General features: G+C 38.0%; 4 protein-coding genes and 1 long non-coding RNA gene across 12 annotated transcripts; 4 read left to right on the top strand and 1 right to left on the bottom strand.

Moving 5' to 3' along the window:
- Positions 1–6: 6 nt before the first annotated feature.
- On the top strand, positions 7–2,575 carry RPL37 (ribosomal protein L37). Its single transcript, XM_015615497.1, has 4 exons — positions 7–64; positions 686–821; positions 1,108–1,192; positions 2,466–2,575. Exons 1-4 carry the CDS (start codon positions 62–64, stop codon positions 2,533–2,535), a joined length of 294 nt encoding a protein of 97 aa, XP_015470983.1. The 5' UTR covers positions 7–61; the 3' UTR covers positions 2,536–2,575.
- Positions 2,576–10,461: 7,886 nt separating this feature from the next.
- Positions 10,462–32,656, top strand: PRKAA1 (protein kinase AMP-activated catalytic subunit alpha 1). Of its 3 annotated transcripts, XM_015652899.2 has the most exons (9): positions 10,462–10,609; positions 16,588–16,729; positions 18,546–18,639; positions 20,378–20,522; positions 22,111–22,198; positions 23,072–23,296; positions 26,383–26,869; positions 27,247–27,373; positions 29,500–32,656. In XM_015652899.2, exons 1-9 carry the CDS (start codon positions 10,477–10,479, stop codon positions 29,742–29,744), a joined length of 1,686 nt encoding a protein of 561 aa, XP_015508385.1. In that variant the 5' UTR covers positions 10,462–10,476; the 3' UTR covers positions 29,745–32,656. The 3 variants fall into 3 exon arrangements, with proteins under 3 accessions (XP_015508385.1, XP_033376496.1, XP_015508386.1); XM_015652900.3 differs by lacking the exons at positions 10,462–10,609; positions 16,588–16,729 and adding an exon at positions 16,786–17,938; XM_033520605.1 differs by lacking the exons at positions 10,462–10,609; positions 18,546–18,639 and having other exon boundaries at positions 16,608–16,729.
- A 106-nt stretch (positions 32,657–32,762) lies between these two features.
- Positions 32,763–74,864, top strand: TTC33 (tetratricopeptide repeat domain 33). Of its 4 annotated transcripts, none has more exons than XM_015652904.3 (5): positions 32,763–32,988; positions 33,766–33,994; positions 57,589–57,670; positions 64,306–64,437; positions 71,531–71,914. In XM_015652904.3, the coding sequence occupies exons 2-5, from the start codon at positions 33,774–33,776 to the stop codon at positions 71,879–71,881; spliced, it is 786 nt and encodes a 261-aa protein (XP_015508390.1). In that variant the 5' UTR covers positions 32,763–32,988; positions 33,766–33,773; the 3' UTR covers positions 71,882–71,914. The 4 variants fall into 4 exon arrangements, with proteins under 4 accessions (XP_015508390.1, XP_015508389.1, XP_015508391.1 ...); XM_015652903.2 differs by lacking the exon at positions 32,763–32,988 and adding an exon at positions 33,478–33,579; XM_015652905.2 differs by lacking the exon at positions 32,763–32,988 and adding an exon at positions 33,501–33,626 and having other exon boundaries at positions 71,531–74,864.
- Positions 74,865–78,266: 3,402 nt separating this feature from the next.
- On the bottom strand, positions 78,267–88,509 carry PTGER4 (prostaglandin E receptor 4). Its single transcript, XM_015615517.3, has 2 exons — positions 87,559–88,509; positions 78,267–80,427 (listed from the first exon to the last, which is right to left on the bottom strand). The coding sequence occupies exons 1-2, from the start codon at positions 88,387–88,389 to the stop codon at positions 79,834–79,836; spliced, it is 1,425 nt and encodes a 474-aa protein (XP_015471003.1). The 5' UTR covers positions 88,390–88,509; the 3' UTR covers positions 78,267–79,833.
- A 141-nt stretch (positions 88,510–88,650) lies between these two features.
- On the top strand, positions 88,651–94,012 carry LOC107198463. 3 transcript variants are annotated; one of them, XR_001518995.2, is made up of 3 exons: positions 88,651–88,822; positions 91,208–91,455; positions 93,149–94,012. It is a non-coding gene; the product is annotated as an uncharacterized LOC107198463 (long non-coding RNA). The 3 variants fall into 3 exon arrangements; XR_001518996.2 differs by lacking the exon at positions 88,651–88,822 and adding an exon at positions 89,134–89,349; XR_004500528.1 differs by lacking the exon at positions 88,651–88,822 and having other exon boundaries at positions 89,134–91,455.
- Positions 94,013–128,877: the final 34,865 nt, after the last annotated feature.

Here is a 128,877-nt window from a genome sequence, read left to right as displayed (position 1 = left end):
CGCGGGGCCTTGGCGGAAGTGGGGCGGGGCGCGGCCTCTTTGGTGCTGGCGGCCGGCGAAGATGGTGAGTGCTGGGCCCGCTCGCGCGACATCCGCCGCCATCCGCCGCCATCCGCCGCTGCGCCAGGCCGAGGGCGCCGCGGGGGGAGGCCCCGCACTGTGATGGGGCCGGGGGGTGGTGGTGGTGTCGCGGCCGGGCTGGGCGCCGGGGTCGGGGGCTGGCGGCGGGCGCGGCTGCCGCGCCGGACCGGGCGAGGAGGCCGTGATGTGATCTGGGGTCGCGGGCGCTCTGGGGACTTCGCCTCGTACCTGCTGCTACTGTGGCCGAGCAGCCGGGCAATAACGTAGCAAGAGCGGGTTCGGTCGCCAAGGGTTAGTGCGGCTGCTGTGTGTGAAGTTAGTCACCTTTCGTCAGGAGAGGGAAATTTGTTATCTTAGCGTGGTAGGTGTGGGGAGAGGGGAGCCGATATAAATGTGCCGTGGTTTCTTTTACTTCAGCACGGAGGCGGGGTCACGTAAGGAATGGCGGCAATGAGACCTAAAAATGGAGGCTACTTGTAGCTGGAACTGAGTTGTCTGACGTGTTTACACGACTCGGTTTGCGCTCGGTTTTTTAAGATTTGTTATTTTAGTTTCTTGACTTGGAAATGTTAGTGATATTTCTGTGTCTTGAAATGCTTTTCAGACGAAGGGTACATCTTCGTTTGGTAAACGTCGAAATAAAACACACACCCTGTGTCGTCGATGTGGGTCCAAGGCGTACCATCTGCAAAAATCGACCTGTGGGAAATGTGGTTACCCTGCTAAGCGTAAGAGAAAGTGTAAGTCACAAACTTTTAACTGGCTCTAGTTTAAAAAAAACATGTTTCTTTTCCTTCAGTAGTTTGACTGAAGGAGAAAAATTGTTATTTTGCATTTTGAAGTTTTGTTCAAATTAATGATGATTTAACTGTATGGTAGATAATATGCAGTATTACTGCATAGAAACTGACTTAAATGATCGTCAATTTTTTTTCTTCTGTCAGCTTGAATAATTGTATAATAAAAATATAACATGTAACTAAAATTATTTGGTGCAGGTAAATAACAATAACTTACGTATTTTAGATAACTGGAGTGCAAAGGCTAAAAGACGCAACACCACTGGTACCGGTCGCATGAGGCACCTGAAAAAGGTCTACCGTCGATTCAGGTATAGCATTTCATTACACGCTTGCATGGCGTGAAACCCTGCATAGACACAACTTTCACCTGTCAAAGTTAACATTTTTATTTTTTACTAGTACCACTTAATGGGGGATGATTTATTACTTCGTGACTTAAATATGATTTATGATTTCATTACTTAAATATGAAATAATGTGCTTTATATAGTTATCTGCATTTTAGCCTCCTTTGAGGGTGAAAAAAAACTTGTAAGACAAAGGGTGAGTAAAAAGTTGCAGTGTTTCTACTAAAAGAAGGTAGTACCAGAGCACAGGTTGTTGTAATAAGAAGCCCACATCTAAAAATGCTTTGTGTGGGATTGCATCTATTTGTGATTCAGTTAAGCAGATGATTGCACTGAGGTGGAGAGTTTTATAGAGATAAGTCTCAAAATGCTCTCCATTCCCCATTTGCTCACTCAGAAAAAAGTTCAGGACATGAATAACTTCTGATCCATCTCTTTGTTTAGAGTTTAGTCAGCATTAAATGGGTATTACATCAGATCCTGAGTTGCAAGTTTCTAAGACTTGTTACAAAGCTTTTGAGTTGTACTTGGGAGGTAACGGGGGTATTGTATGATTCCCATGGAACTCTGTAGTTTCTGTTCTACACAGAAAAGCTATATGACAAATACCATATAATTCAGGAGTGCTGTCATAAAAATGTAGATTGGCTTTATTAGCAAAAGATAGGAGATTTTTAAGTCTCAGTCTTGGATGTGGTTGAGGGATCACTTCATTTGTTTTGGTTAGCACATTCTTTTCCAGTGGCAGCCATAAAACACCTTCCAGTGTGCAGCTGTAGTTTACTTTCCACTCTGTTGCTCAAGTAAAATGTCATGCAAAAGCAAGCTTAGGGCTGAAGAGTGTTCTTGGAGGCATAGAGGATTTTTGTAAGAAATAGGCTTCACTAACAGGACCTGTTTAGTTGGATTACTTTGCTTAGAGGGAATCTGAACTAAAATGTGATTTCAGCAGCTGAGCTGTATTTGCAGTGTTCACTCAAATAATGAAATCTTTCTGTTTCCAGAACTTTAATTTACTTCAACGTAAGAGTGAAAACCATACTGCTATTCAAGACAATTTTTAATAATGTGTTTCTTTTTAGAAAGGTCTGAATGGATGAACTCTGTAGCGATTTCAGTGCATTACTTAGATAAATTGAAAAAAGATAGTAAGCTTCATCTAAAACATGCCTGTCAGAAAATAACCTGGAGCAGGAATCAACTCAGAAAGTGGTAACCATATTTCTACTTGCAGGAATGGATTCCGTGAGGGAACCACACCGAAGCCCAAGAGAGCAGCTGTTGCAGCCTCCAGTTCATCTTAAAGACTCATCTGTTTGTTAAAATAAATGGTCTTATCCAGAAGATTTGTCACCTTTTTTTTACATGTTTTACTTCACTGAAATGTAGTATTCATGAAAATACATAAATACTTAAAAACACAAATTCTGAGCTGATCAATTTAAAACAATCCTTTAATTGGCTATTTGGTAGTACATCTGTCTTGAAAAGGATCCTAATCACTGCACTGATCTGAAAAAGAGGCTTGTATGTATTACTCAGGAGGTCACCTGCTAGAGCAGTGGAATATTGGTACTATGGATTTGCCCTGTGTGCCTCTGATCTCAGTATGCTGTAGCATGGAGAGCCAGAATTTTGCTTAAAAGCTAGTAGCTACAATAATGGCTCTATGTGCTGTCTTGGGAGGCATTGGTGAAAGAGGGATTTCTAGTACTTTTTTCACTGCTCTGTGGTATTGAAAAATCTACAAAGATATTACTTAACTGTGTGGATCATTGCTTCATGGGAAAAAAGCAGCTCCCAAGCCTGGAGCACATGTGCTGCGGATACAGGTGGGTTGGAGACCAGCTCTGGGTGCAACAAAATTGCTTGAATGGTCTGATGAGGCTGGTGTGGAAAGCTGACACACAGATTTAAGTGTTGGGTGTAAATAATTAAGTCAGTTGGCGTTACATAAAAATTACAGATAAATGCCTTACGAATTTGTACCCTACATTGTGTATTACTGGCATTTGGACTTACACTAAGAAAGAGATCATAAGGTGCTGCTATGAAAGTTTAGGGAATTGCAGTAATTACTGCATGAGTTTACAGGACTTTCAGATTGCCTTGCAGAGACAATACTAGAAACTGAAAAAATTTGTGATGCTTTCAGCTTTGGAGGCTGTTTACACTGCTCTCAGTTTTGTCATGGAACTTCCAGAAGCAAATATTGCTTTCTCGCTACTGAATGATCAGTGGTTTATGTATTACCTTCTGCAAAATCACATAAACTTTCAGCCAGGTGTGAAATTGCAGTGCACTTTCCTATGTTTTTAAATTGAGTTAGAGCTCTTGGATACTCAGTGTATCAACTTGGGTTGTTTCTAAACCAAAAGAAGTAATTTGCTGCTGTTCTGTAGCAGTTAACAAATAGACTCTACTTGCTCTAGATTCAACTGATCTGTTGTAGGAAGTTGCCATGTAAGTGGTAGTGATGCTCTTAAAATCCACTATGCACAGTACTGGCCGTGTATTCCCAGGCCTAAGGAGTGCCCCTGAAATGTGGTTTTTGGTGATGTTTGGGAAACGTGTAGGGAGGAAGTAATCATAAATATGTTATTCTCTGAGAATAAACGCAAGACTGTTACAAAAACAGGTCAGCGGAATTCTAAGGAAGGGCTTTTTGAGCAAAGGTACAGTTGGACAGTAGTATGGCAGGTATTCTGACTGAGTGGGAGTGAAAGCCTTTGCTTGCCAAGTCTTAGGTAATCTTTCTGTAGCATGGGATTCTGCTCTGAACAGCCTCTTTGACCTGCAGACATGATAAAACACTAAGGACAAGTGCTTAGCTATTTGCTGTTACCTCTTAGCTTCTCATGAATTCTGCTCCATGGTAATAGTGATTGAATCTTGCAGTGACTTGAAACAACTGAAACCCTGTATTTCAGGGAGAATTTTACTTATAGCAAGAATGAATTTTATGGACCAGAATTTTGACAGCCATTTTCAATTGTTTTAAAATTCTTGGTGAGGAGCAGGAAATCAGTTTTTTGTGAGTTTTTTTGTCCTGTTCAGAAACGGTTGTGTACTTCATGTGTCAGTTATGTTTGCACTATACAGGAAATAGATTTTGATGCACTTCTGTTCTTTGTGGGGCATTGTTAAAAATTGAAAGGCTGCTTTGCTGGTTGCTAAGTGTATAATCATTTTGTTGAGATCTTGTTAAGCATTTTAATTCATAATGCTCACTGTATGCTTCATGTATACAGAATTATTGTCATACCCAGTCTGTCATGTGGTTTTTGCATCCTTAAGACTGATAGATGGTGTAGTTCAAATTACATAAGAAATTACATTTCCTATTGTTCAGTGTACAAGTCTCACTTCTTAGAAGTGTGTTGGATGAAAGTTGCTTAAAGGCAGAGAGGTGTTCAGGTGACTACAGTGGTGAAAGATTGATTGCCTTTGGTAAAAGATCCTTGTGTGGTGAGGTATTATATCCCCAAATACCTCCCCCTACCCCCTCACCCCCACTAAAACTGCCCTTGAACTTATCAGAAACACTGTCCTAAGCAAGGATGGTGACAAGAGATAGGAAGTTGTCCCCTGATAGCCTAGGAATGTTACTTGCCTGAAACATAGCCTGAGTGGAACAACATTATGGTTACGGACTTTTGAAAATTTCCAGTAATTACTGTCTTGGATTGTGGCCAAGATGGAAACTGGCTGAGGACTGAAGTCAGTCATCTTGCAACCCTATGAACAGTGGTCCTTTGTGAGGCCATTTGAGCTCCCTGGCACAACAGCAGGCTACAGGAGTGTCTCCCTGCAGCAGAGTTCAACCATTGTTAGGTTGAAGGAGCTAGTGGATGGGACCCATTGCTCTCAGAGTGGGAGTGGAACAGAGCTGGCATATCTTGAAGTGTGCATTCCACAAGGAGCAAGAGCTCTAAATCCCCATCTGTAAAAAAACAGGAAAGGTAAGCCAACAGCATGGCTGAGTCAAGACCTGCTTGCCAAACCAAAGGGAATAAAAGGAAAGGAAAGGAAGGAAATAAAAAGGCAGAGAAGCAGGAAGAGGTATGCTGGAAAGAGCATGGGGATGTTGCTCAGTTGTGACGGGATAGGACTGGGAAGGTCAAGGTGTGGCTGAACCTGGCAAGGGATGCAAAGAAGAAGAAGAAGAATGGCTTCTGTAGGCATGAGCCATAATGGAAGGTCAAAATGTAACTTCCCCCACAGTGAACATGGCATCACTGACATAGTAGGATTGAGTGCACCCTCAGAGAATTTGCAGGCAACACCTATCTGAGTGGTGCAGTTGACGTGTCCAAGGGACAGGTTGCCATTCAGAAGGACATGGAAAAGATCAAACTGGCTCATGTGAATTTAAAGATGCTCAGGAAGGTCAAGTGTAAGATGCTGCACCCAGGTCAAGGCAAATCCCAGCTAACAGATGAAGGGATTGAAAGATGCTCTATGAAGGATTGAGGATAGCGTGCTTGAAAAAGTGCTTGAAAAACTGGACATGAGCTGGCAATGTACACTTGCAGCCCAGAAACCAGAAAGCCAACCACATCCAGGGCTATATCTGGAGCACTGTGGCCAGCAGGTCAAGTGATGTGATTCTGCCCCTCTGTCCTTCCATCTACAGAAAGACCTCAGACCACTGCAATCAGCTCTGGGGTCCCCTGAACATGAAATACATGGTCTTTGGTCCATGCTCTGAAAAGGGTCACAAAGAAGATTCAGGGGGCTGCAGCACATCTCCTGTGAACCCAGAGAGTTGGGATTGTCCAGCCTGGAGAACAGGAGGCTCCAGGAAGCTATACAATACTAACGAAACTTGGAAGAAAGATGGGGACAGACCTATTAGTAGGGCCTGCAATTATAGGACAAGTTGCAATGGTTTTAAACTAAAGGAGAGTATATTCAGGCAATGTAAGAGGAAGAAGTCTTTCTCTGTGAGCCTGCTGAGACATTGGAACAAGATGCCCAGAGAAGCTATAATACTCCCAGCCCCCTGGCAGTGTTTCATGAGAGATTGGACTGGGCTCTGAGCAACCTGATCTACTTGAAGATATCCTGGCTGATTTCAGGGCAGGTTGGATTAGAGGATCTTTACAGGTGCCTTCCAACCTAAACCATTCTGTGATTCAGTGATTTCTGCAGTGTCTTCAACTTAGAAGATAGAAACAGCAGAAGAGATACAAGCTCTGTAAACAGCTCTGGAGCTGGACAAAACATACTGTTTTAACGGGGAGGGGAGGAAAATGGAAATAGTACTGGGTGCTTGCAGAAGACATGTGCTGTACATTCAGTGGTAATGTAGAGTCAGAAGTCTAAGAGGAAAGGGCAAGAAGTATGTGCCTGTTTGCAAAGCATGCCAATGATGCCAAGGAAGTCTTAACGCCAGCTAGTAGAAACAACCCGCATTAACATTCCCCCTTTCATATTGTTAGAAAAACTAAGAATGTTATCCCTTTTGTTTTCTTGTACTATCTAATTATTACGTCATCTACCACTCCTGATCTGCTTGCGGGCCCTGAACCGTACAGGGGCCTGATGGCATTGCAGTATCTGGGCAGACATGCATTAGGAAAGCCTTGCTGTGTCCCTGAACCACAACACTGGCTCCCTGTGTGTCACAAAGGGCACACATGCCAGGGCTCCACACTGGTGGCACTTGTAACACACTGGGGGTGTTCCCACAAAACAGCAGCTCTATTTATGCTAGAATGCCCTGAGTCTTCCCACACGTGGGAATAAATTACTGAAAACATAGAAACAATTTAAAACAAATAATTTTGCAAGGGGAATTTGGCAGCAATTTTCTCAAAATAAGATTATGGAGATAATTGACAGAAATCATTAAGTCAGCTTTGAGTTCATTTTTTGTTTTAAAATTATGTCTTAAAAGTAGAATCATGCTCTGTGTGAATAATCAATCAGAAAAAGTGGTTTTAAAGTAGTGCATGGGCTTTTCAAGATAGAGTGTAATTGGGAGGTTGTCAGTCAGCTTAAAAGACTCATGGAGTAATTCCTTTGGTATATTTTGTTCCTACAGCTATTCTAAGAGGACAGCCTGCACCCCACACCCTAACAATACATTACTCAAAGATGCACTATCAGCCAAAAAAGCTCAATCTTCTAATATGACTCGTACATGCAAAAGACAAGGGAGGAAGCAGTGCTGCTGATAAGTATTGTAAAGTGTTTATCAATGCCTTTCACACTGAGGAAAGATCAAGTAGCTGTATAGGTTCATGTATGTACATGCTTATGCATAATATATGTATTATGCATAAGCATGTACATGTACACATGTGTACATATATACAAATATTAAAATATTAATCCACTGTGATCTTACTGTAAGGTTTGGCCTAGATTATGCTTGATTTGACTCAGCCTGGGAGATTTCACCTATTGTATATTTTATGCTTTTTTTTTTTTTTTTTTTTTTTTAAGCAACTTAATGTGCAAGGTGTGACAGAACTTTGAGAAAAACTGAATGTAGTGATATAAAAGTCACTATGCAAATGAACAAAATATTTTGGTAATACTCACTTTTGGCTGCAAATATAAAAGTAACGAATGGTTTCTATAGTCTAGTTCCCATTTGACTTTAACAGCTCATTTATTTTCATTTTCTAAAATGTTCTGATATCTAAGAGATTAAAAGATTACTTAGTGATTAGTGAAATTATATAATTTTCTAGTATAGGCCTGTAGAGCTTTTTGAGTTCTCATTGTGTTGTGATGATCAGGATAACAGCTTGAGTTAAAGCCAAAAATAGCATTGTAATCATTTGCTATCAAGACACTAATGAGCTCTGCACATGCCAAATAATTTTTACCTCTTCAGCTAGCTATGGTGTAATAAATTCTTTTTTTTCCCAGTGTGATGTTCAACACATAATTTTCTCCTCATACTACAAAAAATGTTCCCAAAAGGTTAAAGCAATGCTTTTTGCATCACAAAAGAACTGAGAACTTTCCAATTTTTATTTTCCTCATGTTAGATTGCTATCCAATCCCACCTTGAAATTTGATAGCCCAGCAATAAATATTTTCCCCAAGATCCCAGATCATGAACAATGTTAGTTTGTATATTCTGATTTATGTGTGTGTTTCCTACTTGTGATATACTAGATTTTTAGAGCCAAAGATATAACATCAGGCCAAATAATTTTTATAATTATGCTTCAAAGTATGAGAAATTAAGCCCACTCCCCAAAACTTTCAGAGTTTTATAAGGGATAATAAGGGACAGAACAATAAAGCAAAAGTAACAGCATTGGGTGTGTGGCAACAGACAGAGGCATACCAAATTCTTTAGCAAGCAGTCTTTTATACTTTTGCTGCTGCATTACTTCCCCAAATGACTTTGCAGATTTCTCTGAGCAGGTTTGCCACAGCTTCACCCCAGGTCGCCACAGCATTGCATAGGTTCACAGCTACAGTATCCAAGGGCCTGCCAGTACGGAAGGGTCTTCTGATGCCAGTTTAGGTTTGGTATTCTTTTATGGTATCTTGTTCTCTACCTGTGCTATCTTGGTTATACATTTTGCAAGAGAAGTTGCGTCTTGTATACACCTTTTGCAAGCACACTTATATCTTGTGATAGCCTTGCTTCATGCTCAATTTTAGTTATACTGTTCACAAAAGCAATTACAATTTGCACTATATCTACAAAAGCAGTTACAATTTATGATAATTTGCAAAAGCAGATACATAATAGCAAAAGCCAACTGTTGCATAGTGGATTGTAACAAAAGCTTGTACAATTCTATTGTAGTGTAGTGTAATGTTACTAATGTACTGTAGCAGGATGCTCTTAAGTAGGGTAAAACCGCTGTATCTTGTTAGCAAACGTTTTCAGAGGTGGATGAAGGAGTGGTGTCATGCTGCTTTTGGTGTTGAAGAATGCTGAGACCAGCCCGACTCAGTTATTCTAAGTTAAACATCCTGAGGATGTGAAAAACTGTTTCCTGCCAGGAATTGGCACTGTTGAGGATGTGGTGAAGTTCCTGAGAAAGGAACCCACAAATGACAATGCTCATAATAAGTAAAGCTGCTTACCTAAAGGCTGCTGAGCTGACACAGGTGACCTAGAAACCCGTGGCTGACAATCACTTTATATTGTATATGTGGTTTATATACTATAGGAGCTCAGTCCCACTTTTTAATGGGCTCACTTCTGACACATCCTTTCCATTTCCAAAGTAAGTGTATGAAGATTTCTCCCTTGAGTGGGAAACCCCTCAAGGTTACTTCCCTATGAGATTTTTTATGCCACTACCATTGAGGAATTTCTTGAAAGACACAATTTTTGCATAGATCAGAATTTCTGTTTTCCAGCTGTTAAATTAATGACTATAACATAAGCAATGTTGAAGGCTCTCTGGATTGAAGACTACTACTAGAATAAAACTGTCCATTTCTTGCTGTCTGATGTGTTTATCTATTTGCAGACACATTCAGGGGCTCTGAATGTAGGGCAGGCAAGAGAAACCATTTTAGATTGAATCATTCACTTAATCTGGAGCACTAGGGAAAGGAAATGAAGGCATGGGAGTTGCCCATAACCTCTCTCTTCAGTTGATGATCTCTCTGTTTGAAAATACCCATGCAATAGTCACACTCGAGGTTTATGTGTTTCTTTCAATGTGAAGTTGGAATGTGATTAAAAAAAATTAATCCTGTTATAGTCAACAATAAAAGAAGTATGGTCTTTGGTGTATAGAAGATACCAAATGCAGGGAATGGAAGGCTTAAATGGAATAGTGGCTTAAATTCAATGTGAATGAGTGGCATGAGTGGCTGGCAAGACAAGCCAGAGGACAGGATACGTGGTCAAGGTAGCTGGAGTTAAGAGACTCCTACTTTCCTTCGTATTCCCATAGTAGGGTCTGGATGTGGGAAGAGGGAGTGGGGAGAACAAACGGATTTAATTTACAAGATAATTGGAAATACAAACTTCGGAGGTCTGTTTTATGCGGGCGGCCTCGGCGCAAGGCAGCTACTCCCGACAAAGAGCCCCGTCCGCGCCGCCATCGCCCAGCCCTGCAGCCCAGCAGGCCCCGTTCTCCCCCGGGCGCCCGTGGGCCGGCCCGGCCGCCCCCGAGAGCCGCAATGGTCCGTCCCGAGGCAGGCCGGGAGGGCGGTCTGTGCGCCGTTCGCTTCCGGGTTCGGGTGCGGGCGGGCGCGCTGTGGTTGCTCCTCCCCGCCGGCGCTCTGGCCCGGCGCGGGCGGGCGCTATGCGCAGGCTCGGCCCTTGCCTCAAGATGGCGGCGGTGGCGGATAAACAGAAGCACGAGCACGGGAGGGTGAAGATCGGGCACTACATCCTGGGGGACACGCTGGGCGTCGGCACCTTCGGGAAAGTCAAGGGTGAGCGGCGGGAGCGGGGCCACGAGGCGCTCGGCAGCCCGTCAGCGGGGCCCCGGCGCCGGGAGCGCCGCTCGGAGCGCGGGTTGCCCGGGCTCAGTCGCCGGGGTGGGACTTGCGGTCCCGCGGCGGGAAGCAGCGGCTGAGGCAGGAACAGCTTCCTCGTCTGTGCTTGCGGAAATAACCGCTGGGAGCTAAATGCTGCGTTTGTTTAGAACAACACCGGGCATGTAACGAAAGTAGGGAGTCTAAGTCCCCGAGCTTCCTTTAATTGCATTTTGATGTTCAAATACGAACTCTTGATGCCCTTGTAAGGACGGCAAGATTTCTCTCTCTACAGAGAAATAAGGGTAAAAAGATGGGTCTGGGATTGTTGGATTAGTTGGTAACACAGCTGATGTGCAGATACTGAAAAACTTCATGTTTAATCTGCTTGACCAGTGGTTAACAAAGTTCTTTTTTCAGCTCAGATTTTAAAAGTGTTCCAGTGTAAGGCTATGGATGTCATACTGCTTATTTTGATGGCCAGTAGAACTAAGGTATAAGTTAAATCTTCCCCCTGGTACCATTCACCGCAGATGGCAGGACCGTGCATTAATCAACACTATTCCTGTTGTGTTCGTGAGAACTTCAAATAGTGAGGCAAGCAAATAAAAAATATCCTTTCTCAAATGTAGGAGTAGAGCTAGGCTTAGGCTGTATTCTTCATAAGGTGTGTTTTTGTTTGTTTGTTTTTTTTTTTGTTAAGATAAGAGGTGCATAACAAAACAGCTTTTTTTTTTTTTTTTTTTTTCCCCAGTGGAGATAATCCATTGTATTTTGCTTTAGGAAAGCAGTGAAAAATACTTTGAGAGCAGAACCTTTTGAGTCACTTTTCAAGGGAAGCTTATAAAGGGACAGCCCCAGCCATTTGGGAGCAGTGACCCCCTCCCTGCACCCCTGTCTGACAGCTGGGGTACCACACTTTTCTGTGGGAACTTAGTGATTCCTTGAGTAGAGGGGGAAAAAATAATGCAGCAGACAAGCATTAGGTTCTCTTTCCTCATGGAGGGACTGCATGGTTGACGGGAGGGGTCAAAGATGTGTTTGTTTTGCGTGTTTTTACCCAGCACACCACAGATGACTAAGATTGGTGTGAGAGTGCTTAGGACTTCTGATCAATGAATCAATATGATTTCACAGGAACTATATATTGTTTACATTACACACTTACTTATGCATTCTAGAACTACTGTTCACACGAACATGCATCTTTTCATTGGAACCCCTGTCCTGTCCAGGAGCTCTGCACACACCCCTCAGGGCACAGGTTTGGTTACAGTCCGGTGTTCAACCACCCTTTGTTGTCTGGCTCTTGTAGTTCTGTTTTCTTGTTTTTTAGCCTCTTCTTTCTTGTTTTTAGAATAGCTTGTGTCTCAGCAACCTTGAAAAATTGCCGAGAGTTTGATAAGAAATTCCACAGACAGTTTGGCTGCTGCATATTATGGTCTAAGATGTTCAGATGCATTGTTACAGATTGGTAACAGTTGGTACAGATTGAATGGATTGGTTCTAGTATGATCCTAAATTTAGGAGAGCACTGTGCACTACTGTTTTCTTTTCTCCATATGATGCACTGTGTTACTTTTGTCTTGCTTCAACTGTGCTTAATAAAGAATATTTTATTTATGATGCACTGGTTTTTTTCTTGAGCACACATTTTCTTCATTTAATTCCAGATCTGCAGTTGTTCTCCTGTTTTCATAATTTCCTTCTCTGGTGATAAGGTTTCATCAATTGACATAAAATGAAAAATGTATCACTTCTTAAAATTCAGTTAGGATTTACATTGAGCTCATGTAATGTAGAGGGTCAGGTGTATGGCTTTTTGAAAGTGAGTGTTTTATTCTAATAGTGGTGATAGCCTGAAAAAATTGAACTTGAAAATCAGTGCTTTATTTGGTAATTTTGAAAGGTCTCCTGCTGTCGCAGTCAGATGATGTCACACTGCTGGTAGCTGTCACTGGTGTGATTCTGTCCAGTTTATTATTTTCACCTGGCTGTGCTGCTCTGAATTAATTATGAGTGACTTGGTTTACCTGACTGTGCCTCAGATGGGCAGTTGCAGAGATGGCTGTCCTTAGCCAGCTTCAAGGCAAAGCTAAAATGTCACTGAAGTGAAAAGCTGAGGTGGAAGAATACTGAATCTAAACCAATTGTATGAGACACTTTCATGTTCAGACTTCACTAGGATTCAGTGTAAAACATCTGTCCCTATTTCCATCAATTGTTTTTTAAGTACTGCTGATGTTTTCTGCTGAAACTGATGCAAACTTTTATTTCCAGATGTGTTTTTTTTTTTTTTAAAGTTATCTTTCATAAAAGGAAAATTACTTGGGCTTCCAGTGGACCATACTGAGAATATGAGGGATGTTACATAAGCCTCTAAATATAAAATAATTGTTCCAGCTCTCTAGATCTAGGGTATCAACACTGTTCAGTGTAGACTGCAAGCTAAGTGGTCTGGATCAAGGCAGTAAGAGACCTGGAAATGAACAATGCAGATCAACATGGTATCTAATGTCATGCAGGAAGATGGCTTTGCACAGCATGAACTATTTATTGTTCTTTGGGTTTTTTCCTGTGTTGGTGAAAGCATTTGTTTAGCTCATCCTCTTAAAGACTGCTTTCCTCTGAGCTTTGGATTGGCTTTTTGGGCTGCTGCACATTGTTTCATTAAATACAATACAGCCTTCAGATTTTATTTTTTTTTGTCTAAAACTTAACGACTGATCATTAAGTGTGTCATGAGTCTGTTGTATTTGGTCTGCATGGCCTCATAATCAGTTTTTTTCCAAATGAAGCGCTGTTGAACAAGAGACTCTTGCTCCTGCACTTCTACAGTTAAAAATACATTCCTTCTGCTTTGAGACTGTCACTGTCATGAAAATCTTGATGCTATGCAAAGCCACAGTGAAGCCTGAAGGCAATTAATATTACCAGAAAAAAACCCCAGGAATATACTAGGTCTGTTAAATGATTTTTTTAATTTTTTTTTTTTTTGAGGTTATTTTGAAGGACTGATAGCTAGTTGAGGATTAGGGTGTGTTTCCTTTTATAGGTAAAACTTCCATCAAGTGGTAATGCAAAGTAGCTTTCAGGAAGATAACACTGGCTGCTTATGTTCCTACATGATGTTATCATCTGGGTTAATGCTTTCACTTCTGTCCTAAATTTGAATTAAAAAGTGTCAGCAGTCTGTTACCACCTGGTATCTACTGTTTTACTGGTAACAGATACCTTGAACTTAATCCAGGAAACTTGTATCTTAAAAGGCTAGAATTTTTATAATTTCAAATTGAATTAAATGAAAGCAAACATTTCTGAAGAAATTAGAGATTGAATTTGAAAATGTCTTAAGCAACATAATAGCTTTTTCAGGATCTTTCAGCACCAGCACCAAACCACAGTATGTTTTCAATACAATAATTTATTCAGAGCTAGTGGAGCTGAAGAAACAGAAAATCTTGTTTTCTCCCAGTTAGTGAATAAAATTACAGCTTGAGGCTCACTGCCTTGAAGGCTGTGACAGCTAGAATTGGTTTCAGTCAACTGCAAATGTTACTGTTTAATTACTTTGAAAAAAAACTTGCTTTTAAAAGCTCTTTTCTTATGTGTCTTGCATATTCAACATTGATTGTAGCTAATGAATTACTTTCTGATGTTTTTCTGACTGCTAATGGAATTGCAGTCTGCCAGACTGACAAACCAGAAATGAAACAAAGCAGCTTAAAAATGAGATTTTATAACCCACTGCATATTGAGAGTGTGTATTCATATTCTAAGCTGTAGACTTGGTCAAATATGTATGTTACTTACTGTATTAAACACCTTCTTAAATGTACTTTGTACAGCAAAAGAAGATACAGTCATGTGTTTGACCAAAAGACTTCTGCTTGGTTTCTAAGAAGTTGGTTCTTACTAACAAAAACAAATGTTACATTTTAACTTACTGATTAAAGTTTTTTTGGTTTTTTTTTTTCACATTCTCTCCTGGTGTACATCAGTTCACATTTTGGATGGGTAAAAACTTTACAATTAGAAGCTTTTCTAATTCTTACAATTCTTTTGATGATTCTTTTGATGATTCTTTTGATTCTTTACTCCTGAGGGTTTGAACATAGGTGATATAATCTGTTTAGTTCCTTTAAAATTTCAATCACGTTTGAAGAAAATAAAGGAAATGTGATTGCTTTAATTGTAGGTCTAGTTCAAAGCAAATAATTCTCATCCATTTCTAAGCACTCACCTGTCACTGCTTTGTGGTCTCTCTAGAACTTGCTATGTATTCCAGCTTTGTCTTGCATTCCTCAGTAGTGCAAATATGTCTGCCCAGCACTTTGTTTTTTGTGGCCATTGTTAGGTAATGGCCCTTCTGAACTGGGGGGATTTCTTTTCATCCTAGTCAGAATTCTCCTGTTTTTTCAGGTACTAGACATATCTGAGTGCAGTGTTGTGATGGTTCTGGGTCTAGGCTAATCCACTGTTTAGTTCCCTACACGAATTCAGACTGCTTCATTTTTTAGGTGTCTGTCTTCTTGTGAGAATAAGCATGCAGTTGCTTATCATTACTGTCTGTCTCTCTGTGAAGAACTTCTCACTTGAATTGCTTTTTAGCTTGATATAAAGGCAGAAGGCAGCAGGAAGGTCTTTTTTGCTGGAATGAGATTTACGGATTGATGGGTGTTTGTTTATTCTATCCAGATTATCTGTTGAACACAGAAGGATTTTTGTGGATCGCTGTTGTTTAATCACAGTTTCCCATGGATGTATTTAAACAAAACTTAAATCCCAGGGCTTATTTAAATTCTCTAAACCCTGAAGTGAGGGTAGGCACCCAAATGAGTGAGTTGTGTTCAGCACAGTCATGTTACAAATGTCTATTTATGTGGACAGAGATGAGCCATGTGGGTGTCTGGTGGATCTGGCTTATCTTTGGGAAGTAGGAATCAGGATGGCAAATGAATGGTATTATTATAATAACTGCATGTGGCAGCCATGCAGATAGAGGAGCCTTCTAGTAAAAGAGATATTTAGCTTCTCAGTGTTCTGTGATCGTGTTTGGGTTTAAGAAAATTATTCTGATGGACTTTGCTGTGACTACTCCCAGTAGCACTTGCAAAGTTAAGGACTTTGAGAGGTAGCTGACTGTGAAATAGTTTACAGTTTTTAGTTCCTCTGTTTAGGAACAGTGAAACTGTCCTTAATTTCTTTTCCACTTCTAGGAATGCACTAGGTTGCACGCTTGCATTGTTTTTCATTGTTTCTGTTCTATTTTTTGTGCATTTCTCATTGCATTTGCCACTTATTTAAATAGAATAAAGCTCTGGTGTTAACTGCACAGACTGTGGAGCTGCCAGCATTTTTGTAAGTAAACTTAGAAAGTTTTATAAACTTTCATACATTTTTATAAGTAAACTGATCAGGTACTTACACTGGTAATTCAGAGCAATTGCTGAAGCAGGCATCATGAGGGAGCGGTAGGAGTGATCCTTGCAGATGAAGCAGAAGAAATACAGGAAAACATGTTTGACTGGGCTGCCAAGTAAGCCAAAAGCTTGGAGTGACTTGCACAGGAAGAGAAAATGTTCTCTCTAATTAGCAAGGATGTCAGGGTTTGGGGATATGCTTTGCTTTTTTTATTTCTTTCTTGTTTTTTTTTTATTTTTTTTAACCAATATTGCAGGAAAGGTTATGCTGCAACACTTCTGCTGGTTAGGTTTAAGGAATTTCTGTCATACATGCATCTTCTAATGATAGAATTGTATGAGAAAGTGGAGTCAGGCTGAAGAAATTCTATACCATCTTGTTTTCAAACTCCCCAAAGATAATGGGGATATGTGGAATGTTAGTGTCTTAATTTGGCTACATTCAAAAAGGAGAAATAATGTCTTAACTGAGCAATTAAAAACCTTGACTAAATACTTCCTTTTTTCTTGCAGTTGGAAAACATGAGTTAACTGGGCATAAAGTTGCTGTGAAGATCCTGAATCGACAGAAGATTCGCAGCCTTGATGTTGTAGGCAAAATCCGAAGGGAGATTCAGAACCTCAAACTCTTCAGGCATCCTCATATAATTAAGCTGTAAGTTTTGCTACTGTAATCAAACTTATTTAGGCAGTAATCTCTTTTTGCTCTCACTGATCTGAAATACACTTAAAGGGCAATGCTACAAACAGTACCTTGTCAGAAAGGTAACCAGCTTCAAAGCATTCAGCTGTGCCCTCTGTAATGTGTTTTCACAAAGCTGATCTTTACTGCAGGCTGGAGAGTTTCCATTAGATCTCTCTTTAGACATTCTTTGGACAGGTGTAAGAAAAAGGTAATGTCATGACATCACCTTGGTAATGGAAATGGTAGCAGTCATCTGAGTTTAGTGGCTACTTCATTTTTCTTTTTCTGTTCATATTTGATTTGTTTTTTTCTTGCTTGGAAAATGAGTTACTAAGAACAAGAGTGTAAAGGTCATTTCTATAGCAAGTTTATTGTATCTTCTCCTAATGTTTTTAGTGACGTGCTGGTCAGTGATACATGTTTTTTCAGTGTAGGTGGTGCTCTGCAAGATTTTTCTGAATTAAAGATGTACAGTTTGATAAATGTGATTGCTCTTTCAGAAATCTTCAGTGTAGATTTCTACCCTTTGTCTAAATGTGGTATTAAAAATGTGCCTGATTACATCTCTTACTTGATCAATAGTTCATCAGTAGATTTCAGAGTACAGCTGTGTCCTGGAGTAGACCCCCTCATGTCTTGTCTGTGGTAATAAATGGTAACTAATGTTGATTTTCTTTTGACTCTGATTTCCTGTTAAGATAATCTGTACTTCTAGGGTGTGGGTGACTTCCACTGTCTTAGTCATGATGTGGGTGTTTTTTTTAATTGGTAGACTCTTGTCTGAAGACACCATTGCCACTGGCAGATGCACTCCCTTTAATTCAGCAACAGCTGTTAGACTGAACCTAAATTACAATTAAGTGTAAGGTCAACCTTCCCACTTCTTCAGTGGGCTAGTTTTCAGAAAACTGTTGAGCTGATTTGTCAGCAAAATTGCTATTGCTCTCAGTTAATCTATGAATGAGTCCAAAGGGCACACCTACAGCCAGAACAGAGTAGGAAGTGTCAGTGCACCAAGTGACATACCAGGATGAAAGAGGAATGTGTGCTTGTGCTGTTGGTAAACTGAAGACAGTTTAGCAGATTTCAGATGACAGGTTCTTTCTCAGGGAATCACAGGGAGAATTCTTTCTTTTGCATGTGGAGTGATGTAAAGCGAACAAATGAAACAATTTTTAGGTAAGGATATGTAGAAAAAAAATATTATCTTAAAATTCTCTTAAATTGTGATTTTGTCCTTAAACTTGTTGTTTCAAAGCTTCAAAGGTAGGTTTTTAAAATTTAATTGAAGTGGAATGATAAACATTTAATAACCAGAGATCAGTACTCTTAAATACTAACATTCATCATTATTAAGAAGAACTTTTTCCTAGTCCAGAAGTACACTTTTTCATTTATGGCAAGTGAATTTTTTTGCACATTAACGTTGAAAGGTATGTATTTTTGTAACACTAGCAAAGTGCTTTTGGAGTCCTTTGTCACTGCATCAAGCTGTTCATGAGGCAGCACTGTAAACAGTCTTGCAGAAATCACTCGTACCTCTGAAAGAACAAGGACTGATACTCCTGATAGGGATTACAAATTTCCTGCTAGTCTTTGCAATGGTGGCATGACATGGTGAAAGAAGCAATCTTCTGAAAAATATTCTCATTTCAGTAGATGTAGATTGAATGATAACTATTTTAAAGTATATTTTTAATCTGATTATTTGTATTACGTTGGTTTTAACTAAATGTAATTCGTGTTTAACTGAGTGTGTAGACTAATAGATACCTTCTCTTATCAGGTACCAGGTCATCAGTACACCCACTGACATTTTCATGGTGATGGAATATGTTTCAGGAGGAGAACTGTTTGATTATATCTGTAAAAATGGAAGGGTAAGAAGTAGTCCAGCTCTGCAAATCAGTGACTTGCATTCTGTTACTGCATTTGCAACGTTCCTGTGTCACTCTACCATGATGGGACAGACTTGGGGGTATCTTTCTAGGTATCTTTGTCAGAATGATACAGTTAAAAGTTTTGTTTTCTCAAAAGAATATTATGATTAGTGTAGCACAGGATTTATGATTAGCATGTCTCAGGATTTCTGTGACATGTGAGCAGGATGAATATAGTTTATAGGTAGTGTAGTACACAATTTTTAGTGCACAGCCTAATTTGGGATATCTATTCACCTGGATCTACAGACCCTCTGTAGATCTGGTCAAATCTAAATACGTATTTTGCAATATCCATATAGCAACCACAGTCTAGCTTTGAAAGTCAAATGGGTGAACACAAGTCACTCAGTCCTCAGTGGAAGCAGAGGATGGTGGACACGTGCGTGGCCACTGAGAAGTCATGGGATTCATTCCCATTTAGGAGTTGTAACTGTTTGATGTTAAAAATCAGCCAAAGCAGCACTGCTCTGGCTGCTGGTGCAGTTCCATATGTCATGACAGAGTCATCCATGGCTCCGTGCCTGGGAATTAAAGGCTGGTAAGGAAGCAGATAATTGGCCTGGTACCCAGGAATCTTGCGGCTGCTGGGGACGGCAAGAAGAAAACTGGTTTGTCTGTTTGCTTCACAGGACCTCCAGGGCCTGATAATGAGGCAGAGGGCATGTCTTGTGTGCTCACAGAATGTCTGCTTGCCTCACAAAGTGGCATTAATTAAGCTAACCACATTATCAAGGGCTGAAAGCAAGGGGTGCTGGTTACATCTTGTTAAATTTGGGTGTGTTTTCTTGTTTTTGGTTTTAATTTTTTCTTGTTTTTGGTTTTAACTGTTATCAGTTAAAATATATTTTATGACTATGTTTTTCTTCTGAAAGTACAAATGTTTATATGTTAGCACATTTCAAATCTTTGTGAACTTCGTCATAGCATTCTTCATTTCTACTAATCTGTTAATTTACACTGGCTGGGAATAAACTAGATGAGTATGTTCCCAGTTAGAGTAGCTGAAAACTGTTTCTTTGGTATATCCCATTATTTGAAAGCTACCATTGTGACCCTATTACTGTCTTCTACTATTAGGATAGCTTGTATCAAAGATCTGAAGTCACTCTTTACAGACTCTTTACAGACTATTTGGATATATAGGATATATATTCACTTGCTCTGACAAACTAATGTGGATTACAGGCCTTTGTAGGAAATGCCCACCTAAGTCTACTGTTTGGGACTAGCTGCTGATAGCATAAATAGCATCTGAAACTTATAATTTCTGTGCTGCATTTCAGCAGCTTTTGCCAGCTTAAATCTTGCGCTGGGCTTAAACATCGAAGTTTGTAGATAATTCCAGTTAGACAAAGTTAAATGTTTGTGCTAATGTTTCTAGTTAGTGAGTATGTAACATCTGCCAAACCCAGTTTCAAAAGTCTGATTAAGAACTTACAGTGACTTTTTGAGTAAGTGGGTATGTTTTGTTTTAGTCACTTAAGAGCTGTGGTATAATCAAAATGATGTAAGATCTAAAGCTGCTTGCTACATGTTCTGATAATCTGCTGTAAAAAATATCAAATGATAAGTATAATTGATAAGTTTAGGTCATGGGAAAGTTTCCTCTGACTAGTAAAAATGAAATACAAGTTAACTTCCAGTGTCTCTTAATTATTTAAAATCTTTGTTTTAGCTTGATGAGAAGGAAAGCAGACGTCTGTTTCAGCAAATCCTTTCTGGGGTGGATTACTGTCACAGGCACATGGTAGTACACAGAGATCTGAAGCCTGAAAACGTGCTTCTTGATGCACACATGAATGCCAAGATAGCTGACTTTGGTAAGAATGGCTTTATTTTTCTATCTGATAACATTTCTGGTGTTATATCCTGTTAGTAACAATAGTAAATATTAAATAAAGTGTGTATACTTTAGTATCCTGGTGGTGGGATACAACAGAAGAGCATGAAGAAAATAGATGTAAAGCAAAATAATGTTCTCGCACATTTATTAAACTTGTTTTCCTCTCAAGCTTTCTTGCTGTTTTTTGAGGTATTTTCTGTGACTGGCTGAAATTGTGAACTGATTAATTTTGTTTCTCTTAATATTTTCCCTAAAATGCTAAGTAGACTTAGTTTCTGACCTTTCTTCTTCAAAACTCACTCCTTATCTGTTTCATCGTCCATAAAATGTAGATGCTTAGCTCTGTTGGAAGAACAGTACAGGGGCGATTCATCTTTAAGAAGCTGCAGTGCTATAGAAAAATGCATTAGTCCTCCAGATTTATTTATGCCAGCAGTTCATGACACAGCTGCAGAGAAGCCTTGAAGCTAGTTCTTGGAACCATCTGAGTCAGGAAACCTCACCACATAAGCATAGTAAGGTATCCATACTGCTGTGTCATGACACATCTCTTGTAGACATAGTGGATAACCTGCTTACGTAAGTCTCCAGTGAAAGGTGTTAGGTAATGCTGAGTATTCTAAGTATGTTTTAAAAGTATGGTGTTCAACTGTGTGGGCCCTGGGAATCACGTTGTTTTTTCATGTGGAGAAAATTATTTGGGTTATATGGCTCACATGGTGAAGAAATGAAGTTCAGTAACTTAGCATCAGCAAAACTGTAGCACTCAGTTAATCATGAGTGGTGTATTAAACAAGAGTTTAATAAAAGCTTTTGTATTTTAGAATATGAAAGCTAGCCAAGCTGTACTCTTTCCTCTCTGACACATAAAAGGGCATAATTCCTTCTTGGAGACTGAGTTCTTTGTCTTATGGTAGCCTTGATCATTCAGCCTTACAGAGGAAACTAGAAGAAATTTTCTACAGCTGGTGCTAGTTCTAAAGCACACCTCTGTTGCTTACAGAGCATCTGAAAGTTTAGTAGTTACTAAACTGCAGTGGTGCAGGAACCAGGTGCATAGTGTGGGGATGTAATTTGTGGTAAAGTCATGTGTACTCTTCAGTTCCCTTCTTCTGTGTAACCTCTAACAGAATTTTAGGGAATTCTGTGGTAGCTTTTCCCACTTTGGCATTTTAAAAGCAAATGAGGTTTTTAGTACTTTCTTGTTAATGACCAAAATCCTATCTTGCTATACTGCTTCATTTCTCTTAGAGCAACTTTGTTCTCTGTCATGCCTGTGTCATTCAAATTTAACTGTTCTAGTCTAAGAATGAATATGTTCTCAAATATCTCTAGGCTGTGGGCTGTAATGGATTGATGTTACTCAGATTTCTGGTAAAATATATGGACGATTATGTGGCATGCTCATATAAAAATTCCATAATTCAAAACAACATTATTTCTTAAGCGGAGTAAATTTGCTAATTTTCTAATTTGGATCACTACTGGTTTGTTCTAGGTGGTATATGCAGTGTGATATAATTTTGCTCCCTCAATTTTTAGTAGTTACTCTTATACACTTTCAGGTCTATCAAATATGATGTCAGATGGAGAATTTTTAAGAACGAGCTGTGGTTCCCCTAACTATGCTGCACCAGAAGTAATTTCTGGAAGGTAGTTTCTTTTATATTGGATACATGTATGCATGTACTTCAGTCATGTTGCTGCTTGATTCTAAAGGGTACAAAACTAGTTCAGTTGACAAGATTGATGCTGAGGAACTGAGGACTGTTGGTTGTATTGATAATTTTTTAAATGTTCAAAACTTGCTGTGAACTAGCTTTGAATGGTTCCTGTAACATAGAGGTGATGTCTAATGCCCCAAATCCATTGTGTACACTCTACCTGAACTGCTTTAAAAATCTCATGTACAGCTCAGATCTTGGAAGCTGAGGTGCAGAGTTAGAGGCAGTCTGCTGTGAAGTTGAGCAGCAGTGAAATATTTGCTGCAGTGTAGATACTCAATCTGGAAGTAACTTGCCTTTTTGTAAACTATGATTGTCAAATCTGCTTTCAGCTACCTACCCTAATACTGCCTCTTGTTGATTGGAGGCCATATATGTCTGTTTTACTCTGGCAGTGGCCCAGAATATGTGACATGTTCAGCTATATGTACTTGTCTGAAACTTTTCAGCCACAATTTAGAGAATAGCTGACCTTGCATAGATTTCTGTAAAACATTGTTAACAATATATAAAACAGGCTTTCTTAGTAGTAGATGCACATTTCTTTTAGTTTGCCGTTGTGTAAAATTGCACTGTGGATTATTGTTACACATTAGAAAGGAAAAACTGTACTTATGCCTGTAATATATTAGAAAGGGAAGAAGTTCAAGGAAGGCACGGCATAGAACTGAAATGGTATTGTGCTTGCAAAATCAGTTGTCCCAAGTTCATGTGCTTTTAATTACTGTGATACATGGAAAAATGAGAGAAAACATGTTCAATTGCATTAAACACAAATCATTAATAGTTACTTTTTTCACAGGTTATATGCAGGTCCAGAAGTAGATATTTGGAGCAGTGGGGTTATTCTCTATGCTTTGTTATGCGGAACGCTTCCATTTGATGATGATCATGTGCCAACCCTTTTTAAGAAGATATGTGACGGTATCTTTTATACCCCTCAGTACCTGAATCCATCTGTAATTAGTCTTTTGAAGCACATGCTGCAAGTGGATCCAATGAAGAGAGCAACAATCAGAGACATTAGGTAAAACACTTGCTGATGTCTGATCACAGGATTCTGAAATTATAATAGTGCAAATATGCAGAACAAAGAAGTTATTCGTACAGCTTTTCCATGTTTCCTAGACTGAGATGAAAAATTCAACTTCTGATGGCTTGGTTTTAGCTCTGATAGTGCTGATCTCCAGTGAACAATGAAGTATCTATTGGAGATCATAGGAAAACATATTATTTATATTATATATGGAAATTCTGAGTCACTTTAGGTTTAAGACTGTCATAGCAAAGCTGTTTACTTGCATAATGGTTTGCAAAACTGAACTTCTGGGGAAAGAAAAATGTCTTTGCTGTTAGGAGCCAGTTCTCTCTACTGTAAATGTCTGAGTAAGCTCTTTAATCTGATAACTAGTGCTTTTATTTGCATTTCTTCAGGCTCTGAAAAGTCGTTTGTTAAGTCAGTGAAATTTCCGCATGTAAGGCAACAATTCCTAGCTTCAAAGTACTGGCATGAATTTATGTATGAATGGTAATTTCTTCACCAAGTACTGATAAGTTAAAGTTTGTAGGTAGAGAGAGGCATCATGGACTCCATATTCCAAGAGATGATTCTGGAGAAGTTGATTGTGCTGACAAAAACTAGGTTGCTGAGAGAAACATACTTTATGCAGCAGCTTAATTTTCTTCGCAGAAACTAACGAAAGAATGTTGTTATACTAGCATATTGAAAATGCTGCTTCTTTTAGGGCTGGAGGCTAGGAAATCAGCAATGTTAATTTTCTCAGTGGAACAAAAAATATGGCATACTTATCCCTTACTACTTTATTATGATGGGAATTACTTTCTTGCAGAGATGAGAACTAAGGTTTGTAAAACTTTAGCAGTTGGGAACTTAAGTTACCTCGGTTATGTTAGATAGTGTGTGGAAAAGAAGTGGTGTGGAACAGATGCTGAAAAATTTTGGTCACAGAACATGGATGGAATTTGAACCTGAAACAGCTCTGTCCTATTATCCATATGACATGTGACTTAACAGTTCAAAGGACAAACTGAGTTTATTGAATACCTTGATTCTTCCAGGGGTTGTATGTATGTGCATGCAAGGGGAAAGGCCTGGCGCCATGAACAGTAAAGATATTCCTCTGGGTTCAGTCATCCCAGCTATGGCTGAGCCTTTGTTGTTGTATAAGAAAACATTTTTCTGCTTCCAAATTAACTGTTTTTCTGATTAAACTATATTTTTGCCCAGCACATTTGTGCTGAAGTACAGCATTCTCAGGATCACACTGAGTAGAGCTTAGTGCACTGTGCTGGTTTGGACTGGAATAGAGTTGAATTTTTTCACAGTAAATGTGTTTTGAATTTGTACTGAAAAATTGTCTTGGTAAAAGGTGTATATTGTAGTTACTGCTGAGCAGGGCTTTCACAGAGCCAGTGTTTTCTGCTTCTTACACTGTCCCAACGGAGCAGGCTGGGGGTGTGAGGGGACACTGCTGGAGCAGCTGACCCCAACTGACCACAGGCATATTTCATACCATATGGGGTCATACTCTGCAGTAAAAATAAGAGGAAGGCTGATGGGGCTGGTCTGCTTGTCATCAGACATTTCTTGATTAACAGTTGTTTTTATCTGCATTACTTGTCTTTCTTGGGTTTCCTTGGCACCTCTCTTGTGTTTTTTGATTTTTTTTCCCTTAGAATTTTTAAAAAGAAATTTCTAATTATTAAACTGTTTTTATCTCAACCTGCAAGTTTTTTGCACTTCTACTCTTCTGATTCTGCCCCCCATCCTACTGGAGAGGACCAAGCAAGTGGCTGTGTGGTGCTCGGTTGCTGCCTGGAGTTAAACCATAGCAGTCCTGTTAGACACCCAGTGTGGGGCTTGAAGGTGTTAAGATAATAACAGGTTTGAACACAGCATATTAGACAAAATAATTATAAATTCTATCTGTATAATGCTTGTTGGTCAGAATATTGATTTTTCTGTTCTCAATATTGATTTATCCAATCTCTTCCGTGTTCCGTTTTTTGTTTTACGTGTTGAAGATTTGGGTTGTTTTTTTGAAATTTGCTGTGCTTTGTAGTGCTTAGTGACTTTTTTTTCCTTTTGTATTAGAACATTGGCCTTGAGCTTAATCTGCTATTTGGGCTCTGTACGGAAGCTGTTACTGTCTTTTGGGTACCATCTCAGGGAGACAATAATTATACATCTTTGTCCAAGATTTTTTTTTTATGTGGAGGAAATACACAATGGCACCTTCACTACATTCTTCTGTGATGTTTTCTCCCTTGTTGTCATAACTTCAGTATTTTGAACATCCTTAGGCAGTCAAAATATTTCTACTGGTATTTCTTTGGAGCATAGTTTAGCCTTTCTGGAAGATTAACAAGCTATTTTGGAGCATCTCCCAGGCCTCGCATCTGTGTGATTATGGGTGGTAAGGTGTGTGGGAGAAAATGTGCAGGTAGGACATCATAGAAATGGCATTTCATCGTGAAGTAATAGAATGTCTGAAAGAAAGATGCTGTTGCAAGGAGTTCTGGCTTATAACACTGTGCTGGGACCTGGCCTGCTCCTATTGAACATTGCTCAGTACTAATCAGCACCCTCAAGAAGAACAGGGTATTTCTGTGTCTGAAAACATACCAACAGACACTTTGGCTAAGCCAGAAACCTAGCTTTCAACTATATCACTTTCTCCTATAACTAAATAACCAGAGCAAAAATAACCTTGCTTGGTCATGAATGAAGAAGCTTCTAGGAGGGAACAGGAGAGGGAATCAGAAAGATCATCCCTCTCTGCAGCAGAACAGTCACAGAAGCAGCTGGAGGAGGAGACTGAATAAATGAGATGATTCCTATCCCTAAGCAATTTGTGAGATAACAAAAATTTTTTTTTCAACTTCCTGCAAAATGTGTAGTAAAATCTTGGGCAGGCGGTGATTATTTTATGTACTGTTTTATTGTCTGTGCTACAAGGGGTCTTGGACTGGTAACCATTATTCTCTCTTCCAGCACAGACTGAAATTAATTTTATATTTTAAAGGAATTTCCCATTAAAAATGTTTTCTTTATTTATGTATACTCAGAATTTTTTTATTTTTTAAATCTAGGGAACATGAATGGTTTAAGCAGGATCTTCCAAAATACTTGTTTCCTGAAGATCCATCATATAGCTCTACGATGATTGATGATGAAGCCCTAAAAGAAGTGTGTGAGAAATTTGAATGCACTGAAGAGGAAGTGCTAAGTTGCCTGTACAGCCGAAATCATCAGGACCCTCTAGCTGTTGCTTATCACCTTATTATAGATAACAGAAGAATAATGAATGAGGCCAAAGACTTCTACTTGGCGACAAGTCCTCCAGATTCTTTTCTGGATGATCACCACCTGTCTCGCCCTCACCCTGAACGAGTGCCATTTTTAGTAGCAGAGGCACCACGTCCTCGCCATACCCTTGATGAGCTGAATCCACAGAAGTCAAAACACCAGGGTGTAAGACGGGCTAAATGGCACTTGGGAATACGGAGTCAGAGTCGACCAAATGATATCATGGCTGAAGTTTGTCGAGCAATTAAACAACTGGATTATGAATGGAAGGTAACAAAATAGGGGACCTTTACAGCAAAAACAACGCATTTTGGCTCGAGCAGTGTAGTTACGCAGCCCATATGTCTGAAACTGTTTTCATGTTCTGGTATTAGTCTCATGTGCCTGTGCTGTCTGTGTTTGCTGTGCCAGAAGGGTTTTGGGGGTAGACTGTACATGCTGACAGGAAAAAAGTTGTGCTAAAGTTTTCTCTTGGGGCTGTACAAATATGTTTCTCTTGGCTAAAAAGACCCCCAACAATCGTCAAATCCAGCAGGTAATGAAATCTGAAATCTCTTGATAAATAGTAGTGAGTTGAAAGGACAAAAACAATATGCACTGATTTTCAACCAGTTCTGGTTAACTGACTCAAATCTCTTTCATAATAGGTTGTAAATCCATATTATCTGCGTGTTCGGAGGAAGAATCCAGTAACAAGTGCATATTCCAAAATGAGTCTCCAATTGTATCAGGTGGACAGCAGAACATACTTACTGGACTTCCGTAGTATTGATGGTATGTGAAAAGTACTTAAGTTATTTGAGTTTTACAGGAAATGATTCTACTTGCAAACATGTCTTTATTTATGTATTTAGAGGTGAAGTAACTGTTGCCCTTTTATATTTTAAGCCAATCTAACCTGTATTAGTGTTTCCTTATTCCTTCCTGGATTAGTGTTCCTGTGATACATGCTTAGCTGCTACATCCCTTAAATAATTGCATTTTGCTGTATTAGCTCCTGAGGAGCTCCGTTTTGTGTCTGCATCAAAACTAGTACCAGTCATGCAGAAGGGGACAGGACTGTAGGAGGTGAGATTTGGACCAACTTAAGCTGCCTTTGGAGCTTCAGCCCAAATTTAAATATTAATTTAGATCTGAAGTAAGCATGTGAACAGTGTTTTCTAGTGAAGATAAAGCATGACATCTAGGCACTTAAGTTTGACTCGGACTGTACCTTGCTGTACTGGGTCTGACTGAGATGGAGTTAATTTTCTTCCTAGCAGGCTACATGGTGCTGTTTTGGATCTGTAACTAAAGCAGTATTGATAACACATGAGTGTTGCTGAGCAGCACTGACATAGTATCCGGCCTTTCTTTTTCCACACTGCTGTGTTGGGAGTAGAGCAACAGCAGAGCTGGGCCAGATTGAACAAAGGGATGTTCAGTGCTGTATTATAGTATGCCTAGCAAAGAAGGGGGTTTTGAGGAAGGTAACATTGAGACCAGTTGGGCATCAGTCTGCTCTGGGGATAGTGGTTGCCTTTGCATCACTCCCTCATCACTCCCACCTTACTTAACACTGTTAATTTCTACCCATGAGTTTTCTCACTTTTGCCCTTCCAATTTTCTTCCCCTTTACACTGAGGTATCAGCTGTAATGTGAAGTTAACCCATTTGTTCTACTAGTAGCTAAAATTTGAGGTAGGAATTTTATGCTGAAAGGAGCTAAAATCTTGAGAGGATTTAGTTTAACCTGTAGAAAAATATATTTTTTGGAGTGACAGTAATACAGCATACAAAGCCTGGTTAGATTAAGTGAACAGAGGAGCTAATAGAGACTGAACACAATGCTTGCTTATGGGCATAGCAGACTAAAGGAGCATTACCTACAGCAAGTGGTGTAGATGACATGTGTAGGAAGACATTGCATGGAGAAAAGCAATTTTTTTTTGCTTAAAGCCATGCAGCTGGGGGAGGGCAGCCTGCTACAATCCTGGTTTCTACTTTTGATGAAATACAACCCAAGGGCACAGATTTGTTACATATCTTCCAGTAGTTAAACTAATTTGACATTCCTTCTCTCCACCATGGTTAATTGTTCTCTGTTCCTCTTAACAATCTGTAAATTAAAGTAGCTTTGTATAAACAGGAGAGATTCCCTTTTTGCTCATTTGTCCTGAAATAATTTTTCAGGAACCAACTTAGAGCCAAGTTAATGTTCAGTATTTAAAATAAGAATAGAGATGCTTCAGCAGAACAATACTATTAAGATGAAACTATTTTCTCCTCATACTGAAGGTAAACATAAGTTGTTGCAGCCCAAACACAACATTCTATGGTGGCAAACTTTCAAAAGAGAAGAATAAATGAATGCAAATGCTAACAAGTATATTGTATAATGTGCTAATGATTTGTCATAAAATACAAATAATAACAATATATAAATACCCAAAAGAGAACAAAAATAGAATAAAAACAAAGTAGATGATAGAAAAAAAATCTACAAGCTACTGTTGAACTTAACCTTATAATGCTGACCTGTTTTGAGTAACGTTTTTTGTTTTGAGTAACGTAAATTGAACTTTATTTGAGTAACCTAAATTGAACTGAATTGAAATTAGCTGCTGAAATCAGTTAATGAAAAATACAATTAGTATTGGTCTGAATTAGATGTAAATAGTTCTGGAGCACAGATTAGAAAGAACACAGAAAGAATTAGCATAAGAACATTTGCTGTTGTGCTACCAAGTGTACAAGTTTTTATTTTGTATGAAATACAGTTTGCAAAAGCTGTTTATTTATTAATCAAGATTTAAAAGACAAGATTCAGAAGTGTGATAATGGGAAGATTTTTGCTCTTCCTAGAATTGATTTGATACTGATACCAAATTTTTCTCTTCTCTTCCCTTTCATCTTCCCAGATGAAATTACTGAAGCAAAGTCTGGGACTGCAACTCCACAGAGATCAGGTTCTGTGAGCAACTATAGGTCTTGTCAAAAAGATTCAGATGCTGATGCTCAAGGAAAATCTGCAGATACATCCCTTACCTCATCAGTGAACTCTTCGCTTGACTCTTCCACAGCTGATGTAACTACAAGACCAGGGAGTCACACAATAGAGTTTTTTGAGATGTGTGCAAATCTTATTAAAATACTTGCACAGTAATTTTGAAGATGGGCTTATTTCTTTTACAGCAATAAGCATGCCTAAATCTTAGTCAGATGCTTCCAATTATAATCAAGTGAAATTAACTAAGGCGCTGAAAAAGCTAGCCACAGAATGCAAATTGCACGGGGATTAAAATTATTATGGACAGTTAACATACATTATTTTGAAGCTGGAGTGAACTCTGATTGCCTGCTCTCCAATAGCATAACACAGGTACAAGAAATAACATGCCCTTTGGGTAGTGTTTGTAACATTTTACCATGAATGCAAAGTAGGCTGCCTATAACATTTAAGCTAGATGGACCTCCTTGTTTTTTTCTCTGGTTATACAAATATCCCATGCACTGTAAGTTAACATACACATACTAGTTCAGTGATCTCAGTTTGAATTTTGTTGGTCACCCGCTACAGTTGTGACTCAGAACTATCAGCGTCTCCTAACAGTAATGTATTAAAACTGCTATGTTTCTTCCCCTTATTTGACAGAAAATAATAAAGAATGCTTTGATGCGTTACAATGTACTACTTTTATCAAAAAGTGTTATTAAATGCATGCAAATCCAGCCAGTTGGAAATGCGTGTAGGTGCTCTGTAATGAACTGAGAGTGAAAATTCTGTGGACAATGAATAGAATGATTGAGTCCATCACAATGGCAGGAGACAATGCTGAGACAAGGCATGGCATTCCATGGGCTAAACCAAAATGTTGCTTTGTGTAGAAACTGTGAGGAAGCTCCTCATCTGTGCATGTTATCGTAGTGTGGTAGCAGCACAGCAGCTCCCCACTGCTACTGCAGGCCAAGAATCCTTTTCCTTAGGAACATGTCCCTATAGATACGAGCAGTGCCTGAGGGCTGTTTCATGCTATTCCAGAATCTGAAATTTACAAGTTTTTAACATATATGTTAATACTTTGATACAGCTGGTTATCACCTTAACTTAGGATATAGAATATAGTATTCAGTATGAAGTGAAAATTACATACACAGGTTTCTAGTTTTTCCCACGTGACCATTATAGAAAATTTTGCTATTTAATCTAATTGAATTAAGACCTCTGACTTTTCAGTTGAGCATTGAAAACTGATCATGACAACTTGAGTTCTAGAGGTTTTAACTGTAGGTTGCAGTTACCCACAATAAATGTCCTGCATTTATGTAGCATTTCAGGAAAAAAAACCTGAACTTCATATGTTAAAATCATAGGTAGTATTTGCATGAAAACCTTTAAGTCTCTTTAAATTGGATATAATTAGCCATGGTTCCATTTTCATCTGGCACATAGTAGACATAAACAGTCATAAAATCCTTAGTTTTGCATTCAAGACTTAATGCTTGCTTCAAACTAAAACTCATGACCTCCATTGTTTCAAAGGTTGCTCTCACAGGCAGAGGCTGGAACTCCAGGCATTACTGTGAACAGTAAAACCTGGACTTTTCACATGGATGGAAATTCTTGCCAATGGCTGAGATTTTATCCATGGGAAACTGCTAGCTATAGATACACAATCAGTTTAAATCCTGGCCAGCTGGCTGTAGCCCAGAAATTCACATGCACAGAATCTGAAGAAATATAAGGCTGCTTTTAAGCCCCTGAACTGCTGTAACTGTGTTCTGAACTGGGTGATTGCAAGGTCTGTCTAATAGGTGGGTGGGTACAAGTTACAACTTCATTTCTTTATCCTTATGTGTCACAGATGGTCCCTGCTGGGACATTGGCTCTATCACTGTACCTTAAAGTGGAAGATTTTCCAAAGTGGAAGTTAGTATTGGAAGTTTAAACCCAAAACTAACATGAGGGCCCAGCTGCAAATCCTACAATAAAGTCCTTAGTCTTGTATGAATTGGTTCCGATGTACTGAATAAATCAATGGGTTCATTTTTGTTACCCTTTATTTTGGGTATTTTGGGGATTATTAAGTATTGCACTTGTATAAACACTACAAACGCACAGGTTTTTAAATTGTAGTAATTCCTCATGTAGAATTGGTTTGGGATCACTTGCATATATTAAACTATTTATAAATGCTATCTGCTCCTTGTAATACTGACAACACATGCAAGGTGTAAAGATGCAAAACAGTTCTTAATTTTATATACCTTTCTGGCCCTCTAGTGCTTTAAGACAACCCTGGTTTGTCCTTAGTTTTGGTATCAGGAGATTAAAGCAAGTTTCTGGCAGAAGTGTACATTATGTAGTTGTAAATAAAAGTACATTTTTATGGCAGATCGATTTTGATGGCCAAAGGTTTTCTGGTTGAATTAAGATTTTTATAGGGAAGGGGAGGGGTAGAAAGGGGCACTAAGAACCAAGTTGAACCCAGTTGCCTGTTGTGTGACTTTCCTATGCTTTGTAGATCTTGCTGTTGAAATTGCTTTCTTCACGTGTTCCTACTGATCTTGCTGACCTTTAGCCTTGCACCTAGAAGCTGCCAATAGGCTGAGAAATGCAACGTACACTTAGAGAGCTGCCAGACTTTTAAGGCAGCTTATGCAGATACACAAACTGGTAAAGTGTGTTACTCTGTATTCCCAAGCTTACTCCTGTTGGAGTATGAGTACTTACTACTTACCTTGTCTTTGTAATTTTTTCAGTAACATGGATGAACCTGGGCTGTCCATGTGCAAAATTCACTAGGTAATGGATAAAAATTCATCTTGGTAGTGCAATATGAGGAAAAAAAACTTTTCATGTTTGTCTTGATATGAGTGTTTAATACAAAGTTCGAGCTAAATTTTATTTTACCAGTTGATTACCATTGTTAGAAAAGATGTCCTGTACTTTAACAAAGATGTGCCTACTTCCTGTTAATTTCTTTTGACAAAGCTGAATGGCAAAAATGCTTGTTTCTAACTGTATAATTTTTTAAACTTTCAAAACTAAAAACTAAGTAAACACGAAATACTGAACTATCTTGTTTGTGACTGTGTGCTGTTTTCTAGTGTTATATAAGTGGGTAAGAACTGTTACACTCGTTCTAAAAACAGCAGCTATTACAGTTACAGAAAAAGCAGCAAGATGCAAAAATTACAGCACATTTCCCAGCTGGACAGGCTGGTGCTCCAGCTCGCCGGATCTGACTGACCCTTTCCCCCTCGATCCTGTAGAATCTTTTGCTGCAGAAAAGGAATATGAAATGGAACAAACTCTGACCACGTCTTTTGCGCCCCTGTGGTGACGCGTCTCGTCTTGCATCTTCACTCAGCCTTTCCCTTGCACCACGGATGGGGCTTTTCTCTCGGTATGGGTATGGCAAGTAGGGAGCAGTTTTAAACCCTGTCTTCTCTTTTTGTCCAGGTTTTCGGTTTGGGTTGGGTTTATTTTTTGTATTTTTTGGGGGATGTTTGTTTTTTGGGTTGTTTGTTTTGTGTGTGTTATGTGTGTTTTAATTTTGGCAGTATTTTCCTCCCGTTTGAGAAAAAAGCCGTCCTTGTAAGCCTGGGTCCCTTCTCCTTATGGGGCTTCCCGTCGGGTGTCGCCTCTCCTAGTGGCTGTCTGCTGTCCCAGGGCGCAGTCCGCACGGGCGAGGGCCACTGGGTCTCTGTGAGACACTCCCAGGGCCCGTGTTTTGTGCCCTCCCTCCTCCACGGCTCCCTCAGGCCGCACAGGAGCAGGGGCCTGCCGGGCGCCTCACGGCATCCAAGCGGCCCTGCAGCCCCGCGCCCGGCCGAACTACGGCTCCCGGCTGTCCCTGCCGCCGGGCCCACGGCCGCTGCCCTTTCTCCTTCCTGCTGCTGTCCGGTTCCTGCGGTGCCGCCCCGCCTTTCCGCTTCCTGCCGCGGGCCGAGGCGCGGCGCTTCCAGCCGTGAGGGGCAGCCGGCTCCAGCGCCAGGTACCGGCGCGGGCAGCAGGGTTGTGCGTACCTCAGCGACCGCTCAGGTGCAGCCGATCGGCTAAATTTTGTGTGGGAGTGCCGCTCTGTATTACTGTTTTAGCCTCGAGATGAGCGAGGCGTGATTTTTCCTGCTGTGTACTTAAAAGCTAAATTACCTAACTGCCGAAAATGCCTTCTTCCTAGTTCTCCAGATGGCTTCTTTTGGGTGGAAGAGAAAGATTGGTGAGAAGGTCTCAAAAGCTACTTCGCAGCAGTTCGAAGCAGAAGCTGCGGATGACAAGGATGTGGGTGACGATGATGATGGTAACTGGGTGCTTGCAGCTAAGAGAAGAAAGGAAGTTCTCTTAGAAGATTGTGTAAGGAAAAGTAAGGAGCTCAAGGATGAAGGTGCAAATTTGGCTGAAAGTAGGAGGTACTAATGTTACCTTACTCCTTTTTCACTGACTGAAAAGCTGCTGTGTAATAATTTAATCCCTGCTCTAAACACTAGTAGTTTGCCAGTATCTGCATTGATAATTTTCGTAATTTAAGAAGTGATAATTTATTTCATTCTTCCTTTACTGTCTAGTACTAAATAAGTTTTTGCCTTTGGTGTTGTTGTCATATGTGAAACGAAATATATGTTCCACCTTACCTTTGCATGTTCTTATGGCAACAACAACAACAAAGACTATAGAAATCGAGAGATGAAAAACTGACTGGATCTGAAAGTTGAGAGGGTAAATAGGATGCAGGGTGATAAGCCGTACCGTAAGTAATGCTTTAGCCACTCTTGAAAATGTATCTTTTTTCCTTTACTCAGAGTAAGCCTATTTCCCTGCAGGTAAATACTGCCAAGCAGCTAATGCACTGTTAATCTGCCTTTGTTAAGTCAGGTACAGGTTCGAGAGCCTCCTGAATATTGGAAGTTTGGCAGTTCTGGATGGATATTGCAAAAGTGGTTCCATTGTCTTGTTATACTTCAAACAGGAAGTCCTTTCAGTGTAGAAGAGTGTTAGAAGAGGGAGAAGTGGACTATAAATTGTATATTGACAACATAATTTGGCCAGGTCTTCACTGGAGAGGGAAGAAACAGTTCTGAGAGTAGTCCCCTTAAAATCTTGGACATAAGAACTTTTATCCTTTCTTTACTTTTAGAAGCATCTTTGCTTTATTGTCCCAGATCAGAGATACAGTTTTCCTGGTGGAAGTATTAGCAAGATAGGTAGGTGCTCTTGTGCTGTTGAACTTTTTCTTAAGAAATGTCACGCTAAAAAAGGGTTCCCTGGGCAATGTGAAAGAGAGAGCAACTTGGAAGTTTAAAGCAAGCAAATTTATATATCATAATAAATATACTGTATGTAGATTATATATATATATTATACTGTATGGTTGGGTCTGATTTTAAAAAAAAGTAATGAATAAATATGAAATCTCTTTGAGAAAAGACCTATTTTCAAATATTTAAATACAGTTTCTGCTTTTAACTGGTCACTCAAGTAGTGACACTGTTCTGTGAGTGACTTAAGCTGATTCTTTTGTGTTCCTGAGGTGTGTAATTTCTGAATAAAATTTTGAAGCCTTTTAAAGTTGAGTTTAAATTAAAACCAAGTTAAACTTAATAGGTTTTAAGCATCCTGCCATTGTATTAATCAATAGATTTAATGTAGTAGTTGCATAAGGGAGTTGCATTAACATTACTAGTTGAAAACACAGAATGTGCAAATTCTTAATAGTCAGTTAATATATCTCTTTTTAAGAACAGAAATAAGTCACAGATTGGTCTACAGAAAGTTAAATCCATTCTGTCCTTTTAGGAATATAAAGATTACTAAATAGTTTATCTAATCTTGTATCGCTAATACATCCTCTACTTACATATATTAAACAGATTGATTTTTTTTAATTTCTGTTAAACATATGCCTTCCTTGTATTTTGTTGTGTGTCTTTTCTCTGTGGTTTGATTTTGTTTTACTTTTCTTGGTGTATTTTTTAATGTGCAGTAAGTCTCTTGAACAGTGGCAAATATTTTTTTGTAGATGTGGTTTAGGGCAGGGACATACTGAACAGCAGGTAATTTTTGATGTTTTTGGTATCTTCACTTGGTCTTAGGAACTGAGTTCTCCATTACCTGTTGGTTAGAAAACAATACGAAAACTTCACCCATCCATGAGTAGCAATGTAAGCATTTTTTGTGAGTTTAGGGTGAATTATCTCTCATCAGAAGTGCTTATAAGAACTACTGAGAAACTCTGAATGGCTTACAACAGGTGTGCTAAAGAAGTTAACATTCATATCTGAGGCTCAGCAGAGGTTCTCACTTGAACTTAAAATTTCCATCAGTTACTCCACACTCTACAGTTCAGGCAGTGATGGTGATATGATGCTGTTGGGGTACATAACTTTCAGACAGATTTTCTCTTAAAAAAAAAAAAATCACATAGGTTTTACTCTCTCTGGCAGAAAGTGGTTGCTATGATTTTACTCAGGCCTGTGTTGTCTATTTCTTAAATATACATTTGACCAGCATAAACAGACTCATGTAAATAATTAAATACTTAAGGTGGATTGTTTTCTGAAATATCAAAGTGTGGTAACAGTTAAAAAAAGATCTGAGTTGGATTGTGTAGCATTCTAGAAGAAAAGCAAAGACCTAGCACTAGAAAGTAACAAAGATTGGTTCTTGATTGGTGTTACATGTGGAATGAAGATGATCCTAAAAGAAAAGCTCGTGAAGAAGCAGGGGGCTAAATAGAAGAAAAAATGGAAAATAATAAATTTGACTTCATTTCTAAGGATAGAGAGACTCTGAGGTAATGTGCCAGGCAGAAATTAATATGATGAATTTTATAAGCCCACAGTTATTTAGCTAAAATAGTCATTACCACATTTATGCTTTATTAGTCTACTCGGGTTATTTTTCTCGTAACAGAAGGCAGTGATGGTGTTATAATCCCCACTGTGGTTTTGTTAGTCTGTGTGTACACTGTAAGTCTGTTTTTGTGGATGAGTGAAATCCCAGTGTTTGGTGTTTGTAAGGTGGGGGGTCTCATGCTTCTCTGGGGGAGGAAATAATGAATGAGCTTCTCAGGCACCAGGATTTATACAACCTGCGTTACTTGCTTGTCAGAGTTGGGATTGTTTGGGAGGTGGTGGCCCTCTGTGGGTTTTCAGCTTTCTTGGAACTGTTTGAGGAGAGTTTGTACCTGCTGTCATGTGTAATGAACCTGATAAGCCGAGACACACAGAAGAAAAACATTGATGAAGATGACAGTTTCTGATCCATATTTTGCGTTTTTTTGTGGGATGGGAAGAAAGATCAGGAGTTTACCAGAAAAAGGCGTTAAACTAAGTTGATTGTCATATTGGGTGTGTTCCTGTGAAAAACACTGTTGAGGAGACTCTGACTTAGAAATGTGATAACTAGGCAGTGTTGAAGATGGTTTGTAAGTGGGTGATCTTGTCAGAGCTGCAGGAAAAGGCAGATGTGTGGAAGAAGTATCACATTTGTATGCTCTTTTGATGTGTGAGGAGGAGCAGTGAAACAAATATGTAGAAACATACAGTCTTCTGGGAATCAGCATGTGATGCTATTCTTTAGGCTGTCATGTGGAGGGCAAGAAGGTGGCCTTTGATGATCCTTATGGATCCCCATCAACTCAGGGTATTGTGTAATTTCTGTGAACTGAATATTGTCTGTTGGTGGAAAGTATGGAGAATATTTTAGAGGAGAATTTTTATGGTTTTTTTGCTTATGGGAAGCTTAAAATACTTGTGGATTATCCATCTTATGGATATGATTATACTTGATTATACAACCAAGTATGGATGTGCCCACATACACTGCAGTTAAAATAAAAGACAGCTGGAAGCAAAACCAAAACCCAGCAACCCCAATTCAGTTTTTTTGCGTTGATAGTCCTACACTGTTTTAAATCCAGCATAAGTTCACACGTTCTGCCTTCGTATTTTGAACACAGAAATTTGCCATTACAGTGTTATTTGACTGGGAGGCTCTGGCTCTGGCAACATGGTTAAGAAATGGTGAAGGTGCAGATAAACAGTAAGTATGATGTCCTTAAATACATGGCAAGTGAGAGGTAAAAGCAGGAAGAAAAACTTCTGTCAGACTTATGTCCTCAGTGTAACTGTGCTGCCTGTCCATGCAGTAGTTCTGCAGTCATCCCCGTGCTGTTTTCAGACTTCTGTAGCTGCCCAGTAAGTGGCGACAGAGCTCTTCTCAACGTGCCCTGAAGAGGTGCAGGATTTCTGTTGGAAGTAGATGTTGGGTTTAAATTCTCAGTGGTTTGCATTTATTTTTTTTTTCAGTTTTGCCAAATACAAGTTAATACTGCTTTTGCTTCTGATGATGTTTATTGCACTGAAAAAGAGTTAAAATTTCTATCCTGATGAGGAAGGTCATATTTTCAGCTGGAACACTCCTACATTAGAGGTTCTCCTATATTAAACAAAAAATAATTCTTTCACTTTGTCACTTGGTGTCTAGATTAGACTGATTAATAATATTTAACATTTTATTTGTCTTAGCTTTTGCAATAGAAGATTAAACAAGGACATATAAAAGTGCAGTGACTAGACCAGGTAACAGGCCAATTTTCATGAAACTGTTTACTTTTGTTGCAGGATTAATTTTTTAGAATTGCTTAATTTTCTAATCTGTTGAACTGAACTTTCTGACGGGTCATTTTTTCCACATTTTAGCAGTTGAGACTTTTTTTTCTGATGTGAATGCCAGCATGACTCCCAGATGTGTAGTTTGTGATTCTTTAGCTATATACGCTGTAATTGAGTTTGTTTTTCTCACTGGACACTGTAGGTTGTCAGATGACGAGGCACACACCTTTAAAAAGTATTTTTAGTGTAGTGGCAATTCAAGTGTTTACTGAAAAAATATGTCTACCAGGTAGAGCAGATTTTCAAAGTTGCATTTATTCCATTTACCCATGTGTTTTAGGTTTAGATTATGGTAAGTACTTGATTAAAAATGAGTTTGGAAAGTAATAAAATTGTTTTCAGATTGTATTACAAATTCATTTTGATGCAGCTAAGGTGGCAAAGGATAGAGATCATTGTGTTGAAATTGCTTTTCAATTTTCAGTCAATTAAACTAATCTTTTTTACATAATACAGTGTTAGTAAAGAGATTTCCCAGAAGTAACAAGCAGCTGTCGTTGGCAAAAACATTTCATCAATTTAATCATCTGAGTTACATTGTAGAGAAGCTTAGGAAAAATAGGGTGTGTGAGAGAGAAGAGGAATCCAGAGAGAGCAGGTGGCACTTGAAAGTTAAAAGTAGCTCTTCCCGATGAAGAGGACGTCATAGAAAGGTGAATAAGAGTCCTGTGTGGAGGATATATAGGATAAGTATATATAAGTATATACATATATACACACACACATAAATACATATATACACACACACATACACATACATACATATATATATATACATATATATACAAACATACATGTGTGTGTATATATATATAAGTACACAGGGGCAGGGATGAAATTAGGAAAGACAAAGCCCTTGTGGAGTTGAATTTGGGGGGATGTGAAGGGCAGGAAGAAAAAGGGCTCGTACAGGTGTATCAGCAGCAAAAGGAAAACCAGGAAAACATGGGTCTTTTACTGAATGGGATGGAGAATCTAGTGACAAAGGATGCAGAACTATTTTTCCTTGGTCTATACTGGTAAGTGTTGTCTTCAGGAATGCCAGGTCCAACCCACCAGAGGGGAAGTCTGTCTCAAGGAAGACTTACCCTTTATGAGTCAGACTGAAATGTTTAGATAAACCTGATCTATAGAAGTTCATGGTACCTGATGTCCATCCCAGAGTGCTGCAGGAGCTGGCTGATATCAGCATAGAGAATTTTCAACTGCACTTGAAAGGTTTTGACAGCAGGGCATGGCTCCTAGGAGCTGACAGGCTGGTGGAGAATGGTGTGAATTTCCCATCTGTTGATACTCTGGACAGGAGCCTGAGCAACGTCCTTTAGCTGACCCTGCTTTGAGCAGCTGATTGGACTAAATGATCTCTAGAGTTTCATTCCAATATTGGCCTTTTTTTAAGTATATCCCATTAAAACTTCAGACACGTGTAGCATACAGAAGGTAGTTCCTAGGGCTTAAAATTTTGATTCACTAGTACAAATGAAATACTTTGGGTGCAAAATCAAATTTAAGAAACTGCTCTGCCTTCTTACTATCACTGGTAACTGATCTCATTTAAAGCAAAGATATGTTTTAAAAGTTAAAAATTTAAAAGGATTGATTCATTAGATAATCTGTGAGTCAATGAACTTTAATGTCTGACCTCAAGAATAAAGTCTGAAGTTCTTTTAGGCTGCTGGTATTGCTGGCAATGTTGACTTTCATAAGTGTAATCTGAAGGCACTACATGGTTAGGATTTTTATGATTAACTGTAGGAGAAATTTCTGGAAAATGCTTATAATGAAACCTGGAGTATGTAGTAAGTACTCATGTCTACTGTTCCTTGTAGGCTGAAAATAATTGTTTAGTATCAGTATGGATGTAATTTGCATAATTATATGGTATAAGGTATAGTTAGCTATTATATATAATGCTTACATCCTTCAGCATGAATTACCAATACCAGTGTACTGCAAACAAAATGAAAAGTTTTAGTATCAGTAATTATTTGATTAGGTTGAGAGTTTTTTTGGGTCAGTCATGCAAAAATGCAGAGAACATAAGTAGATTTCATACTGTAAGTAAAATTATACAGTGCAAATAGGGGCTTGGTTAAAACTGTTGTGAATTCTGGTCAAAGTACTTTTCAAAGTGTCTTTTAAAGTGATCACCTTTTAAAGTTTTTCAGTGTTTATCATTACCGTCTATTTTGTGTCTATATAAAACTTCCTGTTAGGCTTCCTTGGGATTGCTGTACACATCGTATGCTCACTAAAGAGATAAAGGGTGTGTAAGCTGGAAGTCCCCATGACATGAGCTGAAACAGAAAAGACTGAACAAGTACAGACTTTGTACCTTTGTTTTTTGAAGATAGCATGTTACAGCTTCTCTCTTACTAGTCAGAACGTATGGAACTTTTCTACAGAATTAAAAGAAGTGCAGAGAGTATTTTGCAGTGTTAAAAACCCTCCTGTAAGCTGTTGTGTGGAGTAACACAGTGATTTTTTTTTGCCTAAGCTGATTTTTATTGCTAGCTTTATTTTTTTTCATCACTTACTGATAGAGTTGCTACTTCCTGGTGATGCATCTAGCTGGCCCCTTTTATTGAGAAGTATGTTGTTTGCAGACTGCTTAAGTAGTTGTTCTCATTTAAGTTGTAATTTATCTTTAGCTGTTTTCTTTTCGTTCTGGGAAACATTATTTTCCAACAGCTGGTTATTATTTGGCAAAGCAGGAGTTCAGTTATGAAATTGTTACTAATTTAGTGCAGATTTTTCTGAGAGTGAGTGCAAGAATTGTAGATTATTTAGGATGTACCCAGAGTTTGAACAGTTTGGAGAGTATCTTTTTGTTACAATTGTTGTTCCTTGAGGATATTGAAATGTTACACCATACAAGCCATCTGTATTTGAATGTGTGCATATTTCTATGTGCATGTATTTGTAAATAGAAGCAGAAGGAATATTCACATGCAAGCTGTGGCCTGTGGAATTATTTATATAGGTCTTTATAGATATATTTTCCTTCAGAGAAAGCATAATTTAATTGGTGCCTATGTATCATCCTTTATAATTTAGGCAGTTATTGTTGTCAGCCTCGATAAGAATCAGTATTCATTCAAAGTCTCATGACAGTGTGAAGAGAAAGAGATACAGCCTGTGAGGTGACTGCAAATACCTCTGATTAGGTGTCTAAACTTAGGTGAGGGAGTGAGAGGAGTTAGGCCTATTAGTGCTTTTTTGGAGGTGAAGGAAGGGTAATTTGTGTTATCTGCCTTTGTATTTATGTCTAGAGGGTCTGTTCCTTCTGTGCATGAAATATAATTAATAAGAATTATATATTATGCAGAATTTTATAAGTGAAAAGCTATTTTTTTCACTAGCTATGTCCTATGCAGTGTTGTTTTTTTTTTTTAAATAAACTCTTTGAAAATATGTTTGCTTACTTAATATCTCCCCTTATATTTAGATATGTAGAGAATGATACTGGAACCAAAGAAGCATAAAAAGAAACCCCAGTTCTTAAGTGTTTCATAAGAATGTATTAATATATAATGTGTATGTTAATATACCTGCCTTCATGCCTTACAGTTCCCTTTTTTTCTGTCCTTTCTCCATATATAAAGTCACTGGAAACTAATGAATACTTGTCTCAAATTTTTATAGTCAGTAATCAATAGTTTCTCAGTTTTTATGTTACTTGCTGCTCCTCTTGTTTTGTCCCATTCCTAGCATGCTTTCCAGACAACTTTTATTTATGACCCAGTAGGATAGTTGCATCTAATTCCAGAATAGCTCTGCAGTATTTCTTAACTACATAACACAATGAACTGTAAATAAATAGCATAAAAATATTAATATTGATACCTCATTACTTTTATTTTCATTACTCATTATGATAATATTTTGGATATAATTTTTACCACCCACTATCAAAGCTGTGCTTGAAAAATTAAAATATATGAAAGCATGTGGGCTGGCATATTTCTAGTCTTGTGTAGTATAGTATATACTATACATACTATATAATATATATGTATATGTATATATATATATGTATCTAGTATAGTAAAGTATACAAAGGTGGAGTAATTAACTCTACCATTTTTTACCTAATTTTTCTGGGAGTCTGATTTTCCTTGAATCTGATGTGTATATGCCACCAGACTTTGAGGTATTTTCCCACATGAACATTGACAACCTTCTGCTGCATATCAGAGACAATGAGTGTATGTAGCAGAGTGCTACTGGTGCATTTTTTTTCTCCTCCCAAGTGCTGTGGCGAAGTGCTTCTGTGTGTGTTTCAGTTGTCTAGATTTCTGAAGCTGTCTTTATTCCTTTTCTCTCTCTGCATGTTACTGTGATAAACTGTCTGAGACAGGGCTCATCCTTTGAGATGGGTGACATGGTGGCAGTGTAGCCATCCTGCAAAACTAATTTCTGCTAGCAGGTGTGTATTGGTAGGTGACAGCTAGAGGATGCAAAAGTCTACCTATCAGGTTGAAGAACATGCTTGAGCTTAGAGATTTTGCCTAGAACTTCAGTTAGGAATTCTAATGTTGCAGGTTTTAAATGTAGGGAATTCTATTATTTATATGCTTAGAATAATACAATTTAGCAAAACCTAGTAACTTACATTAATAATCTAAGCAGTTTTTATAGATAAATACACACTAGGGTCTTTTCCACATCCTTCATAGGATTCCCTGTATTAATAGTATATATTACAACATGGATACTGTAATATGTGAACATATCTTTTTTTTTTTTAAGTGACAGTTCTGTTGTTTTGCTTTTTGTCATGATCTAGTGTTAAGTACATCTAGTTCCTTTTACTTGAATAATGAAATCTTTGTATTTAAAAATAAATTTTTCATAATATTATTTCTCTTCATAGGGGAACCACCAGGGAAAAAATTAAGTGGTTTCCTTATTTAATAACTTCTAAAAACTATTTTAAGTTTGTCTTTAAGTCTAGTTATTGTTGCTGATAAAGATAATATCCCTTTCCATTGCCATTGTTTTAACTGTCTCTGCACTCATGGAGTATAATTTTGAAATAGTAATTTAGTATCTCTTGCCCAATCCTTACTGAACATGATGTGTACCTGCTGTGCCTATTTTACAAAATTAAAATGTACTCATTTTAAGGGACTGTAATTGCCCATTTGGTGCCGTGCTTTTCTACAGAAGTAGGATATGGCAGTGTACTTTGTTATAAGGTCTTGATTCCTATGTATATGTCAGCTTGTCTTCTAGCTCCAAAATGGTGTCCTCCATATCCTGTGCCGTATTGGGAAAGTATTCTTAAACTGAAAAGGATGCTTGGCAGTAAAGACTTAGAATAAAAGCTCTCTATCAACATCTTGTTCAGCCAAGTCTTTTGAAGAGTTAACTCAACAGCAAATGGGGAAAATTGAGAGTGGTGCATTCTCAGTTTACATTGTAGATATGTTTGATAATGATTAGATAGTTGTTAATGAGTAGGCTTCATAGCATTAACTACTACCACAAGAATAACTGCTTGGAAGGGTCCTGTATTTGATGTGGTCATCAAATTTATAGGAACCTAATTTATTGTGTATCTTGAATTTGTCTATTTTTTTTTTTGTCCCATTGATTTATTTATGTGGCAATTAACAATGGAGTAATTTTGTAGACAGTTATTAAATTATGTCAGTTAACCAAAAGCAAGGGCTGGTGTGTGCATTGTCCCTAGCTTTGGTTGTTTGGAAGTACCTGGTCAAAAACTGCAGTTCTATCACTGGGTAAACTTATTTGACTTGGGGGTCAGTTAACCCACTTCCGCTGCCCTTTTATTTCCACTACTTTACCATGGTCCTATTTTTTTGTTTTTACCCTTCAGTAAGCCTACTCAAAGTACCAGTTAGTCATGGCACTGCAGAAGAAGCCTGGCTGGAAAATAGTCTTTTTCTGGTTGCTGCTTTGGATCTGGTTCACAAATACTTTTAACAAAATAGCCAGAAAAATGGGAGTGAGTGGCCAAACAACAGGGGAAGAGGAGGGAAGTTATTTCATTTATGCTGTATTGTTTTCTAGCTGTTGTCTATGTTATGTTACTGTATTCCACATAAAATTTGAAATGGTTATCTGTGAATTTGTTGCACTTGTAGTTGTACTTTTAAAATGCTTGTCTGTTTTCAAATGAATCTTGTTGTCTCACTTTTATCACTAGACTGTGAACAATATACTTCTAATTACTTCATAGGGATTTTACTAGCAGTTATTTTCTCCAATTTTAGCAGTACAAACTAAAGTGCACTTTTTTGATGTGGAATGGGTACAGAGAGAGTCTTAACAAAAGTGTTAAAATACATTGCCAAGTACTTTTGGTAAATCATATAAATCATTGGTAAATCATATAAAATGCGTGATAGACGCTGTACACTTTTCTTAGTAGAGTCATTTGGGTAATTCGTTCTGGTCTCAAAGGGAAGACTCAGTATTTACATATATGTCTGTATATATAATACATAGCATATTCACATATGGTACATACTCATAGTGAAAGAGGTAATGCAAGCCTCCTCTCTTTCCGTTTGTGTCTTCTGAAACACAGTCACAGAAATTTTGTTTTTATTAAGAACTGAAGTTTTCTGTTTTGCAGTCAGTTCAAACTAATTATTAATTTTTACAGGCTGCCATTCTGAGCATGAATTTGATATATTTTCCTGCCAGTTTCTGGCTCTAGCAACTAAATGATAAATATTAAACCAACGTTCGGTCTTTGACTTGTCAACTGGTAATAGAAATCTAATGTAGTAGACCATGCATGGCTTAAGCTTTTTGTCTTCTGCAAAAATTAGGAAATGACATTTAAACAAAATTCATTTCATGGTTGTGGGGTTTTTTCCAGCGACAGTCTTTGGGTAAGAGATCTTGGCAGTAAATAATGGATTGTATTCAGCAGGTTCCACAGTCCTATTTTTACTGTAAAAAATAGGAGACACCTTTTAAATATGTTAAATAGCATAAACTGGAAGAAATCTGCAGCCTAGACTTTTCTGTAGTAAGCTGTATTTGTCTGGAGGATTTAATACAAACTTTTCCTGGGAATTTGCTCTTGAGATGATGATAAATTCACCTTCAGTGAATTTGAATGTTGACATGGATGTTTTTATATTGCTTTTATTCTGAGCTGTGAGTTAAAGTAATTTGTTTGTCAGAAGGTTAACCTTTACTGGTGCTGCTCACATAATTTATTTTTCTGGACATATTTGAAATATTATGTATTTTAAAACAGATGTAATTCAGTTAAGTATTTCAACTTCCAGGCCTCAAAGAGCATTTCTGATTTGAACTTAATTAATATTTACTGAGACCTCAAAAGGGACTGAAATAGGGGCTTGATAAAATGTGTACATAAAGCATTCTAGGGAGTAGGATCACATGCTGAAATTGTAATGAAAACTTTCCAGTCCAGAAAATAAACTTTATTTTAGACAGCCCCTGCTAGACCATCTTTCTGTCACTGTCAGATTAGAAAGTCTTTTTGCAGAGCTCTGAGTGTGAAGGTGATAGGATGCTGTTTGCTATCAACAAACAGCAATGAAAAAAAAAAACCAAACAGCATTTTTTTATAATGCATTGAGTTTCATTACTATCACAACAGCTGTTTTGTTTGGCAAAGTACTTGTCCAGTGTAATTAGGTGAATTCTCCAAATGGAGAATTACACCAGGGAGCTGCCTGGTATTTTAAAACAAACTGTTGGACAGGTCATAATCTTGATAAGGCTGTTGACTTGCTTTAAGGAGCAAAAGCTTTTATACTGGTGCGAAGCAGGGACAAGAAAGTAAACTGAGGTAGGTGAGGAGAATGCAGAACAACTTTTAAGGACCTTCCAGGAAGTTGTGGAGTCATTGGAACACATTTGTCTTTCAGAAATATGGCAGAATTCTTAAAATTTCTGAAATTTTCAAAACTTGTCTATTGTGGGTGGAATTGAATGAACGAGGTTTCAGGAATCACTTATTTTAGTAGCTGATTTTTTTTTGTGGTCTTCAAAAGCGAGAAAGGAATTGCAGTCCATACTGGAAAAAAATTAGAAGTGCTGTTGGTATGAAGAATGAAACAAATAGAAACTGAATTTGAGCAATAATAACTAAAATATCCTAATTAATTTACAGAATTGCTGTAATAAAACCTAAGGAAGTTTTATGCAAATTACTGATATTATTATGTTGAGCATTGCATAAGTATGAAAAATCTTTAACCTGGACTTTATTTTCTGCGTAATTTATTGCTTTTTTGGTTAGTTTAACTGATTGTGAGGGTGCCCAGGTTACTTCTGGTCTTTGTATTCTGTTAATAAATTGAGTTGGAGAGAGAAAAATCATAAATATTGAGCAGAACTGGGAAAAAAAACCACCAAGGTGAGATAGTATGTGTCTAAATCTAAAGAACATTCATTGGTGTAGATGGTAGCTTTCCATAAATTCAGGAAAAGGAATTGTAAAGATAGACTTTTGTAAGTCAGACTTAATTATGTTCATCTTATCAATGTAATCAACCTAATGTGTAAAGAAAAAAGGTAGTAAAGAGTGTAAGTAAAAGGACATATTTTTATAATTGAGACACAGATCTATTCTCTAGAATATAGGAAGCTATCAAGCTTTGCTTCCTTTTTTTTTCCCCCAGAATGGATCTTCCAGTTTATAGATGCTTTACAGCCCTATGCATTCTTACAACAAACTCATGTCTGTTGCTCTGTTTTCTTTTTTGAAAGTGTGTTGTGAATCTATTGATGCTACTGTCTTTCAAAACTTAGAATATTCTTTGTAGATGTTTCCTGCTAGGTATAGCATAGGATTTGAGTCATAAATTAAGATGAAGAGAGAGAATTAATTTTACAAGTTAGAATCCAGAAGCATGGGATAATCAGAACAAATCACTGAAGTATTCCTATCCAGTAGCTAGTGCAGATAAAAACATCTGATATGTTAATCTTCTGTTGAATCTTCAATGTTTTATTTTGAATTGCATGCTGTGCTATGGGAGAAAACATTGAAATACATAGTTTAACAGTTCTTGCTGTTCCTCTCTTTTGACAGGCATTGCTTTGTTGTGCAGAATGACAGTGCCAGCCAAACCATCAGTCTGAATGGTTCCTGTAAGGTTGTGTTTCAGTAGAAACAGCCATTTTAAGTGGTTAACCAGCTCTGTCATGGGTCTTGAAGCACAAACGTAACTCATCTGACCCTTTACAGAATGTTTTTGTGTAGTGACACTGGAGGCTGCTGCTCCTTGCTGCTGTAGTGCTGGTAGTGAAAAGTTGCTGCTTTTCTTGCCACTTTCATGTGGATGAGTTCTTAGTTATCCTGAGATTAAGAGCTGTTATAGTTTTCTTAATTCTAGGTAGTGACACCCAGTCTTCATATAGTCTATTTATAGGTATGTTATGTCCTTGCAGATAGATAGTTCCGCTTATTACATATCTATATTTAACTTACAACAGGAGACTTAATGGCTTTTGCTGACTAGTGTTTGCATTAGTACTCTATAGTCATTTGAAATCAATGCTTTCTAATAGTTTGAGCTGTATGGGAGGTTTATAGAGTACCTGCCTACTTAACTTACTGGAACATTAATGAAAAAATAAAATTGCCTTTCAAGTATGAAAATACAATAGAGAAGTATACATTTCCCTTATATTTGTCTTTCTCTCTGTTTTTGTCTAACTTTTGTCATTATTATTCATCAGCAAATGTGTTATCACAGATAACAAAAGCATGTCATGAGATGGAACTGATCAAAATACAATGTGAGCAGACTGTTTTTCTTATATCATCTCTCCCAAAATGTTTTGTCATGTTAATACCCTACTGTTGAGCATCATAATTTGGCAGTAAATAATTTTGAGAAAAAAATAAAGGAATCCTGGTGTTTAAAGCCCAGCATTTAATATTTTTTTTGTTGTATTGATTTAAAGCCTTAATTTCTGTGTCAGATTTCTGAGGACTGTTAGGATCATAATGTTAAGTAAGAGAGAGCTGCCTGCTGTCTGTAGACAAATAATGAAAAGGCTAAAAACAGCTAAGAGCAAAAGAGATGACATCTGTAATTTTTGCCTCTACTGCTCTGTGTCTAAAATAATTCTCAAGACCAGAGTATTGGTTCAGATGCAGCATAACAGTTTTTTCCTGCTGCTTTCAGAGGAACTGCTGTGGAAAAAATTTTGAGGAACTAACGCTTTCTATTTAAAATTTCATTTCAGCAATAAAAATGTGTTGCTTCTCTGTGAATACTTAAAATACTACAGCTATTGCAATGTCTGATATTTCATTTATATTAATTTGCAGCTTCTGTTTAGAATACTAAAATGGTGAACTGATATTACTGAAACAATAAAATTCTCATTTGAAGCTTGCAGGGTTAGGATAGTGAGTTCTTACTGCTTAAATAATTAAAATAGCAGGTTGAGATGTAATAAAACTTGATTTCCTTCTTTTATTTCCATGCTGCCACTATTTACTACAGTTTATTTGGGTTTCCTGCAGGGATCTCACCTGTAAAATATCAATCAGTACCCGATTTTAATTACTTTAAATTAAAAGTCTGGTATTTAACGAAGGGACCCACATATTTATAGATGGTTGGAAAGCAACTTTTAGGCCCTGCCGAGCAATTATTAGGTGTTGTCTTTTTTACCAGCTGTGGTGTAATCTGATACTAATGTTAATTGTAAAAGCATTTGAAGCTGCATTTTAACTATATGAAATAATTTATATTTATTCTTTTTAATGTTCATACATGAACACTAGTTATACACCATACTAAATGTTGTTCTGTGTGAGAATATTTCTCAGTGGTGTGAAATGTCTTGACAATTGTTGTTCTTCAGCAGTGTAATATGACTTTCAGTATGTGAATATAGCTGTTTTTTCCTCTTGTCATGGTTTTAAAGCAGTAACTAAAAAAACTAGAAAACTTACTTATTTCTTGCTGTGAGATGTGGATTAGCACAAGAGCAAAACAGGCTTAAAACTTAAAAGGAATAAAGAAAGTTTATTAACAAAACTACAAGAATAAGAAAACTAAAATAAAACTTCCAGAAAACCCTTTTTTTCCCCACTACCCAACCATTCTTTTGTTCACATGACAACACAGAGACAACAAACTTTGGAACTTTGGTGTTTAAACAGTCCCCAATTCCTGCAAGGATCTTTTAATCAGTCTCTGTAGAGAAACAGAAGTTTTCTTCTGCTAATCTATGGAGTTTCTCACAAGAAAACTATTTCTGTTACAGCTTTCTGTTTTTCTGATGCCAACTGCCCAGAAATCTGTCATCAGTTCACTCCTCCCATTTCACATCACTCTGAGGTGTGCTATGGGTCAATGAGTCTAGGGATGCCATTTTTAAGGATGAGTTATTCAAAGGCAAAAGTTCTCTTCATCTGTCTCTGTGAGCTTCCCTGGAAAACAAGAGCTTTCTCTTTGCTTCTCAAGGCCTCAAATCTTCAGCTATTACTTCTCCCCCCTCTGTTCCAGCACCTCACTGTATCATAATTATTCCACCTTTTGCTCAAAATCCAAACTTTGAACAGTCCATTCCTCCCCATATACTCTGTCATGAATTAAAGGAGTTTTTTCAGAACACTATTGTCCATCTCCATAGCTTTAACAGAAAAATATTTCAGCTTAATTAAAGCATCTCCTTTTCCTCTACCTTTTCTGAAGCTTAATTCTTTACTGTCTCTGATAGTTTATAAAGTTTCTTTACGTGTTAATTACTCTCTTTTTCTTTCTCTGGATTAATCTGCAAGTCTCATCTGGGTAATGAAAAAGTTAAAATCTTGCCCAGGCTTTGTAGATGGTTCTGTGATCTGTGCCGGAGCAGCAGCTGGAGTTGTCTGCGATGGAAGATTCTCCATGGCTGCTCTGGAGAGTGTGGTCACTGTCTCAGCCCGCCGCAGGTCAGGAGCTTTTTCCTTTCTTTACTCGGCAGTCTCTGGTAAATTCAGTCACAGCAGAAACTGCAGCAGAGCCAGGGACCGGCCTGGCCCGGCCAGAGCCCGGGACAAGCCCCGCAGGCCCCATCTCCCGGCCGGGAGCCGCTGGGCCCAGCCCAGCCCCTGCCCGGGCCGCATGGCCAGGCAGGGAACGGGAGGGCAGCTGGAGCTCTGTTACCTTTCACAGCCAGGGAACAAAGAGACAAAGAAATTCCCAGGCTTAGGTCTTAAGGTGGTGTTCACAGGTTGATCTCACTTTTCAATGGTTAAAACTGCTGTCAATTCTTAGAAATGGCAAGCTGTAGGCTAGGAGACAAGTTTCCATCAGCTCCAGCAGTTTTAACTTCCTTAGGTGTTTCTCTTTGTTTTCTTAAATGCCAATCTATCACACCTCTGTGTCAACAAGTCTGTTTGTAGCACTGCCTTTTCTAAATTGAAAACAGGTATGTTACCTAACTTGCAGCTATAGATACTAGAGAAATTCAGGTAAGAGGTTTGCCTGGCTGTAGAGAAGTTATCAAATGTTGCATGTGATCTGGCAGATTATTCATTGTACATTTTTACACATCTTTGCATTCTATTTTGTAATTGACAGTTTAGTGTTAATAGAATATGAGTTGAAATAGTTTATTTATTTTGTCTCTTCCTAAAGGTCAAACATTTATTCATACTTGCAGCTTCAAATTTTTTCATGGTTGAAACCTAAATACTTCTCACTGCAGTCTGTCTGTTATTATTTCTATAGTTGATCAAGTATGCAGTCAGTGACAGTAGTCACTTTGATTGAAAACTTGTGGTTTTCATGACAAAACTAAACCAGCAAAACCACTACTTAACTGAAAGAAGTGTAATTTCTTGGAGTTCCTTTACTCCACCCCAAACACTCAACTGTTTAACTGTTAACAGCTTGTAGCAAGAACTTGAGATACTAGGTATTCTCACTTAAAAAATACACTACTGAATTCTTAGGACTACTGCAAAAGATTAGCAGTGTATTTTTAGCCCTTCTGGCAGTCAGCATGATACAATCTTATTGCAGGTAAGTAAATTCCTCTGTGTTATATATGTTTTCTATTAAATCCATATTTTGAGAGAAAAAGACAAAGTAGCAGTGCAAAGTTCAGAGAGGATCTGCAGCAAGGCCAGAAACAAAGCTACAGAATGTCCAGTATCTAGAATTTTGCATGTGATTGGTATCTTTTAACTAAGATTTTGGTTAGTAATATGCAATTTACTTGTTCTGTTTCCCCTGAGTATAAAGGATTTTTAAAAAGAAAAATATGTACTTTGAATTAGCTTTTTAACCAGCTGTATAATTCTCTTCAGTGAAAGCTTAAGTAGTGATGTCATTTTTGAAGCCTAAACAAGTGTAGGCACATGCATACATGTTTCCCAAAGCCTCCCTTTTCAGGGACAAAGCCCTAAAATTGCACACACTGATGGCCCGGGAATTAAAGTGGTTGTGGAATTTAGCTTCAGGAGATTTGATTAGCACCTAGATGTTTTGCCTTTGTGTTGCAAATTTTCTTGTCTGCTTACAGGTAAGTGCAGTATCTGAGTGGGTGAACCACGAAACAGTGATTGAACAAGTAAAAGGTAGCAGAGCCCTCAGCTCTCAATTCAATATAAAATGTATTTGTGAAAGACAGGTTTGCTCGTTCCCCATTTTCTCTGTCATTTTTCACTTTAATTGTTCCATTCGTGTGTCTCAAAGAAGTGATTGTGAAATAGTAGTAATTTTTTGAGATGACTTTTTCATATCATATGTGAGGAAATTAAATGTTAAATTAAATCCTGTGTGTCAGAGATGGTACCAGAATCCTGATTCTGTGGCTTTTGCTTTTGAGTACTTGATTTTTCATATGAACTTGTTCATCTTTCTCCAGTATTATATTTCATAGCTTTTCTTGGACAAGGGTAGTTTCAAAACTGCATTTGTCTAATATATACAATGATAGAAATTAGCCATATTTACATGTGTGGCTGGAATAAAAATTAGGAAACCTGTGAGTGGAGCTTACATCAAACCTTTGATCTTGTAGTTCATTGTGATGATAGATGGTAATTACTTTTGGCACATGATGAAATGGTAATTCCCATCTATTCTTCTGTGGAAGTTGTTGAGAGAGAGAAGTCTCTTTGAAATATTTGTGTAGCTATTTGATTTTATGGTATGTTCAGCTGATTTACATATAACAGAGCTTTGTGTTCACTGTATAAACTAGACTTATTTCTAGACTTTATTTCACTTTGTGCGCTACAAATGTCCAGGTTTCAATGTCCTGATTTTGAATGGTCTAATATGTGCAAGAATAGTAATTTTGAATACATGTGATTTGAAATTATGTACTTCAGATATGTGCATGTTGTTTTGCCCCACTGTGAATTTAGAAGAGTTTGTCTTCACAAAGAGTAGCTGCAGTAAGTTTATTTCTCCTTTATTGTGGGATAAGACCCACATATATTGTCATGTGCCATTGAATAATTGCCATCCACCTCTAGCCACGCCTAATTGAGACTGTTAAATTAAAACACTTTATTGAAAGTTATGGTGGATAGTAAAGTAGATGTTTCTTTACATGCATAATCAAAAGTGGCCTTTGAAACTTTACTACAAAATAGCCATGCTTTTGTGCTGCAGTGTTCATGATTCACCTATAGTTACCAGAATTGTCTGACAAAAAATTGGAAAGTTGAAAAGAACATTTTAAACACATGAAGCATCAGACTAAATGTGCTGTGGACATCAGTTTTCTGTGTGTGAGCAAACAACTTCTTGTTGCTTATTTAAAAACTGTTCTTCTCCAAATGCTTCTACTAAGTGCTGTTCATCTCTCTCCTCACCCCCAGCAGAGGACGTACTTTACTGTGAAAACCTAGCTGTTAGAGAAATCTGAAGTTGTTAAACACAAAAAAGACATGTTACATTCATTCTTGCTTTCCTTCCTAGTTTCCTCATTCACCTTATATCTTTCCTCCCACAATCTAGCCCTGTGTCATCTCTCAGCTTAAAAAGAGAAGTTTATTCCTGTAATCAACTTCTGCTTTAATTTTCATTTCTCTTTTTCTGTGGTCTGTATAATTACGGAGTAGTGTTCTTTTCCTCAGGTTTCCAACAAATTCAGAGTTTGACCCAGCACTCAGTTAAAAATTGTTGTAGATGGTGTTGCTGGTGGCCACTGACCATTCTTGTTCCTCATCTATGATAGGAATCTTTGACAATGAGGCATATTCTTTTTAAAATTTGTTGTCCCTTTCTTAGATTTGTCTGTGTTTTTCCTCATTATCCTGTAATATTTGATGGTAGGATTACCTATCCAATTCTAAAAGAAATCCCAGGACTTATATTTATTGATGCCTTCTCCTGACACTCTGCTCCTGTACTCTGCCTCTCTCCTGCAGGTGTCTTGTTTTGTCTGAATTTTATACCATCTCCTCTTTTTATTATATTTGCAGATATTGCCACTCTGATTATGTCCTGTCTCACTCTCTTCCTGAAGCATCAGCCTCTAGCAAGCCTGCAAGTAAAAATACAGGACTCTAAATCCTGCATGAGCTGTAGTGCTCATTTTTAGCATTTTATGTATGTGATTCAGAAATCAGTATATGTGTAATATGAGTACTAGGTTTTTTACCAAGCCGCAAACTTTCGTCTTAAATTTTGTTTTAATGATTTTATTTAAGAGTTGAAGAGATCCTGTTTTCCCAGAAGTGGTGTTGAAAAAGTGAAGTGTAAGCACGAGATGTTTGTTTCAAAAGTTTGGCAAGTTGTAGAAAAACGTGCCAAGTTTCTGCAGCTCGCAGATGGTCAGGAGCACGTCTGAAGAGAGCAGTTTTAGTAATTTAGGGGAGCTATGGGATTTCATGACTGTTAAATAAGAAATGTCTAAATCCATCAGATCTTGAGTTCTGAAGCCATTCCGGATGTATCCAGTTATCAGTAATTTATTTCTTTTTACAGCTTTGCAATAAAGAACAGAAAATGTGAATTAAATTGTGATTGTAATTGTGTAATTTTTTTTTTGTAGTGAAGTGAAATACTTGGATGAAATCACTGTATCTGTATCTGTATACTGTATCTGTATACTCCTATATACTACTATAGATAGAATTCTATCTTTCAAAATATTAGTCTTATCTTAAAAATGCTGTGTACTATTGTTTAGGTGCTTAGTTGCAACGTACATACACATAAGGGTTTTAATTTTTCTGGAAATAGTGTTTTCATAACCCATTAAAAACAGGATATGTCCATTATTGGTATTCTGTGACTTTACTACTGCAATAGTTAAATTTTTATAGCCATCCCAGGGATCTAAAAAGTAATGGATCTAATTTTTGTCAGCTTATATTTTGCTTAAAATTGGTTTTCATTTAGCCAAGAGATAATAATATCTTAAATCATTATCACTGTTTTTGCTGATACCTTAGTATCATACAATCATAGTGAACTCAAGAGTTTTCTGCCCTGGGTCCTGCTTGAAGCAAGGTCAACTACAGTGAGTTGCTCAGGATGTTTCCAAGTTGAGTTTTGGTTTTCTCCAGTGATGGAGATATGCGTAAACAGAATTTTCTGTGCTTTGGTTTGTGCCTGTTGCTTCTTGTCCTGTCATCGGGCATGACTGAGAAGAGTCTGATTCCATCTTCTGAATTCCCTGAACCACTTCCAAACTGGGTAATTTTGCACCTTGGTAAGACTCCTTTGAGCCTCCCCTTCTCCAGGCTGCATAGTCCTGTGTCTCTTAGCCTCCCCTTATATGACAGATGCTCCAAGCCAAAACAGATGTCATATTTATATCAAAGCTTTCTTTTACAAAACTACATCTCCTCACCATGGTAAAGGACAGTGGTAAAGCTGTACAGTTCAGCTAAAAAAATCATCCTGAGAAACAATAAAATTGTCTATCTTTAAAATTATTATTTTGCAGCACTACCCCTATGTTAACTCCCTTCTTATGTCAACTAAGGTTTATGGTTTTCATAAAACATTTTTTTGAACACTGACTTTATAATCTTATCTAAGAACCTTTTTCAGTATGATGTTTGATATTTAATATAATCTTTATATAACCTTTTCCTGCAGAAGAATGTAATAGAACATTTTTTGATTAATCGACTACCTTTTTATAAATAATTTTTTCTAAATTTGCATTTCTAGAGCAAGCAAGTTCATTTTTGCTTATTAAAGACAGTATCCTTGGTTTCTCCTGGAGCAGCAATAGAAGCATCTTTTTCTCTTAGTACTTAAAAGAACAGCCAAGTTTTATAAGACCTTTCTCTAAAGTAAATAAGTGCACTGAAAAGATGTTTCACGGGCCTGTGGGTATCTGCAGACTGTAAGCTGGTTGTCAGCAGTCGGTCTCCTGACTAAGTAGAACCTGTCCTTCACCAGCTCTCTACTGTTGTGTTCTTAGTCTGGGAATGTGGTTCTGGCATTCTGTTGCAGAATTCTAGCATCCTTCTCTTGGGTCATGACAGAGTATTATGTAGACATAATATTATGTAGACATAATACTCTTGCAGACAGAGTTACATAATTTATTGTTCACACACAGAACACACATAGATAGTGTTTCTGTGAATGTACAACTTTTTCTCCCTTGTCCATCTTTATTCTCTTGGTAGACTGTTGACAAACCATCAGCAAAACCCAGTAGAATCTGGGGGATATCAGCTTATATTTGATCCTTCCTTCAGAGGTAGCTGGTTCTTGCTAGGAGTGTTATCATATTCAGATTGGTGTGTTGAGCAGTGAAGGTTCCTGAAATGCATCTTATTTTTACTTGTTTTTACTTTTGTTTTTCCTTGCAGAGTGCCAGTGCTCTTCCTTTCTTTCTGGTTACTGATGTTATTACTGTATTATTCTGTTCTCCAAAACTTTTTTTACTAAACTTTTTTTGCTCTACTCACACTATTGCACCTTTCTGCATGGCCAGGACACCACCTAACTGAACTGAGGATCCTTATTCATGTGTGCTTTATTTGCAAGGTCTATGCTATGTCTCAAACTAAACTATAATCTTCTCTAAAAGTAGTCCCCACTAAGTAAATAGCAGCATAAAACTTATATTGAGGCATGTAGAAAATATGATGTTTTCTTAGGGTGAACACCTGCCCACGGGGTGTGAACTGAGATGAAAAATGTGCAGCTGGTCCTTAAACTTCGAGGAAGTGTAAAAATTTGTTGAAACATACATTGCTTAGCACTCAAATATCGCATTCATTAGTGTAATTTGCAAACTGATACCTGAATCATAATGAGAGTCTGACTTCAGTCACATTGCTTTTCCAGTCCAGTTTTCTGTTCTAAATTATTTTCTGAATTTTTCATATAAAGTTTCTGAAGTCTTTATGTCACTACTCTGGAAAACCTGTGGCTGTGATACAACCTAGAGAACTGAAAACTGGGGAAAGGAAATGGAGGGAAAACTGGGGAGTAAGGGAAGATAAAAACGGTTTTGTATGAAAGGTCTGTGAAAATTGCAGTAGTTTTACTTACACTATATTAAAATTGAAGCATGTATATCTCCCAAGAGTAACTGTTTTCATACCTTTGCAATGTAATTAATATAAATTCAGGTGTTCCCACACAGTTCCATTACAAATGTGGATTTTGAAGTTTCAGAGAATGTGTGATAACCCTACAGGCTCCTTAATGTTGATGAGAAGCCACCTTTATTGCTGAAAGACTGCACATCTGTAATTGCATCTCCCTCTTCTCTTACAGTTCTTCATTGTGGTTCAAATTTTACATCATTTTAAGTTTTTACCTCGTTGTTCAAGACAAAAAGCTATTTTTTATTTGTTTTGGTAAATTCTTCTATTTTGTTATTTTTCCTAGGAAAGAGCAACATAGTATATGCTTTCCCAAAGAGTGATTTCATTATAGCTGTTTACTTTCAACTTCCTTCTTATATTTTTATACCAAAGTTGGTATATATGTCTTACATTGTCTTACATTACCTTACAGTACAGAAATGAAGGCTTTTTAGAATGAAAAGAAATTTTAAATTTTGACTGTATCATGGCATGTTGAGTTGACAGTGTATTTCTTTATGCCTGGCTAAGGATTATTTTGACAGTGAGGGAAATTGGACTCAGTTCAAGATTTCTAGTTTTAAGTCATTAAACTTTGCCTCAGGTTTCCAATTGTAAATTCACTTGAGGTCAGTTCTGTAGTAGTACTTAGCATCCATTTGATAAGAACAAAAAAACACCCAGTTCCTGAAAACAGTTCAAAATCTCTTAGGGGGAATTAATTAGAAAAATAATTAATACTAATCATACGCCATTGCACTTTATTTAGGACAATGTCAGGATATAAAAAGAAATATCCAGTCCCTTTAAATATGTTGACACTGTAATATTGTTTTAACTACAGGTACAGAGAGGCTCTTGTCAAGTGGGATGAAGCACTTCAGTTAACTCCAGAGGATGCTACACTTTATGAGATGAAATCACAGGTAAAGCGTGACAGTTCTTTGCCAGTTTAGAAATTAGAAAAGAAAACATTGTGTTTGTGAACAGATACTTGGACAACATTGTTTAGTTGTTGTGTGAAGGAACTACAGCACATTTAGGTATTTTTTTTTTACCAACCAAAGGGTGTCTTTTAACAGAAATTGAAATAATGCATTGGGGAGTAAAAAATGGAAATGCTTAAAATTATATTGGAGGGATCAAGGAGAGCCTTAGTGTGATAGATTAGTGAATCTGACCGTTAAAAATCTGCCTGCTCTTTCTAAAGACTGGGCTTGATACAACCCACAGACAATATTAAACATGGGTACTGTATGCAAATGATTTGCTTCAATCTGATTTTGTATTTAAGTGTTATATCAGGTAAAAACTTCATAGTATCTAATCGAAACCTGTCCTCTTTCAGTTTGAAGCTGTTCCCCCTTGTCCTATCACTACATGCCCTTGTAAAAAGTCCCACTCCAACTTTCCTGTGGCTCCCATAAGAACCCTCTGGATTCTAGGACGCCTCTCAACATTCCCCATAGAACTGTGCCTATTCAGTCTCAGCAAGCTCTCTAGAAAAAATACATTGTTTGAAGAAGAGAAGAAAAAAAAAAAAAGGTCAATGTATTATATAACTTTTAGGAAGCCTGCTATACTGATTAGTTCTAAAATCTTTTGTTGTTACTCTAATTCTTTTATTGTGTAAAAACCCCAGTCAAGACCCTAACACCCCCACTTCCCCAAAAAAGAAGCCAAAACAACCCAAACCTCAACAAACCCCAAGAACCAATGCTGGTTCTTCTCCAAGGTGTGGTGGCTGCTTTTTCTAATGGTTGTTAACCACATTTGCTCCTCACATTCATCTTGTCTGGTGAAATGAAGAAAGTTTGATTCTGCGAAAGATTTAACAGAATAATCATAATTTCAGTACAGTAATACTGAAGGGTGCTTCTGTTTTATATGGCTGCAGAAGGTTTAGATCATATTGGGTTATGCATTTGGTTTGAGAAGTACTTTATAGCTTAAAGGTTTTTCTTTAAACTGTTTTGGGAGAAGTATGTTGTCTTTCCATAAGTGTTAGTGTAAATGCAAGATCTGTTTAGCCTAGTGTAATGACTGGGAAAGAGTTGCACAAATGGCACGAGCATGTAGCAATACTACTCTCCTGGTCCTTTTCCCAGGCTCTTCAGCAAGCTTTGGCTCTGGGACATCTCTGTGTTTAGAAGTGCTTGAAAGATTTTTCTTCAACAAATTTGTTTCAGTGCTTTCTGCTCCTATGTACATTTCTAACATTTGCAGAGCTATGTATTAAGGAATTTCAAATCCTGATTATACGTTATTGGAAGACACAGGATAATGCAATTCTGCTTTAATTAGTAGCACTCCAGATTGCTGTAAAGGGTGTTAACTTATGTAGCAGTTCCCTTATATGTTTAATTTTTGACTTCACTAGTAAAGAAAATCTGCTAAGATGTGAAGATGGTATTGATAAATTTTATTACCATAATTTAAAGATTTAACTCTGTTTTGAATAAAACAGGAAACTTAAAAATTTCAGGAGAGTTCTGCTCAGAAGGACAAATTAGTGAACAGCTCCCTTGTAACTGTTCTTTGTTATGGTCTTACGTGAATGCAAGAATTTAAGATAGGTCCCCAAAAGCATTTTTTTTACATGAAATGATACCGAAATTAAATATTTTCACACTGAAAATAGCAGAACTATGAAGTGTGGAAGCCTACCTGTATCTGAGCTATGATGCAGTGAATTATTCAAAGAGCTGCCTGCTACAACATGCTTCAATCTGTGCTCCAGATGCAATACCTAGTGCTGAGGGGTTGTTGATTACTTGACTTCCCAGTCCCTGCATTTCAGCAAAATAGAAGAGGTGTGCTAGAGACACACAGCTTTTCTGCTGACAAAAAGGAACTGCAAAACAGCTGTGTGACTCTTGATTCATCTTGTGAATAAGCTGTCCTTGACTAATGCAACAATTGGAGAGTAATGAAAGCTGAGAAAAACAAAGTAGCCCAGGCCTCTGCTTCCACCATGCCTTTGCGTTCTTTCTGGAAAAAGAGAGCAGTTCATGGCAATTGCACCATTTCTTTTTGATTTCACTTTCTTATATTATGTACCACTTGTTACACTTGTGAATGAGAACCCAAGAAAGGCTTGCGTACAAGATATTAATTTATAAAACTATTTCTTGAATGTTTTTACTAAAATCTGTAATGTTTCAATTGGCAATGTCTCTTTCATACATGCAAATAGTTATTGCAGATTTTTTTGCAGTATGACATGCTTACTGGAAGCTGTTTAGTAGAATGGGTAATATGATACCTTTGTATTTCTATCAGCATGTTGTGAGCTGTAGAAATCCACTTTTGCTGAAATAGGAATACATAATTCATTCAAAAAATTTTGTAGCCAATATTTAAAGGATGCTACCTTAGAGCTGACTGTATTATTTCAGTCACAAATACTGCAGATATTACTGTGGAGCTCTGTGAAAGTGCTTTGGAAGAACTGTACACCAACTTCAGCAAGGTCTTGACCAGCACTGGGTCTATAAAAAATCCCCATGTCTTGGTATATGTCTCACATACTATAGGAGATTGATGTTAGAAATGACTTTGTTCAATATGCAAAGATTCTTTATGGTCTGTATTAATTTTCTATCAGTTCAAAAATGTCTTGATTTGTGAAGTAACTCTGAGAATTAACACTGGAGAATGAAGTGGGTTTTTTTGCACAGGCTTGAGTATCTGTCATATATCCTTACATTTATTCGGATAACCTTATGTTGGGTTATACATCAGCTTCTCAATTCTTTAGTATTTCCTTTCTCAACAGCAAATGTAACATTTTCAATACCGCATTGTTTAATATGCAGCTCAGATAAATATGATAATGGCATTGTAGGAATCTGTAAATGTTTATGGTGAGTTCTTAAAGATCTCTATTTTAATAGATATAGGACCAATGTCTTTCAGTACTTCTGAAGAGCAGAAATAGTGTTTAAAGTTCCTAGTTGTCAAAGATACTTGAAATAAGTGTATTTCCAGAAAATCACAGGGCATGGGAGCTGAGGAATTTCTCAATTGCTTCAAAAACCCATAAAATTTGATGATATTTTCCCCATTGCTCTCAGCTACTCTTTAATTCATTTAAAAACAGATTTTTATGGTTTTTGAGAGGTTAGGGGTGCACTTTTCTTTGCATGCAAGATCTGTCAGTATGCATGCTTGATACTTCATAACCAGCCTGAGCTGCTTCCTCATTGCAAGAACAATGACTGGAAAGTAAATGTTTATGGAAGTTCATTTCTGAATTTTTGTTGAAAACCAAAAATCTTTTAAAAAGACCCAGCAACAGCAAAGTAATGTTGATTCTGATGTTAGGTAAGTATTATTGTTAGTATATTCAAAGGAATGTAAAAAAACTGCTTCTATTAATGCAGCCACTGAGACTGGTTGAAATTAATTGTGGGCTGAATTTCTTAAATATTGACTGGATTAGTTTGTTAAAGCTTTGAATTACAAAGATGGAGGAACAGACTTTGACATATTCTTTGATTTTTTATCTTAACATTTGATTACTGGACCATGTGGGACGTTGTTGGATGAAGAAGGGTATCAAAGGACTTGATACTTGTTATGTAACAAAACTCTCATGGGAGCAAGACTTGCTGCTGTTCAGTACCACTCCTGAGAAGTCACCTGGTTTGTGTTGTTTGTCTTGTGACACTTGCACCTCAGATCTCAGATAACCATGCAGCTATGATGGAATTTTTAAAGTAGACAATACAGGTTTTTTTATATGTATTTTAGAAACAAATAAATTCAAATGTAAATCATCAGATCAAGTTCCTTTTAATAATTTTTTTGGATGTTTTGTCATCAGCTGCATGAGAATCTAGTTTCCTACAATGCTGTGTTGTAAATTTGCATTCACTGAACAGGACCAGGATTTCAGATATGACTCTTCTTTGTTTTTATGTATGAAACCCATCACTTCAAATCATTCCACTTCCCCTCTTCTAAAGGTTTTCTTATTGGTGAACTCAGTGAAGAAATAATATAAATTTCTACCCATCTGTCTTGCTTAAGAAATTACAAGTTTTCTAAGACATGACCAGACTTAGAATCCCAAGTTTAGATAATAGCAAATCGCCTAGTAAGTGTCAATTATTTTTAATTTGTTTTTCTGAAATTGGGATGTGTAGTGTGTAGAGTAAACTTTCAAAATATTAGTGTGAACTCCAGAAATCTAAATTGCAAATTAACATTTCCGTGTGGTGCAATGGTAATTGCTTTAGGGCATGGATAAATGTAAACTACTTATGGGTAGGATGAATTTAATTCATCTGTATTTTGAAATGATTTACTGGATGGAAAAAGGAATTGGGTTACTTGCACTGGACATGTCATGTGTCGATATATAGTGATTCAGCCTCAATCCACTGAGCTCATTTAAAACCAGAACTTACTCAGATTCATAACACTTCCAAAATATTGTGGGCAGAACAGGATGGGTCACACTGCTGCCTGGATTTCTAATAGTTGGTCAGTCTCCTGATGAGAATTGCTGTTTAATTGTTTTTTTGCCACTGATTTCTTTTAATTCTTCTAATTAATTAATTAATCTCTCCTGTATGACTTTTTCTAAAATCTAAAGCTAGATCTGTTAAACTAAGTTATTATAGGATGTGGACGTTTTTTGTTTTAAAGCATGTAATGAGGATAAATCTCTTGGAATAAAGCAAGTCCTGAAAATCCACTTACTGAACATCTCTATGAGACTTTTCCCTCCAGTCGCTTTTAACACACATATATATATTTGCGTGGGGTGAGAGTCTCAAGATGTTTTTTCTGCTTTGTAAATTTTTTTCCCTAATTTTTGGATTAGTTTTAAGAATGTTTTCTAATAAAATATTACCACAATACATTTATATCACTATATATACACTATATGTACACTATATATATATATGTAATGAGTGTGTGTATGTGTATATATATATATGTATACACACGTACTTGACGTGGCTGCACATGGAACATGTGACAGGCACGCTGTGTGACAAGGGAGGCTACAGCACATGTGGTTCCTGTTTGGCTTTCTCTGGCCCATGTGGCCCTACCCAAAAAGGACTGAGCACCACTTGTCAAATCTGTGCACAGGAAATCTTTGTGCTAGGAGTGTTTTTTATTCCTTTTTCAGTGTGGTTTTTCAGGTGTAGTCATTGAGAACTGTTGAACACGAAAAAGAGGGAAGATGATGTACTGCTGTAGATGGTTTTTCTAAAGATTATTATGTACTGCTGAATTCTAAGGTACAGTCCATTGAATGGAATTAAAGTGAAGCCATAAGACTAGTCTTCTGAAAAATCTAGTCATACTAGAACAGCAGAAGTATCAATCCAAAGAGTTATTCAGAAACTTTGTTTCTTGATTTTTTCAGTCCAGGGTTTCTTTCTATAGTAAATCTTTGCTTTCCCCTTTCCCTCCTCCTCTTCTTTTTAATGTGCTGCTCACCTCTATGCTGTATATGTACTATTTGTTAATTAGAGTAAATACTCAAGATTATCGCATTTGACTCCTCCTCTACGCCATACTCATATTTATCTATATAATATATCATAGAACAATAAGGTTAAATAAATCTGTTTCAAACTTCAGCAATAGTCCTAATGTGTTCTAATATTATTCATCATAGTTGTGGTCAGTTAGGATGAAAGTGGTTTCCCACACATGAGTCTAACCCTTGTGGCTGACATTCTCATCATACTGCAGGAATGCAGTTGTCATTTGTTTCTTACACTGGTATCTATCACCATGGCATGTGGGTGTCTGAAATCATGATCTCAGAGTGATGCAGGTCTTCAGGTGATGTGCCAATCTCATGGTGGTATTGGAAACATAAGGCAAGCTTTGAGCCACGTTGTGCATTGCTAACTGTGATTTATTGCCTTAGTTGTGGAGATTCGATGCAAGAAGAAGAATCCTGTGGTAACTGCTGAGCAACAGAGATTTTCACATTCAGAAACCACTTTTTTCCTTACTTAATGTAGGTGATGTCATGTCTAAGTTAGGCTCTGCAGAATGCTTGTTCTCTAAATACAGCAGTCATTGTTAAGGTCTGTTTCCATGCTGTGTTACCGGGATTGTTTCTATAATTGTATCATGTGTACCACACTGTTTATGGTAGATTCCAGTTCTCTATTAAAAAAAAATAAATACAGTCCAGGAGTTTTTCAACAGTACTTGCACATTTACTATGTTCAGTTCACCATGTGTTTGTCCTCCTGAGTATTCTGTTATGTTTCTATAGCTGTAGGGTTTGTTGACAAGGAGAGACACCTTCAGAAGCAGTTAATCTACTTCTAATAGGGTTGCTTAAATAGTTTGGGTGAATCATCCTCTAGCATGCCTGTTTCTCTCTGTGGGGATTGGAATGAGTCTGGGTGATTATCTGAGGTCAGACAACTAACTTTTAACTAAATAAAGCTAGGTAAGATGAATCCAGTCCTTAGTTGCTGAAACAGTGGTTGTTGCCTGGGTAATCCCAGAAAACTTGAATTTATTTTCAGTTTTGCTTATTTTTCTTCCTCTTCTTTTTCTATTTCTGATACAGGTCCTGATGTCTTTACATGAAATGTTCCCAGCAGTGCATGCAGCAGAAATGGCTGTCCAGAGAAACCCACGTTCCTGGGATGCCTGGCAGACTTTGGGACGTGCCCAGCTTGGATTAGGAGAGATAGCACTGGTAGGATAACAGAATTAATTGTGTGTAAGAAGGAAAGTACAGAAATACAAAGATTGCTGTATATCCTTATGGTAACTTGTACACAGACAAGGAAAAAGATTGTTATTATTTATCTCTGGTGTTCCTTCTGCTTTACTGTGTTTCACAAACACTTCCTGTGTGGTTTTGTTGCTGGACTTGTGGAAGATCTATCTAGCTCCAAGACTTTTGTGTCATATACTATATTTATGTGGTGGCTTTATGTAATAGAAAAATTATGCCATAATTGCACATACTACATTCTGTGTGCACTGTACTGCTACAGTGCAATTCACCATAGTTTAAAAGATGAAGGTGGCGTGAAGTCCAGGGATCAGCTGATTATTCAGTTTTTATTCATGCCTATTGATAAAATTCTAATGTCTTGTTTTCCATGTGTCCTGCTTATGCAGCAAATAACATGTATTCATTCCTGCTTTCCTCTGGCTCCCTGACCTCAAATGGTGGCTTCTTCATTTAATGAGAGAGCAAAGAGCTACTCTGCAGTAGCTGAAGTGCATTTTTTTTCCTGGAGTATAATAGTTTTCTGCTACTTTCTGTGGAAACACAACAGGTGGACTCTCAAATTCAGAGGCATTCATAGAGGTCCATTAGAAAAACAATGCATCATGACCTCTTAGATGAAAAAAAGATATTGGTTGTATTTTGAATAGAAGTGTCTGTGTGCTGTTTTGATACACATTGATAAATAATTTCATTGGTAGTTTAGAGTGTTTTTGCAAAGTTACAATGTTTGGTCTCAAATTTTTCAAGAACTAAAAAAAGATAGTTTTTTTTTTTGATGGAGGTTAACAATTCATGCAAAACTAGTTTTTAAAATGTAATAAGGAGCAATGTTAAAAACCCCAAACCAACCAAAAAAAAATACAAACACTGTGAATCACCTAAAGTCAGAATGGTTTGGATTGGAGGGAATCTTAAAGATATCTAATTCCAGCCCCACTGTGCAATGGGCAGGGACACCTTCTGCTACACCAGGTTGCTCAAAGCCCCATCCTGGCCTTGAACATTCCCAGAGATGGGGTGTCCTTCTCTGGGTAACCAATTCCAGAGTCTCAGCACTTTCACAGTAAAGAATATCTTCCTAATACCTAATTCTCCCCCATTTCAGTTTGTACACATTACTCCTTGTCCCTGACAAAGAGTCCCTCTCCAGCTTCCCTGTAGTTCCCCTTCAGATACTGGCAGGTTGCCATGAGGTCTCCACACAACCTTCTCTTCTCCAGGCTGAACAGCCCCAACCTTCTCAGCCCATTTTCACAGGGGAGGTGTTCCAGTCCTGTTAGATAAAACCTAAGACAGAAGCTGTGTGTTGCTGATGTGCAGTGTGCCCCCTTTGTTGGTGCGCTACCATATTATGAAATATCTCATATAAATCTATTCATATCTGCAGTTCAGCAGTGGTGACATTCCATGGCTTTTATGGTGTAGAAGGTAAGGGTAGATGGTCTGGTCTGTCTGGATCTTTTCCTTTGAAGTGTATGAAACTGTCACTGTAAATTATGCCTGAGAATTTTAAATCCACTAGTCTCAGGAAAATTAGAGTTTTATTTCCTTCAAGGATCCTAAGTAACTGATGCTGTTTATTCTGTAAAAAATGCTGCAGTTGCTGTAATATCTGTTATAAATAGTAATATACCTGTACTAGTTATACCCAGCAGGTTGATTCACCAGATCCTATAAGGTTTTTCTACATAGACAAATCATGAAACACCAGTGGGACTGGGTACCTTGAGTACTGGAGACCTAGTGTTCATATTATATTAATTTTTTTTTTATTTTAGAGTAGCACTTCAGGTGCTCTCTTAGAGTGCACCTTGTTGAGCTTAATCAGAAAGGGATCTAATTTATGTATGAGACTAGTCGGTGATGCAAAGCATTTTAATTGGGAACAATCAGAGATTTGCATCAAAGCACTTCATTCATCTGAAACACTGCTCTAGGTACTCCTGTAATTGTCAAATTGACCTTACTGTGGTGGAGAGGGAGGGAGCAGGGGTTATCACAGCTAGTTTGCCCTGTTAGTGTTTTTGATTGCCTTTGAACAGGGAGCCTGAGGTGTGGAAGCTCCTCGTGGTGTCTCCAGTGCTTTGGTACTGTGTTCATACTTCACTGCCTTTCTGACTGTAGCTTTAGCTGCCTTCTGATAAAAACATTCTCACATACAGAGAACTTGGGGATTTGTTCTAAAATGCAAATAATCTTCATTGTCTGTTTTTGAACCAAGCAATTTCTAAGGAATCTTAAGAGGTTAAGATTGAAGGAGTTTTAAAATAAGAAATGGGTTCATAGTTATTGGACGTACTGAGTCTTCTTGACCAAGTGGTTTATCCTTTTCCACTAGTCTTTCATTGGCATGATTTTCCGTATTTTTCCCTCTATCATATTTTGTGCAAAGAAAAATTAATAAAGCATAAATAGTAAAGCTTTTTATTATTTTTTTTTGAGATTTTTGAGATACTCTTCTCAAAAACTGCTTTTTCTGTTTCTCTGTTTCATTTCTCCCCCCACCAACATCTGTCTTCATTACCCACATCCTGCCAAATGGTCTGAGTACTTTTATTACTTCACAATGAATGATGCATTTTTTCTTAGGAAAAAAACCCAATTTACTGTATTTTAATTTGAAGTTTCCCAGGTCTAAAATGTTGCTTCCAAACAAATCTACTATATATTATGAGCTGTGTAATAGTAAAAGAAGGAAAGATTTGCTTGGATTTAGTTTTTGTCAAACTTGGGACAAAAAGAATGAGGTAAATTAGTCTCTTTTAATTTACCTTTTATGAAAGTTGTTTTTTTTCAATTCAACAGTAATACTTAAATGTAAGCAAGGAGGACTTTATCTCTGTCAAGGCAGAAATTCCTTAAATTCTACAAATCAATGTGCAGAACACACCTGGAATGTGAATGTAGTAACTGTAGAAATACAGTCAGGCTTGCAATATTTCCCTCATTCCATTTCAAATACTTGGTTTTACAAATTACATTTCCTTTACTGCTGATGACATCTTAACTAGTTAACAATTTCACACTGGTAGCTTCATTAGAACAGTTCCTCCCGTGAGTCAGAGTGAGCTCCATGCTTTGATTAATCAAGGAAAAAAACCCCAAAACAAACAAAAGCAATATTAAAACAAAACCCCAAAACTAATCACAAGAAGATCAAGGACTGAATGAAAGCACCGAGTCTCCCACCGTGGAGAAGTTCATCAGCCCTGTGACATGAACATGGTCATGGGCGGTCAGTTCTGGTGGCCCTGCTTGAGCAGGGGCTCAGCACAGGTGACCTCAGAAGGTCCTGGCCAACAGTGGCCATTCTGTGGTTCTGTGACTTCAGCTTTACCCCATTCTGGGTCCCTCTCAAATCTGGAATACTGATGATCACCAGGTTGAGAGGGTAGATGTGTAAATACATACCAGTTGTACATGGGCTTTGCTTGATGTTTTGAAGGATGTGGTTTCTGCTATTCCTGCTAAGTAGTTAGTGCTTTAGCAGTCCCTAAGTATGACACAACATTTTGTCAAAAGAATTATGCCTTGACAATATGAATCCTCAGATCAGGCCTTTACTTTCATCTCTCTTGAAAGAAATAGTTTTAGGTCTTTTAGATAATGATGGGAGTTTTTTACTCCCAAAGAGAGAAATGTCTGTGTTTATTGGAAAGCAGCTAATTAACATAACTAATCTGAATTTGAGATAAATTTTAACATTTTACAGATGTTAGCATTTAGAAGCATATTTTGGTAATAAAAAGGAAATTGGTGGTTGACTGAAAAGTCAAAGTATTTAGGAAATGCTAAGTTAAGAGAGAAAGTTATCATGCTTTTTCATTTAAATTGGAGTTCTGTTAAATTATTTTCAGCAGTTTTAATCAGTCCAATGAGTTACTGAGGTAATAGCCAGTATTATAAGCTTTCCCAGGAAGGTTCTGCGTTAGTCCTGCCCTGTCCAGGTACTACAGAGTTATCCTTTTTTGCTTTTTTGACCACTGCTGGAAATCATAAATATATTTTCACGACTTTTAATGCACAAAAAGACAGAGGTGATTTTTATTTTCTGTCAAGAAAGCTAAATGCAAGAAAATCTACAAAAGTTTAAATACCCTTTTCAGATACATCTCTGCCAGGGGTACTCAGGTTTTGCAAGTGCTTGTGGCTGATTTAGCTGGTGCCTCCTGTTAGTTACCTTTGTCAGGTGCTCAGGACTTTTGAGGAGTGCATTTCTCAACATCAAGACCTTGTAGTTGAAAGCTTTAGCTAAATCAGATACACAGGATAAGACAAACGGGGATGTTGGAGAAAGTTTATTTGACCATTGTTTTAAAATTCCTGTAATTTAGCAGTATAAGTCGGTAATAAAGAAGTAAATGTTTTGGATTTTCCTGATTCGCAAGGTGAAAGTACTGATAACACTTAAGCTTTATTTTCTTAGGCTAACTATATCAATTTCTAGGATGGGATTGATTTTTGTGGTTCTGTTTTTTGGTTATCCTTGCTCATATCCTTGCATCTGGTAGAGCAGAGTGTAAGAGGTCTGACAGGCAGCAGCCTTGCAGGGGTGTGCACTGAAGTGTGAGGGCAGAAAATGTGAGGAAGGAGGGCTGTGAAGAAAGGAATTGGTGCAAAATGACATCTGTGAAATCTGTCACTGAAGCAAAGGAAAGTACAAGAGGAGGATAAGTAGGACACAAACTTCTTCAAAAGAGAAGAAGGAAAGTGTGAAAGTGAGGATACCTCACACACATCTACCAGATGTAAACAAAGACCTTTATGCATTTGTAACTTAACCAAATCCCAGTAAACATAAGGCAGAAATAGTCTTTCAGATCTTGAAAATTACTGTATTTCAAGTACTTTCTCCAGAACATGAGAGCAACAGAACCTTTGAATAATTTTGTAAATGTAAGAAGTGCAAAATACTGTGTTCACCTCATTTTGTAAGGTATCAGAATTACTTCTGATGAAATTTCTGGAGAGAATTTTTTTCTTGAAAAGTAGAAATAATCTGAACAGAAAATTACACAGAAAAGTTCAAGATGGCAGCTTAAAGTGAAAAGAAAAAAAAAATAAAAATTGCCATTGAGGTTATACCATAGAAACAATTAAACTACAGTGAAAATACTTGAAAGGATGGGAATTTTTTCCCTTGTTTGAAGGAGAGAAATGTCATGAGGAGTCTTGAAATATACTAGTGTATATATATAATAGTGGCTTTGGGTGCTGTTCCAGTGGCATAAAATTTTAAATGGATGACAAGTGTGTATTTTTCAGTTTTACATTACTGCTTTAAAATTAATCCCTCTGATCTTTTGCAGCACTTAAAAAAATTACTTTAATATTTTGTTATTTATTCATAAAAATGTCAAGCACAAAAACTCTTTTCTAATAGATTTACTAAGATGATCTTTTTATGCTGTATTGTGTGAATCATCAAAGCAGCTTTCATGCTTACCAAATGTTATTTATTGTGTATGAACATAACTATATAGACAGGTTTTAATTAGGGGACTTCTTTCATGGAAAGCCTGAAAGCAGATGGTGGTTGTTTATATTTTGTTTTCAACTGAAATGCAAAAAAGAGCATTTGGTGTTTACTTGTTGTTCGCATGCCCCTGAAAATTAAAAGCTAGCAAAGTTGAATAAAGTGACACTGTTTTACAACAGCTAAACTTCAGTTCTTCCGTTTAAAGCTGAACGTGCTCCTACACTTCAGAACTGGCTGTGGACCAATAATCAAGCTTTTTTTTTCCCCCATCTGGAATTGAAAAGCTGCCTCCTAAAACGACAGTAATACTAATAGCATAGGCAGCATTTCTTAAATCTGATTTTGTATCTTTTTCTTCTGAGTTCCCATCATATAGTGTCCATATGGGTGGACATGCCATCAGAAGGATGAACTATCAGTTTCTGTCAGTGCAGAAGAAAAGTTGTGATTTTCCAAATTATTTGGCATGCTTCGAGTATTTATAAACTACAACAGATTATGTAAGCTGTGATTTCCAGTGATGTCTTTAAAGTTTTAATATTCAAGTTACCAGAACTCTTCCCAAATATCATCCCAATCCATATCGTCGCATTTTCCCCATCTTACAGGAGGGCTTCTGTACATGTCATAAAAGAGTTTGGTCAGTGAGGTGACACATTTTCATAACTGCATATAAATGTGAAATACACTCATGCTTTTGTGTACATGTACCTAATTTTGAGGAGGTAGGTTCAGCTGTGATCACTGTTAATATAACTAAAAGACAATACAGTTGAAATTCTTGGTGTAGCTTTTTTCTAGTATTGTAGCGACCTCTTCTTACTTTAGATGGTCACATTTCTTTGTTTTTAACTGCACAACTTCTCTGTTGAGGATTTCTGTTTGTGAGTACTTTCACAGTTGAACTGAAAGAAAGAAGCATTACTAACTACACTTCTACTAATATTACATTGTTTATAAGATTATGGAAATTCTTTCTTAGAGCAGCTCTTGAAGCTTGGAGTTTATTTGGCTTCTTCTGAGCATTTACTTATGTGTTTTTTAAACACATACCTGTTACAGAAACTATTTGCCATGTGGCTAGTATTAATAGTGTAGTGTTAGGTCTGAATATGAAACCACTGCATTGTAATTTAAAGGCAGCAAAATCAATTATACTTCAAACTCCAGTCATCCCTTTTCTCTGTGTTTTTAAACCATATCTTTCTGCTTTTGCCTTTACCTACATCTGATGATGAGAGAGAAGTAGAATAGGGAACAATCAAAAAAATTGTTTTTCCTTTTACCTTTTTAATTACAATATTGTTTTTCATGGATGAACTCGTTATTTGTGCCCTTGTTGCCAGGTACCAAGTTTATTGATGCATTTTGTCCTTTCAGACACAATTGTTTGGGGGTGAGGCTTCTATTGAACCAAGACAAGGGAGTATTGCTCCAATAAAGACGGGAATTAAATGGCTTTGAGCTTTGCTTAAATGATATACATAATTTTTTTGTTGTTGTGAATTTTTATGAGAAAGCTGGGCTTTAAAGTCTCCCATCTTTATTTCTTCCCTGTTCTGCTTATAGGCAATCCGAAGCTTCCAGGTATCCTTACACATGTTTCCAATGAACCCTGAAGTATGGAATGAAGACCTTTCCTGGGCAAGAAAACTACAGGAGCAGCAGAAGGCCACAAAGACTGAGTCAGTGCAAGCACTGGCAAAAGGAAAAGAGCTTGTACAAGAGTCGATCCCAGACTATGACTTTGAAAGTGATGAAATTGTGGCAGTCTGTGCTGCCATTGCAGAGAAGGAGAAAGCTCTTTCAGCAGCTAAAACAATGGTAATTGTGTCTGCTTCAGGCACAGTAGAGACTGTTACTGAGCAGGACAATTGTCTTGCAACTCCTGATGAAACCCTTTTCATCAAGGCCCGGTAGGGCAGCCTGACAGGTTGTCATACCCATAGTTAAAAGAACTGCTATTATTTATTGTATTTTTCTTGCTTTGTGTTTATTCTTTTTTTATTAAATGGTAGGATAGCCTACAAAAGTTAAAGAATTGAGGTTATTTTTCTTTCATTAAATAAAAAAGCAATGACCTGAGTTGTTCTTCCATCCATAGTTTTTAGAAAAGAAAGCCAAGAGTTGATTCGAGAAATTTTAAATTCTTAAGAACAAATGTAATATTGAAATGCTTGACTTGATTCTAACAGCTACCTTTATCTTTGTGTATTTCATTACTTTACAAGTTAATTTGTACATTTTCCCAGTAATTAGGAAAGTTTTATTTAAACTGTAAAAGTGCTGTGGTTTATCCCCAGCTGGCAGTTCAGCCCAGTGCAGTTGACTGCCTCCTGGTGGAATGGGGGAGAGAATTGAAAAAAATGAAAGAACTCCTGGGCTGAGATTGAGACAGTCTAATAGGGAAACCAGAAGCTGCACATGCAAGCAAAGCAAAACAAGGGGTTCACCCATCAGTTCCCATGGACAGTCAGGTGTTCAACCATCCCCAGGAAGGCAGGGATACCTTGTGATTTGGGAAGAAGCTCTGAATGTCCTCCCTTCCCCTGCCTCCTTCTTTCCCCAGTTCTTTGTGTTGTGCTGTGGGATGGAATATCTCTGTGGTCAGCTGGGCTCAGGTATTCTGGCTTGTCTTCTCCCAGCTTCTTGTGCACCCCCAGTCTTCTCACTGGTGGGATGGAATGAGGAACAGGAAAAGGTCTTGACCCAGTGCAAGCACTGCTCAGCAATAATGAGAACAACGGTGTGTTATCAACTCTTGCCAGCACAAAATTAAAACCTGCCCCCCCTCCTTGCAACTCTGAAGAAAATTATCCCAGCCAAAACCAGTACAAAAAGAAATCAGGATATTAAAAATTATTTCAATCACTATTAATTAACATTATTTTTCCAGTAGAAGTGTGAACTGTGTTCTGTCATTGACAGTCTTTGTTTTCATGAAGTTTGCTTGTTCTATGGGAAAGTTTCCTATGAAGTGGGGATGGATTATTATATTGTATGTCTGTGTGTGACAGATGTGATTTGTAGCCAAATTGAGTAGAAACCTTTATGTTGCTTTCCTTGGTGAGTGGGTTAAGCACTTTCTGATGAGATGAAAGGAAATGCTTTACCAAACAAGGCCCTGAATGCTTAGTTACAACTAAATGTTTCACCAGAAGAAAACACTGTTAGTGATTGAAACTGGCCCTTTCTTATCTTTTGTGCTGTGCTACAGACATCACCAAAAGTAGAATGGTGGGAGTAGGAAATAGATATGGCTGAATTGTATAGTATTTGGGGCTTTTCTTTCCTCATAAGCCTAATCTGATAAAGGGAGTCAATTTGCTTTCCCAAATTCTTAATGACCTGCCATTAAAAGTATACTCTTAGGGAAAAAAACCAGTTTTCCAGGACAGCACTGCTGGAGTCTCCCTTTTTATCCTTTTTGGATTTTGAATGCAGTGGTGGGTAATGAGGCATAACCTAGGAAATTTTTTTTAATGTTGATTTTTTTTCTGGGGAAGGTGGCAATTGGTTCCTCACACAGGCAGTTCAGAGAAATGAAATCAGGCTGTTTCTTTAATGTGCTCTGTGCTGAAACTGTTCGCTTTTCATTGTCTTGGAGACATGGTAGAGATGATCACATCCTACCATGGTAACAGTACTGGAAAAAATGGTCAGCTGAGGGATTCCTGAAGAATTCAGTTTGAGAACATGTAATTTTTACTTGATTTTGATAAAATTTTGTATGATAATAGATAGTTTTGTAAACAAGTGAAACTTATGAAATCAATCATCTTTGCACTTTTTGAGTCTGATTTCTAATTTCAAAATAACATATTTTAAAAGAAAATAATGTTGCTTGAGAAGTATAGTGTTTTTGCAGTGGAAAATGCATTGCAGAAAAATTATCTCAAATCATACTTTCTGTTTATCTGATATCAGAATATCTTCATTTAAGAGGATACATATAGTTTTTAAAAAATACTTAATTGCCCTGTTGTACTAAATTTTCATTAAGTTTTACAAGATTCTCCCTGAATGTTTTTTTGTAGTATGAATTTTTAGAACTGTGCTTGCATGAGCACACATTCACACAAAATCACACCTATCTTCTGAGCATTCAAAATAATTAGAACTACAGTAGCCTAAATATATTAAGATATGTAAAACAGCATCATGCTACATTTTTATTTCTTCGTTAAGTTCAGAAAGATTTTAAGTGCTTACTGGATAGGCACTTAATTAAGATATGATTTGATAGTTTAAATTATTAGAGTTGAAGGATTTCTTAATCTTCTTTCTCCTATCGACTTAATTTTACTCAGCCGTAGGAAGCCTTAGCGTGAGAGTGGTTTGGATATATTTCTTCAAAGAAGAGATCTTCTCTGGCTGGAAAAGGACATGTGTGAGATGCTCTAGGGTATGTTTTCATTTTGAAGGAGCTCAACTGTATCCACCTCATCTATTCTTCCTTTGCGCTTTGTACATGCGTCAGTGTTCTGTCTTTACTCATACAGGAAGGACTGCTGCCCTTCTCTCGGAGGTCTGTGTTATCACAGAATCTTTTTCCACTGAAATGATTCACAAAGCTCCTATTGACTTCAGCACTGCAGGGCCAGACTGCTGGAGGGGGATACATCTGCACCATCAGGCTGTGCCGGGCTCGAGGGGTGGTGGCTCCCATCCCATGTACTAAATGTGTTTTCCTTCTGATTAGATTAGGTTATGAATCCTAGATATTCTCAGAACTGTAGTTTTTTGTCAAGCAGTTACGTTCCTGGGACAGTCTTTTCAAACTGGGGAGAAGTTGAAATATTGATGATTTCAACATTGTTTTTTTGTACAGCATGCCATGTTTTGCATGTATGTAATTTTCTGGATTGGTTTGCGGTTTGAATAAAACACTGACTTCTACTTAGTGATGCCTGTTTATTCTTTGGGTTATAACAAAAATAAGTATTATTTCCCATTCCAGAATGTTCCTCATTTTGTAATTGGCTTTTGTCTCTGTTAATGAACATGTGAACATGTTAATTTGTTTTAGTAAGAAAGAAAACATCTCTGGGAAAAATATTTAATAAAAGGTGATGCTCAGAGCTTTTAAACCTTTCACATGAGATGGAGCAAAAGGAGATGTTATCCAAAACAGGATGTTAGTGAAATACTCTCCCCCTTTGACATTAGAAAATTATTTTTATTGTTCATCAGTATCCTTAGTGGCAGTGACTGCAACAGCTTTCATGTGTTTGTGTTCCATATGTATCACATATTAAAATGCTCAGCTATTGGCATTCAAGAGGAAAGCTCAAGAACAACATTGGGCTAGACATTAGTTTTGCTTGATTTAAAAGCCTACAGTTAAACATTCAAATATATTTTTCCCTTTGAGTCCCTTTGTATCCAGTGGAAAGAAATACACGGCCTCACAGTTCCATTCATCTGCTTTGTGTTAGATAAGTATCAGAATGAGTTGAATCAGCCTCCCAAGGTGCCTAATTATTTCCCTTGACTACAAAGGAAGCTCAAGGTGACTGACTGGCAGTTAACCTCAAATGCTGAAACTGGGCACGTGACTTCAGCTCTCGTGGATGTAAGATAAGTATCTTTAAAAACCTTAAATGTACTGAGAGAAATAAAACAGAGAGAAATCCTTTCTGACAATACTAGAGGGTAAAACAGGAATAAGGTTCAGATAACACAACAGTGACACTTCCTAGATCATACCATGGGATACTGGATTTTAAAACTAGTCGTGGAGAGGGATGAAAAACAAATGGAGCAGTTTACTCTGGATTTAGAGATCAACATCAGAGAGATAGCACTGGTAACTTGCTTACTGACACAACTTAAGTTCCTTCCCAATCCTAACCAAGGGAACAGAGGTAAAATACTAGTGTTAAGTTTTTTGAGTTCATAGAATTGCTATAAAACCATAATGATTGTAGTTAGGACGTGGACACAGTAGCATGTGGGCTTGGTTTGTTGGCAGGTTGCAGGAACTATGTGTAGGTCACTGTCATGTTAACGTGATCCCAGATGCGCTGGAGTCCTTGTGCTGGTATCTCCAGAGGGGCTGGTTCTGGAGCAGGAGGGGCTGATGGGCACGTATGACTGCTGAATCCTGCCAGGTGTGCTGCCTGGCTTTGAGGGCTGATTTCATAAGAGCCATAAGGAGCTGTAAGGGTTGTAAAGGACAAATGATCAAAGGGAAAGAAAGATTAGATGTGGGGATCACACTGCCTCTGGTTTCCCAAAGCAGGAGACTGACTGGGTTTCTAGGTCTGTAAAGCTGGCAGGTCTAGAGGAGGGTCTGGAGTGCAAAGGCCTGGTGGTATTTGGTAGCTCTAATAATAAATCTGCCTTAAGTGGAATGGGTTTGCTGTTGTGTCTGGCAGCAGAAATAAAACCTGAAAAGCTTTCTGGCTTAGGATGTTGTGTATGCCATTTGAAGATAGCAGATTACACTGATCCTGTTAGTGCATTGGCGTGGGGCCTGTAGCACCAGTTCAGGTCAGGCAGCACGGGTGTTCCAACAGGAGTGTGTGAGCCTCGTTTCAAACAGCCCAAGTCCTCTGACAGTACATCCTACACCCTAAGCTGTTCATAAGGCTAATTTACCATGGATCCGAGATTCCAACTAATCTACTGATCTTCACAGGAACCACTGTCTGGTACAGATACTGGCTCTCATCCTGCCTGTGGTGGGTGGATCCTCCAAGCCCTGCTACAAGACAGGGGCTTAAATTGAGTTATGGCTGAGACTTGGGGTGTGGTTGTGGGGTTGGAGGTGTAGCAGTGTCTCTGATGAAAAGGGTTGAGCAAAGCGTGGGTCTGGGATGTGTGGGCAGGACAGACTGCTGGAAGTGAGGGAGAGGGACTGCCTGTCACAGGACAACAGGGTGGACAAGGTTTGAGAGATACAAGTTTGGCATGAGAAATGTTTAAATCAGTTAATTTTCTGTGAACATGGAAGACTGGGGAATGTGCATGACGATGTGAAAGGCTGTTCAAAGGGGATATGGATCTCTGTGGTTATTATATTCATGTGTGAGAAAGGAAACCTTTTTCTATATATGGAAACAACTCATAATTCCGAGCAAGAAAATAAGCTTTTAACCTCCACACGGCAAATTAGACTCTTCAAACTTTTAGCCTTATTTTAGAAGGCTTGTTAAGCTCAGGGAGGCTGAAGAATGTAGTTCAGCAATGTGTCTGTGGCCAGCATTGCAGAAGGTGCTAAACCTGAGCAGATGAGTGAGATGGGATACTACTGTCACCCTGAAAAAAGGCACACTTGCCCACTCCTGCCCAACTGCTTCCGAGCACTCATCTGTGTTTGCAACTAGACAACAGATCTGCTCTGATTTTGCCTTTGTGTATTGCCATGGAGCTGTGGCAGGCAATTCCAGTACTGCTCAGAAGACTTTGTGGGATGTTTGGGAATCATGGAGTTAACTTCGGAGGGAGTTCATGTTGATGGTGAGTCTAGTCCACTACTGACATGTTGTGAATGCTGGGGGCAAGACCTCAGGCCTATTGTGTTTGCTAAGGGAAGCTATTTAAGATTGTCTATTCTTATTTAAAGCTCTTTCAGACCATATGTATTTCTCATCAGTAACGATGATAAAGAGCAATAAAAGCATATTAATGAAATAATTTAAAAAATAGTGAGCCCTTGCTTTTTTAAATACTTACACACTGCAGATATTTAGTTCTATCACTGCATAAAGTACCAGTAATATTGGTGTGCTGCTCTGGGCCAGCTGCAAAGGTGTGGTCCCATATTTGTACGTGTGGTGTGATCTGCCAGTGGCAGTCCCACCTTCCTGCTCTGCCAGGTGCTATTTCCTGTCTTGGGAAGTATTGTGAGTCTGTTCTATTTGTTGGTCACTAGTTAACAACAGACCATAGTGAGGTGGTTTAACTGCAAAGAATTCAGGCAGATCTTTATCTGCAGCTGCAGTAGGAGCTTGGGTAACAGTAATTCACCAGCTTACCTGGCAAAAAGTGGCTGCTACTGCTGCAAATATTTGTGTAGAAATTTAACCTTTCTATATGCATTGAAGACAAACAAGCTCAACTTCTCCCCTGTTAAAGGAAAATGTGTTTGTTCAAATAAAGAATTTTTGTGGCTCTGTGTCAATGCTCTTGGGGACAGATTTGAAGGCAGCTGCTTCTTGCTGATGGTGATCATGCTGTGGTGTTTTGGAAACTTGCAGGACGAAGTATGTTTTGGCAGTAGCTGAGTGCAGAGCATTCCAAGATGGGAGGCTTGTTAAGGCAAGGAGTTGGCACTGAATGGCAGACTCATGCAGACATCTGAGATCAAGCAGAACATTTCCATTTAATTGTGATCCCCAAAGTTGCTTTGGTCGGTACAACTGCTTAAACATATCAACATAAGGCTCAAGATTTTCATTACAATGTAGCATTCACATGAAAACACTTTAAGCAGCATAACATGCTTTGTATTTGACAAAACATCCCCCAATATCTGCACAGAATAATTTTCATACACAGTATTTCTGGAACAAGATATTACCCTTACAACATAAAACACAAAACTCCTTTGTCAGTGGTTAACAGCTGGTTTTGGTGATGTGTTTGTCATCAAAACTCTATAGCAACAAATGCTTTTAGAGGTGTTTGAGATATAGTTCTATATAATCTATACTTTATATGAAGATTCTGCTTCCATGGTTTCATACATTTATTTGATGGAGTATCAGATTACACAGTCATAAAATTCTATTTACTATTTAAAGTAAAATGATAAATGTTATGAAAAAATACCTTTATTACATCAGTGACGCTTTAACTAAAGTGAATATTAAGACTTTTAACCAGGAGTTGAAGGTTTCAGGCCCTGATATTGAAAGCACTTCTATATGTCCTTAACTTTACATGTAAGGAGTCTCCCTGGCAGCAGAAGGACCACTCTGATGGGCAATGTTAAGTGTGTGCCTAAGGTGTGCAGACTGTGGGCCAAAGTACTCAGAGAGGCGTGCATGTGTTACACAGAAAAACATTCTCAGAACATAAATAAAATCTGACTTTTTTTTAGTATATACATATGCTGAAAACTAATAGTCTTAACTGGAAGGATGTGTTTTCTTTTTCTCTCTTAAAAAGGCATATATTCCCATTTCACTCAGAAAGTGCTTATGTATTCTCAGCTTGAGAATTACCTCATCAGCTGTGAATCTAGCATGGACAACGAATCTAAGCCAAGAATGCCTTATCAGCAGGAAATACTGAGGGAAGAGAAGGCTGGCAATCATTTCTATATACCTTGTATTAATAACAAACCTTCTCATAGAGAAGAATACACTTTTAAATATTTTCTATCCTGATATATATACAATGATAAAAATTCACATTTTCATGCTTTAGTGAGACACTTTAAAATCCTACTGCAGGCAGCTCTCAGAGTAGCTGTGTCTAGTTCCTAGCAGCTGCCTCATATTCAGCTCTAGTACCAGAAGCTTAAACTCTTAATAGCTGAGCAGCCGTGAGGAAGGAGCAAAAACAATTCTACCAGACTTGGAAAGGGAAAGAAAAAAAGAAAAAAAGCAAGTGATGGGCCTTTCTATTTCCAGAGGCACAGTAGCTCTCCTGTGTCCCACAACAAGACAAGGCAGTTCATGTTTCCAGTCCCATCAAACCTGCTTTGTACCATTTCTGATGGCAGGGCCCAAGTGCAACGTCTATTCCACACAGTCCTCAGTAGTCTAAAGGAAATGTACCCATCACACAGCGAGAGAAAAATAGCCCTTTGAAGCACAGCTGAACCCCTCTTCCCATGAACAGGCAGAACACCTATCTATTGCACCAGTTTTTCCAATGTACCAGGAAGTATCCCCAGGGTTGATGCCTTTCATGGCTATCTAAATGCACTTTTCTGACAAATTCAATGTCTCTGTGGGGAAGGTGACCTGGAGAGGGCCGCTCTTGGATGCAGAGCTGGCCCCACCACCGGAGCTGATTTCGCTCACCAGGAAGACGCTCTCGGCGTCGTGTCCCTGTGAGGAGTCCGAGGTGTCGGAGCTCCGCAGAGTCCTTACGGACGTGGTGTCGGACTGAGCCGAGCTGGCGCTGGGGCCCGGGAGCAGCACGCGGCCCCCGACGCTGCTCTCGCTCAGCTCCGGAGGGTACAGCAGCGTCTGGGAGGTGCTGCTGATCTCCCGCAGCTCGCGTGAGATGAAGGAGGGCGACTGGCTGGACATGGCAGAGGAGGTCCTGCGCCCGTCCACGCAGTTGAAGTTTCCCCCTGAGTGCTGCCTCCGAGCCCCTCCAATGCGGCAGAAGAGGCATTTGATCTTCTCGATGGCTTTGCTGAGCACAGTTTTGCGGAGGAGGATGTAGATCCACGGGTCCAGAATGGGGTTCACCGAGGCAATGCGGATGGCTTGCAGGTCAGGGTTTTGCCTGACATCTTGCACCGATTCCGGCCGGTACAGCTGGTTCACAAACACACGGACCTAGCCAAGGAGAAAGGGGCAAAAGGAAGACACAATTACATAATTGCATCAGGACAGAAAAGGTTACACTTCAAAGCAGAGATCCAGATTTGCAGATGTAAGCTATGACAGAAGAGCAGGTTGGCAAAGTTAGGCACCTCAGATTGGCAGCCATGAATTCATTCTTGGAAATAGCAAAAAAAAAAAAAAGAAAATTGTAACATTTAATTGTAATTTGTTACATGTAGAACAAGACCGACTTTTTCTCTCTCACACCTAGTAATTAATTCCTGAACCTCCAAATTTTGACTGGGGTCTTTAAAATTTCCCAGGAGCAAAGATGTAAACCTGAATCCTGCTTCTCTCCTGTACCTCAAGTCTCACACAACCTGCAAAGAGGTAACAGCCTGGGGAGACCTGACCAGTTCCGTTAGCAAAGGTCTAATAATCACTTAGAAATGAAATGAAGCACACACGATAATCCAAGTACATGAGACTCCATAAGCAAGTCCTGAGTTGTCGATTCCCAAGTTTAGAAATGTATTTTCCTGGCACCTGTCCTAACTGGAACTGTTTATATAACCACAAGGGTTTGCTTGCTGCAGCATGTTTCAGAAAAACAGAAACGTAAAAAAAAGAAAAGGAGGAAAAAATCCCCGAAAAGATATGTGGCCCAGCTAGGACATTTTTAACAGGCCAAGATAATGAGATTATTTCAGCACTGGACTAGAGTACTCTGTTCTATCCAGCATTTTGGTTTTACTTGCAAAAATACTAGTGAATTTAGTCTAGAGTTTAAGGTATTGAAGTTGATGTGTGAAGTGACTTTTTAATTAGTGATTCTAGTTTATCATGCACAAATTTTAAAACTGAAGGGCTCTTTCTTCTACATAGAAATGTATTCTTTAGCTTATTCTTGTAGTTTCTTCTTTTTCTTTCTCTCCTTGTTTTGAAGCCACTTTTGTAAATGCTGCTGTAAGGCACAGTCCACAATAGCATCAGAGGAGTTTGCTGTGTTGATTAGTCTCAAATAGCTCTTCACCATTTTAGCAAGACCTAAGCAGTGTCCAGTTAGAGGAAACCCACTGAAAAGTGGATAATGGAAGATTCTGTTTTCTTCAGGTTCCTTAAGGTAAGTCAAAATAGATACCTTAGTTGTATTTTTATCTGATGCAGTAAGAATCTGGTAGCAAACTTAAAAGGTTTTTAGAATCTCATCCTTGGCTTCTGAAATGAATCAAGGCCTGCCTAGCTATGAGGTTACAGACATAGAGGCAAGCAAGCATTTAAATAAATGAGCCAAATTAAGATAACTCTCATAAGTAATTTTTTTACAAGTCCTGCATGTGAAGCCATCCAAGTCTGGTGAAAAATTTCACAACGCTCGAGAAATTTTCTTGTAGGAGGGCAGTGTGGTGGCATTCAGCCTTGTCAGTTTTCAGAGATGGAGTGTTCTCCAAAGCTATCAATGGTAGGTTTAGAATAATACAGAGTCCCTCTGTGGGAGCCTTGTGACTACAGTCTCTCTCAAATGGTCTGTCAAATTGATGATTGACTGTATTTCCTTCCTCAGTACTTTTCTCTAAGTTTACGAGAAACTTAGTGAACTCAAGATATGGGAAAATATTGAATTTATAAAGCAATACAGTGATGCCAGTTTTATCCATAGTTACTTTCCTAATGATTTATAACACTGCAGATGTCTTTCTGACTACTAAGTTCTTGGCCTCACTTATCTGTTAGGCCAAACATGCCATTTAGATTCTTCAAAGAGTATTCCTATCCATGATAAATTTATTTTTATGGAATTCTTTTTTTAAATTTTTGTTAAGAATTTTTCCTTTTTTTTTTTTTTTTTTTTTTAACATTTGGCTTTATTTTAAACTGTTTAAGACGTAATTTTATTAAATAAATGATTGATAAATAAGTTGTTGCTCCGGGGCTCGCCGCTAGATGGCGGGGCTGCCCCGCGGCAGGTGCGGCTCTGTGAGTAACGCGTGAGTATCTGTGTAGTACGTGTCTACCTATCTTAATACGAGGTTATGTACGCGTATGTGTAAGATGTGTGTGCTTATGTCTACAATGTGCGCACATGTACAACAGGTTTGTGCATATGTGTAATATGTACGTGTGCATGTGTATAATGTGAATAATAAATGTGTGCAAGTGTATAAAGTGTAGGTATGTATCATATGCATGTGTCCATAGGTATAACATGTGTGTGTCGATGTATATGTATAATATAGATATGTATAATGTGTATGTATGTATATGTGCAATGGGCATAACAAATCTCACCCAGACCACACAACCAGAAGGCACACTTTGAACACAGCTGAAGAAATACACAGTTCAGCTTAGAGCTTGCTTTTTTTTTTAAAAAAAAAAACAAACTCAGAGCTATAGTTACACGTCAGTGATTTAATAGTTGGATTGTTCTTTTGATAAGCGGCACGTGAAATTGAGGTACTTATTCCACCTCTTTTTGCTACCTGGCAGACTTCATGGAAAGATGAAAAATGTTCACTCTGTGGCTGAAAAGGACTATTGCAAATGGTACAGGACAGCTCATTTTATGCTATCTCTGCATGCTATATTTCCTTTTGACAGCTATGCAGCATGTGGAGGTTAACAATTCACAGAATGGACGTAGTCAGCGAAAACTCTGATTGTACAAAACTGTTTCTACTTCCCAGAAGAGTCACAGAAAGCTCCCCAGAATATCATATACATTTATCATTTTAGACCTATTGTTATCTTACATTAATCAAAAAAGGGTAAAAATTTATCTGTGTTGGAACATAAGTTCTATCCTTTTTTACTTACCAGTGAAACACCACTTAGTAAAGGATCACTTAAAAGAACAGCTAGAGAAGTTCCCTCTTTTGGCTACAAGTCCTCTGCTGCAGGAGGTAACAGAATAAAAGATATTGCCTGTCATCTTCTAAGCAAGTGCCAAGTAAGTGGAATCCACTACTAAATAAATTATCTAATCTGTTGCTTGGATTTGTGCAATTTGAAATCCTAATTAAAGACGGAAGCAAACTGGAACAATTCAGATCTCTTAAAAATAGGGTTTGTATATTTGCTGTGCAGCTGTAGAATTCAGACAACTTATCTTAAAAGTACTACCAGTTTATTTGAAATTAAGTACATATCTATAAAGTACGTCAAGTTTATACTCAAGATGGGGATATCTTGTGTGTAGGACCAGAGTCCTTCTGCTGTTTGCTCTTTTCCTTTTTACTAACTACAGATGCATGATTTCTAATCCTTTGAAGCATTATAAAATGACTTTTATAGTTACAGTCACACTTGTAATTGTTTCCAAAGCTTCCACCTGCCCTCAAAATCTCCCCACATGCTGATATGATAAATTTAAATAACATATGGTAGTAAGCAGGAACAAGTTTTGCAGCTCCACTAGCCAGTAACCTTTGCCCTTCAAGGTCTTACTGTCTGCTTGGTGACTACTTTACTGCCAAAAAATCAGGCCTGACACCTTGTAGTTGGCTATGGACAGTCCCTGATAGTAAAAAGGTGAAATCAGCCAAGCCAAAAGAAAACCCAATTTTAGATCAATTAAACACCAAATTAGAAAATCCTGATCATTTCATGCAATCAACAAGATGTACACCCTGAAACATTACATTTTATTTTTCATATCACCATAATTTAACAACAATGTTCAGTGGTCAGAATGAGATAAAGGTCACACACTTAAAATTTTTAAGAGTATCTGACAGACTGCTGGAGTAAATTACAGATTTTGAGTACTGTGTGCCTATTTACTCTTGAAACATCTTGGTGTTTTAAGAAAGGCCAGATAAAAGTTTCTACTCTCTTCTTGACAAAATCTCTAATAATACAACTTATTCTCTACATTTTACATTATGCAATTCTAATTTCTAAAAAGCTCAAATTATTTTAAGAGATTAAATAACCCGTGTAGAGTCAAGACAAGAGTTGGCACATAAGTTATGTGCTTTTCTTAATTTTTAAACTATTGTCAGATTCATATCTTTCACACCCCTTTCTGCACATTGAAAACAAACCAGGTTATATAAAGTGTCCTTTCAAAAATCTTTTTTTCATTCATCTTTTCTCTCCTTGATATATTTGATCAGCTTCAGTTCTGCCAAGTTAATTCAGCATTTTGCATAACCTCCCATAATTTTGTTACAGCTACTTGTTACTTGAAAATTTTGCTGATTTTATGAATAACCACTAAAACTCTAAACTACCCTACTTGTAAATCATGTGCTGAAGCATTTCATTATTAAAAACTGCTGTTATCTGTGACTCAGTTATTTCAGGACTGTTTAATATTTCAAGTCTTAAATTTTTTTCTATCAAATCATAATAAGTGGATCCTGTTGGATTGACACCATCTGCTATCTTACTATCTTGTGAAAGTGTTTGCTCTAAAATGTTAGAGGTTTATGTGTCTCTTTCAGAAGTTGCTTTTCTTTGACTTACTTGACGGTTTATTGAGCTGAAATCATCCATGGGAAGTCAGCTCATCAAAGGAAAAGTTAAGTCACAAAGCACCCTCTGAGCCTGCTTTGTGTATCTGAATCATGCTGGCACCACCACCACACCACTTTTATGGTTCTTGATGACTGTCAGGCTGACCTGTTATAGGTGAGCCTCTCAGTGGTGAGGACTCCCTAAAACTCCTTCGAGCCATGAAAATGCAAGTCTATATATTAGTAATCTACCTACTTTGCCTAATGGCTCTTTCTAGGGATTTATAGCATAAAGGTGTCACTTTGGTTTCCCCATTCTTAACCCCAGTGTCTATGCATCCAGAGGGCTTAACACAGCAGTATACATGGCAGTTCATCATGGCACGAAGCAGCAAAAGTGGCTGTGGCTTATTCCTGCACAGGGAGGCAAAAGACTTTAAAAAAGGTACTTAAAAATAAAGAAATTTAACCACACTGGACACTGTGATGATGTGTATATATGTGGTTATTTGGGTTTGTTTTGTTAGAAAAAGCTTCCTTTTATTTTTAGTCATCCATCTAAATGAAATGAGAGTCTCTTACGTCAGTTTAGATAGAAAAAATACATACTGCTTTAGCAGGTAACAGCTAACTTACGTGAACATTCCCAAGGTAACGTTCTGCCTTTGTACAAAGTGAAATCAAGTTCTGGGAGAGCTATACAACTTTATCACCTGCACCTTCACATAGCTCTTGCTATATACAAGTTTTTCACTAGCTACTGTTTAAATAATAAAACTTTTGCCTCACCCAGGTTCATTAATTTTAACTCTCAACAATCCAGTCCACTTTCTGGTAAATATTCCTTGATTTCTGGTCCATTCTTCCCCCGCCCTTTTTAAAGTATTATGTAAAAGACTCCCTAGGTTCAAATAGATATAAATTATTTCATTTTACATTTCACATTCAGACTTCTCAACACTCCTCTAGCCGCTTTGCTACAGGATCAAGCTTGGCTTGTTTTCTGAAGCTGTTTAAGTCCATCATATCATGACACTGTATTTAATTCACACAACTCGTTCTCTGCACTTACCAGCATCTCTTTTGGAAATGCAGTATTGTTCTTTTGTGAAGTAGCTGTTCTGATACAAGATTAATCAAATTAAGTACTGTCACCCGTCAGTACTGTCGGCGTTTTGGCCACCCGATGCATCCTAGAGCAGAGTCAGCTTGCCCCTGCCGTTTCTGGAGCTGGACTGCAGGGCAGGCTGGCACGGTTCCTCTGTCTAAGGCAGATGCTCCTCCCGGGAACACCCTGTGTGCAGCTCAGGCAGCACCCCTCAGCCTCCTTCGGATGTCAGGCAATGCACACACGGCGCCGTGCTCCGCCGTGCCTTGGCACCGCACCAAGTGACAATGCCGAAGGATGGCAGATGGCCCTTGCTGCTGCAGCACAGCCACACTCCACTAGCTCCTGTTTGTCAGTAATGTGGCAGCCCAAGACAATCCTTGTCATTACAGCTCCTCTGACCAGGGGCACAGACTCGCTGACAGCTGAGTCCTCCTCACATGCACTTCTCCCAACTCCCTTACAGTGATATTCACTGTTTTGCAACTCCAGCTGGTCAGCTGTATTTGACATATACTGCACCCCCTCTGTATGACAGAGGGATCCCCCTACTGACAAGAAACCTCTTCAAAAAAGTCCTTCTAAAAACACATTCTGTCTGACAGCCACTACTTGAGTTCCTACACTGTGTTTTGTAAGATGGCAAATAAGGCAAGCCAACTATTTGTTTAATGTCTCTGAGCCAGAGTAGGACAGGATTTTTGACAAGCTTTATTATGGCGGCTGGCAAGCAAGAACTGAGCCTCTATCTGGTGTATTTGGTCTTTTTTGTCTTTCTTGAAGATAAGGTGGAGGAATAGGAAAAAGTGGATACTGTATGTTCAATAACACTGCATCAACCTTTTCAGAAAATGACCAGTTAGTTGTAATGTTGTTTGACATTTCAGCATGATCTCAAGGTTTATGTGGGCCAGATTCCTCTAACACTCATTTCACTGAGCAATACACTGACAGGTGGTTCCACTGAGTTCACTCCTCCCACTGTGTGGAGACCTCCTGAAAGGATGCCTATGTGTGATCTACCCCAGAGATGGTGCATGGATCCCTGAGAAGTGGAAGCTTAGCTTAGATTTTGGTTGTGAAGAACTCTGTATGTTGCTATTGCCAAGTGAACATAAACCTGCCCTCCTTTTGCACATCAGGGACTGTTGCACCCTTCAGTGACAGCATGCACGTTTTAAAAACACACTAAACAGCCAGAAATGTGAGCTCACTTATCACAAATTAATTTTGCAGGTGAACTTTAAAGTGCCTTTAGCACTCAGGACTTTACTATGTGGATTCAGTGCAACAGTGAAACAATTATTGAGAATTTTTGCCCAGTATGTTAAACAAGTAAAGGACTCCAGGACTTGGAATAAGCAGGTTCCTTTTTGCGTAAATGTAAATATATGCAACTTTCTCTTACCACGCATGTATGCTAATAGCCACTGAGTTATTGTAACAATTTGTGACACCAACTATAGGTGCCACAAATAAGCACCTATTCCAACAGAAATCTGACAAGCACAGACTAGGAGAAGAAAAGACTGCAATAAGGGTGATGGAACAGAAGGGTTGCATGATGTTACTCACCACCAGAGGAATGGAGCAGATGACCACGACCAGGGAAGTGGCAATGAGCAGAATAACCATCTGGATTTCTGCTCCAGCCATCCGACGGAAGCTCCGGCGTCTGCGAAAGTCAGATAAACGGCTGGAAGTGGTGTCTGTCCCCAAGGACGTGCGTCGCATGAACTGGCGGTGCATGCGAATGAGGGCCACGCACACCAGGATGTTGCAGATCACAGTCACCAGGATTAGGAAGGAGCTGAAGCCCGCGTACATGTAGGAATATGCTGCATGGGTGGACACCTTTGTTCGCCAGTCTATGAAACACCAAGTGTAAGGGTACTGCAAAGTAGATTTGCCGAGCCCCATGCTGGGGAGGGCGCAGAACAGCACGTTGGAAGCGTAGATGGCAAAGAGCGTGAGCCCTGCCAGCTTCTTGTCTACGTAATGGTTGTAGAAATAGGCATGGTTGATGGCCAGGTACCTCTCTATAGACATGGCACAGATAATGCTGAGGCCAGACAGCCCAAAGAAGAGGAGGATGAAGGAGCTGTACTCACACAGTGCAGCTCCTCCTGGCCATTGGTTCTGCAGGTAAGTGGCAATTGTGACCGGACTCACCAGGCAGGTGCCCAAGAGATCTGTGACTGCCAGTCCACAGACCAGCGTGTAGAAAGTGGTCTCCTTCTGCTCCTTCCTGGACTTGCAGAGCACCACGATGGCTATGAGGTTGCCCACCACGCCGAAGATGAACATGACAGTGGGGATGGTGGGGGGCTTCCCGCCTTCGGCCCCGCTGGCGGTCCCGTTGGCGGAGCCGTTCGCAGGTGGCATGATGGTGGGGTCGAATGACATGATACCCACGCTGCAGCTGGCGAGCTGAGAGACGGCAAGATCGGGTCCGAAAAAGAAAAGCCGAGTAAGGGAGGGGAGAGGGTTGTATAGTGCGAAAATAAAAATTCAAATGCGCGAGAAGTTATTAAAAAAAAAAAAAAAAAAAAAAAAAAAAAAAAGTGGTGTGTTTCAGTTAAAGAACGAAACAAAAAAAAACAGTCCTAAAATGGGGCCGAACTGGGGTGCCGTCCGTCAACCACCGACCGCAGCCGGGGGAGCCGGGGCTGCCTCTTCCTGCCGCAGCGCTCCGCGCCCAGCCCGGAGGGGGATCGGGGCGGCCCGAGCCGAGCGGAGCCGAGCGGAGCCGCCTCACCGCCTCTCGCACCGACGCCGGGGAGGGCTCAGCGAGGCGCTGGGGCGGCGGCTCCAGGTGCCCTCGGGGCGGCGTGAGAAGGTGCCGGAGCGCGGTGGCCGCGGCTCATCCCCCGCCGCCGGCCGGCGGTGCGGTGCGCTGCGCTGCTCGCGGTGTGGAGCGGCGCGGAGCTGAGCGGGCCGTGTGGGGCGCGGACGCCGTCTCAGCCCCCGCGGCGCTCCCGCCGAGTTTCGCCGCGGAGGGCGGGGGCGGCCCGGGCCGCTCCGCCGCTGCTCCCCGCCCTCTCGCCCCATTGGCCGCCCCGAGCAGGGCAGGGTGAGCAGGGCAGGTTGCGCGGGGAGGGCGCGGGCGGGGGCCGCGGGTGGCGGGGGCACCTGTGCGTGAGGCCGCTCGCTGCCAGGGGGCCGCGGCGCCGGACGGTGCTTGCCGCGGAGCCGGGCTCTCGCTGCCCGGCCCGCCGTGCTCCAGCGTAGGACCCGGGCCGGGCCGAGCCCGTGTCACCCCCGCGCACCCAGGAGGGCCGGCAGGCGATGCTCTGGCATCAGGGTGACATGTCCCGCTTCCAGGGGGAAGATCTGCTACACTGCCTGTTTCTGGCCTCTCTTAGCGTGGGTACCGAGCACGACAGGGGTGTGTGTACGTTCAAGGGGTGCATTTGTATGTTTGTACATACTTGTTCGGTCTTGACTGAGACAATCACGTGTGAATTGGAAATAGGGTTACACTTGCTGGCAAAACCCTACGATTATAGTCAGTCTCATCTGGACTGACGGGAGGACAGCAGTTGCTTCACGCAGTGCCTGTGTGCAGCTTTCACCCAAGCGGTGATGGTGGCGATGTAGCCCCACGTCGAGAAGTGCCCATACAAGACCTACAACCACAAGTATGTCTGTGTGAGTTTCTGTGCTAGTGACCCGTGCTGTCACTACTGGCTCAGGGATGAAGCTTCACATTGTCATGCTGGATTCCACACCTGCTGGTCTATTGCCCTTGTACGCCTGGTGACGTTAGGTGCTACAAAGAACACAAACCCCCTGTCCCAAAACATGACATTTGTATCCTCAGAAGAATCTATTCTCTGATGTAAAGGCAAAATGTATTATAAAAGTCTATTATTTTTCAGTCTTATCATTTTCCCTTTTAAGCTTATGAAAATGATGCCTGTGGACTTTCTATCAGTAAAGTCATAATAACATCATGATATACTGATGACAAAAGTACTGACAGAACAAAATATATGAGGACAAGTTTGAACTGTGGGAAAGAGAACGAAGAGTGTGTTTCAGTGCTGTATGGGCAGACATGAAGAAAAAAAGCTTTTATTTGATCAGCTTTTTTTTTAGTGTTGTTATCTAACTGATTTTAGAACTAAATGCAGTTTTAGAAAAAAAACCTTGATTTTTACTTAACAAATACAGGGAAAAATAAACTATAGCAGTGGTGGTGATCTGGTCTGCTCAGAGAACACAAACAGCAATTTTCCTTAAATTTTGCTGGTATCAGTGGCTCTTTAATTTTTACAAAGTTAGAAAGTTATTCCGTCACAAGCACAGGGGTACACGTGGGAGTAGAGGTTGATCAGTTACATTTGCCTAACTATCAGAAGCAAATTAAAAGCACTTCAAAACAATTTCCAAATTAAGTGCAGCACAAAGGTTATTTTTGCTTATCTTTTAAAAAGTTTTCTTACTGTTCCAGGGAAGCTGACCCAGGTGCAGAGCAAGCTCTGAATTCAAGAATTGTAATTGCACATACTTTCTCAACAGTCCTTTTTTCATACACCAGGACTTTGTAGCTCTGGCATTAGAGACCATTATATGGGATTAATTTAAACACATGTGCAGCAATTTTTACCAGTACTGAAAAAGAACCACCTTGCTTCTCTGAAGCAGCGCAAAAATCTTTCATGACTAAAGGCAGAGGAAATGATTTGTGTTTCTTTGTTGTTGCCTTTTTTCACTTCTTTTCTCATCTGCACATCCTGTTTTAGGGGGTACTTTGCCCATCTCATAACAGACTGTGTGTCTTAAGAAGGCTTAGTCTATAGCAGAGGTTGCCCAGGCCCTTCTGTGTGTGTGTGTGGGTGTCTGTGTGAGAGTGGATGTGAAAGAGTGAATGCTATCTTTTGTTCTATAAGGTCTGTCTAATAATGGATACGTCTGACAAACTAATTAAAAAGTACAGGAAAGTCAGGAAAATCAATGAAAAAACAACATTAAAAAAAAAAAAGGAAGAAAGGAAAACTATACAAATGTATAGTTTTGAGTGCAAGGATTCTATGATCTGTTTTGTGAAATTGTTAGTTCTTTAATTAGAGACTAGGATAGAAATCAGTCACACAATTGTGGGATGGGTTTCTGGGGATGTGAGCTTGCTGTGTCTACCCATTGTCTAGCTTTCGGAGTTGTTAGAAAAATACAGTAACTTTCGTGAGTTTCCCACTGAACTAATGGTTTTTATATATAGAACTCCTAGTCAAGATGAAGAGCATAACCACGTGAAATCCTTAGTCTTCAGAGCAAAGCAGACACCATGGAACTGAAGTGGAACTGAAAAAATGAAGAAATTCCGCTTGTAACATGAGTTGTCATCCCCTCGTAGCAGAAATGTCACACATTGCAGCATTGAGTAACCACCAGAGAACTTCTGTTTGTGAGGAAACCACTTACGTGAGAAGTCAAAGTATCATGAATTAAAAATAAAAGCTCTGAAGGGTAAGCATATATGGGAAAAAACCTTCAATGAATTTCAAAACTCCTATATTAGAAATATTAGGACAGTCAAAATATTTAGGATTTACTCTTATTTGCATCAGAGTAAACTTTTTCTGATTATAATATTACAGTTTTTAGAAGGTTAATTGTGACATGTGAGTCAACTACTATAGCTTGATCAGTTGAGATGTATAGCTAGCTGTGGTCATATTTCTAGCTTGGTGAAAGATTTTTAATTTAAATATTTGACTTTTTTATTTTTTTTTACTTCCATGGCATATTTATTCAGCATGCCTAAGATGCCACATGGTATCCCTTGTATCTCCTTTAGCTGTCTGATGGTTCCAAAACCTTACCTGCAATGCTCAGGGGCAGCTGGAACACAGCCAGAAATACTATACAAAGGCCTTTCTGCAATTTGTAAAACTGTGATTTTAGTACTGAAATGCCCATTTGACTTGATGGGTATTTTCTGGCAGTGCTTCTGTGAGCTCCACTTCCAGAGGAGTGATGTCTTTAGCAGGCTCTGGAAGTATGTATGCAGCCAGTTTTGGAAACTTTGGGCCGCCCTTAGCATGCTGCAGGTCTAAGAAAAATTTTGTATGTTAAACTCCCATTACATATTTGGAGTTCAGTAATGTTCTTGACTAACTCAAGAGTTTGTCAGCCTTTCTCCTTTCGTGGAAAATTTGGCTATGGGAAAACTTTATTGCTGCATTTTTGCTAAATTTTTTCCGTCACAATTTTGACACAAAGTTTTTTCAGGAAAAAAAATCAACTGTTAGACTGAGGTCTGTCTGTATACCAAAATACAATCATTATTAATAGACAATGGAGATAGACTGAACCAAATGTGACATAACAGTCTTTAATTAATAATTAGAAGAGAAAAATTATGCAAGGAGTAAAGCTGAAAAACTTTCAAAGGAATTGGGGAATTCTGTAATGTCACTTGAACAGAAGTAGCTTTGTAGGTAGATAAAAATTTTATGCTTTAAAACATAGAATATTTTCCTGCCCTCATACTTTTGTATAAAATCATCACAGATGGTAACAGTTTGGCGAGTCTTTTTCTTTCTTTTTTTTTTTTTAGGAATTCTAGTTCTTACTAATATCACTAGCATTATAACTAGCACTTCTGGCACATTTTCTTTCCTTTGTTCTTGATAAAACGCCGTGATGAGTGGGGGCTTTCCCAGGGCAGGGTAGTTTTTTTGTGGAGTGAAAGCAGTCCTGTCCCATCCCTGCTCTTCTTGTTGCATGCCTGTCTAGGAGAGAGTTGCGAAACGCCACTGCCAGGGGACCCAGTGGTGTGTGGTGTGCAGGGCACCTCCGCACCTCCGTGGGACACTGTCTGTGACACGGCTCTATAATTCACTCCTCAGTCATGTGTTCCGTATTAGTCAATAATTCTGCTGAAGTTTGGGGGTTTTTTGACTGTTTAAATGATGCTGTTAATCTTTGTAGTACACTGGGTTTTTCCTCTGTAATGATGTCTGTCACTGTGCTAGTACACAATTCTATTTTAGCAGTTATGAGGGCTGCATCAGTTGTTAAAATATGTACTACTTCAATTTATTTTTGCAATCTGTTTCTTTGGAAGAGTGTATGTTAGAATAGCTTATTCTTCAACTGTTGCTTACACTGTCTTTATTAATTTATTAATTAGTTTATTTCTTTATTTATTTTTCAGTTGGCAGTTTTTACTTGCCTTTCAGAGACCAACAGCAGAAATCAGAAGGTCACAGAAGAGCACTGATAAATAGCTGCCAGCATCTTTACTGTTTCAGGCATTACCTGACGTGTTACATATAGCCAGCTAAGCCTGATCTATGCAGAAGAAGATGTTATGAGTTAAATTCCTCTTTGGCACAAACTGTTACCTTCACTGAAGTAAAGTAGTTTTTAGAATATATGCTGGATGGTGCAGGTCCTTAGAATATACTTTGTTAATATTAGTAATTGGATTTTTTTTGGTATTTTTTAAACTTTCCATGGCTGATGCTGTGTGCTGTTTCATTTTGTTGTGAGGAGGTACAGTAACTGACAGCTGTGGTGGAAGCAGAAACAGCCCAGCACTACACAGGAAGCTGTTGTGTGGCAGATCCTGTTCCAGTCTATGTGTTCTGCAGATTTTCCATGAGAGATCATAACACAGAAGACCCTTTCCAAAGATCCTGGCTGTAATTCTGTGACAGTATCTGTGTGCCAGAAATTTTTAAAAAGTATCTTTTTAAAAGGCTTTCTCATGGTTGTTATTTTTGGTTTTTTTTGGGGTGCTGTGATAGCCTTATGTCAGGGTGTGATATACACCCATATTCTGTGGATTTGAAGAAAGAATCAGAGCTTTGTGTTTCTGTTTGAAAGTTGAAACTTATCAGGTATTAAAAGCTGTGTACCAAAGTGTGATGAAATCAGTGGACCTGTGATTTTTGCAGCTGGCTTAACAGTCGTGGAAGTGGCTTAATGGTTTTGTAGCATTCCTTTCTCTGTTGTCATACTTGGCTTTGTTTTTTTAACACCTCCATGTAAAATAAACTGCAGTTTCTCTGGAAGATATACTGCCTGTTGTACAAATTGTGTTCTGTTTCTATCCTGGTGAAGTGGTCCAAGAAGTTGGTCAGTAATTTTGAGGTGAAATTTGTTTTCTTCCATGATGGTACTGAAACCACTTTGGAAAGAGGGCAGAATCCTTCATAGTATGTGCTGAGCCTCTGCTACCTTTGCAATGTGAGGGCTGGCTTGGGCATACAATTTGAGGATAGATGTGAGTTACAATCAGCTGAAAATTTAATAGAAATTTCTTCTTGTACCATCCTGCCCATTGTGGGGCTGGACTTGAAAGTATTTCCAGCTGTCAGGTTGGACTAGCAACTTGTAGTGAAGTGCAGTGATTCTTTTGCTACCTGGTGGAAGAACTATCTGAATAAATGCTAAGGCTGGGCACTTTGGGAAAGATTATTTCTTTTTATAAATGTTTGCTATTGTAATTTTTCAGAAAGGGTTTGTACACTGTGTAACTACTGTATGTGATCAACTCTTGAGTGGGATGAATTACATTACATTAAATATTGAATTCTGAAAGACTCCAGGACCAAAAAAAAAAAATAGAAACCAGAAAGTTACTGGATATTATCTGTTACTCAGCAGCTTGGTTCTTAGAAAAATATCCTAAAGCTCCCTGAAAAAAAGGCTAATTTTGTGGAAATGATTAATGTATTAGGTGAGTCAATTATCTTTCATTGGGAGGACACTGGCTTCAAAATCACTGGAATAAGGTCCAACTGTAGTAAGTCTGCAACAAGTGACGAACTCTATTTGCAGAAGAATATTTTTAAAAAGATCCACAGGAAGTTTTCAAGGAAATGTTTTCTTGCCTGTAAATTCTCTGTTGTTCCAGCAGAGGGTAGTTTATCCTCTAGGAAACTAGGTGTGTTGAAGGAATGATTGGGAAAGGTAACTTAATGATTCCCATTTCCTCTTGTTTTAGATAGGGCAATAAAAATTAACTTCAACAGACTGACCTCATTAGATTAACAAATACTAAAACATATTGTTAGGCTGTGGTATGTTCTTAGGCTGGGACTGGAAAAGGCAGCCAAATTCAACAGTAGTCCCATTTCTGTCCTGCTACCAAGGGCTTCATTTGCCCTTCAAGAATTAGTGCAGTTTGCTTGAGCTGAGAACAGTTGCATTATCAGCTTAAGAGCTATTTCACTTTCATTTGTCAGCTAGTGAAGTAGATACAACATGAAGCATTTTTTTATTTCAAATACATAAAATCACTCTAGTTGAAGAGTGTTGGCTTGCTTACAGTTGCTTAAAAGCCCTTCCTTCTGCCACTGTACTCCCTGCTGCAGCAGCTATTGTTGAGGAGAATATATGTTTGCAGTTTGTTGTGGTAATACCCACCTGCACCAGCTCTCTGCTCTGCTCACTGGTAGTGGGTGTGGACTGGAGGATACTCTTTTTATTGTCTTCTTGTCTGTGATATTTTATTTTAAATCAGTCAAGAGGAAGCTGTCCTGAGGTAAGGTTTTGTGGCTGTCAGTCCTGAGGTGCAGCACAAACTCTTCTCACATGAGAGCAGGAGTGAGAGCACTGATGACTGAATATTTGGAAGGGTAGCAGAAGAGATGTGAGGACCCACAGTTGTTCAGTTGCCGTGTTTCAGTGAAGCGCTGTTACTCAGAATTTGTTTCCATTCAAAGTAATGTTTCAGTTCCTCATGGATGTGGAGCTTTCCCTGAGGTGCACAGGATTTCTATTTTTTGTCTTTTCTTTCTTTCTGGGTTATTTGTTGTTGTTTCTGTTTGTTTTATGTTTTTGTTTTTTTTTTTCCTTTTGAGTCAACTAGGCCTGTAGTTCACATATAGTGGTATCCCTCTGTGTTACAGACTTTCCCCTCCTTTTATAGTTTTGAATTTGCTTTCAGAAATGACACATTATTGGTTTCTAATTATAATTTTATATTTATTGGTTAAAAAAGCCCCAATTATATCAGGGGTGAATAATGTGTCTGAATTCTTTTTATTTTGGAGCAATACAGGTATAACCAGTTAACTTGCTTCTATTTTTTACACCAATATTCTACATGATCAAAGTAATATAGAAAAACTTTTGCATGGATCAGGAGAAGACATGTATCATACTGTCTACCAATGATACAAAAAGCCTAGGCAATTAATCTCTTAATGCAGGCGCTTTGGTAAGCTATTTTACTAACATGGGATGATTCCAGACCTGAATACCAATCCAGGATCGCTTTTGTCTAAACATTAGACAGACAAAAGAAAGAGAGGAACCCAGGACAGTTTTTCCAAAGTCATACACAGTGTTAGTGCCAGATTCGCAACTTGGGATCTCTTGGACTTTGTTGCCTTTCAAAGTGGAAATAACTTTGGAGAAGACAGCCCCATTTATAGTTGATTTAAAGTATTTTGTTTGTGCTTTATGTTGTTTCACTGGTAAGCAGTTTGCAAAGTGCTAATGCATGGTTAATTGAGACTGTAAGCTTGTCACACAGATGAAGAATGTCTATGTTAGCAATTAATATATTTTAAATAGGCATAAGTGAACTTTGGACAACTGCACTCCATAACAACAATTCACCACTTATTAAAGATATGTATTAGCTTAGTAATATTTTTGAGAAGTCTGTAAGTGAATATTCATGTGTGCTTCTTTAATTTATGTATCTTATTCATTATTCTGACATTTGGCTATGGTAGAGCTACAGACTAGAACAAAAATGAACGCCATTCTCTTTAGAAATGTAGATAGATAATAGTTTTAAATAATATACACATTGAATTCCTGATGTTGTTTTCTTCACCAGCTGGAAAGCCTCTCACTGTCGGAAAGGCATTCAGTATGTTTGACATTAAGGGTGGGGGAATGTTTGTGTAATTATAAATGTTAGACTTGCAAATACGCCTTTTGATTGCAACAGCCTGAACTTCCACATGTCAACAGGAGTTTTAACTTCACAAGATAATCCTTGGTTTATGTACCTTGGCACGTTGCTCTTTTCTATATAATTTCAGTATGTATATCGCCAAATTGAAGCAGAATTTTACATGTGTGCACATGAGACATTTGGATAATGTAAGTACTCTTGACTAAACTTTGGGTTGCTCCAGCTACTGTGTGCAGCTGTAACAGTTTTAGTATTGCTATGAAAGCTGAAATCACACAGCATATGAGTAATTACCTGTGTTCTTAGAGGCTTGTCATATCTTGTGCAGTGCTGCTGAGCCTGGTGTTAATTCTAGAAAGGCTGTTTGTTGCTGAGCTCTGAACATTTTCAAGGAACTTTATGTGATTCTTTCCCAGTTATGTAGCACAAAAACTTCAATGCTTTACAGTGTCTCCACAGTACTTTACAGGTGGGCTGTTTTTAATGGTGTTTAGTGATGTTATTTTTTTTCTTTCTTCTGAAGGAATTATTTAAAATCCTGATTATGGGTTCAGGAAGCAGAGTGGCTGCAGTTTTCATCTGATCTGAGAAGGAAGAAAGAAAGAAATAAGACTGAAGCCATGAACCGTGTTGTGAAGGATTGCACTTTAGGACTGTTTGCTTTAGGATGCTAAATGAAGCGTCTGTGTGCTTCTCATCCTTTCATAGATAAACTGACTTTCACATGCATGATCTGTGTTTTCGAATCCTGGGAGTGATCTCAGAAAAATGACAGCTCAGGATATCTTAAGTATTTCTGTGGTATAACAGACCCCTTGAGACATGCTGACAAGAAAGAAAAAGAAAAAAAATGGCAAGGAAAAATATTTCTTGTTGAATGATAAGGGCCTCTGGAGATCTCAAAGGTTTATGCTATCTCTTTTGTAATTTCTTCCTGCACATGTGATATCTGTGATATGCTTACTGCAGTAGTGCTGCAGCCTCACCCACCTGAGCAGGTGCAAACATAGCAGTGTTGTGGGACACCCTCTCTGACATGGCAGATCTTGAAGGAATGTGTGTGATGCATCACTCAGCTCATGGACATATATGCCATGTAGAGAGCATTCCTGCATAATGTCCTGATGCATATTAATTAGACAAGCAAGATACTCATGTGATGTAAATCAGATCCCTTCTTGGAAATGTACTGATTCATATCACAAGTCAGAACCTAACATGGTATGCTTGGTATGTCAGAAATAACTATCTGTTTTACAAATTATCTAAACCATTTTTTGATACATTCTGGTAGAGAGACTATTTTATTTTAGTGATTTATGGTTAAAGATGTTAATGTTATTAGTGTGATGAGAGAAGGAATATTATTTGTAAAGGCTGTGGAAAGATGGTAGCTTTCAAGAGAATTGCTGTGGCATACAAATTATAGGAGGCTTGGTGATAAGAATGTAAATGTTGTAAGAGAGAAACACAGTGGGAGCATGTGGAGAAGTGGAGCTGGGGAAGACTTGTTGTGTAGGTGCTCTTCTTGGAACTTCATTATTTATATATCCTTATGGCTGTCTTCCCTCCATTTCCTTATGACTTTCTGTTGGATTGCAGTGAATGCTCTCGGTCTGGACTGCTCACTCTATTTTCCTGTGTGCACCCAGAATTGTGCTGACCCCAAGTAATCAAGGTATTTCTGGCAGTGACACTGTGCTTCTTGATCTCTTCTTTAAGCTGCTGGGCACTACACTCACGATGAAAAGCACGAAAAGTTGCTGCAGCTTCAAGCTTTGCTGTACCTAGGTGTCTGGTGTTTCTGAATTTGCATCTTTAAGGTTAGATGATTAGGAGGGCTCTAGGAAAGTCAGTTACATTTCAAATCCCAAAAAGCTGACTGGAGAGCTGCTTGAGAGAGATGTTGAAAATGGGGAGTACCTTAAGCAGTGCCATTGCCTGGGACTAGTGTCCTTTAGGACAGGCTCTCTTTCCTGAAATTAGCCATATGGCCTTTTTTGTTCAAAAACTCGTACTGTTCTGTTGCTTGCCACTCCCAAGGTTTGCTATGCACTACCTCAGCAGTTAAAAGGCAGCAGGCTTGCATTCAGTTCTTCCTCTGCCTGAGGGAGCTCTAATCAGCATCTCCTATCTTCCAGGAAAGTATCCTGGCTATAAAATACTGAGGTGGGATGGTTGCAGTGTCTCTTGAAGGTGTTTTGCTGTGCATGGAATAATTAAGTATTAATTGGGAGTGCAAAAGAAGATCAGTTTGCAGATTAGCTCACACATCTGGGAACAGAGAGACATGAATTTTAAGCCCTAGTTCCAGAGTGCTTTTTTGTTAGTTCTGCAGTCTGTCTTCAGCCTGGTTTTCTGAGGATGTCCTTGACTGGAATGCCACAGTTAAGGGAAGCAGCAGAATGTGGAACTATCCACAGATAGGAACAGAAGTGAAACAGATTAAAATGAAAATAGTACTAAAGATGTCAGCTCTCTTGAGCAATAGCAGCTGAGTGTGCTAATAGGCAGGTTTAACTAACAGGGATGATGCTGAGTGTCTAATTTTGGAACATAAACACCAAATTAAGCATCTAAATCCTACCTCTAGCGTACTTATACAGATCTAACCATAAATATCAATGCATGCTGAAAGTGGAAGGTATTTTTACAAGTCCCCAGCCTCTTGTGCTGCTTTCACTGCTTTGCTCCTTTTTGTGTTGTATCTCTTAAACCTCCTCCTTGTGTCTCTTGCTTTTCACAGCTTTCACAGATTCTATCAAGAATTGCTCAGTTCCTGTTTGCTAGCTTCCATGTTTAGAATTGCTTCTTCAAATACTCTGAGCCATGTATCAAAGCTGATTGTCTTACCAGTGGTTCCTGCAGGCTGTTTTTAGCTTTCATCACTTCCTTATTGGAGTGCTTTTGATACTGTATTAACCAGCTTGACTAATGCATGGCAGCGATGTATCGATGATCTTACTGCTCACTTTTTGTTCTTACAGGAACTAATCAATGTATTTTATCTGAATTACCATCCTAGTTTTTGATGATTATTTTACTGGATAGTCGTTGGTAATCACCTTTTGAGAGAATAATGCCTCATACAGTATCTTATAAAAATATATAGAGATATAAATAGTAGAAATTTTCTGTAGTAATAATATTTTCATCAGGGATTTAATCTCTTCCAGTGTTTGGCGACTATGCAGTTTATAGGACTTTTTTCTATTTCCTTAATAAGTATTCCTTATAATATCAAGAGAATAAGGTGCTTCCCCCCCCGCCTCCCCCCGCCTCCCCGTTTCATTTCTGGTTCAGAAGAAACTGGGATTATAATTGCATTTTCAAGATGTAATCTGATATATTTTTACTTATCAAGTACTAAGCATAGAGTAGTGCTTTCTGTTTTCAAGGTTGTGATGGATGTTAAAGTTAGCACTTCACTGCAAAATAAAAATTTTTAGCTGAACCTAGTCAAGAAAGCTACATTGGTTGTGGTAGTTTGCTTTCACTGTCACAAGGTTTTGCTAATACAGAGTGTGCTTGTAAGACTCTTCCAGTAGCTAAGAGAGTGCCACATAATAGAATACTACAGAAATTTATGTAATAAAATATGTGACATCTGTAAACTCTACTGTCTTGAAATTGTTAATACAAAATATGATGTTGTAGACATCAATTTTTGGAGCTGCTCCTATTCAGGAAGTTTAAGTGCCAGAGGCAGCTGCAGTGAATATTCTGAAGAATTTGATTATTTTGAAAAAGTGTATCTCTTCTTCCAGGACCTTACTGGAAGTTCTGAGCATTGTGTTTTGTCTGGGAATGAGAATAGAATGTGTTAGAGCAATACCTCAGTTCTCAAAAACTAGAAAACCTGATATCAAATGCTTTTTAATAGTAACCAAAAACCTGTTTAGCTGTCTGAAATATCTAACTAATGAGAATTAATGAGTATTAATTGATTAATGAGTATCTTAGTGATAGAGAGAACTGCAGTATCCATTTTAGTAGATCAAAGTGAACTTTTGAAAATACTATTTGTTTTATCTGAAGACACACAGATATTAGTACCATTCCATTTTAAAGGAAATGGATCATTCTGATATTTTGAGCGCACCAGTAGAGGTAATTTTGACTAAATGCTTACCCACTGATTGCAAAGCACGATGCATTTTCATTCAGCCTCAACATAAAGTCTCTATATCTTTTTAGACAAAGAAGCACTTCCTCTTTTAATATTTTCATTAAATGTTTGCCCTGCTAATTTAATTATTTTTATCTGTGCCCTGCTTTAAGCCACCTAAGAGCAACTATGGTTTTCATTCAGATGGATGAATTCAGTTACTGTAGTCAAGGTGTTTAGCTTTTCAATAATTTCTGGCATCATCATTCAAGTCTAAATTAACTGCTTCTACATTTTTTTTTATTCTCCATCTCCCAAGTAATTTAGTATTAATGATAAAACCTGATTCTCCTTGTGAACATACCAATAAAGCAGTTATGATGCTGGTCTAAGGGGAAAAAAGTATGCAGATATGCTTGGAATTGCCCAATTAGTAATGTCTTTCTAATTTCCCTGTAGCAGAGAAGTAGTGAAAAGAGCTTTTGATATCCAGCCAAGAAAGTTGCATCATAAAGGTTTTAAAATGACAAATTAAATTCCATTAATTGTGACCTGTTTCTATGAAACTATAGTGATGTTCCTAAGTCAAAACAGATTGAAATCATGCTGTGCTGTTCCTGGCTTGTGCTTTCAGGATATTTATGTTGTCAGAATATTTGCTGACTGGTTGAACTGAAGGTATGTTGAAAATGTTATCAACCATTGTCATGATGAGATGCACAAATGGACATTTATTTCTTTGTCATCATTTTTTTCATTCACATTTTTGTTCTTTTCTGATTTTGACTCTCTTTGTATCATTTTCACTTAATTCCTCACCTTTTTTTCAAGCAGCCTCATTTGATTTGAACTTTCTGATTTGTTCATTCCCTCAGAGAGACATGAACAGAATGCAGACCTGATAAAAAGTAGAATTGGAAAACAACTAACGTAAACTAACACTGTGTAACAGCTATAAGCACTCACTCAGAGTTTTTTATTTAATTTTAAAAACTGACTTTTTTAGCCCTTTTTCTTATGTTGTGTACATGCTTATAACCCCCAAATCTGTCACTTTGGTTTTATTCCTGGAAGTGTTGCAGTTTGTATATGGAGCAGAGGGCTTAAAACTAATCTGAGCCATGTATCCTGTCTTCAGATCACCAAACCTAAAGCCATTTCTGAGCTTCTATGGGCCATATTTTTTTGAAGAAGATTGCAGAGGGGCATAAAAAAACTACATCCTAAATTTACATTTAATTTCCTCCATGCACTTTAATTTGGCCTCCAGAAGCTCGTTTAGCAGAATCCTTAGAGTCAATAGAACTCTTGAGCACTAATGAGATACAGAAAGATAAATACACTTCATAATAAATTCATGTTACTATCCACTCAGAACAAATTTTAGGGAGGCAAATGAAAATTAAATATTTATAAATAAAATGAACTGAATTGCAAAACAAATTTCAGTCTTTAAGAGGAAGGGGAAGCCTTCTGAAAGCTAAAATTGCTGTTACAGTAACTGGAAGGCTCGAATGTTGCACAAGAGATTTAGCCTGACAGCAGATGAACACTTTAGGGAAATGAGAAGCCGAGTAGCTCTGTTTCCAGTAGAAGTAATAGACTCAGCAGATTACTCGTGGAGATTACAACCTCAGGAATGGAGGGCTACTAAGGTGTTTAATATTTTTGGTAGTTTTAAGCCTTAATGATCTGTGTGTAAAAAGCACACTGAGAATTGCTGCTGAAAGTTTTTAAAAAGGGAGCTCTGACCTCAGTGGAACTTGTCCTCCCAGTAGGGGTAAATACTCTTACCATTTACTATGCTTTTCAACTTGCTCTTGCTATTTAATCTTCAAATTTTTTCTGAGCCTTTGCCAGGGTGGATGGATGCTGTCTTTTAGCTAAAAATAACCTTGCTGTTTAAGAGGAATTAACAAAGTATTTGCTTGATGTCCTGCTGAAACCTGCATTCCACTGATAAGCCTTTCAGTTTTAGATGACTGAAAGGCAGATTTTTGTCTTCATAGAGATTAGATTGCAAATAGAAGACCAATATGGAAATTTTGACCCTGTGCAGGTCTTTACAGATCAATACTTGTTGATCTCTACTGTAGGGGACAATAAAGATACTTTTTACTACATTTAGCTCAGGATGAGACACGAAGAGGAATATCTGAGAGGAAATTCATTGCTTGATTTCAGTATGGCCTTTCAATGATGCAGTGAAAGAAAGACACATAATTTAAAATATCTCCTCTGTTAGGTAGCCTCAGTTTTGCTTTTCAAGAACATTTCCCTGGCAAGTCCAGCATTTCCCTCTTTCTCTCTTGAGTCAGAGGACTACCTATGTCACCATTTCCTTGGTAGTTTTAAGGTTCTCCCATGAGTTTCTATGTACTTCTGCTTCCAAGTAATAATTTTTCTCCTACTTTTTAAATTTTCTCCTTCTTTTCCTCTCTGTCACCTGCATACCTGCATTTGTCAGTGACTTCTGTGAACACTGGCTCTTGGTGTTGCCTCATGTCTCTTATATTGCTGATGATGTGTACCTGCATTTTCTGTACACTGTAAACCAGGAAAAATGCTGAGTGATTTTGCTTGTTTTATCCATTTCCAAAATTTGAAAATACAGATGTGCTCCTATTACAATAGTACTTCATAATGTAAGTATTTTCTATATATATATTGCCTATATGTATAGTACCTTTTGTTCAAAGAACAAAACTACTGTTGGCTTTTTACACAGTTAAAAATTCTTCCTGAATGAGACTTGAATAGATGAAAAAACACAAGAATTTATAAGTGGGTTTTTTTTCCCTTTGAATTATTTTCTGGCATTAAAATAAGGAGACACATTCCCCAGCAGAATTGGAGAATATATATTTCCAAACAGTCAGCAATCGTATTTCTTGGTTGAAGTATTTATTTTAAAATGCAGTATAGTTGGCAAATTAAGTATGCCACCTGTCTGTAATCAGGGCTGGACAACATCCTGGAACAGAAGTGAGAGTGAACAAATTGACTGAGGTTGGGATTGTCGTTCCGATTGCATAATAGTGAGTGTGTGTCAGTGGGAGGGACAGAGAGAAGAGCAGGGAGATCAGAGGCTCCTGGAAGGGTGTTACTGTGTTGGTGTGCTGGCAGTTTCAGGGGCTGTATTGTTTTGAGCATGTGGCTAATTGAGCCTAATTCAAGTGATAAAAAGCACAGCTGTCTAAAACAGCAATACTGAGACCCACAGATAAAAATAGGTTGCATATACATTTTTAAAGAGGTATTACCAATACCTTATTTGCTGGCAGATAGAGATTTCTTGGGCTGGAGAGCAGAGAGTGAGGCTAGAGGGTCAGGGCTGAAGTGTTCTTACTCAGTGTATCAAGAACCTTGTGCCAGCATCAGACATGGGGCACTTGCAGTGTCACGATCATCCCTTTGTAAGCTCTAGGACAGAGAAGTAATTTGGTCTTTGTGTTGCTAGACTGGCTGGTGACAATCAGTTTCAAAATGGGACTTGCATGAAGTGGAAGTGATGGTTTATAAGAAATCTGAAAGATTTGATGCTGTCTTCTCAAGCCTTATAAGCAGCCTGGGAATTCTTACCAAAATCATAATTTCAATGGAAATTGAAAACCGTAACATGAAGTTTTATTCTATGTACATTTATGTATCCTCATACTTAAAAAATCAGTCTTCTCTTTAATTTGAAATATAAAATATCCAATCTCAAAAGATTTGAAATATCATATCTCAGAAGGCTTAACACAGGAATTGTAAAAAAATATATGTATCAGAGTATTTTCCATGCTTTCTGTTATATAATTTTGTTTATTCTAAAGATATGGAGTAACTTTCTAAAAATAATTCATTGAGACTATCTCATTATGTTTAGAAACCCTGCAGCATTAGCTTTCAGGGTGCTTAACTTTATGAACTGATACTAATAATACAAGTTTTAACAACAAAAAAAAATCATGGAACAATGCAGCAGGGATTTATAAATTCTATGCAGTGTTCATAAGTTTTTAAGTGCTTTTTGTCTGCAGCTCTCAGGTCCTGTAACTATCAATTCTGCAAAAACAATCTAAAGTCTTCTTAAATTGTTACTCAAAGACTTTCTAAGGTGGAACTCAGTGGCACAGGAAGAAGTTCATGACTTCAGTTTTGTGAAAGGTTAAAGATGAACCTAGCTGGCTGCACCAATGCAATAAAGGCAAGAACAGAAACATCTTACATTTAGCGGCTTGCTTGGATGTTTGCATCTTCATGGGAAAGAAGTTTTGTGCAATCAGTTGAAAGGTGTGTAAAAACTTTTTCTCTGCAAGCACCATGTGAGAAATCTCATAACCATGCCCCATGCAGTGTAGAGAAATTTGAGATAAATAAGCAAGTTTCATATGATTTCAGTAGTCTTACATTGTTATCTAGGTTTCTTCTATAAGGGAAACTGTAGCTTCCTCCTATTTTAAGATGTGGTTTTGTCACCATTTTAGATTAAATTGGGTGCAGGTTGCTGCTCTGTACTTGAAGACTTTTTTTTCCCCTGTAGGTGTTTGTTGACTCACATTGGGGTTTATGTTTCTGAAAGACTGTTGCCTGGAGTGCTTTCTCTTCACTTTGGAGGTTAATTTTCACCTTAATCTGTATCTTGATCTCACTGAATGTGAGCATACAAAGGCCCGTAGGAATGTGCAGCTGAAGGAGGACAGGTTTCTTCCTTTCAGCGATGCTTGAGTTCAGGAGTTTGTCAGGTGCCACAGAGACGTCCCTGAGCCCATGTAGAATTGTCCTCTGAGAGTGGCAGTCCATCTTGCTTGACCACAGAAGGAATCTTCTTACCTTGCTGAAACAGTGTTCTTTATCATAAACGGTAAAAACAAATGTGATCAATCCTGCTTTCAGTCTGTGTTTCAGAGTATTGTATTACATAAGAGAGGACTTGTGCTGGATATGGGCAGGTACCTTTAAGGAAACAGCATTAATTAAAAAATCAATTTCTATGACACTTTCTAAGCTTGCACTATATTTATAGAAATTGATTAAATTAATTTATTATATTATTTAATTTGATTAATCTTTATAAAAATCATTTTGTACAGAAAAATAATTTTATTGTGATTTAGGTTTCCTTCCAGTGAAAATACAGAGGATGGGTTTGATTCTGGAATCTGCTGCCCATGTGAATAACACCAGGAAATGAACAACTAGAAAATTGGTGTCAAAATTTGGAGTGAGCCCATGGTCTTTAAATTATTGATGTTGAATCCAATGACTTCAGCATTAATGTCTTTGGATTTAATTGTAACTATTTCAGAAATCTGTCTCCTGCTTTTCCTTTAGTCTCTTTGTCTTTCATATTGTTGTTTTCCTGCTGATTTTGGTTTAATTTTCCCAGGTAAGGATTTTTTCTTTCAACTTTTCCCTAGCAAATTTCAGAAGTCTGCAAAATATTTGAAGAAAATAGGAGGAAAAGCTGTGGGTTTGTTTACCACAGTGTGTTTTTCCAAGAATGCTTTGTGAATATTAATCTTTTTTTTTTCAATGGAAAAAACACTTTCTTAATCATTGTGGGAAGGTGACAGTGCTTCAGCCACTGTAAATAAAACAGAATTCTCTTACAGTGTTCTCTTTCAATAAACCCCAAGGGTTTTTTTGTACTGTAAGCATTATAACAATATTACTCATTAATCATAATCTGGAACTGAACTTCAGCTTTAGCTTTCAAACCTGTTCCAAAGAATAGAAAAGGAGAAGACTAGGGAATTTTTTGTATGGACATGTCCTCTGGCCGTATGTTTTTTTACCTTGGAGGTAAACTTTCTTTGTGTACTTTGGCTCTTGTTTTAAACTACTCATTCTAAGAAACAAAATAAAGGAAAAAAAAGGGGCTTACAGAAGCATGTTTTTGACCTGATCACAGCTACTACAGAGCTTCCAATTTTCGTGGTATTAAAGAACAAAGAGACTTCACTGAAGCACTGGGTAATAAAATGAAATAATGGAAAATGTGTCTATGAGGTTAAAATAATTGTAGTGATACAATACTGTGAGGACTATGCCAAAGCACAAAGGGATGATTTGTTCTTAATTTTTGTTGCCAATGTTCTCTGTTGTTAAACACAACTCAACAAAACATTATCTCAGAATCAAAAGAGAGAATTCTTAATGTCTGTCCTGTATGTGATAATGCTGATTCAAACCTTTCTTGTCCAAATAATTTCTAAACTTCCATTGGCCAGCAAAAAGCACATGTTCAGCATCCTGCCTACAAGACCTGATTTCTGTTCATCTTGTTCAATATCAATGGTGTAAATTCTGTGGCTCAACTTGCCATTGTCATTTAGGCTGAATTACTTCAGGCATGTAAAATGGCATTAATTCAAATGAAATTAAATGTGTGGGACTATTCTGTGGAAAAAAAGATGGAATTTTCTTAGCTGTTTCTTTGATACCAGAAGATCTGTCTGCTTTTTTCTATGTTTTTTAAGAGGGCAAGTTCATTAAATTCCAGAGCATATCACTGCTTGTGACTTTCATTTGTATGTGTGGTCACTGTAAAGTAAGATAGTTGTTCCACTATTAACATTTTCATCTCAAGATGTAAAAACATAGACGCATAAGGTGATGTTTTCTGGCTGTATATCTATGAAGCTAAAACTAATTTTCAACATCTTAGCTTTTGAAAACTTTTATCTTGGTTATCTGTGATGTGTTAGCAGCCTCTGCTTGTGTTACCTTTCTATGTCTGATGACAGGTCGATGTACCTTTACAAAAAGTTGTTTAAAAGCCTGGTTTTACTGAAGTCAACATCAGCTACAGCTGTTAACTGCAGAGGGACTAAGAATTTGACATCAGCAACCTCTCGAGAAAGAATTCTCACTTAGAATAAAACCATCTTAAAGTTCTTCTTCAGGATGAATTTTACTAAGGATTGACACCAAAGCTTAAGTGCAACATAAAAATAACAGTTTTGTCTGGCTCAGGACCTGAATGTTCTAGAGATCTATTTCATCCCCTTTAAGGTGTATGGCCAGAGTCCTGGTATGTACTTCTCTCAGTTATAAACCAATCTAGCACATTATAAGTATGGAAAATACTGCATAGAAGAAACTACTTTTGTTGTTGCTTTAAAGATAAATTATTGACACTCACCATTGGTTTAAATTCTGTGGATAATTTCCTTGATTGCCTTTGATGGGCTCAGTTAGGATTAGGGTATTGGTCACTGATCTCCTCTACTGGGAAAATGCCATTTGTGATTACTTTGTCATTACTGCTTACTAATGATCTTAGAGATACAAAAGTGTACAAATAATTGAACATATTTGTATCTAGGAGGCCTGATTTTTCATTTTTAAGGTGGTATTTTGGAACAGCATGATATTATTTGATAATTGTTTCACTTGACAGCTGTGTTGCTTTAATTTTTCCTCTTTTGATGGCTTGCACTACAGATGTGTGTTCCCATCCTAAAAAGTTAGATGAATGCAATAAAGGAGGAGTTAATTTAAGTCAAATAATATGAATGTGTTTTGATGGTCACACTTACTTGGACAATTGCTTTTTGTTAGCGTTGCTTCATTGGTGTTTCATTTTTGACAACTTCAACAAAAAGGTTGACAAATAAAGCCTGTACATTCATCAGGCATATGAACTTGGCACTTGACTCAAGCTTGATGTTTGTTCCATTTTCCTTTTATAGAAAGTTTCTTGTGAAAAAAAACCGAATGATGTCTACATTTGACTCAACAAACACAGCTGGTGTTTGCATCCTTGAAGTCACTTGACTTGCTTATTATCTTGACATTAGTACCAATGGGTTCTACTAGTTTGAAGTACTAGAAATACATCTGACTTCTTTCCACCCCTTCTCCGCCTTCATTTATGCACTGAAGTGTTAGATCATACAATTCCTATAATTCTACATTTTAGGAATTCCATTTTATCCTTGGATCTTCCTTCTGGACCCCTCATCATCAGTGCAAGGTCTTTGCATCAATCTTCCTGCATGTACCTGAATTTCGTCATTCATTGAAGGTGTTGCATTCCTGGAAATAGAAAGCAAAGTACAGAGGCACCAGACTAATTAATTTACAGAATAGGATTTTTCTTTTCATCCTCATTAGTTGGAAAGAATAACATTACATCAGAAGGTCTTTTGTTTTTAATTAATAACTGGCAGAAAGGTGGGCTAAGTATTTTTTATGTCTATAGATGTGCAAATCTACATTATGATGTAAGAGGAAAATTCCCGCTTAGAGAACATACCTAAGATCTGTAAATGTTAAAGAGCTGTGGATTTTTCATACAGAAAGGGGATTCCTTTTAAATATCAGCAACTAATTTAGCCCAAATAGCAGAATCTCATGCAGGAAATGAATTAAAAATCTCTCTCACAATATGAAGATGTGCAGTCATCCTGGACTGAGTAGATTTCCTGTGGCCTTTTAGACACTAACTGCAATGAAACAAGCACTTAAATTTTCTGTTTATGAAATCAAAGCTTGTGCAGTTGTACTTCTGTGAGTAAGATTTATGGTTAAATATAATAAAAAGTGCAGGCCAGCCTGAGTCACAGCATTATTCCCTGCAGGGAACCACTGCAATCTGTGGGCAGTACTGTTGTCTTCAGTGGGACTGTTGACTCTCTGGAATGGTTGTACAGATGGGCTTTGCAGATAGGTTGGAGTCTGTTCAGAGGGAGTATGTCAACATTAATTTCTGGCAAAATGAAACTGCCCCACATGATGTGAAAGTGAAGTTAAAATTTATTCAGTGAGGCTTGGTGGTGTGCTCACCTGTCTGTGTCAGGAATGTTGTGTGTGTGCATCATCAGTTTCACCACAGTCCATTCAGCAGCTGTATGTTTACGCAGAGCCTTTACATGCACAGAACTATATTCATTCCAACAGCCTCAAAATTGGAACAGGTTTCTGCATGATCTTTTCCCCTTTTTCCTAGATTAACTCAGCTCTCTTCACTTTTCAATGGATCAAATTGATCTATTGTTGCATTGGAATATTTTGAACAGTAGGGTAGCTCCTGCCTATCAATAATAATCATTCACCAACATAAATCCAATTTTCTATGTACAGAAGGGCAAGCTAAACAATCTGGTATGTGATATTATAATTTTCATATAGGTATGGAATGGGTTTGTTTAAATCCTTTAGGCTACCAATATCATTACATAAGAATGAAAAATATTTGCTATTTTCTTTTCAAGAAGGCACTGGAACGTCACTTGTAATCCAGAGTTGAATCTCCTTAAAAGAGAAGGCCATGGTTTGCATTGCTGTTTGTGGATTAGGACTATGCCCCGAGCCATCAGAATGTGGTTGCCATTGCACTGGGCAAATGGAAAGTGTTGAACTCATTCCACACAGACGGCCAGGATCTCAGTTAACTAATGTTTCTTATGCCTCACAGTGTCCACTTTTACACTGTATACATTCATGCAAAGCTCAAAGGAGGTTGGAACTAGAAATGACATAAGACAGACAGGAGCTCTGCCTCCTAAATAGCTACCCATCTTTTTTTAATATGATGGTAGTGTGGGCAGTTTAATGTTTCTCAGCCTTTCCACACCAAATAATACAAAAAACTGAGAAAAGTAACATGGAGGAGTGAAGCAAATCATATGTATTAAAATATGTAATAAGTATGTCTATTTGAATTAGAAGAATATAAACATTTGCACAATCCCAAACAAGTAATTTGTGTTGTTCCTACTAACCTTTATTGCAAATTTGCTGTTGATTCATTGGGGTTAGGAATTTACCTTGAAACAGAAATTGAGGTGGAGAGAGAAGTTAATTGGCAGTAGCTGTACTTGACATCAGTGAAAGTGCAAATGGATTTTCTAATGCACGCTATTATCTTGAATATATGGTATGCTGTGGTAGCACACTGTGTGCCATGTGCCTCACCCTTTCATGTTACTCCCCCTCTTTTTTAATGACTCGTTCTGTATATTAAGTGTGGAAACTGTTCCAAGAGTGAGACTGGCACATTCTTTATACAGCTGAATTGACACGTCTGAAGCTGCCTCTGGCTACTGTTTATAGACTGCCTTGCCTTTCTTTCATGAAGAATATGTTTTGCCTAATTTTAGTCATGCAAACCCTTCAGCGTGATGTTGTCATAAGTCCTTGCGCAGTAGGAGGCAGCAGTCTGGCAACCTGGCCATATATGGCTTTTATGTTGTTGCCATATGCCTGCTCTGACATTACCTGAGCATCACATGCATTTCATTTTGTGTGAACTAAGCGCATTTTGGGGGAAGGAGGTTTCCTGCAAGAGACAAAACTGTCTATCTACTTGGGACTTACGTAATGAGGGTAATGAAAAGTAGCAATGAAGTAAGGAAAAATAACTATAATTAATTCTTTTTTATTTGATGTTCCCCCCCACTGTAAAGAAGAAAATACCTCCATGATTTAAAAATAACATAAGTCAGACACTGGTAGTCAGGGACAGGGTTCCATGAGCTGCTTTGTGGCAGAAAGCAGTACCAGGACATCTGAACTGGGTCTTCTCTGCTTCTGTGTCACCAGAGCAGGCACCACTGTGCCCTGGCCCAGGCCAGCTGCCCAGGCAGTTCCTGGGTAGGGGTGGGGACTCCTGTCTAACATCTAATTCCATGTTGTGCCCTCTCTGTTTTGCAGACACCGGCACTTCAGTAGTAGAGACCTGACGAGTTCTTTGCCAGGTGGTCTTGGTGTCAGAAAATGGTCCTGGCCACCTTTGTTTTTCTTAAATATATTTATATATGAAAATATGCATACATAAACAAACAGAAATACATATATATATATATAAAACAAAAAACTTAGTTCTATAAAGAGGAGGTTTTCAAATCTCTATATGCAATTAATTATTCAGTTAGCAATTTATTTTGAATATCAGTAGGCCCTGAAAGTGTAACTCCTGTTAGTGTCTCTGAAAGTAGTGCTAAAATTTTAGTCACACAGTCACTCACACTTTGAAATACAAGTTAGTTTATTCAGTACCTTTGTGGAGCCTCAAACTACAGTCACACTTTGAGTCACTCTTTTGGACTGAGTTTTCATTTTCCCATCTGTTTTTGGAATGTCAACTCAGCTCTAAAACTTAAGTATGCTTTTTTTGAGGCCTATGCCAGCACATCTTTTCTTTCATGCATAGATACTCCATTTAAAAGAAAGCATAATTTATTGTGTTTTCAAAGTTAAATAGATTAAATAGATTAGTTGACACTGTAGAGGCCTACAGTTTGTCTTCTTTACCTAAGCTTGACCTCTGCCAGTTGTTAATTACATCTCTGCATTAGTAAAGCCACATTTTTTTCTGTAACCATAGATTCTATAGTTGTGCTCAGAGCATCTTTGTACCTTCATTTATTCTAGCATTCATTTCTGTCCTTCTCAAATTCAGCTTTGGATTTTGACAACCACTTTTAAACTGCTTTTCACTGTTTATTTCCATTTCCTAACAGTTTCTGTCTTAGCCATCTCCCTTGATGATGTACAGTGTCCATCACTCCTTCTCTCTAACAGACATAGGAGAAGGACCAGAGTAAAAACAGTTTTGTTGGTTTATTTCATAAAGTTGCAGTTAACTGTGTCCATTACCAGCTGAGGAAGTGTGAGAAATTGCTTCTAAACAAAGGGTAATCTCCCTCCTAGGTTTGGTTTACTTCTTAATCCTAATTGGTTTACTATTCCATTCAAAGTTTTTTAGCACTGATAGTTACTATTTTTTTTAATTGCTTTGTAATGTATAGAAAAAGGGCAGAATATAAGTACTTGGCATTATGCTTATGCTTCATAGATATCAATTATGTGTTAGAATGAATCATCTCCTGTTTGTGATTAAATTTCTAATATTTTCATGTCAATTAATGACCTTGTTCTTGTGTTGTGAGTCAGGGATAAAAAGAAACTTTATTTACTTTCTCCATACTTCATCACAGTGCACATTTGTCATTGTTGGCCTGGTCTTTTCAGAAGATATTTTTTTATCCTTTCCATTTATTATATGTGAGGTGTCCAGCCCTTTGATAATTTACATTGCTTTTCTCTGAACCTTCCTAGTTCTGCAGTATCCTTTTTGAGACTGGGTAATCAGAAGCACATACAGCATTCCAGGTGAGACTCCACCACTGATTTATATCATGGCGTTACAATACTTTCTGCATTATTCACCATCCTATGTCTTATCCTTCAAAACATCATGTCTGCTCTTTTTACCACAGCTCAGCATTGAGCTGAGGTCCTTAATGAGTTTTCTACAGTGATACCAGACTATTTTCACAAGTTCATAGTTAATTTAGGATGATGAAAGTACACTCTTCCTTTTTTCTTCTGTCCAATGTGGGTTATTTTGTATGTACTAGCGTTGAGTTTCATTTGCCACTCTGGCGAGTACTTTGGTTTCTCTTGTAAACTTCTCACAGCTCTGTCTGGACTTGACCACCCTATATAACTTTGAAGCACCTGCAGTTTTCCTTGTTTACTACTCAGCCTTTGGCCCAGATTTTTTTCAGTTATACTTGAAAAGGAACAAATACCTTTTCAAATTTTATACTGGTCAACTTACTTTTTCAGTAAAGCAAACTGAGCATTCACCATTGCTGCTTTTTCTTCTGTGTATTAGCCAATTTTGACTATGAAAATACTTCACAGCTCACATTTTTCATAGCCTCTGCTTACATTTTGAAAGGGACTTTTTTGAAATCTGATTTTTTAGAATGTTTTATTAAGATACACACCAAGTTGTGTTCTGTGCATGCTGATTTGTAACACATGTAACACATGAACTCCTGGCTTCTCCTGCCGCATAAATCTACTTTTCTAATTTTCACCCCTCTGACATATTTTATCATGGTTAAAAGAATAGTAGTTCTGTGTTCTTGCAGTTTAGTACCTGGGTAAGTGAATGTCTTAAGAGACAGGGAAAAGTATGGTTCAAAATGTGTCATTCATATTCCACCCATTTTTTAAGGTCTTGGATGATGCTTCTCAAGCCATTTGTCTCAGATCTTAACCTGTCTTTACTCTTACAAAATTTTCCCGAACATTTCCAGACTTTCTGTTACTTTCTTAATCACTGTTCCAGAAATTTAAAGTAATGCCTTCTTTGCCTGTCCATCCAAGACACAGGGGACAGATTATTCCCTGATTTTTTTTGTGTTATCACAGTATCTGTAGTCTGCTTTTAGATTTCACCTTCACTGTTTTCTTCCTTAGCGTAATCATTCTCAATATTTTGTTTCAGTTTTTTTCAGTTTATTTTATTCAGTTTTTTTCAGATATTCCCAAGTACCTGTCATCAGCTGACATCTCCTAATATCAGTTTGTCTCCTGAGACTTTACTATCAGGACTGAAAAGTACATTTGCTGGGGGAGGTCGCATGAATAGCTTCTGCAAGTTTGGTTTTGTTTACTGTTATCTGGCATTTTATGTTAGGATTTTGTTGAGCATCCTAGCTGGTATTTGCATTGTAGATGTAGTATGGCAGTATCATTCCACACCATGTTAAAATGTCTATGAGATACCTGAGCTAAATGTATTGGGTTTTATTAAAGAGCTTTCAAGGATGAGATGATGAAAAAGTAAAACACTGTTTATTTTATTAGTGGGATGATTCCTTGCCTTCCATGTTTGGGAGGGAATGAGAAGGCCCATGACTTCTCTGGTGTAAATTATTTGCTTAAACTTTTTCAATTTTTTTCATAACTAACTAGACGACAGTTTTGAAACCTGTTATTTTTTTGTATAGTAATGCAAGAAATATGTGGAAAATATAACAATTACTTTACAGATTCCACATAATTCAGTTTGCCTTTAAAGAGAGGTTGGCAAATTGTGGTGGAGAAAGCTGTTTTTATGTAGTATGGATCAGATAGAAGAGGATTAAGATGTAATGTATTTTAGGCTTTGTAACTCTAAATAAAAGTCAGAATTTGAGGAACCCTTGGAAAGTCAATGTATTTCTGTGATTAGAACAAGACAGAATAGTCCTAATATTCAGGTGAAGACTCTACAAGTATGAATAGTCTGCTGTCTCTGGAGTACCTTGTGTTTTGACAGCAGAGGAAAGAGGCAAGGCAAAGAGGCAGAGTTTGTAGAATAATGTTTTGTAGAATGGAGCTCACAGGAAAAAATAAATGAGGTAAAGAACGAACACTGCTCTGATCCTGAATGATCAGCCACTTCGTACATAAAGGTGTTCTGAGTTCTGCAGATGAAAAACAGCTGTTCCCTGGCCAAAGCTGTCAGCTGTCTCACTCAGTAAAGATAAGCTACATGTAGCTTTACTGAACCTTTGTTTTTCTGTTTCTCCCACAGCTTATTTTTTAAAAATTTTTGTTTGTTTTTCTTGGAAAAGGTAAGGTAAATTAACGTAAATAGAGCAGAACAGTATCTTGTAGGTGCATGTACAATACTGTACAAGGTTGTGTCATCTGCAAATTTTCCTGTTGCATTGGTTGTTACCTTTCATGAATGACTCATTTTAGTATGGAAGACTGGATGTCCCACCTTCAATTTGCTAATGTATTGTTCTTCTCCATGTATTTTCTTTCAGATTTCAGTCGGTACCATGCCAGTTTTTTATCAGATGCCCAACCTGTGTGAAAGCTTTTTCTGATGAGTCATATAAAGATTTTCTTAAATATTTACTTACAGAATTAGTATTTTGCTGCCATTCAGATATTAACAAAGATTTTAGGATTGTCAGGCATTAATGAGCCTGGGCTCTGAAGCTTCACCAGTTGATTTTCAGACTTTCTTGTGGGGAGGGAGAGGAGGAAGTATCTGTGTTGAAGTCTTTGGTATGAGAACAATTCACACCAACATGCCCCACTGGAATTAAGTAGCGCTGTTGCTGACAACCACATAGCTGTGGGGCTGAGCTTGCAACACAATGTATGTTTGGAAAGCTATGTAAACCTCAAATGACCTGCCAGAACATTGCAGTTTCCTACCCCTGGTAGTCTTCTATCTATTCCCAAGCCAGCTGGTGTTTGTATGTAAGGTGTAATAAGTCTTTTCAATGCAGTCTAAATACTTCAAGGTTTTTTGATAGTGTCATTGGAGGATTTCCATTAGGACAGTATGAGCAAATTTATCTTATTATTTTTAAACTATGTAGATAATTTTGGGATAATTTCTGTACTGTGGTTTTGCCCTCTGTTCCGTGGGCTTGTAGAATATGCATAAACTTGACCTGGTACCCTCTGATTTCCTGCATTTCAACTGCAACTGACAGGCACATATTTCTGCTCACACAGCTTGGATATGAAATGTCTAAGAACAATAATACATCCAGAATAATCCTATTATAGGATGGGTAATATAGGTTGAATGTCCTTTGCACATGCTGCACAGTACATATTTGTTCATTATGATAAGCTACCTATAAACCCATCTGTATTAACATTTACCATCTGTTTTGCTTGCATAGTCAGATGATGTGGCTGTCTGAGAATCAGTGGCAGTTTTATCATCCTTGGTTTTGTTTGCATAAGTCTCCCCTCCTCTTTCTAAACATATCCTGCTAGTCTTGTTAACTGTATAATTGATTTTTATCTACTATCAGCTCTTACTAAATATGCATAGATATTGTTTTAAAGATAAAATTCTCCCACTTTTCACCAGTCTGAACATCTGTGAATTTTGGATGTCTACATTTATTTCTCACCCTTAGGACAATGTTTTCTGAAAGGGGACATGTCTAAGAAACATGCAACACATCTGGGCAGGTATACAGGTGATTACTGTAATTAGGAAAGGAGAGCCAGTGCATAATGCATTAGTAAACACATTCAGAAATAACTGCTCAGCACTGGATTTAATTGTGTGACCACGTCCCAACCTCAGGCATTTTGCAGAGCTCTGAGATTTTGATGGTTCTGTGCCAGCTGAGAGTTGCTGAATACATGTCCCAAGGTATTCAACACTTACCTTCTAGGAGGAAACTCTCACTTGTGGCTGTTCTCCATCTTCCCTTTTCTCCAACTTATTTTCAGTGACTAGCCTTGTCAGGCTGTGGGGCTCCAAACCCACCCTGTGCAGTAAGAACCCTCTGTGACTATGGCACAAGACATGCTGGGCCAAGGTAGCTTGAGCTAGATCTGAGGATCTTACTTAGGATGCCACTAGTGCAGCAAAGCCCGTGGTTACCAGCTTGCTAGGAGCTAGGCTGTTGCCTGAAGAGCTCTGTGCCACCTGTACCACACGGCTCCCAGCTCTGGAGGTGTGGAAGTATTTTTGCTGCCTGTGCAAGGCACTGTTTTTTCTGTATTAATACACTTTTTTACCTCTCTTTTTTTTATAATCTCTGGCTCAATTTATGCTTTCCAGCCTTAATTGTATCTGTTTCACTGCCTCTCTTGGGAAAAGTTGTTCTTTTGAGTCTGTGAATGTGTGGAAAAGGGTTTATGATGTCATGTGTAATAGCTATTTCATTCTGCTTGGGCAAAGTCAACGCAGCTTGTTAGCATTTTTTAACCAATGTATTTCAAGATAGATCTTCCTGCAAATGCATAAGATGAGTATGCCATAAAGCTGAGATGTAAGGAACAAAAGCAAAATCAAATACAAAACCCATGTTGCTGGAAAAGTCTTCAATGATAAAAAATGTCCATTCTAAAAATATTTGAGCAATTACCATTTCAGCTGTGTGTATTTTGCCATGATGGATTCCATCATGAAAGCAAATGTAAATACCCTTGCTTTTCTAGGTTTATGATGATTATAACTTGCACAACACCAATTCTACCCATGGGCCTATTCATTTTCTTTTTCACTATTATGCTCATGTGTCATCAGTCTGACTGAATACTTTTTCTTTTGTTTTATTCTCATTAAGCCAGATGTCCACATTTGTAGACTAATTTGGAAGTGTGAGGGAGAATTTATTCCTTACACAAATGGGACCATCTGCTCCATAGTGGAATGACAAAGTTTGGGACTGAGGATGAGCCTGCAGTCCAGGAAAAAAAAAAAAAAAAGCAAAAAAAAACAAAACAAAAACAAAAGCAGAAGATTAATCCTTCCTTAGGATAAAAAAATAACTTCCCAGTCTATTTATTGACATCTGTGTTGGCATCTGTTGTGGTGCTGAGCTGCTCATCATGATTTGATGACCAATAAATCCAGGTGACTGAAACTGCCAGGTTCATATCCCATGTCCCTGAGATGTAAGCTAGACTTGTAGCTGAATATTCAGAAAAAATGCTTATGTGAAATTGATTTTAAGGAAATGGGAGTAAAATGACAGAAACTTGCTGTCACATGCTTCATGCAAATGGTGTTTCTCCATAATGGAAGACTTCTAATAAATCCATTACATCTTTCTGAGCTCCAGTGATTTTCTTCTTCATGGCAAATGACAGTGAGCATATTGAGGAATTTAACTTCTCAGCTAATTCCTTGAGCAGGCATCACTCATATTTAAATACATATATAATTAGTAACTCTCTGGATTCTGTAGGTAGGTTTTATCTTGGCAGTGTCATTCCTGTTTGCTTCTGTTGTACTGGAACAAGGAAAACCAGTGAGCTGATGACATTAAAGTGGGCCATGTCTGGTGTACAGTTTAGCTGTATAAGTAGATCTGATTTGATTTGAGGAAGTAGAAATATGTTGATCACATGCCAGAAATATTAGATAAACTTGTCTAATTAATAAAAAGATTAAAAGACAAATAATGAGGCACAAAGCTCATAAGTACATATACCCACACAGCCCCAGCATCCACCTACACTGGAGTGTGTAGGAGGCCTCACAGATGTTTTTTTTATCAGAATCAGATAGTTGTTTTCCACACTGAAAGCAAACTCAGATCTTAAGAAGGTGTAGATGTCTGAAGAAGTCTGAAAAAATATATTGAATCTCCTCTTAAATCTACCAATGCCTACATGAATTTAATTTGAATCATTTGAGTAATTATGTTTCTATACAGGTTAGATTAAGATGTTTAAGTTTTAAATTTTTAACATCATTGTGAAATTTCATTTGAGCTCAGCAATGAGGGTAACTGATTTAAACAGCACTTGGCAATAGCAGCTTTCTGGATAAAGCAAACAAGAATTATTTATTTCGAATCGTCAATCTTTCAGGTTTTTCCAACCTCCATGTCACGGTAGTGCGAACTTATTTGATTTTCATTCACCATAATTTATCTAGTTTTTTTTAAAAGATTAATTTCTTCTGTCATATTTAAAATTAAGCTGTATTAATTTAGAAGGAAATGCAATTTCACTGCTTGTAGTGTGATAATTAGGGCTATCAGTGTTATAAAATTATTATTATAAGTTACCCATAGAGATAACCATAGCATAATATTCTAATTTCTAATTTCTAATATTTTAATACTCTTATAACCATGTCCTTAACCACAGAATAATATTCAAATTACTTTTTTAAAACACAGTGAATCAGTCCTTCTAGATACTCTCATTTTCTGTGAGTAATAATGAATTTTAATATTTCATTCACAAGAGACTACTTAGAGAGCAAAACTGTTTTTTTTCATAGCAAGCAGGAAAATTCTTCTGTCTCACTGTCACCTTGATAGTACAGCATATGGTAAAGGGTCATCGTTCAGGCCAAGCCCGCTTGTTAAACAAGTGAAAAGTTGAATACATACATAAACTTTGGTCTGGTTCTGCAAACATGCATTTCTAGAGTACAGCTTATATGGAGTCTTTATCACTAAGGTCAGTATATTAGGCTCATGGATTCCTGAGCTAAGTAGGAGAGGTTTCCAGTGTTGCATTAGGAAGCTCACAGGCCAGGTTTTCTGCTTTTGTGAAATGCTGCTTCTATCAAGGGAGGGATTCTGCAACTGACATGAATTGACTCCCACAGATGATCAATACAGGAACTCTTTGTTCAAGCATCTGTTTTCCCAGAGGTTTATAATACCACTGTTTCTATTTTGGGATAAAGTCTGGACAAGCAGGATCATAAATTCAGATGACACGTCCTAAATAAAGAGCTGATGATGAATTAGGCAAAAAAGTTAATTTTTTTTCTTTTTTTTTTTTTTAAATTTGGATAATACCTATCCTTATTTTTAAGAATAATTTGGTGTTGTTCTAGTGAAGTCAGCAGAAGACATCCTTCTGACTTTAACAGAGGAAATGTTTTGTTTTTATTAAGTGTATTTAATGTAAAATCCTTGAAAAGTCAAAGAGAGACATCTGAGTTCTTTGAAGTTTTGGGGACTGGCTGGCGTTGAAATATAACACTTAACAGCTCCAGCAATTGAGACTCTTCCTGCAGCATAAATTCAGGGCTATCCTGGGTTCTGTCAGCAGAGTTTGCAGAGGTATTAATTAAGCTGACAGTAAAAAGTCCTACAGTGGGGTTCATCAATGCTGATTCTTGGGTGGGAAAGACATCAGAAGAAAGGATTTTATTAAGACTCCCAATCTATATTTAACTGCTTAAGAAAAGGTGGAGTTTTAAAAAATTTTTTTTTGTTTCTTTTAAAAATATTTTCTTTTAGCAATTTTGGCCAGATTTTTTTTTTCTCTGTGGTGAGTTGCAGCAGGCCAATGTAATTGTGGCTTTCTCTTATATTAATGTGTTAGGTGGTGTTACTGCAGAGACCCAGCTGGCTAAGGGAATACTTTGTCCATCTGCAAATGTGATCAACTTACTTGGTATTTCCTGGTGGACCACCAAATGCACAAGATTATTCTGTCTTGGTAGCTCTGAGAGCACTGATTAGAGCTCGGTCTGATTAGCCATACTTGATTTTTAACCTATGGAAAGTAGGGAGGGCTGCAGTGGAATGCGTAGTACAACAAATCAGCAATCTGGAGACAATGGAATTTATCAGTTCTATTATGCAAAAGACTGCTAATGCTAATGCATTCATATTTCAGTGTTTGCAACCTTCTTTGTTTCTAAAGGAGTTTTGTAGTTGGACAGGAATTTTTTTTTTTTTTTTTTTGTTAATGGGCAGTTTTTACTGTATTTCTTAAAATTACAAGGAAAATAGTTGTAAGAACTGTTACAATCATAGATTCACAGAATGGTTTGGATTGAAAGGAACTTTAAAGATCATCTAGTTACAAACCTCTGCCACTGACAGGGAACCTTCCACTAGGCCAGGTTACTCAAAGCCCCATCCAGGTTGGCCAGTTACATAATCAGGGCACATTGAGGTGTTTCAGGGTTTTTTTGGTGAAAGTACCAATTGGTTCTGGTTTTTTTCCTGATACTCCAAATACTGTGTTTCTTCTGTAATCAAAATATGTTTTTCACATATAATGTTGCTTCACAACAGATTTTACCACAAATTCCAGTATATGTATTTTGCTTCTTAGCACTTCATGTGTATAGCAATGTAAACCCATTTAGTTAAAAAGAGAGTAACATTACAGTTACTAACTTGGAGCTGCTGGGAGTTGGTATTGTCTTATTCAACTGGTTTGTATGATTTATTTTTTTAGGAGATGATATAAGCATTCTAAGCTTAGAGAAGATAAAAACCAATATCAGCTCCTGTAATGTGGCAGCTTTTTTTTTCTTGACAGTGGATTTTTATAAGACAGTCACTGTTCTGAAATATTAATCAAGAATATTATTCTAGTATTTGCGGAAAGCTGTTCTAAATCTTTTTGACAGGACTCTGCAAAATGTGCTATGTACATTTTCTGCACATAACATCAACAAATTGTGTGGTGGACATAGCCCGCTTGTTTATTATAATAGAAGCATGTGTTCATCTGGAGGCTAAAAACTGTGAGGTGGATATATTTTCAGAGTTGTGCAGCCACAAGGTATAAGTGAAGAGATGTGTAATTTAATATTTGTTAAGCAAATGCAATGTCCTAAACAAATGCAGTGCTTAGCATACTGTGAAAAAACAGCATGTATAGAAAATGCTTAAATAATCTTTGCCAGATATTTATTCAACAAAGCTCTTGAAAGGAGTGGTGTAGTGATATTTTGAAAACTGTTAAGGAGTACTATTAAGGGTCTTATTTCAATACTTACTCAGAGTTTCGGTTGTTAGCTCTTGTGTGAGTCAGTCCAGGCAGATGTCTAAGTGCTTACCTGCATGGACCTCACTGGGACTGCTCAGGTGCTTTAAGTTATTCCTGTGTTATTAAAATGATCTAGATGAAAATCTAAGCCCTGAGCTCTAAGCTGTTAGCTAAAGCCTTAGGGCTCTAAGATGAGACTTAGAAGCTCATGTTTGTTAATGAACATCATTCCTTTAGCCTTTTTGGGAATGCATTTTAACCTTGCCACCTGGGCAAAGCTTGTGCATTTGCCAAACAATCAGTTGCTGTAGTCTGTAGATGCACAGAACTCCATACAGCCTGTAAAAGAGACTCCTTCAGGAAATCAACTGGACATTGAGGACTCTTCAGTAACCCTCACTTTTTATCTCATAACCAGAACCTTCACTTCCGTTTTAAATTAGAAATAATCTATTACTGTCTTGATTACAGAGTGAAAAGATATCTGCTACAGTGGTGTATTCTGTAAGTATCACATCTTACAGCAGGTCTGCCTTTATGCATGCAGTTCTTTCAGTGACCAATTCCTTTTGTCTTCTTCATGTGTCCCTCTTACTTCCCAGCATGTTCTGAGGTCTGTTTGGAGCTAGACTGCCTCCTGCATAATCATGTGCCCAGTGCTCCTTATGCAGCTGGCTAGTCATTTTCCCACTGCAGTTAAATTCTGCAAGCCTCTTGCAATAATGTGTGTGGTGTCCTTTTTCCTGAAGCCCATTTTTACTGTTGCCTTCCACAAGAAGGAGCCAATCTGATAACCAGATATTTGGTACAGTTAAAATCAAGTTGTTTATGAAATAATATTTCAATTTTCTGCCCTCCAGCCCTTCAAATGTGAGGAAAAGACAATGTAATTTGAAGTAAATCTCAGTTTTGTATTACTCTTATAAAGGGCTTCCCTTTTACTATCTATGGTGTATTTTGAAAATCTGCATTATAAGGATAAAGTAGGTTTGAGAGGTAATGCCAGGACTGTCTGTCTACACCGACCGTGAGAGACTTATTTAATTGAGTGCTCACCAGATTTGTTTCAGTACCTCAGATCACAGGTCATGAAAATATGGTTGAAACTCTCTAAGTTTCTAGTCACACTTTGTGCTCCAAGGAAGACTATCAGCATTAGGTCAGCAAAGACTTGGTCTAGCCAAGTCTGAAAAACCTGCAAGGATGCAGAATTCCACATCTTTAGTTGCCTGTTCTAGTGCTGCTCTGCAGTCATACATGTAGAGCCTTTTAAGATCAACTAAAATTCACAGCTGTAATTAGTCTGTACCAAGTCCAAAAATATTTCTCCAAGCAGCAAACAGGTACAATAAATTCATAGACATTTTAGTCTATGAATAAACCAGTGATAATACTTAAGGAAGTGGAGTATAGTGAGAGTGGTACTACATGGCAGTGGGAAAGATTTCTGGGTAATGAGTAAGGCCCTCCCATTATCAATTTCAGTTCAGGGCTACATTTTGACAAATTGTTAGGAAACTATTTCTGTGAAATATTCTTTACTTCATAGCTGGCAATATCAAATTGACATTTCTTAAATAAGTTGAATGGTGGTGGAAAGGTGCATGCCAAAGGTATAAAAGATCTTTGGTACTGGAAGAAAAGGCTTTTTGTTCCCCTGTGCCAATATCAGCACCTCTTGCAAGTATGAGAAAGTTCAGATCGTAACACAAAATGCCAGATTTAGCCCGCCTTTTAAAAACAGAAATGCCACAACAGAAAATCATTGGTTCTGAAACTTTTTTGTGAACCCAGTTGTCGTGGTTTAAAACCAATAACTAAGAAAATTACTTATTTCTTGCTGTGAGCAGATCGTAACACAAAATGCCAGATTTAGCCTGCCTTTTAAAAACAGAAATGCCACAACAGAAAATCATTGGTTCTGAATCTTTTTTGTGAATCCAGTATAATTTGCTGAAAAGAGTGTTTCACTATGTAAGTCCCTGGAAAATTTTTGTGACTTGTAGGAATGTGTATCTTCCGCTGAGTTTGACAAACTTGATTATAAACAAGAAATACAGTTTGTAACATGAAAAACATAGATCTTTATGCATATTCATTTGCAATGGGTAGCTGTCTTCGTTGTTCTTAAAAGTGTTATAATTCACAGCTTATCTGAATTCAGGAAAAAAATAATTTTGGACTGAAAAAAACTGCCAACCTTTTCTAGGTACCATTTGGTGCCTTAGAGACAAAATGGAGTAAAGTGCTTAGAAAGCATTTGAAGGACTACAAGCATTAAAAGCCAAAACCTAGAAGCTATGATGATGAGATAATCACTGTTTTCATATTTTCTTTTGGTGTAGCAGTCACTGTGCCCTCTGCATTTTGTTCCTGTGAGAAATGTCAACAATGTCCCACAATTCATCAAGGAGACGTCCCTGTGTTTTCCCTCCTTGTGAAGGAACACGGTCTTTCTGACTGGCCGAGTAGCTGCATCCGCTGCACTCTTTCTTATTGCTTTTATTCAAGATTGTAGACTACAGTTTCTGTAACTGATTATCTTTAAGGATGTGATCCAGCCTTCATTGAAGCCAAGGGAGAAACACGACTGGCTGAAAGGTATTTATTGCTGTAAATGAACTATATGAGTGCATGTGCTTCCAATGGTAAAGCCTACTTGAGAGTCCACTTTGAGGGTGGCATGCTAAAGGCCTTAATTTAAATTCCTTATTGTGCATCTGAGCAGACGGTGTGCTTCAGATAAATGTGGAGAACCTTTGTGCTGTAAAAATAGGGCTCTAATCCACCATACAACACACATCTTTTAATATTTAAAAGCAACAAACTCAGTGTTTCAATCTGTCACCCTAAAGTAGTGTGTCTGTGTTGGCACATTAGACTGTGTTATTTGCTGAGGAAAGAAAAATTAAATAAGGAAGCTAGAAAATTTTACTCATGTATGTGGGTGCTATTCAGACTTTCAGGCTGCATAAAAGCAATTCCATGGTTAGTTATTTATCATTAGATTGAAAACTGTTTTACATATGCTTTGTATTACAGAAGTTAGTGTTTCCTTTTGCCTTCCACAGGCTTGATGTTCACCTAATGCTGTTTCCACATAAACATTTTTAATTAGACTGAAAATCTGCCAAAACAACGGATGCAGAATCAGTCCCAGCAGTATCATCTCCAGGATTTGTGTGAACCTAGGTGTCTTTTCAGAAGCATCACCCTTAGTTTTCTACTAAAGGGGTATCACTACATTTTAAAATTTAAATCTATCCTTTGTTAAGTAAAAGACATGCCTGAAATTTTCACTGTCTTCATTATCTTATGGAAGGCATTCTTTAATAAGGCATATGTATGCCCAATCCAGGGTAGGTGAGTAATCACTATTCCTTGCATAGTGATTGCCTCTGCCTTAGTAGTTGGTGAATGTCTTTATGGCTTTTGTTAAAATGCTGAAATGCAAAACTGTAATCCAAGTATAATAACAATGGTATGTAAAGATGAATACACTTAAAAACAGTTCCTTTTTTAAATTTACCTCCCTAGTATCTTCTTTCATGGTGAATTTCCTGTACAGATGATGCAGTTGACAAAAGTCTGAGTTCAGAGGGTAGAACAAATGCTCCTAACTAAAGCCTCATGCATTAGCAGCCTTAGCGCAAAAGCTGGACCGAGGCAGAAAGGGACATCCATCTCCCTTTGATTTTTTTTGTGTATGCATACAGATGAAAAAGGTAATTAGAATACAGTGGCATCTCCCTAACTGCTAGATGGTACCATGACACTTCACTTGCAATAGCTTTAAATGAGAACAGAAAGAAGTAGAAAGAATTTTTTTTTTCTTGGCTCTATGACTTGAGAGAACTAACTACCTTAGAAGTTTGAGCTGGTGGGAGAGCAGCATTGTAAGACGAGAGAAATAGAGAGTGAAAGCCAAGCCACAAATCACTGCAACATTGTGATCCCTTAAGCCCCACAGTTAAGAAAGGAAAAAAAAAATTCTCCTTCTTGAGAGTTCAGGGCGGGCAGGGGAAATAAAATGGGTGAACCGCAAGATGGAAAACCGGTTCCAGACTATGATGTTCTAGTGACGCAAGCTGAGAAAGGTGCTGCGGCACAACTGCGCTCTCCTGAGACCCAGCAAGAGTCATTCCTATAGGAAGGAAACCACATGAAGACAGTGAGTAAGGGAAATTTTAACAGTAAAGTAGACTGGAAGAGACTGAAAATCCAAACTGTTTTCGTAAAACAATTTCGTGTCTGAGTGGAAAACAATGAGCCCTTAGCCACAAGTGAAATGACGATAGAGCACGTACTGGGCGTTCTGCTCAATAGCTAACAAAGTAAAGGAAAAGAAGTGGAGGGGAAAAGATAAGTAATCCTGTACAAAAATTCTTGGCTGAAAGCTGGTAAGGAAAATTTACTGAATATGTCCATGATGGACATGAGTAAATGGAAGATAGGAGTGTTTCTTGTAATGAAGAATAGATCAATTCCTGGATCAAGTTCTATCTCAGGTAATTAGAAATCTATCAAAAGTGGTCTGAAACCAGAGATACCAGATCCTCTGTCACCCATTATGAGGGATTAATCTGTAAGAGATTCGTAGATAATCCAAAGAAGTAAAATTTTTCTTTTCTTGATCAAGCGACTTTTCTTGTTTAAGTTAAGCAGCCTGAACCATGGTGACTGATAAGAGACGTGGGAGTCATCTTTTCCCCAATTGTCTTCACTGAAGACTTTTCCCATAAATGTTGAATATGATTCTTGAACAGGATGGTTGAAGGTTAGATGATAAATCATCCTGCCTAGAGATGCCAGCATTAGCTCAGTTGTCTTTAGCATTGTTCTAATAATGCTCCGGGTCGTGGGTTTGATCCCCATAGACTTGGTGTTCCTTATAGGTCCCTTCCAATTTTGAATATTCTGTGGTTCTGTAAAAGGAATTTACCATGTGGCTTTTTTGAATGAGATGGGGAATTGAAGAGTCTCTGGACTAGTCTCCCAAACTCTGTTCTGAGATTATAAACTCAAATCCATATAAATGAAGCATTTGTTAAAACCTATATGTCTCCCTTATTCAAAAAGCTCTACATTTTAACTTTTTCTTTTTTGTTTGTTTGTTTTTGTTTGTTTGCTTGCTTGCTTGCTTTTTCTGTTCCTTTCTTAATTACCTGAGTCTTTCCTTTAGGTTCTGAAGACTGGAACTCACAAGAGGAAGATAAACTATTACAGTCTTGGTGCAGATTTGCCTCCTTCCCCGAGATGGAAAATTTACACTAACTAGGTATGGCTTAATTTACTATTTTCATACTTATGTCCTATAATGTTTGATCACTTCTATGAGTGCTTAGCCATGGCACCATAAAACACTTTTAATACTAAAAATTTGCATACGTTCTTGGAACTAGGTTAGGGTGCATATGAGGAACAAACTGAATTTGATGTGAAAAGTTAAGAAGACTGAGTTCTAAATTTTGCTGCATTACTAATGAAACGTGAATTTTAACATTGTTGATAGTGATGATATATTGTTCAAGACTAGGTAAAAAATTCTTGTAAAAAGTCTTTATTCCCAGAACTTTTCCATGTGTAGTCATGGAAAAGCAGGCAGGTACTTTTATATAAGTGGCAGACAGCTTTTCATTGACCATTCTCTTTACAAGTGCATGAAGGATGTAGTACTTCCAGTTTCAGATTGATCCTGATTTGGTGATATGCTCCCTAAGTTTTTACCCGTACAATTCTTTCATGTGAACAGGTGATTTCCTCTTACTTTCCCAAATAACTTTGGAACGTTGTAACCGAGTAGGTTTTTACCTGATTCTGCAACTTGCTGTGCCCTTCATTTCATTGCTGCAGTGGAGTGGCTGTGTGCTCTCTCCCTTGAGCAGAAAACAAACAATGAAGACTGCATACCCTGGAGACTGGGGTTGATATCTGAGGAGCACTGGCATCTTTATCTTAAAAAACATCCCACTCTGTAATTCCTTCTTGATTGGTGAACTGACGTCAAACAGGGTGAACAGAACTGCAGCCTCTTTCTATATCTGAGTATAGAAAGAAAGAGAACAACTATTTCTGCTGTTATCTTCACATTAAGAGGTATTTTGGAATCCTCATGGCTGTATCAGCATGTATCTAAATGTCAGATTTATCCCTGCTTGGTACCAGACAGACCAAGGTCCAAAGCCTGGGCCATGCCTCAGTCAAAGCTATGGCATTATGTGTACTGTCTGTGGACAAACACATCTCTGAAGAGGAACTTTCTAAAACTTTATTCTCCCTTTTAGACAATTTCATAGCCTTTACCATTCCTCCATGTAATCCCAGTCTCTGCTTGGAAGAGATCCTGTTGGGAAATCCACATTTCAAGTAGAGACAATCTGATCATGCCAGGTGAAAGAGGAATGTTAGTATCTTATTAGGAGGATTCCACATAGCATGTTACCATAAATGGTAAACAAATAGGAATGATCAAAAGCCACCACCCAAGCTGGAGTCCATTTCCATATCATTAATGCACTTTTAAAGCAGATAATGTGCCTACAGGTTTGATCCTAAAGTTTGATCCACAGTTGAGTGGAAACAATTCATTAGTGCATGCTCAGCTGGAAGAATGAAACTTTAACTAAACTTCTTTTGTGTCATATATCACAATAGGTCATAACGGGCCTAATGGGAAGATCAAACCTATTTGTATGTGTCAGTGCTTTGCTGGATTTTAATACTCTAGACTTCCAAAAATTAAACTTCAGAATGTTTAGCTAATGATACTGAAAGCCAAAGTTGAGGTTGCAAGTACAGAATGATCAAGTCAATCTATCTCAATAAACAGCAATAAAGATATGAATCCAAATGATATGAATTTTTTTTAGGGGATTTTTGGGAAATGTGGGTGTGTGAGTATATATATATATATATATATATATAT

The sequence above is a fragment of the Parus major genome, chromosome Z (assembly GCF_001522545.3).
Source record: "Parus major isolate Abel chromosome Z, Parus_major1.1, whole genome shotgun sequence".
Classification (NCBI taxonomy): domain Eukaryota; kingdom Metazoa; phylum Chordata; class Aves; order Passeriformes; family Paridae; genus Parus; species Parus major.
This window is presented reverse-complemented; position numbering and strand designations above follow the sequence as displayed.

What these genes read in the sequence shown, in the direction of transcription:
- RPL37 (XM_015615497.1), top strand. An exon ending in TGCTAAGCGTAAGAGAAAGT is followed by an intron (nt 822 to 1,107) that starts GTAAGTCACAAA and finishes TACGTATTTTAG; the next exon opens with ATAACTGGAGTGCAAAGGCT. An exon ending in AAGGTCTACCGTCGATTCAG is followed by an intron (nt 1,193 to 2,465) that starts GTATAGCATTTC and finishes TTCTACTTGCAG; the next exon opens with GAATGGATTCCGTGAGGGAA.
- PRKAA1 (XM_015652899.2), top strand. Translation starts at nt 10,477, where the DNA reads ATGCGCAGGCTCGGCCCTTGCCTCAAGATGGCGGCGGTGGCGGATAAA. An exon ending in CATCCTCATATAATTAAGCT is followed by an intron (nt 16,730 to 18,545) that starts GTAAGTTTTGCT and finishes TTCTCTTATCAG; the next exon opens with GTACCAGGTCATCAGTACAC. An exon ending in TGCCAAGATAGCTGACTTTG is followed by an intron (nt 20,523 to 22,110) that starts GTAAGAATGGCT and finishes ATACACTTTCAG; the next exon opens with GTCTATCAAATATGATGTCA.
- TTC33 (XM_015652905.2), top strand. Translation starts at nt 33,774, where the DNA reads ATGGCTTCTTTTGGGTGGAAGAGAAAGATTGGTGAGAAGGTCTCAAAA. An exon ending in AATTTGGCTGAAAGTAGGAG is followed by an intron (nt 33,995 to 57,588) that starts GTACTAATGTTA and finishes TTTTAACTACAG; the next exon opens with GTACAGAGAGGCTCTTGTCA. An exon ending in TTTATGAGATGAAATCACAG is followed by an intron (nt 57,671 to 64,305) that starts GTAAAGCGTGAC and finishes TTTCTGATACAG; the next exon opens with GTCCTGATGTCTTTACATGA.
- PTGER4 (XM_015615517.3), bottom strand. Translation starts at nt 88,389, where the DNA reads ATGTCATTCGACCCCACCATCATGCCACCTGCGAACGGCTCCGCCAAC. An exon ending in TCTGCTCCATTCCTCTGGTG is followed by an intron (nt 80,428 to 87,558) that starts GTGAGTAACATC and finishes CTCCTTGGCTAG; the next exon opens with GTCCGTGTGTTTGTGAACCA.